The 121,896-nt window shown below is 43.3% G+C and overlaps 4 protein-coding genes across 10 annotated transcripts; 2 read left to right on the forward strand and 2 right to left on the reverse strand.

Annotated features, from left to right (window-relative positions):
* The first annotated feature begins 11,580 nt into the window (after positions 1–11,580).
* On the forward strand, positions 11,581–26,393 carry ACOD1 (aconitate decarboxylase 1). Of its 2 annotated transcripts, XM_007058170.4 has the most exons (5): positions 11,581–11,686; positions 14,559–14,720; positions 17,267–17,356; positions 19,996–20,201; positions 21,746–26,393. In XM_007058170.4, the coding sequence occupies exons 1-5, from the start codon at positions 11,675–11,677 to the stop codon at positions 22,695–22,697; spliced, it is 1,422 nt and encodes a 473-aa protein (XP_007058232.1). In that variant the 5' UTR covers positions 11,581–11,674; the 3' UTR covers positions 22,698–26,393. The 2 variants fall into 2 exon arrangements, with proteins under 2 accessions (XP_007058232.1, XP_037751325.1); XM_037895397.2 differs by lacking the exon at positions 14,559–14,720 and having other exon boundaries at positions 11,638–11,686.
* Positions 26,394–27,685: 1,292 nt separating this feature from the next.
* LOC102943332 (glutamine amidotransferase-like class 1 domain-containing protein 3A, mitochondrial) lies at positions 27,686–38,743 on the reverse strand. Of its 3 annotated transcripts, none has more exons than XM_037895428.2 (4): positions 38,355–38,743; positions 32,442–32,613; positions 29,601–29,805; positions 27,686–27,980 (listed from the first exon to the last, which is right to left on the reverse strand). In XM_037895428.2, the coding sequence occupies exons 2-4, from the start codon at positions 32,581–32,583 to the stop codon at positions 27,788–27,790; spliced, it is 540 nt and encodes a 179-aa protein (XP_037751356.1). In that variant the 5' UTR covers positions 32,584–32,613; positions 38,355–38,743; the 3' UTR covers positions 27,686–27,787. The 3 variants fall into 3 exon arrangements, with proteins under 3 accessions (XP_037751356.1, XP_037751345.1, XP_037751363.1); XM_037895417.2 differs by lacking the exon at positions 38,355–38,743 and adding an exon at positions 34,370–34,578; XM_037895435.2 differs by lacking the exon at positions 38,355–38,743 and adding an exon at positions 34,118–34,298.
* Positions 38,744–39,283: 540 nt separating this feature from the next.
* On the forward strand, positions 39,284–55,760 carry CLN5 (CLN5 intracellular trafficking protein). Its single transcript, XM_037895408.2, has 4 exons — positions 39,284–39,887; positions 42,850–43,015; positions 44,187–44,412; positions 53,620–55,760. The coding sequence occupies exons 1-4, from the start codon at positions 39,775–39,777 to the stop codon at positions 54,117–54,119; spliced, it is 1,005 nt and encodes a 334-aa protein (XP_037751336.1). The 5' UTR covers positions 39,284–39,774; the 3' UTR covers positions 54,120–55,760.
* An 8,906-nt stretch (positions 55,761–64,666) lies between these two features.
* Positions 64,667–103,024, reverse strand: FBXL3 (F-box and leucine rich repeat protein 3). Of its 4 annotated transcripts, none has more exons than XM_043534184.1 (5): positions 103,005–103,024; positions 96,224–96,590; positions 81,663–81,788; positions 74,275–74,446; positions 64,667–67,018 (listed from the first exon to the last, which is right to left on the reverse strand). In XM_043534184.1, exons 2-5 carry the CDS (start codon positions 96,587–96,589, stop codon positions 66,375–66,377), a joined length of 1,308 nt encoding a protein of 435 aa, XP_043390119.1. In that variant the 5' UTR covers position 96,590; positions 103,005–103,024; the 3' UTR covers positions 64,667–66,374. The 4 variants fall into 4 exon arrangements, with proteins under 4 accessions (XP_043390119.1, XP_007058227.2, XP_037751373.1 ...); XM_007058165.4 differs by lacking the exon at positions 103,005–103,024 and adding an exon at positions 102,098–102,838 and having other exon boundaries at positions 81,666–81,788; XM_037895445.2 differs by lacking the exon at positions 103,005–103,024 and adding an exon at positions 102,098–102,758.
* Positions 103,025–121,896: the final 18,872 nt, after the last annotated feature.

Raw genomic sequence — 121,896 nt, forward strand, 5'->3', positions numbered from 1 at the left:
AAGTCCATTTCACATAAATGGCTAAATCTGTTCCTGGTATAACTCCTCTGAAGTCATTTTCTCAAAGTGTTGAATAATGTATCCTACAAGTGATCTTACAGAAGGAAGGTAAGTTATATCCGAAATCAGTGTGACTGGAGACCAGTGAAAAAGTTTACCCTGTGCCAGAGGGCCAGGACGAGGCTTATGCTCCACTTAAGTCCCATTTAAACCCTATTTTGAGAGCTTAAGTGGTGAGTAGGCCTCGTACGAGCCACTTGCACAGGGGAAAATTTCACCTTTTGCCTGAAATTACAGGTGTTTGAAAGTATTATGCACTAATATTGCCTTATAGGCTGCAGATTATGATACTTACCTTCCTTAATAAAATCCTTCTGAGACTCCATAGAGTTACACTTAGTATATACCCATAGGGTAGGATTCTGTGCTGTGCCGCCTGGAGACACAGCACAGAAGATGCAGCTCACCAGGAAGGGCGGCAATGGTGGCTGACACTCTTGCAGCATCCCAGTTTGGGGCTTTGTTCCCTAGCACAGTGGTGCACAAACGGGGGCATGCCCTTCGGGGATTGGGGGACAAGAGTCTCTTGGAGGGGGGTCATGAAGAAATTTCAGACTTTGGCCCTTTTAAAATACAAGAGTGATACTTGTATGTTTCACAGCACTTACTAGTGCCCCTTGCCACCCTTACTTCTGTGCTGCTGCCTTCAGAACTGGGCAGCTGGAGAACAGTGGCTGCTGGCCAGAGCATTCATGTTGTTTGCGGTGCAGGAAGATCATATTTTTTAATTCTTCTCCCATCCTGTCCCACAATACCTGCTCCCACATTGTTTGTTGAAATTTTTATCGCGCTCTCACTATTATGGCAGCAGGTCCTGTGGGATCCCAGTCCCAGAGAAGACGGGCACGACAAATTCCATGAATGATAAGGGGGGCATGACTGGAAAAGTTTGCACACCACTGCCCTAGCATAAATGAGAACAGTCAGGAGTGGCTCTACTTTATGGTCTTCTCCTCCCAGGACTATGGACTAGTCATCTGAGTTCAGTATGAAAAATTCCCCTCATGACCATGTGTCATAAATATAAAGGGAAGGGTAAACCCCTGTAAAATCCCTCCTGGCCAGAGGAAATCTCCTCTCACCTGTAAAGGGTTAAGAAGCTAAAGGTAACCTCGCTGGCACCTGACCAAAATGACCAATGAGGAGACAAGATAATTTCAAAAGCTGGGAGGAGGGAGAGAAACAAAGGGTATGTGTGTCTGTCTATATTTTGTCTTTGCCGGGGATAGACCAGGAATGAAGCCTTAGAACTTTTAGTAAGTAATCTAGCTAGGTACGTGTTAGATTATGATTTCTTTAAATGGCTGAGAAAAGAATTGTGCTGAATAGAATAACTATTTCTGTCTGTGTATCTTTTTTGTAACTTAAGGTTTTGCCTAGAGGGGTTCTCTATGTTTTGAATCTAATTACCCTGTAAAGTATTTACCATCCTGATTTTACAGGGGGGATTTTTTTTTTTATTTCTATTTACTTCTATTTCTATTAAAAGTCTTCTTGTAAGAAAACTGAATGCTTTTTCATTGTTCTCAGAGCCAAGGGTTTGGGTCTGTGGTCACCTATGCAAATTGGTGAGGCTTTTTATCCAACATTTCCCTGGAAAGGGGGGGTGCAAGTGTTGGGAGGATTGTTCATTGTTCTTAAGATCCAAGGGTCTGGGTCTGTAGTCACCTAGGCAAATTGGTGAGGCTTTTTACCAAACCTTGTCCAGGAAGTGGGGTGCAAGGTTTTGGGAAGTATTTTGGGGGGAAAGACGTGTCCAAACAGCTCTTCCCCAGTAACCAGTATTTGTTTGGTGGTGGTAGCGGCCAATCCAAGGACAAAGGGTGGAATATTTTGTACCTTGGGGAAGTTTTGACCTAAGCTGGTAAAGATAAGCTTAGGAGGTTTTTTTTCATGCAGGTCCCCACATCTGTACCCTAGAGTTCAGAGTGGGGGAGGAACCTTGACATGGTGGCATAGTGGTGGGATTAACCTGAAATCATTTTGAGATCCAGTTGAGATTTTGTTGAACTAGAAATACAGATTTTTAAAAAGGAAGTCCAGAAGCAGCTGAAACTGAAAGCAGCTTGTTTTTTTCTCTGCTTTGTGGCCAAGCAGAGACAAAAGGGGATTATCTTTGTGAATTGCAGGTTTTCTTTGCCTGGAGGCAGGGTACTTAACTCCTGCAGGGAAATTCACAGTCTTCCAACCCAGAGTTTTTTTTTTCCCTAAAAGTAAATAGAAGGGGGGGTGTTCTACCCATTTGCCTGGAGACAAAAGGGGCAGGGGTTTTTTTTTTTTTTTTGGATTTTGATTTTTTACAAGGAGCACAAGTTTAAAAAGGAAACTTGGTTTTTCTTTGGGCTGGGTAAACAGGTTTCAAAGTAGCTGGAAGTTTTTGCTTTGATTTGGGCCCAGAGCAGAGACAAGGGAATTGTCTTTTTTTTTTGTAGGCTGACAATCACTATCAGAGAATAGGTATTCTATTCCAGCACAGCAAAATTTTACAGCCAAGTTTTGTTTGTTTATTTCTAAACCTCGGGTGTAAAGTTAGTTAAAAACAGAGAGTTTAGGATGACAGAATCCACGGCACAACAAAAGATGGAATTAGCCAGATTTCAGGCTGAGGAAAAACAAAAGGAACATGAAAGACAGATAGAACTCATGCGGCTGGAGAAGGAGGTACAGGAGGCTGCCCACAGGAGGGAAATGGAGGCAAGAAAGCATGGGGAGGAGGAGAAGGAAAAAGCAAGGAAGCATGTGGAGGAGGAGAAGGAAAAAGAGAGGAAGCATGCACTGGAGATGGAGAAGGTAAAGGCTCAGCAGAATATACCAACAAACCCTAGCAATCCTTCTCCAGGTACCACTCCCCATCCCAGAAAGTTCCCCACCTACAAGGCAGGTGATGATACTGAGGCCTTCTTAGAAAACTTCGAAAGGGCCTGCCTTGGGTACAACATCTCTACTGACCAATACATGGTAGAGCTGAGGCCGCAGCTCAGTGGACCCTTAGCTGAGGTGGCAGCTGAAATGCCTAAAGAACACATGAACAAGTATGAACTGTTTAAATCCAAGGCAAGAGTCAGAATGGGGATAACACCCGAGCAGTCTCGTCGGAGGTTCAGAGCCCTAAGGTGGAAACCAGATGTGTCATTTACCCGACATGCCTACCACATTGTGAAGCATTGGGAGGCCTGGATATCCGGAGCAAGTGTTGAATCTCCAGTAAATTTGCCCTTCCTAATGCAAATGGAACAATTCTTAGAGGGTGTTCCTGAGGAAATAGAAAGATACATCCTAGATGGGAAGCCCAAAACTGTAATCGAGGCAGGAGAGATTGGAGCCAGATGGGTGGAGGTGGCAGAGAAGAAGAAAACTGGTCGCAGTTGGAGCGGAGACCAGAAGGGACAACCCCAGACCACACCCTATTACCGGGGGCCGCCCAAAGCCCCACCTACCTCCCAAAGAACCCTCCAGACCCCTTATCGTCCCTCCACCCCGTTCTCCAGCAACCCTCCTCGCCCCAGTGACCAGTCAGCTGGACGATGTTTTAAATGTAACGAGCTGGGGCATGTAAAGGCCAACTGCCCCAAGAACCCCAACAGATTACAGTTCATTGCACCGGAATCGCACCAGAGGTCCACAGGCCCAGATACCTCCCAGATACCCTTGGAGCGGAGGGAAACTGTGAGTGTGGGCGGGAAGAAGGTCACCGCGTGGAGGGACACCGGAGCACAAGTGTCAGCTATCCATGCTTCCTTAGTGGACCCCAATTTAATCAACCCAGAGATCCAAGTGACGATTCAACCCTTCAAGTCCAACTCTTTCGATTTGCCTACAGCCAAGTTGCCTGTCCAGTACAAGGGCTGGTCCGGAACGTGGACTTTTGCAGTCTATGATGATTATCCCATCCCCATGCTGTTGGGGGAAGACTTGGCCAATCATGTGAAGCAGGCCAAGAGGGTGGGAACGGTCACCCGCAGCCAGGCTAACCAAGCCGTGAGGCCTAGCTCTGTTCCGGAAACTTCTATCAGGACCCGGTCAGAGGTGATGGATCCGGACCCCAGACCAATGTCTGCAACAGCAGTAGTGGATCCAGTCCCAGAGACCCAGACGGAACCAGTCCCAGAACCGGAACCAGCCGAACAACCAACACCAGACCCATTGCCAGCACTGAATCCAGTACTTGCAACCTCAACACCAGAGGGCCCCACCGACCCTGAACCGACAGCAGCCGATAACCCGACACAAGAGGCTCAGCCGGAGCCTGAATCCCAACATAGTTCACCAGCGGAGAGCGGTTCACAGTCAACAGAAACAGCCCCATCCCCTATATCGCTTCCAGAGGGACCAAGCCTAGGTCCACAATCCAATAAGGAACTGATGTCTCCAGCATCAAGGGAACAGTTCCAGACCGAACAGGAAGCAGATGAAAGCCTCCAGAGAGCTTGGACGGCGGCACGGAGCCACCCACCGCCTCTCAGCTCTTCTAATCGATCCAGGTTTGTTGTAGAAAGAGGACTTTTATACAAGGAAACTCTTTCTGGTGGACACCAGGAAGACTGGCATCCTCAGAGACAGTTGGTAGTTCCAACTAAATACCGGGCCAAGCTCTTGAGCTTAGCCCATGATCACCCTAGTGGCCATGCTGGGGTGAACAGGACCAAAGACCGTTTGGGGGGGTCATTCCACTGGGAGGGAATGGGCAAGGATGTTTCTACCTATGTCCAGTCTTGTGAGGTGTGCCAAAGAGTGGGAAAGCCCCAAGACCAGGTCAAAGCCCCTCTCCAGCCACTCCCCATCATTGAAGTTCCATTTCAGCGAGTAGCTGTGGATATTCTGGGTCCTTTTCCGAAAAAGACACCCAGAGGAAAGCAGTACATACTGACTTTCATGGATTTTGCCACCCGATGGCCGGAAGCAGTAGCTCTAAGCAACACCAGGGCTAAAAGTGTGTGCCAGGCACTAGCAGACATTTTTGCCAGGGTAGGTTGGCCCTCCGACATCCTCACAGATGCAGGGACTAATTTCCTGGCAGGAACTATGAAAAACCTTTGGGAAGCTCATGGGGTAAATCACTTGGTTGCCACTCCTTACCACCATCAAACAAATGGCATGGTGGAGAAGTTTAATGGAACTTTGGGGGCCATGATACGTAAATTCGTAAATGAGCACTCCAATGATTGGGACCTAGTGTTGCAGCAGTTGCTCTTTGCCTACAGAGCTGTACCACACCCCAGTTTAGGGTTTTCCCCATTTGAACTTGTATATGGCCGTGAGGTTAAGGGGCCATTGCAGTTGGTGAAGCAGCAATGGGAGGGATTTACACCTTCTCCAGGAACTAACATTCTGGACTTTGTAACCAACCTACAAAACACCCTCCGAACCTCTTTAGCCCTTGCTAAAGAAAACTTACAGGATACTCAAAAAGAACAAAAAGCCTGGTATGATAAACATGCCAGAGAGCGTTCCTTCAAAGTAGGGGACCAGGTAATGGTCTTAAAGGCGCTCCAGGCCCATAAAATGGAAGCATCGTGGGAAGGGCCATTCACGGTCCAGGAGCGCCTGGGAGCTGTTAATTATCTCATAGCATTCCCCACCTCCAACCGAAAGCCTAAGGTGTACCATATTAATTCTCTAAAGCCCTTTTATTCCAGAGAATTAAAGGTTTGTCAGTTTACAGCCCAGGGAGGAGACGACGCTGAGTGGCCTGAAGGTGTCTACTACGAAGGGAAATGTGCTGGTGGTGTGGAAGAGGTGAACCTCTCCATGACCCTTGGGCGTATGCAGCGACAGCAGATCCAGGAGCTGTGCACTAGCTACGCGCCAACGTTCTCAGCCACCCCAGGACTGACTGAACGGGCATACCACTCCATTGACACAGGTAATGCTCGCCCAATTAGAGTCCAACCTTACCGGGTGTCTCCTCAAGCTAAAACTGCTATAGAACGGGAGATCCAGGATATGTTACAGATGGGTGTAATCCGCCCCTCTGAAAGTGCATGGGCATCTCCAGTGGTTCTAGTTCCCAAACCAGATGGGGAAATACGTTTTTGCGTGGACTACCGTAAGCTAAATGCTGTAACTCGCCCAGACAACTATCCAATGCCACGCACAGATGAACTATTAGAGAAACTGGGACGGGCCCAGTTCATCTCTACCTTGGACTTAACCAAGGGGTACTGGCAGGTACCGCTAGATGAATCTGCCAAGGAAAGGTCAGCCTTCACCACACATCTCGGGCTGTATGAATTTAATGTACTCCCTTTCGGGCTGCGAAATGCCCCCGCCACCTTCCAAAGACTTGTAGATGGTCTCCTAGCGGGATTAGGAGAATATGCAGTCGCCTACCTTGACGATGTGGCCATATTTTCGGATTCCTGGGCAGACCACCTGGAACATCTACAAAAAGTCCTTGAGCGCATAAGGGAGGCAGGACTAACTGTTAAGGCTAAGAAGTGTCAAATAGGCCTAAACAGAGTGACTTACCTTGGACACCAGGTGGGTCAAGGAACTATCAGCCCCCTACAGGCCAAAGTGGATGCTATCCAAAAGTGGCCTGTCCCAAAGTCAAAGAAACAGGTTCAATCCTTCTTAGGCTTGGCCGGTTATTACAGACGATTTGTACCGCACTACAGCCAAATCGCCGCCCCACTGACAGACCTAACCAAAAAGAAACAGCCAAATGCGGTTCAGTGGACCAAAAAGTGTCAGAAGGCCTTTAACAAGCTTAAAGCGACACTCATGTCTGACCCTGTACTAAGGGCCCCAGACTTTGACAAACCGTTCCTAGTAACCACAGATGCGTCCGAGCGTGGTGTGGGAGCAGTTTTAATGCAGAAAGGACCTGATCAAGAATTCCACCCTGTAGTGTTTCTCAGCAAAAAACTGTCTGAGAGGGAAAGCCACTGGTCAGTCACTGAAAAAGAATGTTACGCCATTGTCTACGCTCTGGAAAAGCTACGCCCTTATGTTTGGGGACGGCGTTTCCACCTGCAAACCGACCATGCTGCACTGAAGTGGCTTCACACGGTCAAAGAAAATAGCAAAAAACTTCTTCGGTGGAGTTTAGCTCTCCAAGATTTTGATTTTGACATCCAACACATCTCAGGAGCTTCTAACAAAGTGGCTGATGCACTCTCCCGTGAAAGTTTCCCAGAATCAACTGGTTAAAATCGTCCTTGAGATGTAGAAAATATTGTTAGTCTTTATGTACTTGGTAGTATATTTAGAGATGCATGTGTCTTATTAACTCTGTTTTTCCTAGAGCTCCAGGAAGAAATCCCAGCCAGTGTTTCACCCTAGCTGAGATTTGGGGGGCGTGTCATAAATATAAAGGGAAGGGTAAACCCCTGTAAAATCCCTCCTGGCCAGAGGAAATCTCCTCTCACCTGTAAAGGGTTAAGAAGCTAAAGGTAACCTCGCTGGCACCTGACCAAAATGACCAATGAGGAGACAAGATAATTTCAAAAGCTGGGAGGAGGGAGAGAAACAAAGGGTATGTGTGTCTGTCTATATTTTGTCTTTGCCGGGGATAGACCAGGAATGAAGCCTTAGAACTTTTAGTAAGTAATCTAGCTAGGTACGTGTTAGATTATGATTTCTTTAAATGGCTGAGAAAAGAATTGTGCTGAATAGAATAACTATTTCTGTCTGTGTATCTTTTTTGTAACTTAAGGTTTTGCCTAGAGGGGTTCTCTATGTTTTGAATCTAATTACCCTGTAAAGTATTTACCATCCTGATTTTACAGGGGGGATTTTTTTTTTATTTCTATTTACTTCTATTTCTATTAAAAGTCTTCTTGTAAGAAAACTGAATGCTTTTTCATTGTTCTCAGAGCCAAGGGTTTGGGTCTGTGGTCACCTATGCAAATTGGTGAGGCTTTTTATCCAACATTTCCCTGGAAAGGGGGGGTGCAAGTGTTGGGAGGATTGTTCATTGTTCTTAAGATCCAAGGGTCTGGGTCTGTAGTCACCTAGGCAAATTGGTGAGGCTTTTTACCAAACCTTGTCCAGGAAGTGGGGTGCAAGGTTTTGGGAAGTATTTTGGGGGGAAAGACGTGTCCAAACAGCTCTTCCCCAGTAACCAGTATTTGTTTGGTGGTGGTAGCGGCCAATCCAAGGACAAAGGGTGGAATATTTTGTACCTTGGGGAAGTTTTGACCTAAGCTGGTAAAGATAAGCTTAGGAGGTTTTTTTCATGCAGGTCCCCACATCTGTACCCTAGAGTTCAGAGTGGGGGAGGAACCTTGACACCATGGCATGCCCTTGCACTGGAGTCATGAGGGGAACTGCACAGTGACTGCATTGGGGAAATTCTCCCCCATGTGGCTGTGTGGCTTTTATTGTTAGTCAACACCCTTTGTGCTGACACCGGGGCATAGAGGAGCCATAGTGGAAGCTAGAATTTCACTTAGATCAGAGACTATCCCAGATGGAAAGAATGAAAATGGGATAAGAGCGTGGGGATTAAAAATGTCAAAAGGAAAAGAAATAAAAGAATGACACACGTTTAAGGTTAAATAACTTTTTATTTAATTCAAGCTCTTACATTTTATTGTATCTTCCTGGCAGGAAAGTGGGAATTGAAAGAAGAAGAAAAGTGTGGATTTTATCAATTTAGCCTTCATAACATCCCCTTCTTCAGTCTTCTGCCATCATGAATAGCTGACAGAATTTCTGTTACCATTTGGCTCGATAATTTTTGTCAATTTTTGAAAATGAGGATGGTCCAGTTAGATGAGGTAGGATGATGTGATTTGCAAGGTCCAATGTTAGGACTGTAAGGAACCCTCACCACATTCAGTGGCCCATGGGAGGGTATGGATGACTGCGGTGTACACTGGTGTGTTTAGCTGGTAACTGTTCTGACTTTTTTTTAGTCTACAGAGGCAACTGTCATTTTGTAAGGCAGAAGTGATGCACTGCATTACAGAGGGGATATACATTGTTGTGACTTTACATGGATTCATTCTTTTGTTTTGTTGTTTCCCCTTTAGCCAAAAGAAAGTCATGTTGTTCTTTGTATATGGGAAAAAAAAGGCTGTCAATTAATCGCAGTAATCTCAAACAATTAACATAAAACAAATTAAGTCAAAAAATTAATCACGATTAATCGCAGTTTTAATCGCACTGTTAAACAATACTAGAATATCAATTAAAATTTATTATAAATATTTTTGGATGTTTTTCTACTTTTTCAAATATACAGATTTCAATTACAATACAGAATACAAAGGGAACAGTGCTCACTTCATATTATTATTTTTGATTACAAAAATAATGTAATAAAGATAAACACTGTAATAAAGATAAACAAAAGAAATAGTATTTTAATTCACCTAATACAAGTACTGTAATGCAATCTCTTTATCATGAAAGTGAAACATACAAATGTAAATTTTTTTATATATATAACTGCACTCAAAAACAAAACAATGTAAAACTTTAGAGCCTACAAGTCCACTCAGTCCTACTTCTTGTTCAGCCAATTGCTAAGACAAACAAGTTGTTTACATTTACAGGAGATAATGCTGCCTGCTTCTTATTTACAATGTCACCTGAAAGTGAAAACAGGTGTTCGCATGGCACTGTTGTAGCCAGCGTTGCAAGGTATTTATATGCCAGATATGCTAAACCTTTATATGCCCCTTCATGCTTCGACTTGTAGATTGCACTATATTTTGTTTATCTTTTTTTACAGTGGAAATATTTGTAATCAACAATAATATAAAGTGAGCACTCTACACTTTGTATTCTGTGTTGTAATTGAAATGAATACATTTGAAAATATAGAAAAACATCCAAAAATATTTATAATAAATTTAAATTGGTATTCTGTTGTTGTTTAATGTGGCAATTAAAACTGTGATTAATTGCAATTAATTTTTAATCGTTTGACAACCCTAAAAAAAATACTAACAAGCTATATTCCTTCGTCAAGCACACTGCTGTTACTTAGAAAAATGCAGTCCCAAATTTTCAACTGACCATGCACTTGATGCATAAGTTAGGACTCCAAGCAAAACTTGCTACACTTTTTTAAGAATATATTCATCTGTCCTACATGAATGAGCCCAGCAATTTGCATTCATATGTATCAATCAAGACTCCACTTTGAATTTCCTATACTCTTAATTGGTAGAAATAAGCGTTTTCTTTATAAAATGGTGTCTGGTGTTCATTTTGTTCAGAAATTGTTTGTAACCATATTTGTTTCAATTAAGTGTCACCATCCAGTACTTTGTTGCTTTTTTTTTTAATAATTTCTGTAGTAATTTGTAATACTTTGTTATAGCTCAGCATGGTACATTTATAATGTAATAAAATGTCTTGGGGTATTCACTTTAATTATTTTAGAAATCCTTGTTAACTTGCAATGACACATCATATCAAGTACCCCATATAAAGCAAATTTTATTCCATTGTGGTTCAGATTTTCTGACTGCACTTGAAGCAAGGATGTCTGAAAACTTCTGCTTCGTAAACTGTAATAACACTGGACATTATAACAAATACTGCAGTAAATAAATGCTGCACAATCAAGTGGTGGATCCCCAATGGCTGGAAGTCACTGGACAAGATTTGCAGGAGGGTATGGTGCCAGCAGCCATCATCTTTCACTGGTATTGAACCAGCTAGTACAGCCTAGAAAGTCAGCAAGACTGGTAGGTTTGGCCAGGGCAGCCAAGAGATGTCTTTATTCAAGTCATCTTCTGAACAGCCTTGATTAGCAAGGACTCCTGTAGAATCTTGGAGCCCCGTACCCAGGTTGAACCTCTTAAGGGAGTGATGTCAGGAATGGTCTAGCTAATACTTAGTCCTGCCTTAAATGCAGGGGATTGGACTAACGGACCTACTGAGGTCCCTTCCAATCGTATACCTCTATGATTCTATGGAATGAACAATTCCTGCCCTTACCTGGGGGAGGAATCCTTGTCTAGGGTGCAACAGCCCACTTAGGTGCAAGGGGGTGACGCCTATCCCCACTGCACTCACTGTGACAACTCAGTCTGGAAAAGGGTAGTTTAAATGCACACAGCTGTTTTAATACAACATTCTGGTGGAGCTTCTAATTGCACAAAGCTCAGAGTACCAAGTTACATAAGGTACAAAGACAGAGGAATATAGCAGGACAAAACATAACAGGATTATGTAAGTTATGACTGTGCCACACACAGGACCTGATTCTCCTCTCACATGTTTGACAGTAATGTAACTGCACTACTTTCAAGTTGAGTTACTCATGATTTATGCTGGTGGAAGTGAGATCTGGATAAGACCAACACACATTAACTGACATCTTCCATGGACTCCAGGTGTAAATTACCCCAATTTATACTCTTATGGCCATAAAACAACGTAACATATGCCAATTTGCACATGACGTATGAACTTGCCCCACACAGTGCTGTAACCAGGAGTCTCAGCAATTTGTGGTGTGGAGGAAGTTAGTCAAGGAAGACTGGAGGTTATGAAAGGGGGAAATTTCTGGGTAGAGAAGGAAGGGGATGGGTCAGGGTGACAAGTACAGAAGCCCAGAGCTGCTTATATATAGAGGAAGCTTCCTACTAGCTTACCCATTGCTGTTCCTTTCATATCTTCACTCCAGGGACCAGTTGTCATCCATTGCAACATGTGGGCAAAGGTATTGCTTTCTTTTTCTGCATTTTAAGTTTGTGTCTTCATTTTAACCTTTTGTATCTTTGCTGTACATTCTTCAGTAGGCTCCTGTGGGGCCTGTAGTTCATCTGCTTTAGGTTACATATGTTCTTCAACAAAGAAAAGAAAAGAAAAGAAAAGAGGGAGAAAATCACACAGATTTGATACACAAAAGTGTATTCCTTCTTTGTTCCATCAATATATTAGCCAGAGTGAATCCTGTTATTCGGAGACATGGATTTCTGAGAAGACAGTGGGTAAGGGGAGTAATCAGGGAGCTGTGGCTGTTGGAGGATTTTGCTCTGTTGGTGTATTGGGGAATTCTGCTCAACAGAATGATTTAATCATTGTGCTATAAATTAGACCCATCTTGGAAAACAAGGAACCCAAATCAGAACTATTTTTTGCAGCATTATATTTTACCTTTCCTTTTTAAAGTATTTTTAGTGACTTTAATTCTTGGGGAAGGTACCAGGTTGACAGTCTGGTGAATGAAGTATGGTATTTATTCTCAAAACATCTGGTCCCCACAGACAGCAGCAATGGAAGCCCATCCACAACACCCTCACATTATCAGTCCTGTTCTGGAAAGAACACCTCGAGGGCTGAAAAGTCTCTGTGCATTTTATCACTGGCCTTTTCTACTCAGACTGACCAACAGGGTCTCAATTCCTACCAGCTGTCATGGTGGTTTCTGTGATACAGACAATTGGCCTCCAAGATCTGGACTGATAATACCAAACTAGTTTCACATCTATCTGGTAGTTATAGCCCCCGTTGCCATAGTATTTGAGCACCTTGCTGTCTTTAATGCATTTATCCTTACAATACCCTTGTGAGGTAAGGAAGTGCTATTCATCCCTATTTTACAGATGGGGAACTGAAGCACAGAGAGACTAAGGCCCAATTTTTTAAAGGTATTGAGCTGTTGCTCTGCTTGGCATTACAAGGTCTAAGTGACTTAGAATTTACAACCCTGGCTGCAGTATAGACATACCCTAATTCAGGCAGCCATGTGTGCACTAGCTTCCATCAAGCCAGCACACTAAAAATAGCACTCTATCTGTGGCCGTGTGGACACCCAGGTATAGGAGGAACCATGGAGAGCATCTGTCCCTCCAATAAAGTGCATAATTTCAGAACTATTGATACCACTATGAAAAGTATATATCGTAATGTGAAAATTTCTGTCTGAAGTACTGTAATAGCATTGAGATGCTATTGACCCAGTGGCTCATGGTGACCAGCTGCACCTCCATGCCAAGATCTCTTGTATCACCCAAGGTTCTATCCTCACCCCAATCCAAGTTAACATTGTGGGGAGATTGTGAGGTGTCACTGATTTCAGTGCCAGCAATAGTTGGATGAAGCCAATCTCTGCTTGGCACATTGAAGGAAATGCAAACAACTCCCACTTCTCCCAGTGCTAGAACCAGATTAACTACCGAATTAAGACTGAAACTAAACCTGGGCAACATAGAGGTGATGGGCTGGAAGCTCCACTCTGCTTATGCAGTGCAAAGTGAACTCAAACAGCCCAGAGAAACCCTATGGAGAATTCTCAAGGTGTAGGGAGAATCTCCATCTGGTATAAAGCAGGCAGAGGGGGCTTTGCTGTCTCCTGCACAGGCTCCACCATCCACTAGTGACACTTCCTCCATCAAAGCTGCATTGTCTGGCGTAAATGGAGGAGGGGCCATGTTGTGGGCAAGGAGAGGGTGTATTGGGTGAGGGCTGGTAAGGTGTAGGTCAAAGGGGACGAAGGGGTCAGGTGAGGAGGTATGCTGGAGTGAGGTGCTGTTGTATCTGATTCTCTGTTACTCCCCCTGCAGCCTTAAGTTATGCCAGGGTTAGACAGATTAACTGAAATCAAAATCAGGGAGCTGACATCAGATCACTGTCAGCTCTCACAGTCTATCCTGCACCTGAGCTTTACTTGGACACAGGGGAGAACTGAACCCATTGCTGGGATGGGGAAGAGGGGATATTTTGAAGAGCCAGCCAACATCATAATCTCACCCTCAATTGAAAAGTCTGCCCTAAAGATGGCAAGATGGTACGCAACCCTACGGACTCTCTGTTATTAGATGCACAAAGACCAACAAATAGTAGAAATTCCTCCTTCCATCTAAAACTAGCCAAGAAATTATGTCCTAGTTTGACAGATGCAGACTTGACCACAGTGATCTATGCAATCACAACTGGTACTCTTAACCACTGTGGTGCACTGAGAATGAAAGCAGGGGTCTCATCACTTGAAGGATTACATTTCTATTTCTTCTCCATAACTTCCCCACAATAAAACCCACCACCCAATAAAAATAACTAATTAAAGGATATGAAAAGCACAAGGTGGATGAGGTAATATCTTTTATTTGACCAACTTCTGTTGGTGGAAGAGACAAGCTTTTGAACTCCACAGAGCTCTGCAAAACTTTCACAAACAGAAGTTGGTCTAATACCTCCCCCGACCTTTCCGCTTCCATCCTGGGACATACATACTTACAACAACACTGCAAAAATACATTGAAGTATGACAATGAGAGAAGGAAGCAAGAGTGGGTGTTGAAAGGAGATGGAGAAAGAGAAATAAACATATTCCCATATGCTTACTGGAAAAGAGGGGAAGTGAATCAAAACTCAACTAACTTAAACCTTCCGTTGACTTTATGTAATTTGTGTAAATCAGTCATCTACAGAGTGATGGAGGCAATATAAATTATTGGTGAGTAAAGCCAGAACATTAAAAGTCCCATATTTTAGACTTGAAAGAATAAAAGCAAAACAATTTAGTAGAAATAAAATGTTGCAGATTTTTAATGTTTTCTTTTAAATTAAGACCTCTATTTTTTCCCCAGACCGTCACTGAAAATTTTGCTAATGTTATCCATGGTCTGAATGCGAGCCACCTGACAGATCTAGTCATTCAGAGAAGCAAACGGATGATCCTGGATACTCTGGGAGTGGGGTTGCTGGGTACCAGCACGGATGTCTTCCACAAAGTTACACAATACAGTAAAGTAAGATGCTTGAACTTCACATTATAGAAAAGTTGTAGCTAAAAGAAAATTGAGGAAAAAGTAAATTTAAGATATGAAGGAAAAATTCCCAGAGCTCCATTAGATGGTGGAATAGTTCCCTTGGAGGTAGAGAAGCTCCATTGCTTGAGTTACTTAAACTTACGCTGGGCAAAGCACTAGAAAGTATGCTGTATGGTAAATCCCCTCAGAGCAAGCAGAGCATAGACTAGCTAACCTACCAGGTCCTTTCTCTCACATCTGAGATTCTAGGAAAGATATTAGCAAAACAAACAATATTAAGAAGACAGTTCTACAATGTTATAATGCACAGGATACAGGAATATTAAATACACAACATTGTTAAAGTCATTTCTACTATATAATATACTGCTATATAGAAACTTTGGCTCTGGTTTCCCTGCAATCTCCTGTCCTTTACACAAGGGAAACTCTTTGCACTTCAGTGGTGTTAGGATATAGATATTCAGGCCTGTCTGTAACGGCCTATACTCTAATAATTTAGGTGTATTCTTATCACTTGGCTAGTTAGAGGTATAAAAGAAAGAATCAAAATCACTGTCTGCCAGTGTAAGGGCCTTCTCTTACTGTGACAGTCTGAGGCCCTGTTCTTAGGCTAAGGCCTTTGGCTAAGCAACAGAGGCAGCCATAAGCTGTGAAGCCACCGGTCACCTCCTCACATTCCAAACTAGTCACATTGAAATAAGGTGCTATTGGGCTGTTAGTAATACAATCCTGTCCTGATAGTGCCTATCACCTCCAGAGAAAGGGAAGTGCCTAGAAAATGTAAAAGGAAACTTAGTTTGATAGCATCCTGTCTGGCAAGAACTCATTTATCAATAGCTGGGATGTGAAATCCTCACTTCTGTATTGTTTTGTCATTATAGTTCCCACTTTGCTATTGTTTGTCTGTATAATCTCTGTCTGGTTCTGTGATTGTTCCTGTCTGCTGTATAATTTATTTTGCTAGGTGTAAACTAATTAAGGTGGTGGGATATAATTGGTTACATAATCATGTTACAATATGTTAGGATTGGTTAGTTAAATTTCAGGAAAATGATTAGTTAAGGTATAGCTAAGCAGAACTCAAGTTTTACTATATAGTCTGCAGTCAGTCAGGAAGTGGGTGTGGGTGTGGGGGGGGGGGGAAATGGGAACAGGGAATGGGGGTGGGGAAATTGGAATCATGTTTTGCTAAAGGGGGAAAAGGGAACAGGGAATGGGGGGGTGAATTGGAATCATGTTTTGCTAAAGGGGAAAATGGGAATAGGGAATGGGGGGGGGGAATTGGAATCATGATTTGCTAAAGGGGGAAATGGGAACAGGGAATGGGGGTGGGGAAATTGGAATCATGTTTAACTAAGGGCAGGAATGGGAACAGGGCCACAGGTAAGGCTCTGTGGTATCAGAGCTGGGAAGGGGGACACTAAGGAAGGAAACTGGAATCATGCTTGCTGGAAGTTCTCCCCAATAAACTTTGAATTGTTTGCGCCTTTGGACTTTGGGTATTGTTGCTCTCTGTTCATGCGAGAAAGACCAGGGAAGTAAGTGGGTGAAGGAATAAGCCCCCTAACAAGTGGTATCATTCCTGGAATAAATGAGAGGTTGTTTGGGCCCATTGTTTTATTTTAGAAAACCATGGTGGGTTGGGATTGTGTTCCAGAAGTCTGTGTGCAGAGAGGATCCTCCCAAGCTGACTGGGACTTAGCTGCCTCTCTGGCACTTTGTCCTTTCCTTGATTCCCATGGTGGCCTTTCTGGTGGTTCAGGGATCCATGTAGGGGGAGGGTCAGGGACATGATGGGCCAAGGGTGGTGTGGGTGTTCCAGAAGCAGGAGGCCATACATTGTTCACCCCAGCATCCAGGGAAGATTGCAAGGAAAAGCCTGAATCTCCCATTTTTTCCAGAGACTCTCTGCAAGGGGGGAATGTCTTTCAAGGGGATGGGGAAAGACCCTGGGAGTTGTGGCTGGTGGACCTTGATGGAGGAGATACCAATGACTAGAGATGCTATGGAGGCACAAAACTTACATACTGATGGCCTTGCCCTTCTGCTGATCCCCTGAGATCTACAGGGTAGAGGGGTGGGTCCCATGGTTTAGTTTGCAGAACAGCAAACTTTCTCACCACACCTCCTGACTGAACACGGTAGTGGAGTCACAATGTGAAGTTCTTGGGGCTTTCCTCTCCCATGAGAGGGTTCAAATTCAGTCCCAAAAAGTCAGATTCTGATGTTAGTTACAGCAGCATGGATGCAGATTAACTACATTACTAAAACTAACTCCATTACCAAAATACTCTGTTACCTTCAAGGAAATTACTCTGCATGTACACTGGTGTTAGTGTGATCAGAATCTGGCCCTGTGTTTCTGCACCCTTTGGTTATTCTGATTACTCCACTGATTTAATCTCAACAGCTGGTAAAGATAATTGCCTTGTAAATAATGAAAACAGTAAGAGTGAGGCACAATGTATTGTCTTATGTTTGAGTTCAGTATTTTACATTAAATGATATCAAATTACTCCCAGATCTACCATTCAGATGCATCCAGCACGGTTTGGGGTCACTCGGATTTCAGACTTCCTCCTCTGTATGCAGCTTTTGTGAACGGAGTAGCTGTAAGAAACATCTTCTCTCTCTATTCTACATCTGCTTTTATATGCTATATGCAGTGATATTTTATATTTATTTTCACTACATTTGTTAATTTACTTCATCCTTATTATTAATAATAATAATATACAGCATTTTGCATCAACATCTAGGCAAAACAGGAGCTTTTCTGGAGTTAGGACTGATGCCAGATTTACAGCCATATAAAACTCTCCTAGACTGTCCTACCAATGTGCCTCAACTTTATTCCGGGGACCAATTTTTAAGGGTGAAATAGGATAGTTCATTGTCCATCTTATGGCACTTGTACTGTAGTAGTATGTAGGGGCCATAATCAAAGGTGAGGGCCCCATTGTGCTAGGCACTGTACTTACATGTCTCACAAAAAAATCTAGCTCCCACTGATTTCAATGTGACCCAGATTTCATACACAGCAGGCAATAATATAGAAAGACATACACACACACAGTATCATAGCAATCACAAATAGATGCAAGAATATATTCTACTCTTTAGTCACACATATTGAGAAAAACCATACATTTTGTACTTGCTCCGTTTTATCAATAAAGTCATGATTGGCTCCTCAGAAATTTAGCCCAAATTCAGACCCAATCTGAAGTCAATGGCATTCCACCCACTTACACCAGATTTGAGTTAGACCTATTTTGAATTATGCAAAGCTAGTGAAGGTGCCAATCTGGGGAAATGCTATATTAGGAATGCTCAAACTAGTGTGACAATGAGGTCATAAGTCAAATCAGACCTCTCATTTCAAATGGAGGAAAAATTATTTTTGACATGACACTTAGCACCCCTAATGGTCTAGAAGGTATTCAAGTATGACAGTTAATACATTCAGAATGTCCAAATCCTATATACGATAATTCCTTCATTCATCACGGTCATAGGTCAAACACAAGACCGCGCTGAACATCAAAGGAAAATTGCTTTACCAGTAGCATAAGGCATAACCTTCAGCTCCCATTAGGACAGGATGTTTTCATAGCTGACCTCAAAACTATTCAAGGTAGGAACAGTGTCTACTTCTGTTTGTACAGCATGAAACACAACAAGGACCTGACAGGCTCTCTGCATTACCATAATGATAGGTGACATTGCTAGTGAGCCCTGTATTTAGATTGTCTGATATATTCCATTATAAAAGATTCTTGCCACCTTTCTTGAGATGGGCTAACACATACTTTGTGTGCAGCAGGCCTTTGGAATGTGGCAAGGTAATAGTCTGTAAGCAAGAAAAGTGTCTTTTGTCCCTTTAATTCCGTCCAGGTTTTGCAGAGATATAAACTGTTAAAAACATCCCTTCCCTGTGGGGCTCAAGTTTCGAAGGGAAAAATTTGGCAGCCTGCCAGAATGACAACTGAAGACACAAACATTCTAAAGTACAGGACTCATGATGCCGCTAAAGCAGCAGAAACTGTACCTGGAAACACCTGTGAGCTTCCAGGGCAGCTGGAGTGGGGTTGAGGAACCAGCCCAGACTGCATTGGACCCCTCCCCCCCCCCCACCCCAAATGCTCCATGGGTGCAGCACATGACCCCACGGGGCCAGTGGCCATCCTAACTCTGGGATAACAGCCTTCTCCTGGTACCAGCTGTTGGTCAAGAGGTAGAAATCTGTTGTGAGGGGCTGAAACCCCACTGATGATACAAGTTGGGGAGGTGGCTACGGTTACACATAACAGGTTTTTTTCACCTTTTCCTTTTCCCAGAAGCTAAGCGATTACATAGAAAAAGCTACATTGTTTAGAATGCAAAGCCAAGCACTTGTGAGCTAGGAGATGCCAGTTTACAGTTGCCCATGCCATTTTAATTCTAGCCCTTGTTCATAAACATGACACAGTCTTTTATTGCATGGTCACATATTATTCTCCTACAAGAACTCTGCCTCCTTTGGAGCACAGAATGGATGCGCAAAGGGGCAGAAATACGATTGGACAGGCAACTGTAAATCTGACATTTCCTAACTTTCAAGTGTTTTGAAACTGAAAACATTCTTTTGGTACGTAATATAAATATTACATAAATAATGTCTGCATTCATAAGCCTACTTCTGTTGTCACTTAGGGCTGGTCTACACTAGAAACATTTTACCAGCATAGCTATGTCAGTTAGGGTTGTGAGTTTTTATAGCTATACCAGTATAAGCTCTAGTGTGCAGGCAGTTATATGTAGAGCCCTTGCTTTACGAATATACCTAATTTCACTTCCTGAACCAAAATAAGCTATGCCAGTATAAGTAATTTTATACCAGTATAACTGTGCCCTCGCAAGGATTTTTTTTTCTGCTTAAATAATATCCATATATTTAAAACGGCAAAGCTTTCTAGAGTAGACAAGCTTTTAGAGTTACACTGCTTTAAAGCTGGTGAAACTGAGATCTGAATCAAGCCCCCTCTCTGCAAAGTATATATTATAATATTCTAATTTTTCATTATCATTTTTGTGCATACCTCAATAAAAAGAAAGCATAAGTAAAAATAAAGATTATCCTGAATGAAAATTAAATTCTTCAACGTTTATTTATATGTAGTTAAAATCTTTTCATTTGGGATTAGTTGATCTTGTCAAGGCAGACAATGAATCTCTGATTACAAATCGAGGCCTTTCTCTTTGCCACAAGGTTCACTCAATGGATTTTGATGATACATGGCATCCAGCCACACACCCATCTGGGGCTGTGCTTCCTGCTCTGTTTGCTCTATCAGAAGTCCTGCCTCAAAAGCAAAAATTCTCTGGCCTTGACATGCTCTTAGCTTTCAATGTAGGGATTGAAGTACAAGGAAGATTGATGCGCTTTTCCAACGAAGCCAGCAATGTTCCAAAAAGGTATGTAAAGGATATTTGAAATATAGTATTTGGGTCGAATGGAGGTGCTATATTTATTCATTTTTTAATATAATTAAGATTAAGAGGTAAAAGCAATGCTCATTTCCAATCTCCAATTACTCTGTCAGAAACCTCTCCAGAACTGCCTTTTTGTGACACTTTTTTCAAAGTCTGAATAAATTAATTTCTTTCATAGTTAGAGACAATTGGTCACTATCATCTGTTCCACTTCAGGTTTCAAAGTCATGAAAGTTGTACAGCTAATCTCATTTTCTATGTGGTTCCATCCAGAAATTCAAAAACAAGAATTGAAGCCAATCTTTAAAAACAAAACAAAAAAACCATTCCATTGTAATTTTTGCCTTTTAGCACAATAAATGGCATTGTCTTTTTAGTGTGGGGGTACTGTTTGCTCTGCAGTCAGTGGGACATTTAAAAAGACTCTATTAGCCTTTATATTGATTCAAAATAGTGAAAAGAGAACAATGCCCTAAGGGGAAAAATCTCAGACGGCCAGTTTTAATCGGACATCGGAATGCATCTGATCAGATCTTAATATGCAAACAGAAGACCATCGGTTGCTCCCACAAATGAAGATTCACCTCTCCCAAGCACAAACCTTGGGCTCAGTATAATCCCAGAGCAAACAGGCTATAGACTGAAGATAGCCTCAAAGCAGTTCAGGAACAAAAAATCCCCTCCACCAGGATGTACACTTTGCTGTTGCTACCACAGCCTTAGAGTTCTCTTGCTGCTTACTACATATGGAGTAGGGGAGTTAGTGATGTATCACAAAGGGCCACATTCACACAGGTACTTAGGTGTTGGCCCTATGCACTGGGCTATTGATATTCTGGACATCGGTGGACACACTTTTTCGTGAGAGATCCGAGCCTGTAGGCATGTTCTGAGAATGCCTACAGGATTGGACCTCCTTGGCAAGATTGGATAGAAGGACAGACCTGGTTTGAGAAGTCTGCTTCAGGGCCCTGGGGCCTCTGCTTGCACTAGAGCACCATGCAGCTAATTAGCTGTTGGTGGTGTTGGCTGGCTTTTCACATGCCTGCCAGTGGAAATTCAGATGCCTGCAACGTAAGTTGGCATTAGAGCAGAGTTTTTTTGAGAATGCCAGTGGTCCTTAATTTTGGTTATATGCTTAAAGAGGCAGCTAGCCACCTCAGTACCTTTGTGAATCTAGTCTAAAGCCATTAAGCCTGTCCTAAAGACTTTGTGCTCTTCCGCCCCACAACAGAACTGCACTCCTTCCACCATGTTTGGAGGTTCTGAAGAGCTTTGTCTCTGCCTTAATTATAATAATATACAGCATTTTGGGTCAACATCTAGGCAAAACAGGAGTTTTTCCAGAGTTAGGACTACCAGACTGGACCCTGAGCTTTTAAATATATGCTGATTTATGGTCTGATCCAACTCCCACTAACGTCAAAAAGAGTTGGATGAGGCGCTTACAGTGAGTTCTTTCCTAAAATTCATGTCTCTCTCTCTGAAATCTGGTAATGAAGAGCATTTTTTTTTTGTTTTCTCAGGTTTCATCCACCAACTGTGGTTGGTACCATGGGGAGTGCAGCAGCTACTGCTAAATTGTTAGCCCTTGATCAGTTTAAATGTAAAGCAGCTTTGGCTGTTGCTGCTTCTTATGCAGGTGCCCCAATGGCTAATGCAGCAACACAAACCAAACCCCTCCACACTGGCAATGCAGCTAGGCATGGCCTGGAAGCAGCTTGCTTAGCGTCACTGGGTCTTCAAGGAAACAAACAGATCTTGGACATGGAGTCAGGGTTGGGTGCCTTTTATACAGATTATACCCCCCGGTTTCTGCCAACTTTACAATCTTATTCCTGGCTCTTGGATCAACAAGACGTGGCCATCAAGCGCTTTCCCGCTCATCTCGGAACACACTGGGTGGCAGATGCAGTCTCTTCACTGAGGAAGCACCTTGTGGAGAGTGATGAGTCAGTCCCCATTAGTAGAATTAAGAAAATTGTTGTCAAAGTCCCAGATGTTAGATATGTGAACAGACCTTTCCCTAACTCTGAACACGAAGCCCGGCATTCTTTCCAGTTTGCTGCATGCACTGCTCTGCTGGATGGCAGCATCTCTGTTCAGTCATTCAGTGATCAGAACATTTCTAGGCCAGAGTTAAAGGAACTGCTCAGCAAAACCAAGCTAGAGCATCCTGCCGATAACAAGCCTAGCTTTGAGAACCTTTATTGTGAGGTGAATGTCACTCTTCAGGATGGCAAGGTGTTTCGTGAACACTGCGATACATTCTATGGACATTGGAGGAAACCTTTGAGTACAGATGATCTGAAGAAAAAGTTTCACTCCAATGCTTCCAGTGTGCTCTCAGTGGAAGCTACGGAAGGCATTATAGAGACTGTGGAGAATTTAGAAAAAGTAGAAGACTGTTCTGTGTTAAGTGCATTTCTAAAAGGGACACAGTCAACCAAAGTACTTTCAAAAATGTGCTTACCTTGAAAAATAATTGACATTTATTGACTTACATCCTCATAGCTACTTCTTTGCGCTTAAAATGAATCAGGAATCGAAAACTCCTATCATATTGCACTCCTGTAACACGAGCAGCATTTTAAGTCCAGTATTGTGGCTCTAGTTACAAAGATTGTGTTCTGCTGTAGCTGTGCCGTGCCACGGCCTGGAAGGAAGATCCTGTGCTGGCAGTTCCCCCGGATCATCCTTATACCATTACTACAGGAGTGTTGTCTGCAGGCTCCACCAAGTACCACTGCTGCCGTGGGATTCCTGCTACCAACTTCTCTGCTATGCTGGTGCCAGAAACAAAAGCCTCTTCCTAAATATCCTGCTTATATTAGAGGATTGGGTAGTGCAGACCTGAATTTTGGAGGGATAGGGCAGTCACTGCTTCTGGGAGGGAAGCAGTTGAAAGGTCAGATAGAGAATAAGCAGTTTATAGCTAATATATGTAAAAATTCTATCTACGCTAAAAGAAAAACCCAAGGCACCAAAGTTGTAGTGCTTGGTATTCTCCAAGAAACATCCCAACTTCCCCATCAAACTTGGTCTTGTATAAGCTGGGTTGACAATCACACCAATGGTAAACAATACGATCCTTTTTGTTTCCACAGTTGGCTGCTCTAAAAACATAAGGACTCACTCTTGACAATCTGTTTCCTACCGTAGCCGAAAATTACACTTGTTCCAGTTGTGTGGCACTGGCTCTTTGTAACTCTGAGGTTGCCTTCACTATATCTTCCCTAACATCAGTCAAGTCACATTCCTCCAGCCACAATGTAGCTGACCCGACATGTTAAGGAATGTAGCCTGAGGATGCTTCCCTTGTTATTCACTGTCAGTACATAGGACTTGCATCGTTGACATGGACTGTCTAACCTGTCGTTCCAGGAAAGTTTTAGAGGGGGTTTTCACTTTTAAAAGAACTCAATCAAGATTTAAATAATATTTTTAAATTAACATAACACTGCTGCTAACACATCCTTGCACATTTTACACTGAAGTCTATCAAATCAGATTTGTCTTTCTCCAGTACAGAAAGGTATATTTTAAGTCAGTAATTGTGACATTGCAGGCAGACGAATAATATCTTGGTTCATGTGCTTTACCGTGGAAGCCACATGCACCATTTGTCTTCTGCTTTAAGGGACTAATTTTCCATTTGAGGATCTAAAAATAGGCATTTAGAGCCATATTTAGGCACCTGTAATAGCATTTGGGTCTAGATTGCTTATTTAGGTGCCTATGTTTTAAAATCAGGCTAGTTTAGGAGGAATGTTTGATATGCTGTTCACATTACTGTTACATCTTCAAAAGTTGTGGATGTTAATGTGTCTGGAGTGATATAACTTTTAAAAAGCTGTAGCTATTTGTATAATTTTACTAAGAATAAGACTTTCTGTGATGTTTCAATTTTGTACATGAGCTGTTTGTTCATAGGAGCAGATCTCTTCCACCCCTCAGCCACTTTCATATCCAGGCTGCATGGATCACTCACAATGTTATGCCTTTTGGGATTAATAAAAGCCTGTGTTTAAGTACATTTTGTTATGTTAGACGGAGGCCTTTCAGCATAACCACTGCCACACTGGAATCCAATCATTTATTATACTGAAAGAATGATCAGCTTCTGTATCTACAGGCAGCTCAGCTAGACGAGTGACTTCTGCAGGGCAGAATACAAATGGTTGTTAGAGTGCACATCACTAGTTACATAAGCCTGGATCCATAAAGGGACTTAGGTACTGCAACAGTGAGTGTTGTGGCACCTTTTAGGCACCTAGAAAAAATCACAGGAACAACACTGTGATCCACAAAGCCTAAGGTGGGCACCTGGGCTCCCCATACAATGAACCGAGGGAGAGAAGAACCTTAGAATGCAAGCCTTAAAAGCCAGCACACCAGGCTAAGCTAGGCAAGATGGCAACTAGAGGTATGACCTAAGCCCCTCCTCTCTGATGGAAGCCTCTATCTCTGCTTAGTAACCCACACACAGGAACATGTCTCCTGGAACAGGGTGGCTTTGGTGCCCAAGCAGTTTCTTGAAGGAATGAGAGAGGTGCCTGCTTTGCTGGAAGAGGCTGCAGAAGCATCTCCCACCTTGTAACTCAGTGGTTAGAGTGCTTACCTGGTTCAATTGCCCCCTCTCTGCCATGGGGAGAAAGGATACCTGTGTTCAAATCCTACTTTCCAATAGAGCGCTCTAAGCATCTGAGGTGTAGGATATTCTGCTGGGGGGCTATTGTTACAGCTTCAGGGTAACTGCACCTGTGTGACCCCTCTGTCTCCGGAAGGGACCCACATAAGATTTCTAGCTCCCACCTCTCTCCACCCTGCTCATGGTTTTAAAGCTACACAGCTCCCTATCTCATACCATGATGTCCCCAGCAAGCCACTCTGCTTAAGGGCCAGTGCGTGTGTGTTGCTTTCTCTCTGAGGGCTATGAACAGGTTACAAGTGACCACACTGCTCCTTCTAAGCAAGTACCTTTGTCCTTAAGGGAAAAGGATTACAGAGAAAATTATTAAACAAAAGAAGTTTCTATACACATGCTAAAAGCTTACTAGAGGTTACCAATCTGTTTTATGGGTGCTTAGAAGGCCAAAAGCCTTCCAATCCTTCTGCAAAGGTTGGGGCCCTTAGACAGAAGGTCCTGTCCATTTGCTGGATCAGCAAAAAGGTTCTGAGTCTGCCTAAGCACGGCCTTTTTAAGGAAAAAGCCCTTTCTTCAGTTTCCTAGACTCTGGGAGCCCAGCTTGAACAAGTATCGGTGAACCTCTACCAGGAGGTACTACCTTCTGGAGTGTCTATAATGTGAGTGATTCACCTTAATCTCCCCCTCCAACACACACTCTCTCTGTCCCTGAGGGAGCTGCAGTGACTCTCCTTCCAGAGAGTAAAACACAAATAATCCCTGGCCCACAGTACTAAAATATACACCCCCGTTCCTCCCAAAGATACTGCATGTAGTTGCAACACCTGTCACAGGGTTCCTTCCATCTCTCTGTGGATAAATAATGAATGAGTAATTGCAGCAGGGGGAATAGATCTTGGCTCTCCCATGGCCCAGCTGCACACCCCTACCTCCAGGCTACAGAGTTATTCTGTCGCTTCTTCTGTGGCCCAATGACTTTTCCACTGGATAAATAAGTAAAGTATTTATTCACACAGGGGAAAAGTCATTGGAGCAGAGAGGGGTGGTTAGGGAACCCACATGGGAGGTGGGCAACCTAGAGTCCAGTCCCTCTGTCCAATCACTCTTTCGATATTTATCCAAAACAGCTTTAACATGAGATTGAGGGAGATCCACATCAGAATAGCTCAGTGATTAGAGCACTCTCCTCTTCGAGAGGAGACTCCCATTCAAATACTTTCTTCCCATCAGGCACAGGGGAAAATTGAACCTTTGTCTCCCATGTCCCAGGCAAGCATTTTAACCACTGGGTTAAACTTGTAAGGTGGGCACTACCATCTCCTCCTGTGAAAGGTGCTGATCTGGTAGGTGGCCTCCCAGCACACCTGCTGGCTTGGCCCTGCCCATGAGATGGGCATCACATGCCTATCTTCCCTAATTAGTGGATTACTCTAGGGCTTAGGCTAGAGATAGACATAGGCACCGACTCTGTGAGTGCTCTGGCAGCTCCCCAACCTGCCCCAGCTCACCTCTGCCTCTGCTCTGCCTCCTCCCCGAGCATGCCGCCACAGCCTGCTTCTCCCCCTCCCTCCCAGCGCTTGTGCCGCAAAACAGCTGTTTCCCACAGCAAGTGCTGAGGGGGGAGGAGGAACACAGCACACTCGGGGAAAGAGGTGGGGCTGGGGCAGGGAGGGGGCAGAGTCAGGGCAGGGCGCGAGCACCCACCAGTGTTGGCGCCTGTGGAAGTAGGTGTCCAAACACCTAAAGTTAGTCAGTCGCATTCTCAGAGACTGAAACTTAGGTGCTAGAGGAGTTTAGGCACCGACAGGGTTTGACAGCAGTTTTGTGGATTGCAGCAGAGCCTAAACAGGAGACTGAGGCACTTAAGTATCTTTGTGGATTGGGGCCATGGAACCCAATCCTGTCAAGTTTTTAGTACTGACTCCTACTGAAGTTAACAGCTCTTGAAGGATTGTGCCTATAAGAAATGCTGACTTCTGCCCCCACATCTTCAATGAAAACAGATGGTTTTGAGTTTTTATAATCCACTTGGTTGAGTAAGTCATGCCATTGCAATTTGTGTGTGCAAATATCTGTAAGTGAACTAATTCCTCCTAACTGAATCCTTCATTATTTCATTTAAAAACAGCAAAGATAATGTAATTTGACTATAAAAAGATGATTTTCAACAAAATAAATTGTGTTAAATTTCAAACACACTATCAACACATGAAACTGGTTTGTCTAGCTCAGGGGTTCTCAAACTTCATTGCATGCCACCCACTTCCAACAAAAGTTACTATATGACTCCAGGAGGAGGGACCGAGACCTGAGCCTGCCTGAGCCCCCTGTCCTGGGTGGGGGGCCCAAAGCCCCTCCTCCCTGGAGCAGGGGGCCAAAGCCAAAGGGCTTTAGCCCCAGACAGGAGGCCTGTAATCTGAGTCCCGCCACCCACGGCTGAAGCCCACTGGCTTTGGCCCCAGCCTTGGGAGGTGGGGCTTGGGCTTTGGCCCTGGGCCCCAGCTAGTCTAATGCCAGCCTTGGTGACCCCATTAAAATGGGGTTGTGACCCACTTTGGAATCCCAGCCCACAGTTTGAGAACCACTGGTCTAACTGGTGTAACAAATATTAGTGTTAGGCTTGTTTAAAGAGTCACAGGAACATAAATTCCAGATTATTTCTGTGGTTTTGCTGTACTGATTTAATTCTTCTGCTGTCACATTTTATTACACTTGGGCATTACAAAAACCCATTTAGGCAAGAAGGATTCCTACCATAGTCTTGGAATAAAACTAAAGAGATGCTGCCTATATTTCAAATAAAGGGAGGAAAAAAAGCTCACTAACTGCATTATTTTATTAATATAGTTAAGTACAGGTAAATGTTTTATATTTACTGGGTAGTCATTTCATTGCAGGGGATAGCAGAATCAGAGTTCCCTCAGCTGAGTTTCAGGACTTCTGCCACCATTGTTCCTATTCCATCAAAGATTTCATGCAAAGGAGCTTTGCACATGAAAGCACAAGTAGTGACTATTTTGTTGGTGGCATCCACGTGCGATTCAGTTACATCTTTACAAATGTGCTTGCATCCAAGTTCTACTATAGCAGATGCGGTTTCAGCATCAGGAAACCTGTTAACATTAAACAGAAACATTGTAGCCATAAGATTTTGGCAATCCACTTCAGAGAGAGAGTTACAGAAATAGTCAAACCACCTCTAGCAGTGATGACTAAGGCTACGATTTAGTCATGGAGGTCGCAGAAGTCATGGAATCTGACTTCCAGCAACCTCTGTGACTTCAGCCTGCAGCAGTTGGAAGCTGCAGGTCTTGCACTGCCCGGGTGGGAGTGGGGGGCACAGGGAGCTGCAGGGTACCCCTGCTGCCTCTGGCAGCCCCCAGAGCTCCAAGCCACTGCAGGTGTTGGGAGTACCCTGCAGCTCCCGGCTGCTGCAGGAACCCAGGGCTGCAAGGGCACCTCTGGAGCTGCAGGCATACCCTGCAGTCCATTTTGTCAGATATTTTTAATAAGTCACAGACAGGTCACTGCTTCCGTGAATTTTTCTTTATTGCCCATGACCTGTCTGACTTTTACTAAAAATATCCATGACAAAAATCTTAGCCTTAGTGATGACATGAAGGGATCTCACACAGCCAGATTTGAGATTTACAGAGACTTCAGTGATAAATAGGGTGTGGGGAGGGAGTACTTTTCTTTGCTGATCTGATATCTTGCCAAATCAAGATGTTTTGCCATCTACAGTACAAATCCATGACCTCGATAACTGCAAAACTCTAAATCTTTTGATGAATTTATGAGGAGATGCCAATCATAATGTTTGGCACTCAGAAATACATTCTCCTGAGGGGCCTGGACGCAAGGTTAGGCTCTCAGCAACTTTAAATTGTCTTCTGGATTCTTCTAGTCTAGAAGACCTTCCACCACATCTGCAGTGAACTGATTTTGTTCTAAGGAGAGGGGTGAAACAGCTGGTTTGCCCATCACTCTTGGCTGAGTTTATAGAATTCCATTCAGATATCCTATCCGTAGTTAACATTACATGAAGCAGCATTAACTCCTGCTAGGTTTCCTTCTCATCTGCTACCTGCCCATGCCCTCGCCTTCAAAACCATCCCACCAGAAAGAACAATTCCATTAAAACAATGAGAGCAAGGAGAATGGCAAAGGCATGACACGGGCCTAAGAGTCTGTTAAGATTATTTAGTGTTATCATTTGGACATCTGCCAGCAGCCAAGTTTAACATCCTGAAACACAGAACCACCAAACCGAATCAGACCAATGGTCCATCTAATTCAGCAGTGGCCCAGTAGCAGATGCTTTAGGGAAGACACAAGGACAATACAAACTGGACAATTCTGGAATACCATGCTAAGATGGGAAGCTGCTGTCTTACCATAGGCACCTAGTAACCTGATTGTGCTCTGAAGCATACATTACTTATATATATTACCCATGTAACAACTATGGATGTTGTTAGCACACAAGTACCGGACCAGTGTATTTCTTGGTTAGGGGTAAATTATGATTCCCCCTCAAGTGCATAACAAACCAACAAGCCTCACACATTCAGCCCTCTGCCTCCAAAAGTGCATTTCTTACTGCTATTATGAAATGCACATTGTAAAATAAGAAAGGATGTGACTAGTGCATTCTCTGGGAAATGCTGACATCATAAGCCTGTGATATTTTGTGCACATAACAAAATAAAGCGTCTGTAACCCTGTCTTACCTTTCATCTATATTTTTATCATGGCCAACTGTGACTTCACAACCTGGGAAGACTTTAGCTGCCAGCACTGGGGATATACAGCACAAACCAATGGGTTTCTTAGCACTATGGAAAGCCTGAAGAGTGGACTTCACAAGCTCATTGACAGTACAGTTCTTTCCATCCACTGCCCAGGAACACAGATTCTTTGCTACACCAAATCCACCTTGGGGGGAGAAAAAAGAAAAAAAATGGAATACCTTCACATTTAAGGCAGTCTGAAGAGCAATTAGTTATCTGCTACAGCACTAGAAGGACACTGTACCCCTTTTTTTTTTTTTTTTTTTTAAAGCCAAAGCAGAGTTTTTAACCATAGCCTATCTACATTTGTTGAAGTTCAGCCCACTAACCATTCAGCATGCAACCCATGATGGATTTACAACATTAACAATTGAAATCCCGGATTGCCTAGGCAGCAGATGTGCAAGCATTCCCACACGCCCCAGCAAGGAGGCTCAACCCTCTTCAGGAGGTGAGAGAAGAATTTAACCTTCAAACCCACCCAGCAGAGGCCTCTCTCCCCACTAGGTTTTACCACTTGATCTGCACCTACCAACACACAAGGTGGAACTAAAAAACAAGAATGATGATACATTTAACCGAGAATTGGACAATACTTGTGTAGTTCATGAGTGTTGGGGGAAATCAAGCCTGCATTCAGTTGATAAATATGATTAAGCATTCTTGTTGTGGGCTAGGCTATTTTATGAGGCAGGAATTCTGTCCCAATCCCTGTTGGTTTTCTTTGGTACAAGCAGCATGAGTCTTCTAGACACTCCAGATGAAGAAAATGGAGATTGATAAAGCAAATATATTTTATCCTCTAGAGTAATTTAGTTTGCAAGTTTTAGTTCAAGATATAAACAATTATTAAAAATATGTTTTTCTTTTAACTCTGTTTGGCCTTTACAGTTATTGAGATGTCTCACTTTAAGGACACTGCACTACTAGGAGCTTTGGGCTGTATCTCTTGTGAATTATAAAGCAAGTTGCAGTGTGTTTTGTTTTTTTTAATAGCATCTTTGGAGATGCGCTATAATAAGCAACCCTGTGTCTGTACTTAATCCTCATTTCTTGATAGAAACAGATTAAATTTTACTGCAATATCATTTGCTGGATTTACACTAGTTTAAATTATCAAAAGTAATAAAAAATTACTAAGTGTAATCATCCAATAATATTTGATTCCTTGTGTAATGCACACAACCATTGGCTTTCCTACAATAAATGATAGTGTTGAAAGAACTATTTTAAAGGGACAATATTTTAATTTCTTGCTTTCAGCCTATTCCCATTACTCACTGTTTTGCATGTTATCTTGGAAGTTCCAAAATAAGATTTTAATCTTAAAGTTTACACTGTTTCCCTTTGATGCTCATTCTTCCCAGTCCCCTCCACCAGGTTTCTAATGGAGTAATAACTTCATATGGAATTTGTTAACTTGCCTATACACCTGCAGCACTGATGATGTTACCAACTCACCACCGCCCTGGGAAATGGGTTTATTAATACAGTAGAAGCTGTTTTATCCTGCATGTTGAGGGAATGGGGGCTGCTAGTAAGTGAAAAATGCTGGTTAACTAAGAGAGAGCGAGTGTGGGTGCAGGAGGGAGTGCGGGGCTGGGGTGCAAGCTCTGGGAGCGGGTTCAGGGGAACAGGTTGGGGTGCGGGATCCGTGGGGCACTCACCTATGCAGAGGTGTGGCAGACAGCTTGGTGCGCTGCCTCTGCCCAGAGGCGCTGCCCCCGCAGCTCCTGTTGGCCATGGCTCCCAGCCAACGGGAGCTGCGGTGCTAGCACTTGAGGCGGGGCGGGGGCAGCGTGCAGAGCTGCCTGCAGTGTCTCCAGCTAGGAGCAGCTGGGACAGGGCACTGCTTGCAGGGAGCCACCCAGAGGTGAATGCCCCCTGGATCCAGCACCCCCTCCCATGCACCAACCCGCTGCCCCAAGACCCCTCCTGCACTCAAACTTCCTCCTGGAGCCTGCACTCCACATCCCCTCCCGTGCCTCAACCCCCTGCTGGCCCTGCCCCAACCGGACTATAAACCGGAATTTCAATGAAGATCAGAAATGCTGGTTTATAGAGCTTTCTGCTTGGTGAAGTGCCAGATAAAACAGCTTTTACTGTACTGTATTATACTGGTGCTCCCTCTACCAGCTCTACTGCAGAAAACACTATCATGATTTAAAAATGAATGCTGCTAATGGCCAACTGAGGTGCTAGTACTTTAAGTTTTGTATACGTGATTCTGGAAAGCGACCTTGAGCAAGTCAGAGGTTGCTGGGCTTGGTTTCCCCACCTGTAAATGGAAATAATAATTACCCATATTTGTAAAGCATCTTAAGATCTATGAATGAAAGAAGTTATAGAAGTGCTAAGTGTTGCTATGTCAGCAGCAAAGTGGAGCTATAATTTCAACAAAATGTCAGACAGGGAATGTTATCCAGCTGGGAATCACACTCTGGCAACCATTTTAGAGTCACTAAAGTACAGCAAGTGTTGTATAATGGCAAGTTCTGTCATTGTTCTGCTCTTCCTCTGCGCTCTGTTCTTGTCCATAGGTAGAGAATTGGGAGTTTACAAGACTTCTAGGGAGAAGGAACAATGTGACATGTATGCTAACATTAAATCCAGCATCCTGACACCTATACATTGGGATAACAATACTCACCTAACAAGGAGAGCTATATGGAGTAATTTTTATTTAGAAATATTTTGAGACCCTCTACAAAATCCATGTTTATAAGAAAGATTCTCAAGTTGGACAGTTTATTTTCTGTTTATTTTTAAAACAAAACTCACCTGGAAAAATGACTGCATCAAATTCACCAACTTTCAGTTCAGCCAGATCTTCAATGTTGCCTCTTGCTAGCCTGGCACTTTCAACTAACACATTTCTCTTCTCTTCTGTTGGACTTCCTCGGAAATGATCTACTACATGCATCTGATCTATGTTGGGTGCAAATATCCTTACCTAAGATACAGATACAGAACAAAATAGGTTGTACATAGAAACAAATTAAGACTAGGAAAACACATTGTAGCTGCAGAGCTCCAGGGATCATATCAGTTCAACAACTTCACTAAAACTAGACACACTTACCCAAGAACACTGGATTGGGAAATAGACGTGTCTGAGAATCGGACCACAAAAGCCAGCATGCTAGGTGGGGAAACACCTGAAATAGCCAATGGGTGATGCCAAGGACAGGAGCTTTGGATCTTGTGTCCAAAGCCCCAACCCTTTCACAGAGAGTTAGGTACCTAACTCTGGGCTTCAGGGAGCAGGCTCTCTGTTTGTAATCCACAGTTGGGAACCCTTTCCCAGAGACAGGCAGCTTAGGTGCCTGCCTCACTCCACACCAAATGGCAGGAGGCGGAAGAGGCAGAGGAGACGTGGTCGTGGTGCCCAATTTATAACTTTTAACCCAGTGGTTAGAGCAGTCACCTGTCATTGGGCAGCAGAGAATGGCTCTATAGCTGAGTACCTGTGGATGGTCAACGTAAACAAGACGCCTTGCAGCCACCAGTAGATTACCCTGATGGGTGCGTGCCAAAGGTTGCCAACCCCTGTATTAGAGCAAACTTTAAAAAAAAAAAATGTTTCTAGAAAGAGCAATTTTGTTGGCTGATTTTTTCTGCTTTTCTATTTCTGAAAATGTGCTTTCTACCTCACAGTCATAGCTCACTGCCATGGGAATTGCATTTTCATCCAGCAACCTATCCTTTTGTTGAAAGATTAAAGAGATAGAACAAAATGGTTTTAAAAGAAGAACATTTCTTCAACAAGCCTTTAGAAGTCAGCATGAAAAACCATGAAGCCTCAAAAAAAGTGGTATGGTTGATATTTTTGCATAACTACTATGGAACATGCTTTTCACACTTCTATTTACACCTTTCGTCGGTTGCATTTATTGCATTTTGTACAAGCACAGGAAATATCTAATTTTTATCCATTAATAAATCTCAAATCTGTACCCAGGTCCCTGATTGTGATGGACTCCCAGGGCTGTTTCCTAGGCCCAGCACCTCATTATCTGTTATGCACAACTGAGACGGGGCCAGTCTCTGTTGTCTGAATACAGAGGTGGGGCCCAAGCACAAAATTTGGATCCAGGTTCAAACGTCTCCCAGTAAAACTGATTTAGCCCAAGACACAGGCTAGCAGCAAAATTTGGATCTGGATCCAGATCCAAAGTTGTAGGGGGGAGAAGAGGGCAGGTATTTGGATCAGAGTTTTTAAACCCGGGCCCACCTCTACTTTTCAAGCTCTTTCTGACCCTGGGCTGGGGAGGGGGCCATGAGAGGAGGTGGCAGGCAGGGGGAAGAAGAGAGACCCCCCTTTCGCTGCAAAAAGCAAAGGAGTACTAGTGGCACCTTAGAGACTAACCAATGTATTTGAGCATAAGCTTTCGTGAGCTACAGCGCACTAACACGGCTGCTACTCTGAAACCTGTCGCTGCAGTCACCTAGCTCACCACAGCGCAGCGTCTGCGGCCTGCGGAGAAGGGTCCCCGTGCCAAAGACCCCGGCCAGCCGTTACTCTGGACTGAGACACGACGGGTCCCACCCGCGCTGCAGCAGCAGCTGCCCCAGGGGCTCCCGCGGCGACCAGGCCCCGCCAAGGGGCGGCGGCCGTTCCGGCGTAGCGGCCCGCAGCACGGCCTCCCCCGCTCCGGGGCTGCTCCCGAGCTGGGGACCCGCCCCGTGCAGCGCGGCTCCGCTCTCACCTGCGCTCCGCCCCTGCTGAGGTGAACCAGGGCGGCCGAGGCCTCGTGCACCTCGCTGCCATCGAACACCCCGCAGCCGGCCAGCACCAGCGCCACCCGCTTCCCCATGCCGCGCTCGCTCAGAGCTGCCGGCTCGGCTCGGCCAGGCACCCGCTGCAGGACGCGCCGGGAACTGCGGCACCGGAAGCTTGGGACTACACGCCCCGCGCTGCTGCCCAGCGGCCTTTGTATTAAGCACGACAGGGGCCGCCTCCAATCCGAGCCTCGGGGACGGGCAGGGAGCGGGGATTTGTTGATTTGGAGTCAAGACAATAGGAACGGATCACCCATAATGTCCCTAAAGGGAATATGCCTGGAAAGTGCTTCAGCCGCTTCTGATTAATAATCACACTTTCGTCTGTGTTCCTGAAGCACCTAGCAACGCCAAGAGCAGAGCCCCATCGTGCCAGGTGCTGCGCAGAAAAGTAGCCAAGAAGCTCGTCCCCATCATCTACATGTCATGCAGTGCTCAGCAGCTGGCCCTTAACAGTGTTATGGGCGCTGTAAGGTCTCTGTCTCTCACGCTACACAAACTGGTTTCCTGAGACAAATTATAAGTATCCCGCTGCAGTTGACGCTCAGTAAATATGCATAAACCAATTTTTCAAGGGGTTCCAGTTTTCCTGCACACACAATCCATGTTCATATTATGGCCCTCATCCTGCAGAGATTTGTGCTCACACTGATTTCAGAGGGACTAAACTGTGCTTAAAATTAAGCATGTACAGGAAACTTTACAGGATTATGGTGTATGTGCAAAACTTGGTCTTTCAAGTTAAAAATCAGGTACCTGACTGCCTGACCTGCTACAAAACAAATGGGTTTTGCATGTGAAAGTGTACTGAATAAATGGTAAACACATATGTAAGCATCTATTTGTCCTATGTCTATTTTGCTGGGTATGTAACCACCACAATAGTTTTTCTACAACAACCACCTCACATATGCTTTGGAACCATTCTTCTAGTTTTGGACTATTTATTTCCAATGAGAGCCTGTCATGAGCTTTCTTATTTCTTCTATCTGGCTACTTGAAGTCTCAGTCCTTCATTAAATCATTCATTTGGGAATAGTAATAACAAGCACCAAATGCAAACAGGCACATCTTATTTCCTCTCCTATATTACTTCAGTATTATAAGTGAAAATGAGTTGACATCTGCATGGTTCATGGAGCCTTAGATCTGCTTTTATATAGCTGTAGAAGCTGTTGTGTATTTTCCAAAATGAATCCAACTGAGCTTTGAATCCCATGGAACAATCTCTATATATCAGATTCATCAGCTGTGATCCAGCTACACTTATAACTTTCTGATTGGATGGCATAGTCTGTTTATATGCTGACAGATGTCTGCTTGAACATAAGTACTACGAAGAGATGTTTTTGCAAAGGCAGTTTTAATAACATAGCAGCTGTTGCTTCCTTATCAAGAGTCTCTTCTCTGCGACTATTAATGCATTTTTTCCCCTGCAGCTTTATACAGTCACACCTCACCTAAGGATTCCGTTGCTGCAGAAGTTCTCTCTTGCCTCTTTCTTTCTTTTTATTCCTTATAGCCTCTGGCCCTCTGTCATCCAGAAATGGGAAAGGTGCTGGTTTGTACTGATAAGTCACAGAGCATCAATTCAAATTTCTTCAACAAAATTTTTAAATTTTATTAAGACACTTCTGGAGACTGAGATCAAAAGAGCAATCTAACTAGCTCCCAGAAGCTGATCTCTATAGCTGCTCTCAGCTCTTCTGCATTGTTTGTCTGCTGATAGAGGACCTGATTCCACTCCATTTAAGTCAAGAGGAGTTGCACGGGGCCCTCAGTTAGTCAGACTAATTAACTAGACTCAGCGGCAGACTCAGAAATAGCCATGGGCATTTTTTCCAGAATTCATTAACGTTATAGTTCCTGGATTAAAATATTGTGTAAAGTACATACATGACAAGGCAGAGCATGTAACCGTGTCAGTGTTGTCTTGGACCTGACTTCAATGCATTCTGTGCAACAGTCCTGCTGCTGGGTAAGACTTTCAGTAGTCTTGCCATCTTACAGGTGTTTTTTAAGAACACCCTCAGCAGCCCTGTCTTTACTTAATTTTAATGTTACACTTGTTTATTATTTGGATTTGTAGACAATCCATGCTCACTTACTGTAGGGCAGTATGGCCTAGTAGATAAAGCAATGGACTGAGACTCAATCCGGAGACTAGGTTTTTTTTTTCGAGCTCTGCCAATGACCCATTGTATGAGCTTGAGCATGTCACTGCACTTCTGTGCCTCAGTTTTGCTGTCTGCAAAATGGGGATGATGATGCCTACACCTTCCTTTGTAAAGCACTTTGAGAGCTACAGATTAAAAGTGCTATACAAAAGCTCGGAATTAGTACATGCAATAAAAATACATGCCTTTCTGGACAAAGCAGGTAACATTCAATATTACAATACTAAATGCAAGGTAGGAAACAAATCTGAATAAAAGAACAGTTTAGTTATAGAATCTATCTACAAAAACAGGAGCTCTACAATAAAACGCATAAAGATACAAAGAAAGATTAAAACACTAACAGTAAAATTGGGTATCAACCTAAATATATCAGTATAAAACTATAAATAAAATCAATGTGCCATGCTGACGGTCTTCTGAAATCTGAACATTTTACAGAGGCACAGGATTGATCTGGGGACCAGTAATAGGATACAGACCATTTCACCTCTAATTTGCTGATTTAAATTTAGCCCAAATTAGTAGCCTCTCTAAACTGTCACCATCTGATGGCTCTTTTGTGGTCTATGTGAAGATTTGGTGGTGTCCCTGTAGGCCTCATGGACAAGGGTCCATTTTACATCACCACTGTAAGCAGCACCAATTGGCAGTTTTACTAAAGAAGCCAAAGACTTAAATGGGCCTGGCTATTGAACTCAGGCTCATGAGGCCTGCAGTTCACCCAGCCATTTCTGCAGACTCTAGTGTGGGCAAAGCTATGGTTACTGTAAGGAGGTCTCTGGAAGATCAGCTCTCATTGTAATGTTTAGCCTGAACCTCTCTTCTAAGAATTAACCTTGCTCCCCCTCTACCTGTGAAGAGAGGAGAAAATATACTACTGTCACCTCTGTATCAGGCAGATCTTGCTACTAGGGGGAAACCTTGCCACTGAGATCTGTTCCAAAGACTGGCCATGGGTAAAAAGAAAAGGAGTACTTGTGGCACCTTAGAGACTAACCAATTTATTTGAGCATAAGCTTTCGTGAGCTACAGCTCACTTCATAGTATGCATCCGATGAAGTGAGCTGTAGCTCACGAAAGCTTATGCTCAAATAAATTGGTTAGTCTCTAAGGTGCCACAAGTACTCCTTTTCTTTTTGCAAATACAGACTAACACGGCTGTTACTCTGAAACCTTAGGGGTTTTAAATACAATTGCTCTTCCTTATCTACACTAGGTGGAGAGTCAGATTTCACACCCAGTTAGTTAAAGTGCACTCTAAAGATGAAGCATTTTCCCATTAAGTGGATGGAATAGGCAAAGACATTCAATTTTTTCTTTCAGTCCCAGCAGTGCACCTGGTATAGGCACTTTTCCCAATTACATCCTACAGAGTCTCTCCATCAGCCCTGATCTTGGCACTTGCAAATGATAAATCAAAGATTCCTGTATCTTCCAAGTGGTTCGATAGTAAATGAAGTGTCTAGCCCATCCCACCCCATCACATTTGGGGGGAAAAGGGGGGAAGTGGGGGTGAATCCAAAATAGCAAGCAGTGCAAAATAGCAGGGACCAGGGTTGGCTGGTACCAGATTTTCCCTCCATTAAATAGCTAAAAATGAAGCAGTCCCAGCAGGGATTCACATTGAAGGGTGCATATCAGCAAAGCAGCAGCGGCACAGAGCCAATGTGAGGCTGCAAAGCGACAGTGAGGATGGTTTCCTGGTTGGAAGAGGCCAGGAGCCCAAACGCACCTGCAGGCTTGCTCCGCCCCAGTATTTCCAGCTCCAGCTGCTTGTCTCGGGCTCCTAACTCGCCCAGGGCAGCTCACAGGAGGCAGGCTCTGAATGGGCATGCACGCAAGACCCAGCAGGCTTGGGAGAGCCACCTGCGGAGATGAGGCGATGCTGCACTTGGCGCGGATCACATGCAAACAGCTTGTTGACCCTGGTCGGCGCTGCCCCTGGCCTACTGCCCCAGTCCAAGCCAGGCAGGCAAGTGTGAGTTAAGTGCTGGTCGGTGGTGGGGCGCTGTATGAACCAGCATTGATGGTGCTGAAAAAAAAATAAATAAAAAGCCAAAACCAAAAGACATGAGCCCCTCCAACTGACCCTGCAAGGGCCCCACAACTGTCTCTGCCAGACCCTCATGGGCCTCCTCCCAACTGCCCCAGCTACGGACCCCGCCATGCGCCTCCACCCCAACTGCCCCTGCCAGGGCCCCAAGCGCCTCCACTCCACTGCCCCAGGCAGGGCCCCATGCACCCCCACCTGACCCCAGATCTCCACATGCATCTACTAGGGTTGCCAACTTTCTAATGGCACAAAACTGAACACCCTAGTCCCGCCCCTTCCATAAGGCCACGCCCTATGCCCCGCCTTCTCCGAGACCCTGTCCCTCCCCCCTCGCTCACTATGTTCCCCCTCCCTGGGTGGCTTGCTCTCCCCAATCCTCGCTCACTTTCACTGGGCTGGGGCAGGGAGTTAAGGCGGGGGAGGGCTCTCACTGAGGGTGCAGGCTCCAGGGTGGGGCCACAAAGGAGGGGTTCAGGGTGTTGGGGAGGCTCTGGGCTGGGGAGGGTGAAGGCTCCATCTTGAGGTGCAGGTTCTGGGGCGGAGCCAGGGATGAGGGGTTTGGGGCGCAGGAGGGGGCTCCAGGCTGGGAGGTGGGGAAGAAAGAGGGACCCAGGCAGAGCTGAGCTTTTAATAAAATAAATAAATAAATAAGAAAAGCGGCGCCCGGCCGGCGCGGGCTGCAGCCACGATACAACCAGCCCCCCGCCGGCGGGTGCGCCACCCCACCAGACTGGATGCCCAAAGACGGACCAAGAAGTTGGCCGTGGGCGCGGTGCCACCCCCGCTGCAAGGGCCCGGGGCGCAGGCCTCGCAGGCTGGCAGCGGCGACCGGCCCGCGGTCTGCTCCCTCTCCACCCCCTTGCTTGGTGAGCCAGCGCCGGGGCGGAGGCGAGCAGAGGGCGGCGGGCAGCCGGGGCAAGGAAAGGAAGCCGAAAGCGAAAGGAAAACGGAGGCCGCATAATTCCCCCGCCCTTGCCAGGGCTGAGTCACGGAGCCCATGTGACGGGCGGACTCGAGTCAGCTGCCTCGTCCCCACCCGGGGCAGCTTCGGGCGTCCGGACCAGCGGCCGCGGCCTGCGGGAAGGGGCCGCGCCGAGAGATGAGGGCTGATGGCCACCGTGAGCTGCTGTTGCTGCTGCTCGTGGCTGGCATGCCTGCCCGCTTTGCAGGATCCCAGCCCCAGCAGCAGCGCAAGTGGCCTGTGCCTTACAGGTGAGTGGGTAGGCTGCTCAAGAAGCAAGGCTGACTCACTGTGTGTGTACACACACACACACACTCACACACAGGCAGCCGAAATCACTCCCACTTTGGGGTTTGTTTTAGACGCTTAATTCAGAGCCTCTTTCCCTCTCCTCTTTGGGTGAGTGTGTGTAAACCAGACATCATTGTAAAGCTTCCTTGTTCAGGGACTCACAGGGTTAACAAGGCCTACGTTGAGGGTCCGCCTGCAGCGCTACAGGCACGCTTCCCATTTAGTTGGAAATGACCCCTGGATTTGATTGCAGAAGTGGCTAATCATAGGTACAAACCCAGGAAGAGTCTCTGTTCGTCCAGGTAGCTCTTTTTGAAATCAAAGGGCTGATTTTTATCAGTAGGGACTATCCAAGTGAGTAACAGTTTGCAAGTTGCAGTTTTGGTCAAAGCCTTAAAAACCTGTAAGAATGGCCATACTGGGTCAGACCAATGGACCATGTAGCCCAGTATCCTGTGCTCTGACAGTGGCTCTGACAGTGGTGTCAGCTGCTTCAGAGGAAATGTATCATTGGTCTGATCCAGTGTGGCTATTCTTATGTACAGCACATTACAAATCAAGCCATCTCTGAACTGTTTAAGCATAGAAACTGCAACTACTTACTTCCCTTCTTCTGCCTGCAAAAGATAGAGTCTTAAACCAATACAAAAAACCAGGGACAGTCTCTGAAAACAGGTTTCATAACTCCAGGGAGTCATTGTGCTTCACTGGTTTGACTTAGCAAAAAGTTTTGTGAAATATTGTGTAACTAATTAAGATGGCTTTTTTGGTTTTTGCTTTTCAAAATTCCAGTCCAGATGGAGGAAGTGTGTAATGGGTCAAGAGCAAGCCTGAAAATTGCAGTGCTGAAAAATGTTGAGGTCACCATTGATTTCTTTTCTGCAATGATTTTCTTTCTTCTAAGGGTGTTTTTTAAGTGCCCTAAAAATTGGAACTTCTGTGTCAGGACTCGAACCATTTTAGTCATTTTTTTCTAGTTCTAGTACATTAGTAAATCTAGTTTGCCAAAGGACTGTTTAAGTGAGACCTCTGCTTTTTTCTGATACCTGTTTTAGTTTGGTAGACTCCATCCTCCCATTTCATTATTGTACATAATGAGGTGTTAATAGTGATATAGTTAAAGCACCTGGCATGCTTTCTGTTTAAAACTCAGATTTCCAGAGAGACTATAAATCTGTACTAACAATTCCCTACTGGCTCCTTTAAAAAAAAATAATTAAAGTTTGGGACTTACTTCTTTTTTAGGTCATTCAGAGTAATTCCTTGTTTGTCAGTAGCATCATATCAAATTCTCAATTTACGAGTAAGAGGATAGGTCCTGTAGACTTGACCTGGAATCTGAAAATCAACCTGTGTTCTTTCTAGCTGGTGGATCTTGGCCACAAACAGTAATAAGTGCCCCAATTTTCAGTGATACTTATAATTTAATTCTCATTGTAGTAAGTAGGAGCTGCAGGTGCCTGAGGCCTCAGAAGATCAGGTCAAAATATTTTGTAATTGGAACTTAGTTAAAAATTGTTATTGATGCATGAACCAATATAGATTCCTGCTCACTGTTCTATGGCTGTATGGAATCTTCAGTGCTACCAGAAGTTAATTGTGCCATAGGATTTTTTTCTTTAATTTAAATTAAAATTAAATATTCAGTGTTATAAAGTGAGAAGATAAGATCCTGAATACACACAGGGAGCTGATCTGTTGAAGGTGATATTTTTGCATAGCCACTTTTTGTTTTTCCTAGGTAGGCCTTTGAGCATCTGCAGCCCTTTTTGGTGAACCAAATATGTTAAATATTTTCACACACATGCACTCTCTCTCTCTCTTTCTAATTCCTGGTGCACTGGCTCATAGAACTCGCTGCCCAGTATCAAAGACTGATTACTGAATGCTAGAAAGGAAACAAAACACATAGTACCTGAGGGATTGTTCCTCCATCCACTGAAGTCCGTGGTGGGGTTGCCATTGACTTCAGTGGGCGCAGAATTAGGCCCTATGACTTCAAACTTGTTGAAACAAAACCAACCCTTATAAAGCATATAGGAGCCTGATCATCTCATATCTTTATTGGAGAACTTTTGCAGTGGAGAAATCATGGTTTTATGTTCTATATTGATAGTACTATACAAGTAGAGTCTGTTTTTCAGTTATCGTGAAAACAAGGTATGATTACCTAGAATGAGGTTTAATGGGAGAGCTGAGGATATGAGTGGATTTCATATTCTTAGGCCTTCTTTATATGGGGGAAATTAACTGGTATCAGTATTCCAGAATAGCTGTTGTGGTATAATTTAGCTGTTCCCAAATAACTCTCTTTTGTCGACACTGTTTCAGAATAAAACTGGTCTCATTTCTGAATAATTACTCCACGTTGTGAGGAGAATAATTATTTTGGAGTAAAGTTAATTTTTATTCCAGAATAGTGTCTACGGGGTGCTATTCTGGAATACCTATTCCAGAATAGCTATTTCCTGTGTAGAAAAGCCCTTAGGACCAAATTTTGAGACACATCTTAAACCAACATCTAATCTTGTGACCACAGTGTAGTGTGTGCAAGTTACTTGCAAGTGCAAGTACATTACAGTGCAATTAACATTGTTTCCCACATTAGACATCTAAATTTTATTATTTGCACATATTGAAGACGCTATTTTAAGCCTCAGTCCTACAAACATGCACCTGAGTAATCCTATGAACTCATTTGTGTACTTGTTTTCAGGATTGAGGTATTATGACTTTTAAAGGTGCTGCACACCCATAGCACCCATTGACTTTAAGGGGAGCCCCAGGTACTCAGAACTTCTAAAAATCAGGCCATTAGAGGCTGTTTTGGAAAGTGGCTCTTAAAATAAGTGTCTTTGTGGCATCCTACCTTTCCTCTGAAGCTACACTGAGAGTTTTCCATGCTTTTGTTTTTAAACGTAGGCGTTTTGATTACCGTCCGAAAACAGATCCCTATTGTCAAGCTCGTTACACTTTCTGTCCTACTGGCTGTCCCATTCCAGTAATGAAGGATGAGGATGTCATTGAAGTCTATCGATTACAGGCTCCAGTGTGGGAATTCAAATATGGGGATCTGCTTGGACATTTGGTAAGGAGATGTTTTCATTTAACAAAAATTATTAGTTGCAAATTAGTTAAATTCAGCAGCAAATGTCAACAATAGGACTTCATTCATTGTACTATTTCAGCATAGTTGTGTGGAGTATTGGAGGCTATGGGCTAGAAAGCCACTAACCTTGAAACGAGTTATGGGAGTAATTCAAGACAGATTAGGAAAAGAACATGATGTGGTACTTTTGCCCTTACATACCAACCATTGGAAGTGTATTGTGTGTGCATTAACTTGTATTTATTTGTACTTTTACATTGACTTTAACATCACTTACAAAGAACACCTTTGAATTGGTCCTTTATGACAAAATGTCTGGCTAGTGTGTAGGAAAGATCTTGTTAATCTTATACATCTACAGCTTTGTTTTGTTTTGTTTTTAAATGAAGAAGTAAGATCTCACAGTAAACAAAGTCTGATTTGCATTAAATTTTGAATGAACATGGATATCTGTCTGATCTGGAAAACCAGTCTGCCCTGTGGATCACTCACTGACAGTGTTGCCAACTCTTTTGACTTTTATAACAACTCTTACAATATATGGTGTTTCTCTTAAAGCCACAGCTCCTGGAATCATGTGAATGCAACAGAATCTTAGCTGCTTTTTTTAAAAGTAAGTTTCTAGCCCTCATGGTTGCAGAGGGGCGCTTAAATAGGCGCACTCTAGAGAGTAAAAAATGAGATGACAAATAAACTGAATTCAACAATTATTGGTAACAGCATGAATTTTAAGGTAATTCCATGATTTTGGGGGCCTGACTCATGATTTTTGAATGCTTGTAGTTGGCAACACTGAGGTTTTCAAATGCTTTACATTACTTTGTACAGGATTGGATCCACAAAAGGAGCTTCGTTTGTTGATCCTTGGCCCACAATTTGGGGGGGAGGGGGGAGATATGCAAAGGTAAGAGGGAGTTTGATGCCTAACTACGACTGAATATCTAACTCATAATTACCACTGCTACAGGCTGCAAATGGAAGTAGGTGCAGGATACAGACAAGTATGATGTGAATCAATGTTTGTGTAATTTAGTGTGGTACATCCCATTACAGAACTTTGTTTTCTAAACTACTGTACAGTAGGTAAGTAATGCAAAGTGAAGTTGGCACTACAAGACCATTTTTCTTTGTGTTCATGATCTTTCCTCAGAATATTATGCATGATGCTGTTGGCTTCAAGAGCTCTCTAACTGGCAAAAACTACACAATGGAATGGTATGAACTCTTCCAGCTTGGAAACTGCACTTTTCCGCATCTCCGGCCTGACAGGGATGCACCATTCTGGTGTAATCAGGGAGCTGCTTGCTTTTATGAAGGAATAGATGATGTACACTGGAAGGAAAATGGGACCTTGGTTCTGGTGACTACTATATCAGGTAGATTTTGGAATCCTGTGGTGACACTAATATCATAATATCATGTCAGACAATATCTTTCCACTCACTTTTTGTGAGTCATTTGCAATGCAGAGTGGCTGAAGTTGTTAATTTGAAATTGAAATATTAGTTTTCTAATTTTCTGAATATAGGAAGTGATATGGTAATACTGTCCTTTGAACAACCCATGCTAAAAAGATGCTGTTAATTGAGAATTGCTTGCTATGTCACATGAGCACCTCTGCAAGAATAATGCAGTCTTCTGAGTGTAAAAATAGCAAAACAGCGGAACCATTCTGGCCTCTTTTCATACACTTGTGTTGGAACACAACCTCCTGCTGTCAAGTGGCAGATGAATTTTAAAATGGAAAAATTGAGAGAATTGTGTTGTGTTCTATTTATCGGTTCGAGAGCACGACAGGAAATGCTCTCAAGAACAGCTACAGTCACTCGTCTCTTTTTTCCAACTGCTCTATCATAAAGCTGCAAATAGGCCTATTACTGCTACTGGGATTATCTATCACATATTGCAGGACAAGTGGTGTATTTATTATACTTAGTCTTTTTGTATAGCTTATCAAAATAGCTTCTTGGTTCAATCTACATTATGGGCTCATCATGGCCCCTTAATGTGAAACTGAAATGCTAGAATAAAATAATACTCTCCTTAACAGATACTGAACAAATTGCATGAAAAGCTCATACAAGAATCTGCTGCCTTTTAAATAAAATGTATAGAAGTGTTCCGTATGTTCACCTAGCCTGCTAAGCCTCTGGCACACTCTACAGCAGAGGTGGGCAAACTAAAGCCCGCGGGCCACATCCGGCCACAGGACCATTCTGCCCGGCCCCTGAGCTCCTGGCCTGGGAGGCTCGCCCCCAGCCCATCTTCCGCTGTTCCCCCCTCCCCTGCAGCCTCGGCTCACTGCGCTGCCAGCACAATGTTCTGGGCAGCAGGGCTGCAGAGCCCGTCCAGACCCTGTGCTCTGTGCTGCGCGGTGCGTGGCTGGCTCCAGCTGAGCGGCGTGGCTGCCTGTCCTGGTGCAGCTGCACCGCCAGCCAGTGGCGCTCCAGGCGGTGCGGTAAGGGGGCGGCGGGGGGTTTGAATAGAGGGCAGGGGAGGTCAGGGGCCGGGGGTGTGGATAGGGGTCGGGGCTGTCAGAGGGCAGGGAACGGGGTTAGAATGGGGGCAGAGGTTCCGGGGGCAGTCAGGGAGAAGGGGTGGTTGGATGGGGCAGGGGTCCTGGGGGGAGCAGTCAGGAAGGAGAGGGGGGGTTGGATGGGGTGGGGGGGGCAGGGGACAGAGAGCAGGGTGGGTGGATGGGGCGGGGGTTGTCAGGGAATGCGGGGGTTGGATGGGGCAGGATTCTCGGGGGGCCATCAGGGGGCGAGAAGCGGGGGGCGTCGGATAGGGGGCTGGAGCCAGGCCACGCCTGGCTGTTTGGGGAGGCACAGCCTCCCCAAACCGGCCCTCCATACAATTTCTGAAACCCGGTGCGGTCCTCAGGTCAAAACGTTTGCCCACCCCTGCTCTCCAGGCTGCTTTTCTTTCTAAGCAGCAAAAATCCGATTAAAACTATGGACTTATGTGCTTCAAATGCTAACGTAATATATTATTCTACCTAAGTTCCCTTCCATTTTCATCAGCTTGGCATCTCAGCCTTTGAGTCTGCAGATTCCATGTAACTGATGCTGCTAAGAAATAAAAAGCAGCCCATAAAAAGTGACAGAGCCTTAACTAACTAACTACATGGGTCTCCTCCATATTATTCATACATCCACACCGGTTCTTTCAGATTTGTTGGTAGCCTCTGGTACTGTTGATCATAATGTATTTTTGAGCTTTCCTGTGGGTCCTAGCGGGAGTGGTTAGAATATTACTTGTGAGGTACTTTCCTTTTGGGGAGACGCTATGTGTAGTTTCGGCAGGTTGCTCATTTTTCCAAGGGACTTTTGTGAAGGGTAATCCTTGACTCCATTCCATTTTCCCTGTTCTCTGGCACATACGTGAATCTGCTTGGGGAGAAAGTCAGATGGTTTGGGTTGTAGTGCTGCAGCACGTTGATGACACTCGTACATCTTTTACCTGAATCTCTATTCCTATGTGTCTTGTATAATCATGTGTACATAGGAATTGCCAGACAGGATCAGGATCAGGTCCATGGTCCATCTACTCCAGTTTCCTATCTCTAACAATGGTCAGCAACAGGTGCTTCAGACGCAGGTGCAAAAAACCTACAGTAGGCAGATGTGGGATAATCTCTTCCTCCTCCCCCCTCCCCCCCACCCCGCAATGGCCTCCTACTTCTTAATTAGAGATTGGCTTAAGCCCCGAAGCATGAGGTTTTATATCCGTTCCAAAAATGTTTAACGTTGATTGTTATAACACTGGATATTCTTGTTATTCTTGTAAATACCTAATCCCTCTTTTAATTCTTGTTAAGTGCTCCCTCTTGGTGACATCCTGTGGCAATGAGTTCCACAGTCTAATTATTCATTGTATGAAAAAGTATCTCTTTTCATCAGTTGTGAATTTGGCTGTATATTGAGCAGTGGTTTTTCATTAATCTGTCTACATTGATGCTGAGGTTTCTTTCCTGAGTTGACACAGTTAACTTAGAATCATATAAAGTGTACAGGCAGTTCAATTTTCCCCCCCTCCACCATGCATGACTTTGGATATACCAACACTGAACTTCATCTGCAGATGTGCTGTCCATTTATTTAGCTTGGTCCATCACAGTCATCTCTGGATGTGACTATCCTAAATAACTCTATAATATCTCCAAATTTTGCTACCTCACATCCTTTCCAGATTGTTAATGTATTAAACATCACTGGACCTAGCACAGAATCTTGAGGCATCCCACTGTTAACCTTGTGCCATGATGAAAATTGACCATTTCTACTTCTTGTTTCTGTATGCTAACCAGTTTTGATCCATGACACTAATTTGTTTCTCACCGCAGGGCTACTTAGCTTCTTTAGTAGCTTCTTGTTAGGGACCTTGTTGAAGGGCAGTTGTTTCTCTTTTGCCCGTACTTTATTGACCTATTCAAAGAATTTTAAGAGATTATTGAGACAACTTCCGTCTGCAGAAACCTTGTCGTTAGGCCTCATCATATCATGATCTTCCAGGTGTTTTATTATTTGGGTTTTAATTATCGTTTCAATCAAGTACAGCTGTTAGGTTTACTGGTGTGTAATTCCCTGGATCAGCCCTGTAGCCTTCTTATAACATAGATATCACCTTTCTGTCCAAAGTATACTGGCTGTTTTTAATGATTGTGTGTTTTTGGTAGCCAGTGTGCCACTTCATACTTAAGTTTCTTCAGCACTCTTGGACGTACACTAGGCCTGGTGACTAGATGCTTTTTAAATTATCAGTTTGCTCCATCAACTTGTCTTCTGACACCTCAATGTCTGGTGGTACCTCATGTGTATTACCAGAAGAGAGCAGATCTGAGGTAACTATCTCCCTGACATCCTCTGTGGTGATGACTGAGGCAAAGGAATCATTTGTTCTCTCAGCAGTATCCTTATTATCCTCCTTAATTGCTCCCTTTCACTCCTCTGATGCAACAGACCACCAGTTCTTTTGCAGGCTTCTGATTTCTAATAGACTTACAAAATTTCATAGTTTGTTTTTATACCTTTTTAGCTGTTTGCTTTTCAAAATCCATGTTACCCTCCCTAATTTCCATTTTACATATTGCTTGCTGTAATTTATGTGTGTTTATTGGTTTCATTGGGATTATATTTCCAAATCTGGAAAGATCTGTTTGGTTCAAATAATCTCTCTAACCTGGCCATTTAGCCAGACTGGTTGCCTTTTTGCTTTCCTTATTCCTTTTTGTTCAGAGGTATACATGCCTTCTGAGACTCTACTATTATTTCCTTATGCCACATCTAAGGATTTAACTGCCTTTACTTTTGACTAGTCTCCTTTTTATTGAAACATTCCTTTCTAAAGTTTAGTGTAATTTATGTTGTTTTTTGGTACCTGACTTCCCCATAGGATGTTGAATCTAATTGTCTTGTGGTCATTACTACTTAGTGCAGGGGAGAGCAAACTACGGCCCATGGGACGGATCCAGCTCGTCAGGCTTTAAATCTGGCCTGTGGGCCTGTGGGATTGCCTCGCTGCACCACGGCTAAGGCAGGCTCCCTTGCCGCTCCCGGAAGCAGCCAACATCACGTCCCTGTGACCCCTAGTGGAGCAGAGGGCTCTGTGCTCTGCCCTCGCCTGCAGGCACTGCCCCCTGTGCCGCCCTGCAGCTCTCATTGGCCAGGAATGGGGAACTGTGGCCAATGGGAGCTTTGGGGGTAGTACCTACAGGCGAGGGCAGCGTGTGGCGGAGCCGGCTGCCCCACCCCACCCCCAGGAGCCACTGCTGGACATGCTGGCCACTTCTGGGAGTATATTTTAATTGTCAAAATAACACAGAAACACAACAACAATATAATCGCACCATTTTCAATTATTTTGGTAATTTATTTCAAAATACTTGTGGGCAAATAATTGAAAATGATGTGGATATATTGTTGTTGTGTTTCTGTGTTATTTTGACAATTAAAATATGCAGAACTTTGCAGATATTTAAATTTTTGGTGCAGAATTCCCTTGAGCACTAGGGGTCTGTGTGGCGCAGTCTGGGTGCAGGCAGCTCGGTGTGGGGTTCTGAATGCAGGGGGAATGGGACTCTGCAGGGGAGTCCAGATGAAGGTGGTTAGGGCTCAGTGTGCGTGTGTGTGTGTGGGGGGGGGAGGATGTGTGGGGGTCAGGGTGCAGCTGTTCAGTGGGATGGGGGTCCGGGTGTGGGGGATCCTGATGCAGGGAGTGAGGCTTGGCCGGCTAGGGGTTTGAGGGTCTCAGTCGGGGGTTCCGGGTGCAGGGGGTTCCTGATGCAGAGGGGGCTTGGTGGGGGGGGGGTGTCACTGTACAGGGAGCTGTGCTCCCTGTCCGCCCAATCCCCGTGCATCTAGACGACCCCCTGCACAGAGACACCCCCACACACCCCCATGGTGCAGAACTTCCTATAGCCAGGGGAAGTTTCTGGGGCTTGATCTGACCCAGCCCCGGCTGCTCTGTGCAGGGAAGGGGGAACTCCGTCTCCATCCTCCTCTTCCTCCCCCACCCCGCCCAGCTGAGACTAGAATATTAGGGTTGGAAGAGATCTCAGGAGGTCATCTAGTCCAATCCCCTGCTCAAAGCAGGACCAACACCAACTAAATCATCCCAGCCAGGGCTTTGTCAAGCCAGGCCTTAGAGGTTTTTAATAATGGAGATTCCACCATCTCTCTGGCCTAGGTAACATCCCTGGGCGGCCAGCGCATCCCCAGATCCCGCTTCCCCCAGTGATTTACCTCTCTCTCTGGCTGCCCGAACAGAAGCATCTGAGCTGCCAAGCTGCCAGGGAGGGTGAGTGAGTACTGATGCAGCTTCTCTTTACTTCCCCTCAGAAACCATTTTCTGCAAGGAAGCAAAGGGAATCTGTGGGGAGGGGGTGGGGATTTTTCTGCTGCGCTGCAGTCGCACAGAACTTCCCCTGGAGTACCAGTTCTTTCAACCTTTCCTCACAGATCAGGTTTTCTAAACCTTTTATTGTTTTTGTTGTCTCTTTGGACTTTCTCCAGTTTGTACATATCTATCTAAAGTGTGCTGTGCAAAGCTGGAAGCAGTACTCCAGCTGAGGCCCCACCAGAGCTGAGTAGATTGGAACAATTACCTTCCGGGTCTTATATATGACACCCTTGTTAATGTGTCCCAAAATGACATAACCTTTTTCACAATTGCTCCTTTGCTGATTTATATTCAATTATGATATAGTATAATCTCCAGATCCTTATCTGCCATATTATTGCCTACCCAGTTATTCCCCATTTTTGTATTTGTTAATTTGAGTTGTGAAGTTTAGTACTTTGCACTTGTCTTTTAGATAATTCCATCCTATTGATTTTGGACCAATTCTGCAATTTATCAGTATCGTTTTTGAATTCTAATCCAGTCCTCCAAAGTGTTTGCAACCCCTTCCCCTTGATGCCAGCCACAATTTTTTATAAGCATAATCTCCAGTCCATCATCCAAATCATTAATGAAAATATTGAACAGTTTCAGACCCAGGACAGACCCTTGTAGGACCCCTTTATAGGTTTTGGACCTACTACCTTGGGACCCAATGCTGCAAAAACTAAGCAAATCAGCACTACTAAGAGTCTGCAGTTTTGGGCTCCTGATACCACAGCATTTCTTGTGCAATTGTGGTTTACTGGCATTCTCACTGTGATAGGAGAATGCTCTGGAAATCACTTTCTTCATTGCTCTGAAGATGGAGTGTGTTGACCTTCAGAAAATACGGCATGGCACTTTTACTCCCTCAGACCTTAACTTCGTAAGAAATGTGTGTGGGTTGAATTTCTTCAGTGGGTAGGTTTGAACATTTTTTGGGTAGCTTGTGCCAGTTTTGGTGATTTACATTTTGTAATAATTGAAAATCACTTTAAAGGATCACAGAGTTGTTAGTAAGGGCATATGTTTTGAAACATTAAAAAAGTAAAGAAGATAATTTTATAATTTAAATTGCATGCCCAGTTCGTGCATAATCTTTTGTTTGTTTGTGGCCAGTGCTTTTTATTTAACAATAAAAATCTCAGTCTTGTGAAGAGAGGGAAACGCCATCCCACGATATACACTGCGGTACACCCCAAGAATGTGAAGTGTAATTAAAATTCTTCTCTGTGCGGCATACAGCGGCAGGGTGGCTGTTAATACAGGATTTATGACTTGCTGTATTATGAACCTGAATCATAGGAAGTTCCAAAAATTCAACCAACAGTGATAAAAGAATAGGATTGTTGTTGCTATTGTTGTTTGTATTGCAGTTATGGCCCAGGACCCCCTTGCGCTAGGTGCTGTACAAACACAGGAAAAAAAGCCAGTTCCTGCCCCCCAAAGAGCTTCCAATCTAAGTACAAAACAGGAGAAAACAGGTGGAGACAGACAGACAGGGGAGTACAAGGAAACAATGAGACAAAATTGGTCAGTATATTAGGCAGTGATCTCAGCAAACAGTTGCCAAGTGTTTTGTCGGCTTTGAGGCAAAAGTGGTTTTTTTTAAAGGAGGGATTTGAAGGAGAACAATGAAGTGGCTTTTCGGATGTGTATGGGGAGCCCCTCTGAAGCAGTGAGGGGCAGCATGGGAGAAAGCACAGGTGCTTATTTGAAAATTTAACAAGTGAGTGATGGATGCTGGCATCATGGGCCAGTCGGAGGCTAGTGAATGAGAGATGGACAGGCAGAGTAGGGATAGACAGTTAAAGGCTTTACAAGGGAAGATAAGCAGCTTAGATTTGATGCAATAGCGAAAGGGGATGCAGTGGAGGGATGGAAGAGAGAGGTGATGTGGTCAAAGCAACAGGCTAGGAAAAGGGTATTTGCAAGAGCATTCTGAATGGATATGAGAAGGGCAAGACTGCAGCGGCAGCCGATTTAGCACAGTAGTGAAGACAAGCCCTTAGAGTTGTGTAAGGCATGTGGCTTTGTACCACATGACATTTTGATTAAAAACTAGAATGATCTAAAATTAACGTGGCACACATTAAATTGGTTAAAAACTGTCTAGTTGATAGGTCTCAAAATGTAAATAGAAAATTGTCATCGAGTGGGTGTATTTCCAGTGGGATCCCACAGGGATCGATTCATGGCCCTACACTATTTAATATTTTTGTCAATGACCTGGAAGAAAACATAAAATCATCACTGATAAAGTTTGTAGATGACACAGAAATAGTGGGAGTGATAAATAATGAAGACAGGTCACTGATTCAGACTGATCTGAATTGCTTAGTAAAGTGTGTGCAAGCAAAGTGTTTTAAAATGGCTAAATGTAAATGTATACATCTAGGAACAAAGAATGTAGGCCATATGTACATGATGGGGGACTATATCCTAGGAAGCGGTGACACTGAAAAAGCTTTTGGGGTCATGGTGGGATAACACCATGGGATGTTGGGATAAACAGCTGAATGTGAGCTCTCATTGTGATGCTGTGGCCAAAAGAGCTAATGCAATCCTGAAATGCATAAACAGCGGAACCTCTGGTTTATAACCCTATATTTTACCTCTGTCGGTAGCCCTGTATTCTATCTCTGTATTTGGCACTGGTGTGATCACTACTGGAATATTGTATCCAGCTCTGGCACCCACAATTCAAGGATGTCAACAAATTGGAGAGTTCAGAGAAGAGACATGAGAATGATTAAAGGATTAGAACACATGCCTGATAGTAATAGACTCAAAAAGGTCAATCTATTTAGCTTAACAAAGAGAAGGTTAAGGGATGACTCGAGTACAGCCTATTAATATCTACACAGGGAATAAATATTTAATAAAGGGCTCTTCAGTCTAGCGGAGAAAGGTATAACATAATCCAATGGCTGGAAGTTTAAGCTAGACAAATTCAGACTGGAAATAAGGTGTAAATTTTTAACAGTGAGAGTAATTAATTAGGCTAAGATTTTGTTACGGATATTTTTAGTAAAACTCACAGACCAGTCAGGGGCAATAAATTAAAATTCACGGAAGCCCATGATCTGTCCCTGACTGTTACTAAAAATATTCCATGATAAAATGGGCACAGGCTGGGCAGCTGCAGGGTGGCTGGGAGCTCTGGGACCCCACCATCTGTGGGGCAGAGAGCTACAGGGTCTCCCTGCCCCCTCCCCAACAGCGGGGAACTGCGGGGTCCCCCTGTCACCCTCAGCAGCTGGGACCTGCGAGGTACCGCCCCAGCCTGTGGTGGCCAGGAGCTGCGGGGTACCCCCACCATCCATGGCGGCTCAAAGCTTGGGGACCCGCTGCCACCCGCTGCCTCAGGTGGCAGGACCCTTCAGCTCCCAGCTGCCAGGGCTGAAGTCACAGAGGTCTTTGGAAGTCACGGATTCCATGAATTCTGCGACCTCCATGACAAAATCATAGCCTTAATAATTAACCATTGGAACAATTTACCAAGGGTTGTGGTGGATTCTCCGGCACTGACCATTTTTAAATGACGTTTGGATGTTTTTCTAAAAGGCATGCTCATTGTGAAGTATTTTGGGGAAGTTCATAATGGTCCCTTCTAGCTTTGTAATCTATTAATTGTATGCATTTGTCAGTATTGTTTTCCATAATGCTTATGGACATATCCTATTTTTTATTTTTTACAGGAACAATGTTTAACCAAATGGCAAAATGGGTACAATGTGACAACGAAACTGGCATATACTATGAGACCTGGACAGTTCGAGCAAGTCCTGACAAGCATGCGGTAGTGTGGTTTGAATCTTATGAATGCTCGAAATTTATATTAAGAACATACCAGAAGTTGGCTGATTTAGGGGCTGTATTTAATAAGATACAAACAAATTACACCAGCATTACTTTGTTTACTGGAGAACCCATTTATTTGGGGAACGAAACATCTATTTTTGGACCTCTAGGAAACAAGACGGTGGCTGCAGCCATAAGAGATTTCTACTATCTATTCAAACCTCATCAGTCTGTTGAAGAGTTCTTCTTGAATGTCTTAAAAATAGTAGATCAGGTTGTCTTGAACCACCAGTTTTACCTCTTTTACAACTTGGAATACTGGCTTTTACCTATGAAGTCCCCTTACATCAAAATAACTTATGAAGAGATCCCTTTACCTAATGAAGACTATACGTAGGTTGGTTTGTAATTATTTCATTAGTACCAAAAATGCCCTTTCTCCAAGGTGTTCCTAAGGATGTTGATGTTATATTGGTACGATTACTGCAGAGATGGCAGCTCCTTATACTGTGTCTGCAGTGAGAAGGCTTTTTTGAATGTAGGTTCTTTGTATATTCATTGACTGTTCTGCCCTTCCTTGGGTGAAGAAAGAGACCCGTGCTTGCTAGCTGCATTACAGCCCCGGAATTCTCAAGGGGTTTGGACCTGTCATTGGCCACATGATTGCCAATCATCTGCTTCTTCTTAAGGAGGGGAATCTGCAGGAGCTGGTTACCAGCAGACACAGGGGCTTGCTAGCTTGACTCCATCAAAAATGTACCTTATACCCATTGGAACAGTGTATATTTCATATTTGAAAGGATGGAACTGGGACCAGTTGTCCTGGAACATGATGAAGTCAGCAGACATGGAAATAGGTTGAGAGCTGTTAGTAGATTACAGCTGTCATGCTGATGACTCCTTTGTTAGAAGGTGGTGGTGGTGATGTGCAAAATCTGACTCTGGTTCTAGGGAGTTAGCGTCTGAACACTTTGCTGTTGGTAACCTGCTGAGGTGATGGGTATTGATGAAAGAGGAATAATCACATCTAATTTGAGCTTGCAGTCTGTTTGTGTAGTACTAGGATTTTATGGTTGTATTTTGTATAATTTAGAATGAAGGATGAAGTGTGTATTAAATGTATTGATGTATGATATGATTTGACCATATTCTGCCAGCCACCCTTTCTGAAAGCAGAAAGGAATGGCCTAGTGTGCCATGTAAAGATGCATCAGCCAGAATCTTGTGTCTGAAGCTGTTTAAAATTAGCATTTTGAAATAAGTAAAATAATGCAATGATTGTTTTCTGCTGCATTGCAATTTGATGTTCCTGTTCAAATGTTCTGTGTAAATCATTCCGGTTTTGTGTGTGAATGAGGAATGTGTGTTTTAGAAGATAAGTATGAAGGCCATCACTGGACCAGATGTTCTAGGGAAGAACCAAGAACAGAGGTAAAGGCGCCAGGAGATTGCAACATGTCCCTATTGAGATGTCAGAGGAGAGCAGATTGACGACTCTAAAGATGAAGCAGGCACCTATCAATCAGGACAAGATAGCTGTGATCAAAATCAGCATGGGGTAACTTCCTGAGAGACTGATGAAGGAACAAGATAAAGGATGAGAAGAACAATTTAAGAAAACAAGCACTCGTCAAATGGCGATTGATTACAGCATGACAGTGCAAAATTCATTGGTCCCAATGAAGAAAGATCACTATATAAACAGGGTGCTTTGCCATGAAACTTTGGGTTCGTCCTGCCAAGACTTCCCCGGAGGATCGTGTTGCGACCAACAGAACCCGGCTCCTGTGATCAGCCTAGCTGGCCACTAGGTTGCTCCGGACTCTGAACTGGTAACTATAACATCGACTTGTGCGTGTGATTGAATGCATGTGCTAATTGTTGTATCGCCAATAAGCACGGCATTGATTGCATTTTCCCCTGAAAAAGATCCTGTGTGTTTCTTATAAGCATGACATTTGGAACTAGTGACTGGTTACAGAAGCAACATCAAAACTTGTAAATTTGTTAATAAATATTAAAATATTTGGTCTAATAACAGTGGGTAGCATTATTCCTTTCATGTAAATGAACACGCTACTCTGGAATATGCTAACATAGCAGTGGTGGTAGAGCTGCCAGGATACGATTATAAGGGCCCATGTTAGACCTGTATTATACAGTCCCTTCTCCCTCTGACAGCTCCCCCCTCTGTCTGCTACAATTACTACACTTTCCCCTAACATTCAGTATAGTTTACATTGTAGAAGACCTAGCAAATTTAAGGCATCAATCAGTGAAATGCATTACCGAACTTGCCAAATAAAAACTAGAGACTAATAGCTAGAACTTTTGGCCAAAGGAGGAGGTTGCAAGCCTCAGGTAGTTGATGTTTGGTACATGGAAGCCCTGCATCTTTTCTTCTTATTTTTGGGCATGTTGATTCCAAAGTAGCTGCTTCACTCAGTATCTGCCACTGCCTCCAACAATAGTACAGTTATCTTGATGATTCTGTTCTAAAGACTAGCAAATAAAAATTAGTGTTGCCAATTATGTTCAATAGATTCTAGCATGGATAGGAGCAATTTCATTTTAGAGCTATTGTCTAAAGCAGAAGTGGGCAAACTATGTCCTTCGGGCCACATCCAGCCCGTGGGACCCTCCAGCCCGGCCCCTGAGCTCCTGGCCCGGGAGGCTAGTCCCGGTCCCTCTCATGCTGCTCCCCCTCTCCCGCAGCCATGCCCCAAGCCATGGGCGCAATGCTCTGGGCGGCCAGGCAGTGCAGTTGCAGAGCTGCAGCCTGACCCGGTGCTCTGGGCGGCGTGGCTGTAGCGCCGCCAGCCAACGGCACCCCAGGCAGCGCAGTCAGGGGACAGGGGGGTTGGATAGATGGCAGGGGAGTTCAGGGGTGTGGTTGGGGGTGTGGATAGGGGTTGGAGTGGTCAGAGGGCAGGGAACAGAGGGGTTGGATGGGGCAGAGGTCGCAGGGGGGCAGTCAGGAATGAGGGGGGGATTGGATGGGGCGGCAGGGGGCAGTTGGCGGGGGGTCCGGGGAGCAGGGAGTGTTACTATGGGGAGGAACAGTGGACATCTCTCCTCACTTCTCCTGGAGCAGCAGCTCTGGCTGCTGCATTGCTTACCAGCCTATAGAGCCTCAAGGAGGACAGCTTGACTGGCCCTGCCTGAGCTTAAGGGAGCTTCTAGCAAAGGATGGCTTCCTTCTGTATGGAGCTTCCCGGGAGAGATTGAGAACCAACAACCAGTTATAGATGACTCCCACGTTATCCACCCCTGCCTTTTGTCTCCTTTGATCTTTCAGTCTCACTTTAAATTTGTCTCCTTTGTTTAGGCCTTAGGGGTGATTAGCACTAATTTCAGCAATATAGGAACAGAGTATAACAATATAGTTGTCAGACTAGTGGTCCACCTCATCCAGTATTCTGTCACTTTAAAGGCTAGTCCCAAATGCTTCAGAGACACCCTGCAGCAGGCACCTATAGAATAAGCAGCTTCCTGGAAAATTCGTTCTCACCCCTGAGAGGCCTAAATCGTGAGGGTTTAATATCCTTGACAAAACAGTTGCATTTACTGTAACTAACTACTCTGCATATTCCTGTGAGCCACATAAATCCTGACCCTTTGATCCACTGAGGCTCTTGGGCTCACTGAAATCCTGTGTCCAACAAGCAGTGTTGCATCAATGCAAAACCCTATTGTGGATAAAGGCTAAGATTTAAAAAAAATTGGGAGCCTAAACATAGGCTTCTAAACAACAAATATGATTTTCAGCCAGACTAAGCAAAGTGTTCCTCCCCTGCACATCAATTAAACAAAAGCCAGCAACATACTTGGCCAAGGAAAGCTTGAAATGTGGGGTAAACTCTGCCAGTGAAGATCATGGGTTTGTTCTAGTAAGGAGTAGTAGCAACACCAGTTATTGAAATTAGGGCTAGATAAGACCTTACTAATGTTTAGTGAAGTAAATCTTTAGAGAATACGTTCTTTTTTTTTGTAGACAAATGCCAAGAATTTACCAGTTTGAAACTCTACTCTTGCCTCCCTGCCTTTCATTAAGTATGGTTTGAGCAGGTTAGGCTGGCAACATGAAAATTGCAGTGCCTTACCTGAAAATTTCCCTTGGAGTAATGAGGGCCACAGATCCATGATGCTGAGGATCTCTGCTTTATACAGCTTTGGAGGAACATTTTACCGTTCAGTCACTGGCAGGGCAAAATCTGCCAGCTGTTTCCACAGCCTAGACAAATCTGTTTCCACAGCCTAGACAATATCTAACCACTCTGTATCAGGCCATGTCTGCACTACAAACTTTGATTGATACAAGTTACATTGGTGTACAGCTGCCAAAGTTAGTATAGCGCTTGTTGGTGTGCATGCTTGGGTCAGCACAGCATGTACTTACCAGGAGTGCTTGTGTTGATGCAAAGTGTGATGCACCATGGGTAGGTAGCCCAGTGTGTCACATGCCACCATTTGGCAAAATGCCTTGTGGGAAATTTTCACATCTGGTGGGGTTAGATCTTTGGGAGCTGGTGGTCAAGTTTCCAGCATGCAACTTTCACCATCCCATAATGTTATCCATAACCCATAATTTTCATGCCATTTTAAAAAATTCCACAAACCTGAGGAGCACCTTTCTGGCAGCCATCCACAACAGCACGCCCCAGAGCTCTGCACTAGTCGCAAGTGCGTTGCAAATACAGGCTGCACAACCCTCCTGTACTGGCAGACCTGCAGAAAGGACCATAACGGGGATATAACAATTTCTTCAAGGAAAGATTGCTAAGGGACATAGTGAAAAACAATTCAAGGTGGTTGTTGGCATACATGTAGTAGTTGTGGATGATGGAGCACTGCATCTGGACCCAAGAAATGAGCACTGACTTGTGGGATTGTATCATAATGCAGGTTTGGGACAATGAGCAGTGGCTGCAGATGTTCCTGCCGCTGTGGCCTGAGCAATCCCAAGTCCTGCAGCGAAGGGACATTCAAATCAGAGCTGCACTCTGGTAGTTGAGAAGTGCAGGGCGATCGCGCTCTGGAAGCTTTTAATGCTGGCTTGCTACCCATCAGTGGGCTATCATTTTGAATTGGAAAATCCAATGCACATCTGTAGGGCCATCAATCATCTCCTGTTACACAGCAAGGTGGTTCCTGAACTGCAGTGGGTTGATAGATGGTGTGGACATCCCTATTTTGGCACCAACCCTTCTTGCAGCAGAGTACATCAACAGAAAGGACTACTTTTCTGTGGTTATGCAAACATTTATGGATCACGGGGGATGCTTCAGTGATATCAATATGGGCTGGTCATGGAAGGTGCATGATGCTCACATCTTTAAGAACACAGAACTGTTCAGACATTCTTTCCCAACTGGCAGATTACTATTGGTGATAATGAAATGCCAATAACTCTGGGAGCCCCACCCTACCCTTTGCTCTCCTGGCTCATGGCCACCATTGACAGCACCAAAGAAAGAGTCAACTACTGCCTCAGTGGGTGCAGTCTGACTGGGCTTTTGGTAGACTGAAGGGACCCTGGCAGTGTTTACTCACTAGATTGGATCTCAGTGAGAAAAATATCCCAATGGTTAGAGCTGCCTCTTGTTGCTTGCATAATAGCTGTGAGACAAAGGGTATGATTAAGCAGCAAAGAAAAACCGTGGCTGGCCTGTGCCAGCCGACTCGCATTGGGACTGCAGGGCTGTTTCATTGCTGTAGGGTCGTAGTCTGGGCCCCAGCTCAGCCGCCGGACTCTATGCAGCACTGAAACAGCCCCACAGTCTGAGCCCTGTGAGACTGAGTTGGCTAGCGCAGGCCAGCCCCAGGTGTGTTGCTGCTGTGTAGCCCCAAAGGGACAGAAGCTGCCACTGGCGTGGGCAGCAGACACACAGTGACTGTCCACTGAGTTTGAGCCGCCAGACACAAGGGTCATTACAAGAGCTCAACAAAGTAGTTGAGGAAGGCTTTGAAAGAACACTTCAGTGGGCAGCCACAGTAGTGTTCTGTGCGGAATTGTTCTCTGTGTCTGAAGCTTTTGCTACTGCTAGGAATTGTGTAGGGCTTGCTGTACATTTATAAATATGATTTTTTTTAACCTATGGGCTCTGTGGTGCTCTACCATTACAAGTAATGGGTGCTTTGACTAGTACTATGCGTTATACAATGTGTTGTGAACGGATATTTTATTTTTAAAAAACTACAAATGTATCGATTTGATAAAAACAAATTGCAAAAAATAGGTTTACTGCAATGGTTCCACTCAAACTTTTCACATAGGGGCATGTCCTACCATGGAGGAAGAAACAAGGAAGCCATCCCTATACATTTTTGAGAAAGAATTGCAAAGTAGCTCTGTGAAAGTTTCATCAAGAGCTCTCAAGAGAATACGAGGATGTCCCGCTGTGCATAAATAAAGTACTTCACATGGCCACCCTCACCAAATGTGACAGGGGAAGTGAAACGCAGATAACTCTACCCCTGTTTGTTGAACAAGTAAAACACTGAAAAGTCAATTTGTGTGTCATGGCAGCTTGGGGATGAGATGGGCACCATCTTTAAATTTAAACATGGTAAGGGAAAATATATGTACACACTTCCCCTTCAGCAGGCTCATCAGTGTTCGGCTAGTCAGACGAGCTAGACTGCCGTGGGACTTGAACTGATCATGGCTCCTGATATGGCTGGACCACCCCCCCTCGCCCAGGTGTGTTTCCCGCTCACTGACCATGGCAAGGATCTCTGGCTTGGGCTCCTGCAAGATGTCCATAGTGTTTTGTGGGGTGCTTTTAGGGTCTCTAGTGTGCAGCTCTTTGTAGACACAAAGTCTGCAGCTCAGCACCAGAGTGCTTGGTGGACTTCCTGCCCTTGCCACATGCCTGCCACCATTCCTTTGTTTTCATGTGGCACTGCTGCTGCTCCCTAGTACGCCTTTTCCTGCATCCCCTATGCAATCTTTTTGCAGATGTCCACATTTCTATGGCTAGCCTGGCAGACTTTTCTCCCTACAGGTCCAGGAAAGCTGATAGCGCCTGTCTACTCCAGGCAGGAATGTGTCAAGCTGGTGTGGTTGGTGAGAGAGTTGCACACAAGGGAGAACTGATGGGTGTACTTGCCAAAGCGGGCAATCAGGAAAAGGCACTTCAAAAATACTGGGTTTTAAAAGAGGGGCAATGGGGTCATTTTGGGTCTCTGTGACCCATGGAGTTTACAACTGTGATGTGAGCAAGCGGTGTTACAGGGAATGGGCCAGTATGCATCAACTGCTGTTAGAGTCAATACAGGTTGTGCAGTATATACATTCACAGTGTGTTGACTTCCATAGGTCAACCACAGCAGCATGCTGTTCAGAAAGGTGGTGTTACTGCATCGCCGTAACAGGAGGCTTATGTCAGCAGGAGACAAATTTATGTCTAGAAACATGTACCAATAGGGCTACACAAGGTGACTAACATTGACCTACTTTGTTGTGTAAACCAAGCCTCAGTAATGAAAGTGAACATTAAGACTAACAGACCAATCCTTCTAAAGAGCATGGAATATAATGAACAAACTTTGAGTGCCAGTAACTCATCTCATATCTTTCCCCCACAGAATAGCCTATTCAGCACAGGGTGGATCTGTAGATCTGTATTTCAAGAACCTAAATTTTTAATAAGAAATATATAAAATTTTCATGAGGGCCAGAATTCCATGCCATTGGGATTTTCATACTAGTATGTTCCCCAAGGGGGACACTGCTATGTACAATGGTGAAATAGGGTAGTTAGCAGGATGCTGTACTGGGGAGCACCCATCTACCAAAGGCAGCATCAGAAAATGATTGGCTGAGCAGGTGACTACTTTGTATGAGAGAGTTTTTTCTGCCCATGACATTATAATAACTGAGCGGGTGAGCTCTTACTCTGAAAGATGGAAGTGTGTTTTTTGACTTGTATATCTCTGAGATAACTACTACAAATGGAAGCTTGAAGGCTTCTCTGTTCAATACCAGATGATGAACGCTTTGATCTTTCCATGCTATGCAGTAAATATATTCACCTAAACTAGCCTGGAAATGTTAAGGAGAGGTGTGTGGCCTAACCCAGTATTTCTCAACCTTTTTGATACCAGGGACCAGCTTCCTACCTTCCTAAACTGCATCAGGGAAATCTCAGGGACCAGCTCTGTTCCTCAGGCCAGTCGTTGAGAACACTGGCCAACCCACACTCCCTCAAAAGGCACACTTCAGTACTAGCTCTGCTCAGGATGCACAGCTGTGAACCCTCTCTAAGCTCCAAAGGCCTTTCTTCTCACAAAAAAGCCCAAGGAAGTGCTGCTCCCTTATAGCCTTTAGGTCAGCAGTGAGAGCACCTACCTACTGTGGGTTCAAATCCCGCTCTGGAAAACATGGAGCAGGAATTTGAACCTGCATCTCCCACTTCTCAGGGAAGTGCCCCAAGCCCTGGACTATGGGAAATTCTAGCATGTGTCTCCCATATCAGAACCCTAGCCCCTGAGCTCTTTCTGGCCTAATGACTATTTAATTTATATAGAAGTAGAATGGTTTCATAGCCTAGAAGTTAGGGGGGTGGTGGAGATGTGGGTTCAAAGCCCTGCTCCACATCAGCCAGCAGGATCTGAGGCTAGGCCTCTCACAAAACAGGTACTCATCCAGTAGGCAGGTGCAAGACAGTTTGTCTACCTCTTTCTTCACAGCCTTCTCCCCCATGCTGCACTCCATGAATATGAGTTGACCTGCATTCCTGGAGCATGGAAGTAGACTACACCTCCCCTGTCAGGGACTCACATGTGTGGTCTATCTCCAAAGCTATGTAAAGCAGGAACCCAGTGAACCTCATTACAAATAAGGAACTATCCTGTGACTTACTCAGAACGCTCAGAGATTGCCAAAGACTGACATCTGATTTGCCTCTGAATGGAAGGGGACAAAAAAAAAAACAGACAGACAAAGTACAGTATCAGCCCGCTCACAAATTGAAGATTTTAGACCACAAATTCTCCTCAGGCTAGTTGGTAGCGTCAAGTAGAAGCCTAGCTGCTTCCATTACATGATAGAGACAGTGTTGCTGTCTACTATTCTTCCCCCGTAAAGCAGAGTCAAGCAGAAGTGAAAAGTAATTGTTTTTCTACTAAAAGCCACAAGGAAAGAAAATGGAGCTTGTCAAACGAAATTCCATCAAAGGATCCTAGAATATAACAAGGGTACAGGAAAAGGAGATACAAAAGCTTTTGACTTCCTGTCCCCAGTAATCAAGAGGCAAGCATCATCAGCTTCTGCAGTAGACAAACAGCATATTAGAATTTTTGCTATACTGTGAGAATGAAAGTTAGTCTGTTCTATTTACCTAAATTACTGCTTGAACTACTTCAGTTTTCCAAAAACTTTTGTTAGCAAAAGCACTCTAATTTTAGAAGACAGTAGCATTAGTAACACTCTTGGTCATCTAGAGCATTGAGAGACTCGGATTGGTTTACTGAGATACAGTCCAAAAATGACCAAAACTTTGCTTCATTAACTAGACCTATCGAAAATACAAAGAGGGCAAATTTAATGCTGTTAATTCCAGTGAAGTAAATGGAGTTGATGGATTTAGCTAACATGTCCAAAACATTCAAGTATGCCGTTTTCTCAGCAGGAGTTACAGATAATATTGATATGACAACGTAAGAGACATTTTAGTGTTACTACAAATTAACCTATTATATTACTTAATATGCTAGCATTTGAGTATATGCTGAAAGTTCAGTTTGAAGTTATATTCAACTTGTTTGTAAATTTAACAAAATGTTTGAAACATTTAAGTCAACTCCTACAAAATGTAAAAGTATTCACATACTCTTTGAGAGTAGCAGAAAATGAGCCTCAATATTGCTTAAACCAGATTATAAACATCTTCTATATAAAATCAACAGTGACATTCCCAGTGGACTTCATGGGAGACAAGCCCTATTCCCTTTGAGGGAGGGTGTTTTTTGTTTTTAAATGAGTGGATGTTTCAGGTTTGTTTTGGCTGGGTGTGTTTTTGGGGTAGAAGTGTAGGTAAATATGTGAGTTTCATTCTTAAGGGGGGGGGGGGGGGAGAGACCATTTTGAAAATGAAAGTTTTAGTGAAGACAACCAGACTGATGTGCCTGATCCTCTCTAAACATCTGAGCCACATCTGGCTCCCTGAAACTGAGAATGCTTTGTCACCACTTTGACTGGGGGCTGAACATTTTCCATCGAAAGTGGAAGGCCTTGTCTACTTCAAAATGTTTCCCTTTTCTGACCAACACTGCTTTAAAGGTTGATACTATTACAATACTATTCATCATTTTTAATCAATACTGTTTGATTTTGATTGAGATGGACACCACCTGGTGTAGTTTTTGTATGTATTGTTTTACCCACTTTCATTTAAAAAAAAAAAACACACCTGTATTTCACACTTCTCTTTACAATTGCATAGGATGAAAAATTAACTCAGCTTGGGGGCAATTAACTTTTAATTATACTTATGGCGCCTCCCTTTACTTGCATCTTTTCTCCTCGGGATCCAATAGTCAACAGCATATATGAAGCAGAATGATGGCACTCAAATGGATGAAATTCCTAGTGATGAGCAACAATTTGAGGTGACGGGGGTGTAAGTTAACTGCTTTACTTTCCGCACACAGGTATTCTCAGCCAATTTTCCCGCACACAGGTATTCTCAGCCAATGCAATAAGTAGTGGCCAATACTGCTTACCATAGTCATACAATATCAGCGGGATTTGGCCCTACTCCTGCATTGCTCACCTCTCCACACAAGGCTTTAGTCATATTACTAGAAGAGATTCTGCCACATGCATGCTTGAAGTAATCACTAGTAATTATTCCCTAGAAAAATCTTGTAATGGCATTATAGTATCACCACTCAGCCTGTGACCATTTGAAGTACAGTGTCAAAGACCATTTACAAAAATAAAGGCAAAGAAATATCATGTATTAAAACACCAAACTTAACATTTTTCTTTTACAAAGACTAAGTATATTGACACCTTTGTACAGATAAAAGCAATTTTAGTGCTATATTTTAACAAATTCTAATACAAAAAAAAATCGCCCACTCAATAGTATGATTCTTAATGACAAACTTCTACAAAAAAACATATAGCTTTACTGTTAAGATGTCAGTCCACTGAGTAATGCTTGCTCAAAAACATTATAAAGTTAAATATGCCCATATTATAAATTTTACAGTTTATCCTCAAACTATACATTTGGAGCACAATGAACATTAGAAGTAAACAAAATCTACTTAATTTATTACAAGAACTGTAGAACCCAAAAATGGAAAGCATGCCACCAGCAAAGTTCACTGTAGGCTAACATTTTCTTTGATCAAAACAATTTATAAACCATACTTTTGTGAAATTGTACATCTAATTTCTGCATATTGCTCTATTTCACACAGGTTTGATTCTCTGAGTTTTAAATATGAAATGATCTGAAACTAGCTGAAATAAAGGAATACAAAAAATGGACAGCTATCAAACATCACTTCATATATAAACATTTCTGAATAGCAATTTATATAGTTTAGGCAGTTTAGTTACAAAGCCATTTTTCTCTTAAATTTGTAAGCAGTTAATGGTTCTTCCAAGATGGTTTTTTTGGTCAAATGGCTCGTTAGACTCCTTTTAAAATTCAGTGTTCACTCTGCTCTATTATCTTTACTTAAACAGCCATTATTACATTCAACATTTCTCTGCATATTTTTAGCTTCCACTTACCTAGAAATAATGCAGTATTCCAGATAAAACCAGTCTTGCAGCATTTGATTAACTTTTGAGAAAAGCCTGTCAATTCCAACCAGTCAAAATATAGTATATCTACAATTTCTTCCAGAATGCTTCAGCTTTCTGAGCTATAATTAATATTTTAAAACAAGTTTAGAAATGACCCTGAAGACCCTAAAATGTCAAGTTTACATTAAAAAATGCATAGAGGAAAAAAAGCTTTTGGTAACCCTCATTATTAAATCTATAAAATATATCCTGTGCAAATTACTAATCAGAAATTAAATGAGTAGCAAATTTAATATTTTTAAAGTGTCTAAACAATATTTCTGTTGTCTTACCTCTTAATTTACTACTATGTAATGTATGAGTTTCATAGCCTACTAAATGCTCCATGTAATCTTAAAATTCTGTAGTTCAGGCAGTTCATTTCATTTAAACACTAGGTAACTGCTATAGTCTGCAGTAAAAGCATTCAATCTCATCTCCCTTTGTAAGTCAATACAAATCAGTCATGTTCACTATTAATATTTATATCAAAGTAACAGGGATAAAATATTTTAATTCATAGCTAATATTTTGCAACCACAACTTTTAAATATGTCTATCTTTTCAAATTTTATTATTTACATAAATTTAGGGTCACTGTCAATGGCAAAGTGAGAAAACCTAAAACAGACTAATTTTATTAGGATGAAAGGTTTCTGGAATATCCAGATTTAAGCATAGAAAATGTGGATTTTAGAAATTAGTGCTAAATATGACATCCATTTACTAATCAAAGTAGTGACATTACAATAAAAATAATATTAAATAAGCTTGTGATAAGTTGCAATATGGTATTCTCAAATTTAAGGTGCTATTTCACATGCCCTGAAGTCTTTAAGGACTTTACCATGTGGGCATCATGTCTGGGAACCAGACTCTACCAAGATGCTTTGACACTTCCCAATGAATCTGCTCCAAGCTGTACTTCTGATCAGGAATCAAGACTTCCTCCATTATAGACAGCTGAGAGAGGCGGCCACCACACATCTTCACGAACTCCACAAAGGCACTGCACGAGACTTCGCATTCCCCTAGGCCAACAGCTGACAGATTCTTACAGCGTTCTGCAATACGAATGAGCTCTTCATCTAGTGGCCGTAATCCATTGGCACACACAACCAGTTCAACTAATCGAGGACATGTCATTCCAACACGACCAAGTACATCTTTGCTTACTGACCTCCCAAAGTAAAGGTGGGTGACAGGGGTTTCATAACGAAAGAATGGGTCAAACTCCTCTTCATATAAGAAAAAGTACATGACTAAGTTTACTTTGGGAGAATGCTTGATGAAAGCATCCCAGCTGCTCTTCTGAATTGTGTGGAAGTGAGTCTGTCCAGGATTCTCACTGACTACATCAATGCGCAAATGTTCTAATCTGACGTGTTTCTCAGAAGACAAAGCAAGCAGAAGCTCATCACTCAAGAGATGGTAGTTCAATGCCAACTCACGTAAACCATGACAGTGGTCAGCCACACAAAGGATACCTTGAAAAGAACATTGAAGTGTTAATTTGTTTTCATGGAAAATGTCTTATAAATCAAAGTGAGTTTTCTTGAATTTAACCTCAAACAAAAATTAGCTTTTGCATGTCAAACAGAAGCAGGAGTTCTGAAGTGCAAAATCCAGAGTAACCTAGAATATCTATATTATGAGTTACAGACACTGAAATAAAATTATCTTCGATAGGATGCTGATAAGCATCCTTGTCAATAATTCATTAATCTCAAACTCCTGCCTTAAGACCTTTTCATGACTGTACTATAATGTATTCTCTGTACATACACAGTAAGGCATATATGCACTAGTGACTGAACATTTGTTTTCTTTTACACTTGCAAATCATTCTTTACTACACCAAGTTGTATGTTTTGTCGTAGCATGCAATTTCAGTGTCCAAAGTATTCATATTATGCACTGATGTTTGTTCTATGAAGTGTCAAAATTTCAAGTATAAGAAAAAGGTACAGTGAGAACAGATGGATTATCAAGAATAAAGGTCATCCACGGCTGCATAACATGTGCTCTGAAGTGACTACTGCACTTCTCCCTGGCCTCTGACATTTCAAGTAGTAACACATTTCTACATGGAGTTTGACTTTGTCCTGCCAAATTGCTGTATGTTGTTAGTGGGAAGGAGGGTGGAGGAAGCACTGAGGTCAATGTACTCACCCCTAATGCCCTCAGTGGAGGTGGGGGGAAAAGAAAGAATTTTCCAGGTAGACAGATGTTAACCAGGAAAGAATTTTAAAGACATCAACATGACAGTAGAAAAACAATTCTCCCTATTAGTTTACAGTTGTCAGCCAGGTAACGGGAGCTTGTTAGCTGAAGAATCATAGAATCGTACAATATCAGGGTTGGAAGGGACCTCAGGAGGTCATCTAGTCTAACCCCCTGCTCAAAGCAGGACCGATCCCCAATTAAATCATCCCAGCCAGGGCTTTCCTTTCACCTCCAGCAATCACCGGAGTGTTTTGGAATAGTTTCCTAAACAAAAACAATGAAAATATGGAGCTCACAACCAGCTTTAGAAAAACAATTAGGAGACATGAAGTCTGCTTTCTGCAAGATTTGGGGTGAGAGTATCAAGTTCCTAGTGAAGAGTTAGGTGTCTTACACTGGAAGGGAAAAAAAAAAAAATTCACCTAACAGCCTGTTTCACACTCTGTCCACTAACGACATTACTACAGCCCTTCCAAGCCTGAATAAGTGTAGCAGTGTAGAAAGGAGGCAACTGAAAATTGGAGCCAGCAACTTCCAGAGTGGCTGTTTCACTGTGGAGTTTTTTGGTGGGTTTTTTTTTGGCCCTGCAGAGTGCTCACTTCTTCCTGTAAAGCAGCCACGTTGCCTAGTGGTTAAGTAACATGCAGACAGTGCCAATAAAAAAACCAAACAAAAAAACACACAACATCTTTACCACCACCCCATGATATATGAGATATTCCCTATATTTTGTATTTGCAGTCCCATTCTATGGTAAATTTAAAACTACTACAGTTGGAAAGGGTTGGGTTTTTTTAAACTCCTACTATATACAGCCTTCTGGGTTTTGCATGCTGCAGAATTCAGCCTAAAATTTAGGCTGGGTATGGTCCAATTTTGTTTATCTACAGAAAACAAACATTTGATTCAGAACTGAAAATTTTAGCTGAAAAATTAAGCTACAACTTTGAAATAATTGAAAAATTATATATATATATATATATCAAACCTCTAAAGAATTTTCACTTAAGCTCTACTTACTCAAAACATTGATCTTAAAAATGTAATGATTTCTTCAACAAAACTACAAACACTTAAGTGTTTTCTACCTCAGGATCAGAAATATTAAATGTAAACCAGTTTTCATTATATCAATAATATTCTCTAATCTGTCACTTTAATGCTGCATTTAGTGTATACCCGTTAAATTCATTTCAATGTCTTACCATTGAATTCTCTGTTGCATAACTAAAGTGTTTTTTCTATTTAATTTCTTGTAAAAAATAATGCAAATATGAACATTGTCTTTATTCTCAAAATTAATTTTAAGATTAAACTTGAGTGAAATTCTTCAACTTCATAAGGATTGGAGTACAAAGTAAAGAAACCCAAAAACTTAAATTACATCATAATCTTGGATTCAGTAATTTACACACTGAAATAGAGGGGTCAGAGATGCCCTCTTCCCCAGTAACCCTATGGAAAAACCAAAGTGATACATACAGAGATACTGCAAGACTTGGGAGTAAGAATTGTTCATGGTAACATTACAAATGTTCATATTGTTGTTAAAAAGGAAACTGTTTCCTAAAACAGCACTCAGTGAAATGTAATCCCTTCTGAAGTATTATTTTTGAAAGGAAAATATGAAGATCATAATAAAAACTCTAGATGACTGGTAACTATGATGGTCAGAGACTCACTGTAATTCAAACAATATAAACTGCAGAACTCAACCAAAGAGCTGTGACTGGTGCCTCCATAATAAATCAGAGAGGAAGGAATGTCCAGTGGCTAGAGCACTAGCCTGCAATGTAGGAGATTCCTATTCCTCCACAAACATCCTATACGACTCTAAGCAAGTCACTTAGGATTGAATGCTCAAAAGGATTTAGGCACTGTGAATTGTGAACAACGCTCTTGTTGCCAAAAAGAATAACGGCATTTGGGGCTGTACAAGTAGGATCATTGCCAGCAGATCGAGGGACGTGATCATTCCCCTCTATTCAGCATTGGTGAGGTCTCATCTGGAGTACATTGTCCAGTTTTGGACCCCACACTATAAGAAGGATGTGGAAAAATTGGAAAGAGTCCAGCAGAGGGCAACAAAAATGATTAGGGGGCTGGAGCACATGACTTATGAGGAGAGGCTGAGGGAACTAGGATTGTTTAGTCTGCGGAAGAGAAGAATGAGGGGGGATTTGATAGCTGCTTTCAATTACCTGAAAGAGGGTCCGAAGAGGATGGCTCTAGACTGTTCTCAGTGGTAGCAGATGACAGAACAAGGAGTAATGGTCTCAAATTGCAGTGGGGGAGGTTTAGGTTGGATATTAGGAAAAGCTTTTTCACTAGGAGGTGGTGAAGCACTGGAAGGGGTTACCTAGGGAGGTGGTGGATTTTCCTTAGAGGTTTTTAAGGTCAGGCTTGACAAAGCCCTGGCTGGGATGATTTAGTTGGGGATTGGTCCTGCTTTGAGCAGGGGGTTGGACTAGATGACCTCCTGAGGTCCCTTCCAATCCTGATATTCTATGATTCTATGAATTCAAGTTTTTCAACAGTTTATAGCAATCTGGTAAGTGGAATACTTCCATGCAAAAAAACAAAAAAAACCCCCAAACACCCCAACCAATCACACAAAAAAGTGGTAAGCCGGAGTACTCAAAATTTCCTTATTTTCTTCCAGATATTCTTGCTTCTATTGTAGTTTCCTTGCTTTGGAGCTTCAACATAACATTGAAGCTCAACTGTTTACATGCTAGCTTATTTCCAGTCTGTTCCACTCTCTGTTCTCTCTAGCCAGGCACACCAGACCTCAGCTGAGTGCTTTTCCCAGTTGCTTAGCATAGTCCATTGTTTTGTCACTGTTTCATTCTGCTCCATTCTACCACCTCACAAAAGGGCAACAGTAGTTTTGCTCTATTTCTTAAAAATGCCATTTTCCACCTAAAAATCTTTACATTTAAACCAGGCCATCAGAATATAAACAAACAGAAGATGATTTTCTGTTCATGAAAGCAAAGTATTGTCAAATACCAACTATTACAAACTTTACCATGCTTAAGCAGTAAACCGGGGGGAGGGGAGGAAAGGGAAGAAAAACTGAGTTATTTTAGTGCTATGATATAGTGTACAAGTCAAGGTCTTCTTGAAAGTAATTGTGATTAAAAAATTTTAAAGATACTAGCACTCCACAGATTTCTCCATGTTAAAACAATATACACCCTTATTTGTGCAAAGCTACACATCCAAATACCACCAAGTAAATTTATTAGATTGTGACTTCTGGTCATTCTGGGTGGACTATCCTGTTTTCCTTACATCTTTAGTCAGCATTGTGCTGCTAAATTTTATATGTAATTATTAAAATTACTGTTTCATTCAGGCTTTTACATTATATGTATCACCCTAGTGTCCAACTACCTTCCAAAGATAAATTAAAGAAAATGAATAGCATGTCATGTTTGGTTCCTGCTATTTTCTTTTCCTCTGGGAAAATGTATGTCATTTTTAAGCAGATGTGCTGTTATTTGTGAAAGCAAGCTTAAATCATGCATTGTTTTTGGAATAGAAAGTAGTGAAATTTAAGGTAGTTCTTAGTTCCTGCAGGAGAAAGTTCTGCGGTCTTGAAGCAGCTTGAGAATGCTCTGTCTACTACACAAACTAGCTTCACCCTTGCAGCAGAACCTTCTGTGTTAGAGAAGTAGAACTGTCAGTGACAGAAGATGTGTTGTACAGCCCAGGTCCTTCACCCCTTTGATATTGGGTGTCTATTTTCTTGTTTTCAATTCAAGTACAGTAACTCCTCGTTTAATGTTGTAGTTATGTTCCTGAAAAATGCTACTTTAAGCGAACCACTGTTAAGTGAATCCAATTTCCCCATACGAATCAATGTAAATAGGTTCCAGGGAAATGTTTTTCACCAGACAGAAGACTATACATACTTACACACACACACACACACACACAAAATAAGTTTTAAAACAATCAATTTAATATTGTACTCAGCAACAGTGATTGTGAACCTTGGTTGAGGTGGTGAAGTCAGAGGGTGGGATATTTCCCAGGGAATGCCTTACTGCTAAATGATGAACTAGCACTCAGCTGGGCCCTCAAGGGTTATCCCATTGTTGTTAATGTAGCCTCACACTCTACAAGGCAGCATGAATGGAGGGAGGGGAGACAGCATGGCAGAGAGAGACAGAGACATACACCCTGTGAGAGAGACGTGCATTGCCCCTTTGATTAAGCTGACTCCACTCAAAAGGTACATTGCCTTTTTAAGTAGATTAGCAAGTTGAGACAGCAACTGCTGCCAGCAAGTTTCCTCAGTCCTTAGTCCTGAAGTGTCATCCCCCCTGTGGAGATAAGGTTCAGGAGATGGGGTACAGGAGCAGGACACCCTGACATTAGCATCCCTGTTCCCATCGCCTCTGCACAGCAAGCAGGAGGTTCCAGGGAGCAGCTCCAAGGCAGAGGGCAGGAGCAGCACACAGCAGTGGGGGGAGGGACAGGTGAGCTGCCCGGCAATTGACAGCCTGCTGGGCAGCTGCCACCCAGGGAACTTAGGGGCATAGGCACCAAATCCACTGTTCCCAGTGGGTGCTCAACCCCATCCCCACCCCTGGCTCTGCCCTTGCCCCACCCCCATTCCACCCCTTCTCCACCTCCTCCCCGAGCACACCACGTCCCCGCTCCTCCCCCGTCCCTCCTGGAAAGTCCTAAGCACCGCCAAACAGCTGTTTGGTGGCGGGAAGTGCTGGGAGGTGAAGTGGGGGTGAGAGGAGCTTGGCTGCCAGTGGGTGCAGAGCACCCACTAATTTTTCCCCGTGGATGCTCCCACAGAGTCAGTGCCTATGGATAGGGGGGCTGCCGGTCCACCCTAGTTCCAAACCCCGATCAGCTAGCTCCAACAGGCTGCTCTTTCTGCAAGCAGCGGATAAAGCAGGCGGCTGCCAAACATTATAAGGGAGCATTACGCAACTTTAAACGAGCATGTTCTGATTTAATTGGGGATTGGTCCTGCTTTGAGCAGGGGGTTGGACTAGATGACCTCCTGAGGTCCCTTCCAACCCTGATATTCTATGATTCTGTGTTCTCCAATTGATCAGCAATGTAACAACAAAACAACGTTAACCAGGACAACTTTAAGTGAAGAGTTACTGTAAAGGATAAAATTGCTCTTTCAGAACAAGGAAATCAGACACTCATTATCCATGGCACTCCATAATTCAAGTCATAGTCATAATGAACTGCTCTGGAGAAACTCACATTCTGAAATACCTGAGAATGTATTCTACTTCCAGTGAAGCACAAGAGAGTTGTCAACCCATTTTAAGTCATCAAATTGGATTCAGACTTCTAAAAGATTCCTCCATGTCCCCCCCACATCAATCACCCTCCAGAGTGGAGCTGATTTAAATCAACAAGTAGAAAACCTTGATTTAAATCACTGGTTTTAATTTTATTGTGTATTTATACTTGTTATTTTCCTAAATAAAAGTTTATTCTCATTAGTTGGTAGCCATTAAAACATGCTGATTTGCAACTATATAAAACTTAATAAAAAAAAGTACCAAATTTATTGTAATCAGGAGGATCACTATAGCTATGCACATTTATTTCAGCAATTATATAGCATATATAGATTCTTAATTTTTTTACTTATGTTAGAAAATGGTGAATGATCCACTTACTTACTAGAGGATTAACTTTTTATTTGTATCATGCTCTATTTGGATAGAAATTGGAATTTTATTTAAAAAATGCACTAAAACAGCATTTTAAATTTGTATTGGTTAAATGAAACTACTTTTTATGTGATTGATACACAAAGAAAAAAGTTAAATGCAAAATATTTTTGATAAACACTTATTTATTAAACAAAGGATGCATCATCTGTAGTGAATGAACTGAACTGATTGTTTCTGGTCACCATGTCCTTTAAGATTTTAGAATTAATTAGTCAATCTCATTCTCTCACACCTTATTTTTATTCTTAGACTGGAAAAAGAAAAAGAAGTTTTCTTGTTTTTTCAGCTCCTAATAGGGTTATTAACTTTGAATGAACTAGTCACTGAACTGAACAAACTGGAGTAAACAAAATATTTGTTCTGCACTTGTGGAAGAGGATACTGCTGTCAAAAGCTGGTTTAGCACTTCAACACACTCTTTAAAACTTTAGCAGCAAACAGATACTGCTTATTTTTAAAAAAAAAATTTAAATCAATTTTCATTCGTCCTGCCCCCCCCCCCCGCCCAAAACTATTTGTCCATGATGGTCAAATACTATGTTTCATAGGCATACAGTTTTGATATTCTTATGAAACAAAGACAGTGGAACAAGTATTAAAATGTCAGAGGCTGTAAATACTAGCTAAAAAACCTAAAAAACCCAGTTTTTCAGAAGATTTCTGGATAGTTCACACTGCGCAAAAAAAAGAAAGAAAAAAAAAGAAAAAGAAAAGAAAAAAAATTTTTTAACACACACACACACACACACACACACACACACACACACACACACACAGAAGCAGCTCACCTGCAGGAGAAACATGAGGACAACTGCTCATTTTTAACAGCTTAAGCGTATCACTGTTGTTAGCCACTAGTACTTTGAGGGATGGATCATCTACTGGCGTATCATCTATTTTAAGTGAAGAGAGGGATTTGGAGTTTACAAACACCACTGTCAGTGCAGAGATAAAATGTGACTGCAGAAGGGGAAAAAAAACAGTAACAGTGAAACAGGGATGTGAAACATTCCAAATATATTTTCAAAACCAATGTTTCCTTACATCTTCACATATAGATAGCCTAAAGGAAGGTGTAGACTAACATCTATCGCAATATTTAACATTACAGCATCCATTTTATTTCAACTAGACAGTAAAACATTTGACCAAGTGTGCTTTTTTTTTTTTTTTTTTAAATCAAGTATTTAGCTTTTTGTTATAAATCCTTGTCTATGAATGGTCCTTGATAATATTCAACATTAACAGGAACTGGGACCAAAAAATGCAGTGCTGTAAAATTCAAAATATCCTATACAAGTGCACAAACCTAAAAGTAAGCTCTGAAGATTACTTGCAAAGTGCACTTCCAAGGCAACATTCTCCAGACTCAGACATGAAGGAAAACTGCAATATATAAAATCTGTTCTAAACACTTTATCTACATACAAAGACTAAGTTTAGCAAAAATGCAAGTCTGAAATTTAATCAGAATTATTTAAAGAAGAAGATACCAGAGTTTAAGACCAGAAGGGAACACCAGGTCATATAGTCTGACCTCCTGTGCATCACAGGTCACCCGTATAATTGTGAAGGCAGTCTTCCAAATGTGTAAAAAAAGAGTAAACCTGTTTTGTAACTGTTCTTTGAAATGTGTTTCACAAATCCATTCCACTTCAGGTGTGTGTGCACCCAGTGTACTGGAGCCAGATATGTTCTTCCCATAGCGGTACCCACTGAGGCGGCACATGCACCCTTGACACACTTATGCTGCCAGCCAATGGTCTAAAGGGGTGGATTTGGTCCTTGTCAGTTCCTTCTTATTGGATAAGAGACTGATAGAGAGGGAAAGGAGGGTGGGTCATGGAATGGACGTGTGCAACACATCTTGAAGTACAATAGTTACAGAACAGGTTAGTAACTGTTTTTGATTCTTAAAGGGATTTTCCACTGAGTCAAACAATTCAGCCCAGAAAAGGGTTTCAGAGTCTACCTGAACAACGACTGTGAGACTACACGTCTGAATTTGGCATCATCCCTTTAATGATGACAGCATAATGTTTTGTGAGAGCATGTATACATCACCAGGTTGCAGCTTTACAGATTTACCTATTGATATGACTCAGAAATGCAGCTGAAGCCTCTTGAGCTCTTGTAGAGTGCACTAAAACTGCTCAGCACAGGGACTTTGGCAATGTCATAGCATATGCAAATAGAAGATGAAATCCTAAAGGAAGGCCCTTCATCCTGTCAGCAAAGGAAACAGCTAAGGAGATCTCCTAAAGAGGTAGGTTTTGTCTAAACAGAAAGCTAACACTTTAACATCCAAAGTATGCAGTGTCTCTTCCTCCTTATGGGAATGTGGCTTTGGAAAAAGGGAAGGCAAATAGATAGCTTAATTAAAGGGGAAAGTCAGTTAAGTTTAGTCAGGAATTTACAGTGAGGGTGTAAATAGTCCTTGTCCTTATAAAAAATACTGCATTTGGGGGTGGTGGCAGCAACCAACACGTTCAACTCCTTTATCCTCCCAGCTGAGGAAACAGCTACCAGCAACACTGGCTCCCATTAGAGTTGCCAGCACCAAATTAAATCCCAGAGAAGCGAGAGCTCTGTGACATGAGATTAGCCTTTCCAAACCTTTAAAAAAAAAAAAAAAAAAAAAAAAAAAGATAATCACAGAGTTAGAAAAAAACAAAACAAAACAAAACAGACCATCCTCCTCCAGAGGACAGAAAGCATGGCTGCCAGGTGAACTTTCAACGAACAGAGAGGCCATCTCCTTTTAGGTAAACAGACCAGAATACCCTGGATGGAAGAATGCAAAAGTTAAATAAATGCTGAGACCACACTGAAAAATGCTTCCACTTCATCAGTTAAGTATCTAGTGGACTGTTTTCTGCTATTTAAAGGATGTTTTGAACCCAGACAGAACTCTGCTTCTTGAGATATTAACCACTGAGCATCCATGCTCTCAGGTATGGAATGGATGGATTGGGATGCAACATCCAACTTTGACTTTGAGATATTAATTCAGATTCCTGAGGTATTATCATTTTCTTGACAGAAGGGTTCAATATGTCTGAGAACTAATGTTGACAAAGGCAGCCTGGCACTATGAAGCTCATGTGGACATGATCCTGTCTGAGCTTCTATAGCACCTTTGGAATCAGGGGGTAGGCATACAGTAGCTTGCTCCTCCAAGACAAAAGGAAAGCATCTGTCATGGAGCTAACACTTGTTTCAGAGTGGGACACAAACAGGTGGCACTTTCTGGTCAGTCAAGTGGTGAAGAGATCTAACTCTGGTAACCTCATCCCAACAGTATGAAAGATGAATTTGACGATATCCGGTCTGAGACCATTTGGGATTTTTGCTGAAAGAAAGATCAGCTGAGAACTGTCTGGCAGATCTGAACACCTGGGAGGTAGGAGGCTTTGAATGTTAATGCATTGCCAATACAAAAGTCCCACAGATCCACAGCTTCTTGGCAAAGGCAATCTGACCTGGCGCCACGCTGTCTGTTCAAACAGAATATTGCAGCTGTATTGTCTGTGAGGACTTAAACTGCACTTCTTTTGATGTGCTAGAGGAAAGCCTAACACCAGGTGAATTACCCACAATTCCCAGACATTTATGTGTAGAGAAAGATTTTGGTCTGCTCACAGGTCCTGAGTCTGTGGAGGTCCTCCATATGTGCTTCCCAACCAAGATGAAGCAACCGTAAATAAAGTCACTGAGGGTAGAGATGGGGAGAAGGGGACTCCTGTATATACATTGGCAGGATCCATCCTCCAGTCTGGGGAGAATACAAAATCCTTGCAGGTACATGAGTCAGGATGTGCAGTGGATGATGAGAGAGTATAAACAAACTTCAGCCACCACTGCAGCTTCCTGAGGTGAAGTCTGGTATGCTAAGTCATGGACATGCACGATGCTAGGTGTCCTAAAAGTCTTCATCAATTTCTTACCTTTGTGCAAAGATAGGCCTTGAGGTCCATGCAGAGATCCAGAATTTTTTTGTAATCTGAGCTGAGACAAGTGCCCTTGACACTGTACAGTGAGCACAACTCCTAGGAATTCTATTTTCTGAACAGGATCAAGAACTGGACTTGTCCTTGTTGATTAACAGGCCCAAGGAATGAAACAGACTGAACCCTAACCAAACTGATCTCCACTCATTTTTGGAGTGACCACGGATCCACCAGTCATCCAGATACAGGAACACTTCTACATCTGCTTTTCTGAGAAAAATGTACTACCACCGTGCACTTTATGAAGACTTCTTGGGGTTCAGACAGGTCAAATGGAGGACTGCAAATGGATAAGGATCTATGGCCACAAGTCTTAAACTACCTGTGGTTCTGATGGATAGCCATGTGGAAGTAAACAGCCTTCCAGTTGAGGGCAGTGTACGAATTGCCAGGATCTAGGGAAGGAATGATGGAGGCCAGAATGACCATACAAATATTTTCTGTTCTTTAAAGTATTTGTTTAGGTTTTGCAGGTCCAGAATAGGTCTGAGTCTGCCTTTTGACTTCGAACCAGAAGATAATTGGAATAAAAACCCTTCCCCCTTTAAGGAGGAGGAACCTCTTCTGTGACTCCCAGTTGTTTACGAGATTGTACCTCTTGTATAAGAGTAGCCTCATAAAAATGGACCCTGAAGAGAGATGGGGAAGGTAAGTAGGAGGGCGGGAAAGAAAAACTGCAGGGTGTATCCCAGTTCCAAGGTGCTTAGAATCCAGCGATCAGTTGTAATATGGGTCTGAGCATCTAAGAAGTGGGATTCCCAACAGGTTAAGATAGATGCACAGCCGTGGCCATTTTCCCTGAAAACAACTTAGGGCCTGAATTCTGTGCTGCATCTCTGGAGGAAACACAAATGCCATAACTCTAGCTGCAGAGTTGGCCCCAATTAGGGGTGGAATTTCCTCATTTATTAGAAGAGCCTCTTCAGATGGCCCTGCCGTATCCAAGATGTCCACTGATCTAGGCAAACTCCCCTGAATCATTTTGATTTGAGTATCAAGAGAGCTAGCTACTCTAACAAGTCTTAAGATTTATGATCATCTTGGACAAGAGGATGCCTCCAACACTGTCACCTCATATGGAGGCAGGGAGGACACGTTCATGGAAGACTGAATCTGGACCTCTTGGATATGAATGCGAAGCTGATGGGACAAAATCCTCGTGAGGGACCTCTGAATCTCAACTGGTATTGAGATTGGTACCAGGACCAGGGTTCATCTTGTCTGGTGACCTCCAGTGTTGCCACTGAGATAAGCTGTCAGCTGAGGAAACTGGCATAGAACACGATGTGGGTGGCATCACTCATGGGTTACAGAAAGGCCACTTATATGGCATAGGATCCCAATTAAGACTGTTCCATGGTTCCTTCTCTCTAGATCTGTTTCCATACCCATACGGGTACTGAAACCTCGATTTTCCTGATGAGGGCAAAGGAATGTAAGGCCTCTTGTTGCAGACTTAGGTACTCCCAGGAAAACATGGAGTAGTCTGATGGCCAAGGCTGTGCGATACTGCTTGGTGCTGGTAATTAGGATCTCTGATTTGATGTAGTCAGTACACTGTTTAATTTGCGATGGCACTGCATGGCCAGGGGATGTCTGTTAAAGCCTTGACTGCTATCAGTCCTGAGGGCTAACGCTCAATAGCCAGAGTGGAATGGGATGCCCCAACTGACACAGGCTGGACCAAAGCTTGTGCGGTGACTAGTACCGATAAATTTACAACCTGGACAATCAGAGTCCAGTATTGCGAGGCAGAGAGTCTCTGGAGTTGTGGTATTGAGAGGCATCCTTGGTTTGATACCCCTGTACTGAAGAAGCATGAACATTCATAGGAGCCAATCTTGATGGCACCAAGGTAGTTGCTGGAGTCAGCGACTATGGCTGACAGAAGGCAGTGGTATGTAGTGTTGGGGAGTGCCAAGCTAAGGCTGGAACTGTACCCCCAGTACCCTCCCTCCTGCTCAAGGATGGCACCTGAGACCCTAGAGCTCCTAAGAGGAGGAGACCTTCCAGCTTTTAAAGATCAGCGGTCATCTAATTTCTTATGGGCACCAAAGAATGGGAACAGTGTCTCCCTCTCAGAAATTTTTCTAGGAGAAGAGAGGGCATGGTCTTCAGGAGCACTCGTAGATGGGGTAGTGAGTGTATCAATGGCGGGGCTCAGAGGAAAGATGCAAGACAGCCTCCATTAGGATGTGGTAAAGGCTTACCTCTATCCTTTTTAGTATGGGGCTTGAAATCTCTACAAAGTTGGCACCGATCACGAACATGGCCCTCACCCAGACACTTCAGGCACAGAGAATGAGTATCACTAACCAACTTTGGACTTCCTGCTTTCAGCACAGGGCTTAAAACCTGGGGACTGAGGCACACCCCCGTACCAAGTGTTTGCACCTTATCTCGTAAGAAGAGATCTGACACTAAGTCCAAAGACAGGAAACAAAAACTATACAATAAGCTATGAGTACTACTATACTAACAAATATAAATTAGCTATTCTCAAAGAGAAACTGGTGCACACAAGCACAGGCAGTCCAATGAACGAACACGGGCAGTTAAAAGGAACTGAGGGAGTTTGGGGTGGCTACACGCCATTATACTGCAGCTGGTAGCACAATGGTGTTGAGGGCACATATGCTGCTCTGACAGGTACAGCTATGTGAAAAACATCTCCAGCTCCGGTGCACCATATGCACACAGACTTGAAGTGTAATGGACAAGTGCAATCACTTGAAGAACCAAGTATAATTCAAAGAGTGCTGTATTCCTAAATCTGCAGACAGACAGCTCCAGTACCTTTGCTTCTCAAGCAGGAGAATGAAAACTGACTAGTCTTCTCAGTTTTCACTGCTGCTATTGAGAACCCTGTGAGCAGCTGTGAAGAAAAACAAGATTCAGATCACTTTTAGTATGCTGCTGCAACATCACAACCAGACAGTAATGCTGTTCACTGAAGAGGAAGACCTACCAGACACTGAGGAAGGACAGGGAGGTGGACTCTGGCCCAGTGCAGCTTACCTTGCGTGGCTCTGGGGTGGCAGCGGCGCGCAGTGCGGCTAAGGCAGACTCCCTTAGTGGCCAGCGTGTCCGGCAGTGGCTCCTGGGGGCGGGGTGGGGCAGCCGGCTCCGCCACACATTGCCCTCGCCTGTAGGTACCACCCCCGAAGCTCCCATTGGCTGCGGTTCCCCGTTCCTGGTCAATGGGAGCTGCGAGGGGCAGTGCCTGGAGGCGAGGGCAGCGCACAGAGCTCTCTGCCCTCCCCACCCCCAGGGACTGCAGGCATGTGGTGCTAGTTGCTTCCAGGAGTGGCGTGGGGCCAGAGCAGGCAGGGAGCTTGCCTTAGCCCCGCTGCACCATAAGGCTGGCAATCCCACGGGTTGGATCCGGCCTGCGGGCCATACTTTGCCCTCCCCCGGTCTATAAGCATCCTTATGGATGGGGAGATTTCCGGTAGTGGAAGCTCTTTAATCTAGCAGAGGCACAACAAAATCCAATAGCTGGAAAGTGAAGCTAGACCAAGTCCCACTAGAAATAAGAGGCAAAATTTTAACAGTGATGGCTATTAATCATTGGAACAGCTTACTTAGGGATGCAATGGACTCTCCATTGCTTCAAGTTATGACATGAAAATCAGATACATTTCTAAAAATTATGTTCTAGCTCAATCAGAAAAGTTATTGGCTTGATGCAGGAATTACTGGGTGAAATTTTATGTCCTGTATTATGCAGGTGGTCAGACTAGATGATCAGAATGCTCTTTGCTGGTCTTAGATTTATTTTATATACAGACTGTGCATGCTCTCTCTCTCTCTCGCGCACACACACACACACGTATGCAATATCCTAAGCACAGTCCCTCCAGATTCTTGACTTGGACTATGTTACTAGAGAATATTTCACAGATTTTTACACTGAAGCCAATGTATGTTGGGGAAATATTTGGGAAGTTAAGCAATTACTGTAAACACCTACATGATACAGATACAAATCAATAAAGTTCTAGTCAAATTTAAGTACTGAGTCTCAGTGCTTGCATTTTAAGAGCTCCCAGGAGCAGATGAAGCCACAGAGAACTTACTGCTTTAAAATCTATATACTTTAAGTTATATCAGTATCATACTTACCACTACAGTCTTTCAATAAACAAAACAAAACATGCACAAGCTACCTTAGGTAAATCCATGAAGCTTGGTCGAGCGGTTGAAATTAGTCCAAGTGTTTTTAAAGAGCAATTCACAAGTTGTGATAAAATATCACAAGCTGCTTCTGCTGATTCCTTGCTGCTGTCCACCTTAAATGGAAACAAACCATTTATTAGTCCAGGAAAACAACACATCAAGCCAACGAACTTTGCAATAAAGAGTTCAAAAAGAACAGCTTTCCTTTAACTGCAGTTCTACTTTGAAAAGCGTAAAAATCTCAGCGTAGGGTCCCATGTGTGTCTTACTAATTCTACACTGAACGTTCTCAATTTCTTAAAAAAGGTGCTTATCAAAAGTTCAGTCACAGAATCATAGGACTGGAAGGGACCTCGAGAGGTCATCTAGTCCAGTCCCCTGCACTCATTGCAGGACTAAGTATTATCTAGACCATCCCTAACAGGTGTTTGTCTAACCTGCTCTTGTGGAATCTCCATCATTGGAGATTTTTAACCTTCCTAGGCAATTTATTCTAGTGCTTAACCACCCTGACAGTTAGTAAGTTTTCCCTATTGCCCAGCCTAAGCCTCCCTTGCTGCAAGTTAAACCCATTGCTTCTTGTCCTATCCTCAGAGGTTAAGAGGAACAATTTTTTGCCCTCTTCCTTGTAACAACCTTTTGTTACTTGTACTTGAAAACTTATGTCCCCTCTCAGTCTTCTCTTTTCCAAACTAAAAAAACCCCAATTTTTTTTCAATCTGCCCTCAGAGATCATGTTTTCTAGACTTTTAATCATTTTTGCTGCTCTTCTCTGGACTTTCTCCAATTTGTCCACATCTTTCCTGAAATGTGGCACCCAGAACTGGACACAATACTCCAGTTGAGGTCTAATCAGCGCGAAGTAGAGCGGAAGAACTACTTCTCGTGTCTGGCTTACAACACTCCTGCTAATACATCTCAGAATGATGTTAGCTTTTTTTGTAACAGTGTTACACTGTTGACTCATTTAGTTTGTGGTCCTCTATGACCCCCAGATCCCTTTCCCAGGTAGTCACTTCCCATTTTGTGTGTGCGCGCAACTGATGGTTCCTTCCTAAGTGGAGTACTTTGCATTTGTCCTTATTGAATTTCATCCTATTTACTTCAGATCATTCCTCCAGTTTGTCCAGATCATTTTGAATTATAATCCTATGCTCCGAAGCACTTGATACCAAGCTGGAAGGGGTTGCATCTGCAAACTTTATAAAAGTGTATTCTGTATGCCATTATCTAAATCATTGATGAAGATATTGAACAGAACTGGGCTCAGAACTGATCCCTGTGGGACCCCACTCATTATGCCCTTCCAGCATGACTGTGAACCACTGATCATCACTTAAAAATTACATATGAAGTTAGTCAATACAATAAAGCACCTCAGCCAGTCTATTCCTCTTACAAAAATCCAACCTGCATCAAGTTATAAACAAGCCAATACCCATAGAGCCTCAAATCCTATCCCATTTCCTTTATATTCTCCTCCTCTCTGAAAGTCCTAGAAAACAGATGTGCCTGACAGCATGTCACAAAGTCCAATAGTTCTGGGCTATTTCAGATCCAGGGATCAGAGCCACAAAAAAGGGTAAAGAATTACAAATCTGAAGGTGCGCCTCATTGTGAATATCCCAATGGTAGCTCTCTCCCATGATTACAAAAGGAAAGAGTCAGTCTGAGCACCTCTCCTGATCTCATCTGTGGGAATGCTGCTTTGGGAGAAAGGCTTCCTTTCAATTGGGCAGATATCAGGGTCAGTTAGGACCTTGCAGGATGAAATCCAAACACCTAAATTCTACTTGAAAGTCAGCTAGCAAGCAGTGTGGATAACAGTGGGGTCAAATCCTCCTGCCAACGCCACCATTCAGTAAGTGGCTTATATTGCAGTGGTTTCAAATTTTTTTTCTGGGGACCCAGTTGAAGAAAACTGTCGATGCCTGTGACCCAACGGAGCTGGGGCAGAGGGGCTGGGGGTGCAGGAGGGGGCTCTGGGTTTGGGGGGGCTCATGGCTGTGGCGGGGGTTGGGGTGCGGGAGGAGGTCAGGGCTCTGGGCTGAGGATGAGGGGTTTGGGGTGCAGTGGATTGAGGTGCGGGGTTGGGGTGCAGACTTACTTCCGGCGGCTCCCAGTCAGCAGCGCAGAAGGGGGCTTCCCGCCTGTCCTGACACCTCGGACCACGCTGTGCCAGAAGTGGCCAGCAGCAGGTCTGGCTCCTAGGTGGAGGCGTGCAAGCGGCTCCATGCGGCTCTCGCCCACAGGCACCACTGGCCAATGGGAGTGCGGAGCCGGTGCTTGGGGTGGGGGCAGTATGTGGAGCCCCGTGGTCCCCCTGCTTAGAAGCCGGACCTGCTGCTAGCTGCTTCTGTGGCAGAGCACGGTGTCTGAACAGGGAGGCACTATCCTGCCTTAGCTGGGCAGCACCGCCAACGGGACTTTTAACATCCTGGCTGACCAGAGTGACTCAGTGCCTTACGTGCCACGACCCAGTACTGGATTGCGACCCGAACTTTGAAAAAAAAAAATGCTGTTATATTGTAAGACCAACCTAGAGAACACTACAGTAATCTTACTTCCAAGTGACAGACATAATATCAAGAACAGCATGTGAAAGAAGAGTGGCTCCTCTGGTCAAGTGTAGATGGAAAAAAGCTCTCCTGGCCAAAACTGCTACTTGATCATCTAAATGCAGCTGCTGTTCTCACCAAATTCTTAAATTAAGAACTTGAAAAAAAACAAAAAACACAATGGGCACACATCCTCAAATTAAGCAAGCCGATAAGACTCTAGCTATAGCTTCCATTTTTCTCCCCCAACCTATCCACATCAGTATCTCGTCTGGATTAGTCCCATTTTGTTCTTACGTACGCCATCGGACTCAGTCCCCTTGATCTGAGATCAAGCAAGATAGAGACAAAGTTGAGTATAAACACTAACCCATACCTCAGCCTCTGAACAGCCCCCCCCCCCATTTAAAAAAAGGGGTAACAAGATAAAACTGTGGCACCTCTTGTGAGAGGACCCTTGTCAAGGTTTTCCCCACTCTGAACTCTAGGGTACAGATGTGGGGACCTGCATGAAAACCTCCTAAGCTTACTTTTACCAGCTTAGGTTAAAACTTCCCCAAGGTACAAACTATTTTTACCCTTTGCCCTTGGACTTCCACTGCCACCACGAAACGTTTATCTGGGTTTATTTTTATTAGGAAAGCATTGTTTGGAAACGTCTTTCCCCCCAAAATCCTCCCAACCCTTGCACCCCACTTCCTGGGGAAGGTTTGGTAAAAATCCTCACCAATTCGCATAGGTGACCACAGACCCAAACCTTTGGATCTTAAGAACAATGAAAAAGCATTCAGTTTCTGAAAAGAAGGATTTTAATAGAAGTAAAAAGTAAAAAAGAATCACCTCTGTAAAATCAGGATGGTAAATACCTTACAGGGTAGTTAAATTCAAAACACAGAGAATCCCTCTAGGCAAAACCTTAAGTTACAAAAAGACACACAGACAGGAATATCCATTCTATTCAGCACAGCTTAATTTCTCAGACATTTAAAGAAATCATAATCTAACGCATACCTAGCTAGATTACTTACTAAGTTCTAAGACTCCATTCCTGTTCTGTCCCCGGCAAAAGCATCACACAGACAGACACAGACCCTTTGTTTTTCTCCCTCCTCCCAGCTTTTGAAAGCATCTTGTCTCCTCATTGGTCATTTTGGTCAGGTGCCAGAGAGGTTATCCTAGCTTCTTAACCCTTTACAGGTGAAAGGATTTTTCCTCTGGCCAAGAGGGATTTTAAAAGGTGTTTACCCTTCCCTTTATATTTATGACAACCCTCATACATTTACCCAAGAAAACTACCTGGGACCTCTCAGCCGTGAAGGAACCAAGCCAAACAAGCGCTGACCTATCCATCCCAGTATGTTGCCTGAGCTAAGTCAACTCCACTCACCAAGCAACATTATCAAAGAAGTAATTACATCAGCAGACATATGTTCATTATAGCAAGGAGAATAGAGAATCATGGAAATATACAGCTGGAAAGGACAATTCATTTAGTCTACCCGCCTCAGCTGAGGCGGAATCAACTATACCTAGATCATTCCAGACAAACGTTTGTCTAAACTGTTCTTAAAAACCTCCAAAGACAAAGATTTCACCCCATGTCACCGGTTGCAATGCTTTACTATTCTTATAGTTGGAAAGCTTTTCCTAACACCCAGCCTAAATCTCCCTTACTGCACCCTAAACTGATTACTCCTTGTTCTACCCCTGGAGGATAGGGAAAACAATTGATTACCACCCTCTTTATGTAATTACCTTTTATTATTTGAGGATTGTTTCCATGTTCCCACCCTAAGCCTTCTCTTGCCTTAAAATGTCCAGGTCTCTCAACTTGTCTTCAGATGTTTTCTTAACTTCTTGTTTTTGGACTCTTCAGTTTGTTCACTTTTCTTACAGTGCGATATTGAAAACGGGACATAGTACTCCATCTGAATCCTCACTAGTGCCAAACAGAGTGGGAACAATTGCCTCCTGTGTCTTACATACAAGACCTGTTAATACATCTCAGAATTAAACTAGGTTTTTTGGCATGATTTGTTCTTGACAAATCCATGTTGGCTATTCCCTATCACTTTATTAGGTTTTATTTTTGAGCAAAGATGGTCAACAAATGTAACACATGTCTGTCTATCTTTATTTGCATACTGGACCATCAACCTACATGGCAGTTTACAAAGTACATGAAAACAAGTTAAAAGACACAGTCCTTGCCCTAAAGAGCTTGCAATTTAAACTGACTAGAAAAACATACAAAAACACAGAAAGAAGAGGAGGGTTCCCACTCAGTAAGCCTCTCCACCAATACAAAGAGAAGAGATGCATAACAATTAACCCTCTCCCTTAATAAACAAAGATTTAAGATACAGGTTATGTCTACACTACATAGTTCAGTCGACTTAATTAAACTTGACGATCATCCACCACTGTAATTAAACAGCTTTTGTATGTCCACACAATGCTCCTTGTGATGGCAGAGCGCATCCACCATTGGTGCTCTTGCATCGAGAGAGCAGCGCACTGTTGGTAGCTATCTCATTGTACAATTCACCACCATCTGCCGCTGGGTGCTCTGGGAAGGGATCACAGTGTCTCATAGGGGCAGGCTCACCATCCTATGATGCAGTTTTCTCCATCCCATCATTCCATGGGTTTCCGACTATGTTTTGCACTGTTTTTCAACAGCCCCAGTAAATTGCGTGCTGCTATCTGAAAGCATGGATCCTGCACAGCTCTCCTATCTTGTGATGAGCATCATGAACACAACACAACTGATTCTGCATTATTTCAGGAGCTGCAAATCTGATGACGACGACACAGTGGTGTCTGCCTTGCTGTGAGCAATGGAAAGAAACAGTTCAAGATTGCTGTTGGCATTCAAGGAGCAGATGCACATGGTGGACCATTGGTACGGAGCCTGGAAAATAAGCACCGAGTGGTGGGACTGCATCGTAATACAAGCATGGGATGACGAGCAGTGGCTGCAGAACTTTCAGATGCACAAAACTACCTTCCTGGAACTGTCTACAGAGCTCACCCCTGCCCTCTGGCACAAGGACACCAAAATGAGAGCTGCCCTCACTGTGCAGAAGCAAGCAGTGATCGCAGTGTGGAGGCTGGCAACTCCAGACTGTTACTGATCATGCATGAAATCCACCATGGAGGTTGCAGTGATGCAAGTGTCAGGACCATTAATTGCCTCCTGCTATAAAGGACTGTGACTCTGAGCAATGTACAGGAAATAGTGGATGGCTCTGTGGCAATGGGATTCCCTAACTGCAGGAGTGTGATAGATGGCACACAAATCCCTATTTTGGCCCCAGACCACCTTGCTACAGAGTACATCAACAGAAAGGGCTAGTTTTCTATGATATTGCAAACGCTGGTGGATTACCGTGGTCGTTTAGCCATCAATGCGGGGCGGTCAGGGAACACTAGCCCGTATAGAAAGCTGCAAGCAGGAACTTTCTTTCCAGACCAGAAGATTCCAATTGGGAAAGTGGAAATGCCAACTGTGATGCTGGGAGACCTAGCCTACCCCTTGCTACCATTGCTCAGGAAGCCTTACATCAGAAACCTTGACTGCAACAAGCAGCGCTTCAACAACAGGCTCAGCAGGTACAGAATGACCATTGAATGGGCCTTTGGCAGATTAAAGGGTTGCTGGTGCTGCCTTTTTGACAGGTTAGATCTCAATGAGGAACATATTCCTATGGTCACAGCAGCCTGTTACATAACATTTGTGACGCTAAGGGGGAAAAATTTCACGGGGTGGAGTGTCAAGGTGGATCAGCTATCTGGCTGCTTTTGAGCAGCCAGATACCAGGGCTGTTAGTGGGCCTCAACAGGGGGCTATTCACATCAGGAAAGCTTTGAAGGAGCATGTTGATAATGAGCCCCAGTAATGTGTCTTTCTGTAATGCATTAATCCAGACATTGCTTTCTTGCACTCTAGTATGACCCTTGTACTGACTGCTATATGTGCGTTAATTTTACCTGCAAATGCACCAATTGCCACTGTATATGAACTTCAGTAGCAACCAACATATGTAAGAGACAAAGATTCATTTTATTTTTATAGGTTACATTTTTATTAACTAGATATACAAATACTTTTATTTTCTAAAAGGGACATGAAAATGAAGAGCACTTTTTGAAATGAGGCTCTCACAGCTGGATATGTGTCCAGTTGTAATTCTGAAAAGTGTCCCTAACGGTGGAATGCATGGGGTACTGCAAGAGCTCTGAAACATGCAAGGAATGTGTGTGGTGAGTTTGGGGAGGACATGGAAGGCAGTTCCACATGGGATGCAGGGGGAGGGGCAAGCAAAGATGTGTTCCACCTGCAGCACAATCAAGGAACATGCATCCAGGTGTTTTTTTTAAATGTCAGCATAGCAGGAGAGTTAACTCGGCAGGAAAAGCAGTGCAGTACACCTTCAGTTTTGTTGACAAAACTGTAGTGTAGACATGCCCATAGACCATTCTATATCTGACCTCTTAGTCCTCATTCTCAAAGAAAGGCTACACAACACCTTCAAAAGACAAGCCTGGGAGCTTAAATTCATAACTTTGTCTCTATTCAGTCCAAGATTCTTTAGTGTCTAGCATTGTTGTAGTAAGCCATAAATCCCATCTATAAACTACTAAATAACCCCTAACCTGTCTTCCCTCCCCTCCCTATGACTGGAGGAGTGTTAACAGGCCACTTCACATCAAATGGTCCCTTGAAATATGTGCTAACTACTTATGCTAAACGATCTGTTCCCAGGCCCTAGCAATTCCAGGCCCCAGGGCAGAACAGTCAATGGGCCCCCACACACGCACAAGCTGCACCAGAGCTAATGCAGTCTGCCTGACATTTGGGCAGTGCTGTGCCTGCGCTGGCTGGTGCCTAATGAGCTGCCAGCTGAGCTGCTGGGCTCGCTCTTCCAGCATGGCCAGGGCTTCCATGTGCCTGCCTGCTAGGGTTGCCAACTGTCTAATTGCGCAAATCCAAAGTCCCTTGCCCTGCCCTTTCCCTGAGACCACGCCCCTGTCCCACCCCTTCCTTGAGCCCCTTCTCACTCCATCCCCCCTCCCTCCCTCCCTTGATCTTCCATACCTTCACTCACTTTCACCAGGCTGGGGTTTGAGATGCAGGAGAGGGTGCAGGGTGAAGACTCTAGGAGGGGTGTGTGGGAAGGGGTGAATGAGGGGGTTATAGGGTCAATGCTTACCTCGGGTGCCTCCCAAAAGAGACCAGCACACCCCTCTGGCAGCAGCCCCAGGGGGTCTCCGTGAACCACTGCCCGCAGGCACCACCCCTGCAGCTCCCATTGGCCGCAGTTGCCGGCTAATGGGAGCTGCAGAGTCAGCACTCAGGGTGGGGGCAGCGCTCAGAGACCCCCTGCTCCCCTGGGGCCGTACCGGCCGCTTCTAGGAGCGGCGTGGAGTGAGGGCAGGCAGGAAAGCTGCCTTAGCTCTGCTGCGTTGCTGGGAGCCCCCGGGCCCTTTTAAATTGCCCCTTTTGCCCCCCACCCCTGTTGGCAGGCCTGTCTGTTCCACCTTGTACAGTATTTAGCTGTGACACTCTGAGGGCATGTCTACACTACTAACTTAAGTCAACGACTTATGTTAGGTCGACTTACAGCCAACACAGTAATTACATTGGTGGCTGATGTCCACACTACCCTCCTTCTGCTGGTGATGCGCATCCTCACTAGGAGTGCTTCCACCGACTGAAGAGGGGCGGCGGGGGCTGAGAGTCCAGGAGCGGTGGGCAACCGCCTGGAGAGGGAGGGGACACCCGGCTCTAGTTATCCAGCTTTCTGGTCAATTTCCACAGCTCCAGCATGGAGCAAGATAGCTTACAGCTAATGTAAGTAATGCAGTGTCTACACAGACAGACAGACACTGCGCCCTCACTACACCGACACAAGCCCTATGCCTCTCATGGAGGTGGAGTTATTACATCAATGTAGTGGAGCACTTACATCAGTGGGACAAGGCTATAGTGTGTACACTGACATAACTGAGTTGACATAAGTTGCCTTATATTGACCTAGCGGTGTAGTGTAGACCAGGCCTGAGTATGTTTCCCTGACCTGAAGAAGAGCTCTGTGTAAACTTGAAAGCTTGTATCTTTCACCAACAGAAGTTGGTCCAATAAACAATATTGCCTCACCCACTTTGTATCTCTAATGAAAGTGAAACTAATTCTATTTCTTCATCTTCTAACAAGCGTTTACTCTATAGCTAGTAGATAGCTACCCTATCTGCTTCAGCACTGAAAACTCCTACTCCTGGAAAGTCTTCAGATGCACATTAAATTGGTATTAAGAGGTTTTTCGATTGAATGTCCCAGGCCTAGGAAAAAAACCAAACACAGCTACGTTTGTTAGAGGTATTTATGCCAACAATACACCATTTCATTCACCATTAAATGCTTGCATTTTTTCATAAGCTGCATCCAATTTACGAAGTATCACGTTGGAAACAAGGAAGTCTTCTGAATGCTGAAGTGGATGAAATGAATAAGAGTTGGTGTTGTTATTGCACAAATTCCTCATGTGTCTCTATTGTTTACTGGATGGAGAAATATTCATGATAAAAGGTGTCACTAACTTCCTGGTATCAACTCCACAACCTGATTCCAATGCACAACTGAGCATCACCACATGACTCAGCCCAACGTATTGCTGACCAGTTTAAAAATATAACCAATTAATTGAGTCAATGGAAAGTTATTTTCGTTGTGACAGACAACATGGCTAAGAAAGGTGCTTGAGCATTTTTGATAAAATCAATATCTACTTGTATTACGGATGTGCTGCCCATACAATGCAGTTCTTCACAGGCGATTGTTGAGATGTAACAAGTTTCTTATCACTTGTGTAAAAGTGAACGGCATTTTCAAGTTTTTCAAAAACTGGTATCAGCAGCCATTTTTCAGCATCATTTAATACTGTACTCTTTTTTGTCCACACTGAGTAAGCCTGGCCGACTCAATGGACATCTTAATTAAATGTTTCAAAGGCCTCCAAATATTCAAGAAGGCTCTTCACGCAGTTGCTGTTGAAGGAGTGGCTCAGTGTTGCCCAAAAGTAATTTGCACTGACATTCTTCATGACAATGTTTTTTGAAAACAAAATTCATTTCACTGCTTGAACCTGTAGCTCAGTCGTTTCAGAATACGGAAAATGATAGTTGTACTCTGTTTTGATACCAAGAACAAGTTCCTGAACGTTAAAAAAAAATATATCTGCAAAAATTCTGAATGCTGTCCACTTACAAAAGTGGAAGAAAAATAGACAGACAAAATAATATCATGGGGGAGGGGGAAATCAAGTGATCAGTCCTGCATATGTTGCTGCCTACCTTCTTGATGCTTCCAGGGCCAAGACCTTTCTGATGATGAATCTGATCCAGCTTGTAACCTCAGAGTGGCTGTTGCAAATTTTAAACATACAAACAAATAACTTTGATGGATCTAGAAAGTTATAAAACAAGAAGCCTATTCAGTTGTAGAACAATATGGAGTACAATCCCAGCAGTTGAATCAAAACAATTTGCCTCATCATAGTAGAAAGGGCTGCATCCTCCCTGTACTCTAGCTACAATGGGAGAAAATTTTAACACTTCCATGTACTACTGCATGTGCACAACAACAAGAGCGGTTAGTTTGGAGAATCATCCATTCAAAACCCAGAAGCAGACAAAAGTCCTCCACTGCGGGGAAACTGGTGACTGTATCACAAGAAGAAAATGGCACATGTGGAGTCAACTCAATATTCATCAGATGAAGAGGAAGGAGACTGATGAATTTGATAATGACAACAGGAATACAGATGAAGCAGTGGGAGCCAATAAAGAAAATAGAAGCAAGATGCTTGAAGAGTTGGCCTGCTCCTTACCTAGCATAAGTACATTTAAAAATTTTTATAGTTGCTGTCTTTGTTTTATTTGTTTCATTTCATTTTTCCTCTTTTGTAACTGTTCAGTAAGACTAATATTCACATGAAAATGCTAATGCAATATTGCAACAGGTAATTATTCTTGAATTTTTTTAGAGCTTGATTTCACTGTTTTGCATTTTTCTGATTTAAAATAACTCAATTAAGTAACTTTTTTTTGGTAATTAGGCTTAAATATTTAAGGCTACATCCATTGGAGATCACAAAATCTTACTCCTTTTTGTTATTGTTCAAATAAGGTAGTGCTTTAAAATATCTGATCAGAATGTTTGATTGACTAATTGACTAAATTATTGCCCAACCCATTTTTAGTCAACGAAAAATGAGCAAGTACACACAGAAGCAGTTCTGTTGAGAAGAATGTACTATTTTTTAATCATGTCACTTTTTGGACTAGCACTACACTTAAAGTTACTGTATGTAACTTGCTTGCATATCGACATGGGGATGTACTGGTTATTGCAAGTCTGTCCTGTATGGGATGCAGCTGCTCCATAAAGAGTGATGTGAGACATGGTGCATCCAAAAGGCAGAGTGAGAGGGAAATGGAATAAGGTACTTCTACACAGAGACTATGGTCTTGGATAAAGAGAAGCAGGTACTTCTCACTGGCCCAGGTAGCTTCCAGCCATACAGCTGGACACAAATCACCTGCCAATTGCCACAGCAGAAGTTTAGTAGAAGGGTTCTAAGCAGAAAGAAATCAATTTAGAAGGGGGAAAGTGAAGGGACTCCAAGCCATGTTGTGCTTTCCCCGGTTCCCCTGTTTAAATTACCCTTAAAATAGACTTATGAAGTGAAGGCAGGGATAGGGGTTGACAGGTCCAACTAGGTGATCATTTCTTGTTAAATTTATGGGTATTTTTTATTACTGCTTTTTCTTTACATTTTTATAATACATTCAGTAGTTCATCAAAACAAAATTGGGAACCCAAGTGAGTTGAATGCAGATTAGTTCACTATTAGTTCAGATATTTGAAGGTGAAAAGAATACTAAACAGCAAATCTGGTTTAAGACAGTAGTGAAAAAGAGTTGAGATCTTAATTGTATTTCTAAACATTAACAACCACCTCCACAGTCCATTTGAAACCCTACATTTTTGTCTGAAGATTTTGTACCTTCTAAAGTTAAAGTTAGAGAGAAAAATAACTACTTTATTTTTGCTGATAGTTAACTGCACTTCCTGTGAGGATGCTAATGCCCAATACACGACTCTCAGAAGAACTCCTGTATACGGTCTGGGAAAGTAACCATAAAACCAGATAGCACAGCAGCATGTAAACAGAGGGAAGGGGGAAGAAGAGAGAGACCTGAATATTTTTTGGTAGTGTTATTCAGTTCGATACAATAACCTTGTAAAAATAGCTAGAGAAGCAAAAAAAGCTCTTATTAGATTTTTATCGGAATATTTTAATAAAATGAGCATGTGCTATTTAAAGGTTGTATATCACATACGGTACTTTTTAAAAATTAGTCAATTTCAAGAAATTTGAGCCAATGTCCCTTTAACTCAGAATGACTGCTTGGCAACCTCTAAATCGGAAACGCCTAGAATAGATATAGCCAGGGGTTGCCAGACAAGATTGATACACAACAGAAAACTAAGCAGGAATTGCCTACTTTTTTATTATTATTAATTTTTTTTTCTTAAGTCTGTTGAAAATGCAACTACTCCAATCACCAGTTGTCTAGTTTTCCAACTAATCTCACATTTTTGTTTTTTGGAATACCACTTAGATGACCCTTCTGCATTCACTGTTTGACTATTAGTGGTCTTTACCTCAGGCACAGCCACAAACACAGTCCAACAGGTACAGTGTGTGTGGCTAACTAGTCTTCCTTAAGTCTCCTTAGCCTTAGTTAGAAGGAATGCAGGCAGGCAAGAAAAACAGCATCTCCCAAGGATTCAGAGCTTGGGCTCTCAAGAGGTAAAATCATCATAATCTGGGAATACATTAGTGGCGCAAGTTAAAACACTGGCCTTTGCTTTTCCACATTTACATTAAACTCAAATTCAAGTGGCTACTAATTGCCATTTTGGTGATGAACTACAGAGCAAATATGTAGTGATAAATTTGTTATACAGGCTAGAACAGGGATACATAGCCAAAGACTGAGCAAGTTTCCTTCTGGTACTCTGCCAATACATCACAATTTTGACTTGGAACTGTGCTACGTTGCAATTCATATACCACAGCAGAAACTGCAAATATTGAACTGAGCCGAGTTGGGTGTTTGGATGTTTTGGTTACTATCCCAATCTAGATCAAAATTTACTCAGTGCCAAGTTTTTAATTTAATTTGTGTGGACAGAAGGAAAGGAGGGGGAGCAAACTACACAAACACATCCAGATGCCCTTTTAGGCAAAAGATTTGAGTTTCTTGTGGCTACCAATCCAGCTAGTCTTCTGGGTAGATAGTATGTCCATCCTAAGACTAAAGGCTGCACTCTTAGGCCACATCTACACTAGCAAGCTTACAGCAGCACAGCTGTACTGCTGCAGCTGCGCCACTGTGAGATTGCTCATTTAGCTGCTCTATGCCAACAGGAGAGAGCTCTCCCATCGACATAATAAAAACAGCTAACGCTGCTCAGGGAGGTATGTTGGCAGGAGAAGCTCTCCCGTCGACATAGCACTGTTCACACCAGCACTTCTGTTGGTGTAACTTATGGTGCTCACCAGGGTGTTTTTTCCACACCCTGAAAAACATAAGTTACACCAACAAAAGTCATAGTGTAGACATAACCTACAGTGGCACTGCTGTAATGCTGCCGCGTATACACTCACTACAGCAACAGCAGGGGATTCTCCCATAGCTGTAGTTAATCCACCTCCCCGAGAACGGTAGCTAGTCTGATGGAAGAATTCTTCCATTGACCCAGTGGAGTTTTGGTCAGCGTTGCTATGTCTCAGGGAGGTGGACTTTGCACACATCTCAGACTTAGCCATGATAATATAAGGTTTCAGTGTCAACTAGCTCTAAGTAATTCCTCTGTTTCTGATTCACCTCTCCCATTTCTAGATCTTCCCCTTCTTTTTATATTTCATTCTTGACACCTTTTCTGCCAGTCTTTCCCACTCATTTTTGCATTTTACCACCACATCACCTATTTCAGTCTCTTCCTTTTTCCATTCTCATTTTCCCTTCTGTATACATTTTTCTTTCTGTTTCAGCCACCCTCTTTTTCACGCTCTGTCATATGCTTCTTCCTTGCCCCGTTCATCTAGTCATCCACCTCAACAGGTCAATATCTCTGCTACTGTTCACAGCACTTCCTGCTTCGGATAGGTCCCAGAAGAAACACTATGTGCAGGAACCCAAGTGTGATTTTCTGTGGCTGCAGGCCAGACAATATGGGGGAAAATGAGAAAAAGATACATATTCTGAAAAATCCACTAACCACACCTTGCCAATTCTCCACACCAAATAACCTCCTCCCTGTAATACCACTACACCTTTCATTTGAAAAGTCAGTATGTACTTTGTTATTAATCCCTTTCCACTCATTAAGTTCCTTTGTTCTACAAGGAAACATTCTGAAGAAAGGAGATACATAAAAATCACAACTACTCATATCACTTTATACTGACAATACTCATGATTAGGATGGTCTTTTAACTTTGCACTTACAGGCTTTTAAAATGGAAGTTGTTTTTCTAAGTGAATTAGGAAACATGTCATTATGTTAAAATGCTTTGTTCCCAAGTATGTATAGTCATTGTTCACTTAATCAATAATTCTACTTTTTTTTCCAATTATTGCTCCTTGGATAAGTGAAATCTCTTACAACTCATACTATGAAATTTATCCGGATAACTAGGAAAGCTATCAAGACTGTGAAAGCTATCTTGGAGTATTCAAGAAATACAATTTTGTTATCTTCAGCCATGTCATATACAAATAAAAAGGAGTTTTAAGAATTGTCTAAATTTAATAGAACTGCAGTAAACTTGTTCAATTTCAAACCTTATTTGAAATGCAAATCAATTTTTTTAATTACTCATTTTCAAACATAAGAATGTAAAAGATGTTACCTTGAAGCTAACATACTGTAGATGATTGGAATGCCTTTTAATAATTTGATTGATAAGCTCAGGATGCGTAGCCCTCAAATAAGATGTAGCTGGTTGATTCAGTTCAAACTCAAAACATCTCCAGAGATCAGGCATATGAAACACCTGATTCCATCTTCGGCAGACTTGGGAGGCATGAGCACGATCAAGAAGAGGCAGGTACTGAAACACCTGCAGAATAATGTCTGGAAGGAGGTTACCCCAATCAGGACTTGGAGAGATCTCAGTGGATTCTTCATCTGCAATCTTCTGTTTCTTAGATTCTCCTCCAATCTCCTCCTCTGATGAGCTATTGTTGGCCTCACTATTTTTCCTTCCTCGTTTCATTCTATCAAAATAAAAAAAAATGTATTACTCTCCATACATCCACAGAATATAGAGACATTAAGTACCTACAGCACAAAGGGGTCCTGGCCCCAGGCACCATGAAAATACACATCACAGGATAGAATTTTCACAAGAGAAGTTTCCTCTTGCTACATCAACGTCAAGTCAAAACTGAAAAATGTGGAAAACGCTAAGGTGAAACTGAATTTTTTTCAAAATAGGAGCTATCAACCCTGTGACAGCTTATTTCTATGCTACCTAAGGGTGTTTCTTTCGTAAGTCTGGAAGAGAAGTCATCTTGGATATTATCTTAACATATGAAAGCATTGTACCTTCCACTGCTACAAGTAAAATTTAAGATTAATGTAACCAAAAGATTAGAGAAAAAACTCTTTTCAGATTGTTTAATTCTGGGTTTGATAGCCAATTTCACTATTTTGTGAATAGCCAGTAGCACTTCCTGTCTCACTATTAGCACGAAGACATTATGTGTGCACTCTTCCTCAGACTCTGTAAGAGACACTTTATCAGCAAGAGCTATTGCTCTTGCTATTGCACATCCCCTCCCACATCAATGAGTCTCAATCCTGACTTGACCATCACATTTTGGGGTGAAAAAAATAGTTTTGGTTCCAGGTCCATTCAATTGGCACCTTCTTTGCTGAGACTACGAAGGTGCCAATTAGTGCTAACTTCTAAACAGCTACATTTCATGAATATTAGTGAAGTTTAATTCTTGGGCTAAACATCTGGATGAGCACCACAGTTTACATTCTAATTAGATATTCAAAATGTTATTCTATTAAGTTGAATAGATGTGATATGGCAAACAGGTACCCAATTCTCAACAGTATGCATTTCTTTTAAAACATGGTGTTCTGCAAGTTCTACCTTGCTTTGCCTATTATGGGGGAAAATAAGTTATGGACAGGGATAAAATTTAGGGTCAGATTTTGTAAACCCATTTTAAAATGAAGATAACATTTAGGATGTTTTTATGAGTTACAGATGTCAGCTTCAAAACCAAAATTAAAACAGTTTGTGCCCATTAATCCTTTACTTTTACTTTAGTGCTCTGATGTATTAAGATAGCATAATGAAATTAAAAAAAGAAAGAAAAAACCAAGAATTTGTCACAAACGTCAAGTCCTGACTTCAGCAGTTTTTCAAAGACTCGGAACATGAGATCACAATAAATTGACATGGCCTGTATAATATCTCATTCCCAGTCCTCCAAATACTGGGGCAGTCCTACAGGAAGAACTTGGTATTTATAACCTAAAACCCCCCAAACTTTCTGTAAAAAGACAGACATCTTCATTCAGAAAATGAATATTCAGGTACTATGGTTAATTTAAGGTCAATAATATATTGTCAGTTTGAAGCTTGGAAAGTTACTTGTGCAATTCCCAACAAGCTTTCATTTGCTAAATGTTTCAGCTAACTGCATTATAAAAAAATAGCATTATAGCTGACAAAAAAAAGTGAAACATTTATCACAGATATAGTTGCTAGATAGCACAAAAGGATGCATAAAGTAAAATATGGTAAGGAATATTCATTGCTCCCTTAACTACATTTCCTAGCTATTCTCCCCTCCCCATCACAACCATATTGTTCACAAAGTTATTTTTGAGCATGAGTCAAAGTAACAGAGAGAAAGCATGGTCAGATGCTCTATTTGAACATATACTGACAAGTTGCATTTCCATGTCCTTATCCTTTCAGTATCCCTGTTCTATCCCAGAATTGGTAGCATTCACAACACAAGCTTATTTTGATAAAGCACTGCTGCATGAGAATGTGTTTACACTTATTTAATTTCTCCACAATGATCCATAAACTCATGAACATAAGTGTGCAGAAAGTCATTACTACTGTGCTGCAATAGGCTATTCATCTGAAATTTCTGACCAAGCTGCAGATTGCTTCCTCTATACAAATAGAAAGCTAAGGGCCCAGCATAGTAATGAATAATGTATTTGCCAGTTTTTGCTCCTCTATGGATTGGGTGCATTCTGCAACTGTATAGGCAGGTTAATTAAAATTCAGGTCCAATCAAGGTTAGATTAACTGCCACAGAAGCATCACACAGTCAACAGGGCATTTCTACTAGATTACCAGACACACTTCAGGCAATCCATCACATTCTCTATATAATCTGCTCAGTAGAGGTAGTTAAGGACATTGAAGTCAATGGTAAATGGGACAAAATACAACATGGTTTTACAAAAGGTAGATCGTGCCAAACCAACCTGATCTCCTTCTTTGAGAAAGTAACAGATTTTTTAGACAAAGGAAACGCAGTGGATCTAATTTACCTAGATTTCAGTAAGGCATTTGATACCGTGCCACATGGGGAATTATTAGCTAAATTGGAAAAGATGGGGATCAATATGAAAATTGAAAGGTGGATAAGGAATTGATTAACAGGGAGACTACAGCGGGTCCTACTGAAAGGTGAACTCTCAGGCTGGAGGGAGGTTACCAGTGGAGTTCCTCAGGGATCAGTTTTGGGACCAATCTTATTTAATCTTTTTATTACTGACCTCGGCACAAAAAGCGGGAGTGTGCTAATAAAGTTTGCTGATGGTACAAAGCTGGGAGGTATTGCTAATTTAGAGAAGGACAGGGATACCCTACAGGAGGATCTGGATGACCTTGTAAACTGGAGTAATAGTAATAGGATGAAATTTAATAGTGAGAAGTGTGAGGTCATGCATTTAGGGATTAATAACAAGAATTTTAGTTATAAGCTGGGGACACATCAATTAGAAGTAACGGAGGAGGAGAAGGGCCTTGGGAGTATTAGGTGATCATAGGATGACTTTGAGCCGCCAATGTGATATGGCCGTGAAAAAAGCTAATGCGGTCTTCGGATGCATCAGGCGAGGTATTTCCAGTAAGGATACGGAGGTTTTAGTACCGTTATACAAGGGACTGGTGAGATCTCACCTGGAATACTGTGTGCAGTTCTGGTCTCCCATGTTTAAGAAGGATGAATTCAAACTGGAACAGGTCCAGAGAAGGGCTACTAGGATGATCCGAGGAATGGAAAATCTGTCTTATGAAAGGAGACTCAAAGAGCTTGGCTTGTTTAGCCTAACTAAAAGAAGGTTGAGGGGAGATACGATTGCTCTCTATAAATATATCAGAGGGATAAATACCGGAGAGGGAGAGGAATTATTTAAGCTCAGTACCAATGTGGACACAAGAACAAATGGATATAAACTGGTCATTGGGAAGTTTAGACTTGAAATTAGATGAAGGTTTCTAACCCTCAGAGGAGTGAAGTTTTGGAATAGCCTTCCAAGGAAAGCAGTGGGGGCAAAAGACCTATCTGGCTTTAAGATTAAACTCGATAAGTTTATGGAGGAGATGCTATGATGGGATAACATGATGTTGGTAATTAACTGATCTTTAAATATTCATGGTAAATAGGCCCAATGGCCTGTGATGGGATGTTAGATGGGGTGGGATCTGAGTTACCCAGGAAAGAATTTTCTGTAGTATCTGGCAGGTGAATCTTGCCCATATGCTCAGGGTTTAGCTGATCGCCATATTTGGGGTCTGGAAGGAATGTTCCTCCAGGGCAGATTGGAAGAGGCCCTGGAGGTTTTTCGCCTTCCTCTGAAGCATGGGGCATGGGTCACTTGCTGGAAGATTCTCTGCTCCTTGAAGTCTTTAAACCACGATTTGAGAACTTCAATAGCTCAGACATAGGTGAGAGGTTTATCGCAGGAGTGGTTGGGTGAGATTCCGTGGCCTGCGTTGTGCAGGAGGTCGGACTAGATGATCATAACGATCCCTTCTGACCTTAGTATCTATGAATCTATTTGCCACAGACAGGAGTGGCGAAAAGAAACAAAATTAAATTCTGAAAACGCTCAATTACTGACATCTATGGTGCACACAGAACTGAACATAGACAGTAATCCTGATTAGACTTCAAAAGTACTATATTATGGAACTTTTTGCACTTGAGCACACAGTTCATTAAAAGCATATTTTTTGCAACAGAATGTAGGAACAGATATAATTTTTATTTTACACATGATTAAGATATCAGGATTTTTTTTTAAAAGTGTAGGCTGCAATACTGAGACCAGTTCCACCAATAAATTTAAAGAAAAAAAAAAAGTTCTTAAGTGTCATTTGTCCACAGAAAAGATCCAAAGTGGATGCCATTAAGGAAAACGAGGCCATTCGTCCTGCAGACCAAATTTAAGAAAAAAATAAATTCAGTCAGGTAATTAACCAAACTTGGCCTTGTGTTTCTGAAATACCAAACATTTCACCATACTGAATCCTGAAACAATTACAAACAACAGCAAACAGTGAAAGGCAACACTGGACACAGCAGACATTTTCACGATGAAAAAAAAAAATCACAACATGGGTGTCATCATTTGATCAGACATTAACAGATGAACATTTTCCATATGCTTAAAGTACCAAACAAACCCTACTAATAATACTCTCCAGCTTGCCTAGGACACAATATGTTACTGACAAGTTCTTTCCAAATCATAGCCTGTAATGAACTTGGCTGAAAAAGATATACAGTGTAAAACCAGTCATAACAAAGTGCCACTATAGAAGAGATTTAGCTTCACTTAATACTTTTCTGCTTATCTGATTCATCAAGATATTTTCTCAAGAGATTTCTCAATACAGATTAGTTTATTTGGTACCTGCGATTTTCCCAAACGCCAAGTCTGGGCATATGCTACAATAACTTGCTTGCAATGCAAATCACACTCGAAAGCAATTAGGCAGTTCAGTCATTAATTCAGATGAGAAATAAAGCAGACGTTGTTTAACGTTCAAGTTTTGAGTGTTGAGAAAGGCACAGACACAATACAAGCCGACCAATGATAGTCAACGTTTTAATGCAAGCCTACTTCCTTCACATGAACAAACCGAACAGATGCTGAGCGGGCTTGTTGTGCCTGCGTTTGGGATGAAGCATTAAGAGTGCGTGGAAGAGAAACAGAACAAGGTCTGGTGTGGAAACGTCTGGGGCCGCGACAAGCAGTCATTAGAGCACCTACAACTACAGCCGGGGAAGTTTACTGCTGTTCTTCAAGAGGGAGCAACATCAGTGCACGGGATGCTTTGCAAATAAGCAGCCCTGCCCCAGCTCGCTTACAACAATTAACCTGGCGCCACAATTATTACTTGGAAAATACTCCCCCTCCGCCGCCCCAACGGCGCTTCTAGCCGGGCTGGCCGCCCCCCAGGTGCCCGTGTGCATCACCGGGATGCGCGTGTTAGGTACGGCCAAGCGCCCCCCGGCTGCAGGCAGCACGGACGGACTGACAGCGAGCCCCGCGGGGGCCGGGCCGCCCGAGCTGCGCCGCGCCAAGCACTGGGTCTCCGCTCTGTGCGGACTCACGCTGCCCGGCACCGGGCAGCGTCTGGGCAGTTGGGAGAAAAGACAGCTCCATCACCCCTCCTCCCATCGCCGGCCCGTCAGCCTCTCCCCTCAGGGCCCCAGCCCCTCACCTGGCGGCGGCTCCCTGCTGCGCTTCACGCTAACCCGGGCCCAGGCCACACTGGCGCCTCCGCTCCCGCCGCATCAGCAGCTCTGGCAAGCAGCGTCCCCCCCCCGGCCAACCAAACAAGCTTCCCGCTTCGGCTTCGGCTCTGACTCCAGCTCCGTCCTTTCGCTCCCTCCGCCCCCTTGTTTATTTCACGACGGCGGAAGCTGCTCCGCACAGCAGCCAAAATGGCGGTAGCTTGGCCTGGGGGGCCTCGCGCGGCCTCGCGAGCGCGCCCGGCAACAAGCTCCGCCCCTGGGGGTGAGCTGTGGAGGGGCGAGGGAGGTGGTGGGCGGGCGCGGGTCATTCTCTCCTAACGGCCGTCGGCCGGTTCGACTTCGCTGTGGCCGCCAGCCTGGGGACGGGAACTCCTTCCAGTCCCTCGGCAGAGAAGGCCAGCTTGGCCGGGGGCTGAGCTGTGGCCTCCCCTGTGATGACCCCTTGGGATTTATAACCAAATCACCCCTGCAGGCCGCCGGAAGCCATGAGCTGGGCCTGGGAGCCGCGGGGGATCTCGCTCTCGCTCTTATTATTTGAACCGCCTCTCCTGGGTGTTGATGGCAGCGTCACCCACAGAAGCGAGCGGGCGGAGCGCCGGAGCAGCAAGGGCGCTCCACCGCTGGGGTGGCGCGTGCGAGGCCCTGCAGGGCGCCGCTTGGGAGCGTGTGCTGCCCTGCAGCTGCCGGAGTGGTGGCAGTGGTGGTCGCTGCTGGTGATGACAGACAAAGTCACGTTTCATTTTGTCTTACGACTGGGCAGGGGACCAACCATAAAGAGGCAGGATGGTCCAGCTTAAAACTAAACAAGTGGTCTGCTGCCGGTGCCTGCCCCCGTGAGGCGCGTTTTGACTCTTGCTGCAGGAGTTTTCCTACCTGTCCCCCGCATCTCGCTGGCCAGCAATTGACTCTGCCTTGAACCCCCAAATTAAGCACTATTATCAGTAGTCCTGTAGTGCCACTGAGGAGGACCAGTCATAGATGAAGACCGCATTGTGCTAGGTGCTGTACAAACAGAACAAAGTCACAGGCCCTGCCTCAAAGAGCTTACAGTCCAAGATGAGAAAACAGATGCATGCAGCAGATAGGTGAGCATAAGAAAACAGTAAAAGAGTACTGGTGAGAGGGCCTGGTTACACCAGCCAATCCTGCCCCCTTCTCCCCCCATGCCCCTCCTGGGACTTTCACCCTACCAGTACCAAGCTGGGGGAAGGGTTTAGGAGCTGTCCTGTTGGTTGTGCGTCGGGGGGAAGGGAACAGTTACCCTGAGCTGCTGGGCTCTTCCTGCTTGATCTAGAAAAAGGGGTAAACTGTGAGAAGGCAGAGTTTGTTGATGATACAAAATTAAGATAGTTAAGTCTAAAGCACGCTATGAAAAGTTACAAAGGGATCTCACAAACTGGGTGAGTGGGCAAAAAAATGGCAGATGAAGTTCAATGTTGATAAATGCAGAGTAATACACACTGGAAAATATAATGCCGACTATACTTAAAAAGTGATGGGGTCTAAATGAGCTGTTACCACTCAAGAAAGAGATCTTGGAGTCACTGTGGATAGTTCTCTGAAAACATCTGCTCACTGTGCAGCAGCAGTCAAAAAGCTAAAAGAATATTCGGAAGCATTGGGAATACTTGAATACTGCACGCTGTTCTGGTCACCCCATTTAAAAAAAATGGAAATGGAAAATGTTCAGAACAAAAATTATTAAGGGTATAGAATAGCTTGTATAAGAGGAGAGAGAACAAAAATTGGGACTATTCAGCTTTTTGGAAAAGAGACAGCCAAGGGAGGATATGATGATAGCAGTCTATAAAATCATGAATGGTGTGGAGAAAGTGAATAAGGAAGTGTTATTTACCCCTTCACATAGTACAAGAACCAAGGGTCACCCAATGAAATTAGGCAGCAGGTTTAAAGCAAACAAAAGGAAGTACTTCTTCACACAGTGCACCGTCAACCTATGGACCTCATTGCCAGCGGATGTTGTGAAGGCCAAAATTATAACTGGATTAAAAAAAGAATTAGATAAATTCATGGTGGATAGGTTCATTAGTGGCTATTAGCCAAGGTGGTCAGTGATGCAACTCCGTGCGCTAGGTGTCCCTACACCTCTGACTGCCAGGTGCTGGAACTGGATGACGGGGATGTATCACTTGATGATTGCCTTGTTTTATTCATTCCTTTTGAAGCATCTGTTGTTGGCTACTGACAAAAGACAGTATGCGTGGCTAGATGAACCACTGGTCTGACTCATTCTGGCTGTTGTGTTCATTCCATTCCTGCAAGAATGATGTTGACTCCTGTCAAGGTTCCTCCCCCACTCTGAACTCTAGGGTACAGATGTGGGGACCTGCATGAAAGAAAAACCTCCTAAGCTTATCTTTACCAGCTTAGGTCAAAACTTCCCCAAGGTACAAAATATTCCACCCTTTTGTCCTTGGATTGGCCGCTACCACCACCAAACAAATACTGGTTACTGGGGAAGAGCTGTTTGGACACGTCTTTCCCCCCAAAATACTTCCCAAAACCTTGCACCCCACTTCCTGGACAAGGTTTGGTAAAAAGCCTCACCAATTTGCCTAGGTGACTACAGACCCAGACCCTTGGATCTTAAGAACGATGAACAATCCTCCCAACACTTGCACCCCCCCTTTCCAGGGAAATGTTGGATAAAAAGCCTCACCAATTTGCATAGGTGACCACAGACCCAAACCCTTGGATCTGAGAACAATGAAAAAGCATTCAGTTTTCTTACAAAAAGACTTTTAATAGAAATAGAAGTAAATAGAAATAAAAAAAAAGATCCCCCCTGTAAAGTCAGGATGGTAGATACCTTACAGGGTAATTAGATTCAAAACATAGAGAATCCCTCTAGGCAAAAAACCTTAAGTTACAAAAAAGATACACAGACAGAAATAGTTATTCTATTCAGCACAATTCTTTTCTCAGCCATTTAAAGAAATCATAATCTAACACGTACCTAGCTAGATTACTTACTAAAAGTTCTAAGGCTTCATTCCTGGTCTATCCTCGGCAAAGACACAATATAGACAGACACACATACCCTTTGTTTCTCTCCCTCCTCCCAGCTTTTGAAAGTATCTTGTCTCCTCATTGGTCATTTTGGTCAGGTGCCAGCGAGGTTACCTTTAGCTTCTTAACCCTTTACAGGTGAGAGGAGATTTCCTCTGGCCAGGAGGGATTTTAAAGGGGTTTACCCTTCCCCTTATATTTATGACAACTCCTGAGGGTGAAGCGCTCTGTCCACCTCCTTCATAGGCTTGGCAGGCTGGTCAATTGAGGGTATCGCTACACTGCAGTGTAAGACCTGGGTTACTGGGATTTGAGTTCATGAACTCTGGGTTTGAAAGCCCAGGGCTTGCGTGTCCACACTCATTGGTGACCCTAGGTTAAGAATTTTTTAGCTTGGGTCCCCCAGTGTAACCCCTTTTGCCTTGGCTGATGGAACCATATCCTGATCTCAGAGAGCTTGGCAAAAGAAGATTTAATTGCACTCTAAGCAGGTGTAGAATGGTGATTGAATGTGAGTTTGGCAGATTGAAATCCTTCTGGCGTTGTCTACAAACCCATTTGGATTCCACTGTCATCAATACTGTCTGCATTTTTGTGACTTGCTGTGCCCTTTGCAATCTTTGTGAAGCCAAAGATGAGCCCTTTACCACTGAATGGACCTATGACAGTAGTGGATTGCTGAATTGGTATACTCAATGAGAACTGCACCTATCACATCTGGGGCAGGATGCACCCGAACAACAGAAATCAGGGGTGCTCTGTGCTCCCATGTTGTGAACATGGATGGACCAATGGAAGATGGAGAATAATACTTCTATGAAAGTTTTTCTACAGCATTGTTTACAGTAAATGAGGTGCTATCACGTAATGAAATGGGGATAGGGGATGGGTTGTACTGTCAACGTACAGAATGAGTAGGGGGAGGTATTGATTGTCCTGAATTTTTATTTTGGATGACATGACAATGTAATGTGTGGGGAAACAGTGCATTTACATTATTGATTAATGTGCATATATATTTTGAGAAATTGTGTTTAGATGCAACGTACCTGTTGTGCCTTACCCCATGTTTATCTTTATTATTCAGAATTCACATTATAAGATGTGATGTAGTGATGACAAACTTTCTTAATAAAATAAAAAAGCCTTTACTTGAATTACAAAAATAACAATATTAGAGCATTGCCAGGCAGGACCAGCTGTCACTAGAGCACAGAAACAGTTGTAATACACCAACACCACAAAGAGCACGAACCAAACATTAAATAGTGCCACCACAAAAATCCATTAATTTTGCATGTCCGCTAACATGTTCTCCTTTCTTTTTATTCAGCGATTATCATGCACTTGGCACTGCTGCACTGCACAAGTGTGGAGGTGTGCAGTGGGGTGGCAGACTGCAAGAGGAAAGGGGCATGCATGGGGATGGAAGTATTCAGGAGGTGAAGGGGTTACCATAGGGGTACAAGTAAACTGGGGTAGACTTGCCGTGTCCAGCTGCTGCTAAATCGCAGTTGCATGAGCCACCCAACTATGGAATTGTCGAATATGTTCCTGTTATGTGGTGCATGTTACTGTGGAGGGGAATCAGGCCACGGTGCAGATGCAGCAGAAGCCTGCACTAATGGCCATTAGCAAAAGCAGCCATTCAAACAAGGCTTTCTGCTGTGCTCGGTCCTCCTCTGTATACCAACGTTCCTGTTCCAGGAACTACAATGCAAGTGTCTGATCTAATGCTACAGTTCTGTTCTGGAGCTCTGCACCCTGCCTGTGCCTTTCCGATTGCTTCTCCACTTGCCGTGAATCCTCTGTAGCATTGTTGGCTTTGTCCAGGTTTTCAAGCATAAGTTCATGATGGAAAAACTTCCTCTTGGACCAGTCAGTTATGATACTGAGACCGAAGGTTCAGCTGGAACTTGTGCAAACTGCCAAGGTACAATAGCCTGTGACGGTCCCTGCAAGCTGACATGAAACAGAAAATTATTGTCTCAGTACTTCTCAAATGATTCAGTGCATGAGCACAAAAAAAAAAAAAAAAAAATCTTTGTGGAATTTCAAGGGACAAAAAAATTATACTTTGTAAAATTGAACTTCAGTATATTGTGAGAACGCTTCAGATTGTCGAAGCTCTAGGGACACAGCTGGATTAATTGCAGTGAAAAGAATATATGGAGAATGGTAAGTCAAAAGTCACAATTTTGTTTAAAAATTACAGACTGCTTTTGGAAAAGGGAGGTGACTGCAGCATAGTACATAAGCCTTCTCTATCCTTTCAGACGTTCCACTTTTTAGAGAACATAACAATTCTTGTGGTTCTTGCATGGCAAAGAGATTTTATTCCAAGCTTCCAGTGGCAAGTGTGCATCCCACTGAAGTATTCAAATTTATGGTGACTGAACAACTCATGTATGAGTGGAGTGGGCTGGTCAGTTCCTGAGGTGGCACTGGAAAATATGCTGTTCCCTGACATGTGATACCAATCTGGGAAAGGTTTATGGCTATCAACACCCAGGATTAGGGCTTCATTCATGAGGAAATCAACAGGAGGCTCTGTTACCATCTGCATGGATTACTGCCTCCCCATGGCTTGTGATACAGCCTTTTATTGACTGTATGCAAGTACACATGCTAATATGAACTTGGAAAGAACTGCACAGCAAACCTCCATCCCAGCACATTTCTGAACTGCATACACCTCCCCAGCCTTATTTCAGACAAATGATTTTGTACCCATGTACTACCTGGACTACATTTAGCTTAAATAGACTACACTTGTAAATGGACTACATGTCAACTTCCCCCTCAGACAGTTCACTGTTTACGGCCAGCTTGTTACACCATTGTGTTAGTGCAGAGCAGCGTGCTAACAGAAAAGGCAATATAAGGTTCTTATTTTTAACATCCTGGCACATTTTAGGAAGACTGTGGGAGTTTCGAGTAAACCTTAATTTTTAAATGCTTGTTTCACTGTTTGTGCTTCCTGGTCTCCATATTTAATTCCATGTGAGGTGGGGATGGGGGGTCACCAAGACACTGCTATACAATCCACCATTAGTGGATACCTTCTGCTGCCAGTGACTAGTAATAACTTTTGCATTGGTTCATAATCTGGAAACCACTTCTGTTCCTACATTAATAAAAACAATTATGGAGCCAGAATCTTACAAGGCTCTAGGGGGTGTTCCATCACTTCCATTTCCGCTCCTGGTTCTGTGGCAGACTGCTCCTTGGGGAGTAAAGGGGAGCATCAAAAAGTTCCTCTAAGTAAAGACCCAGGCTGTACTGGAGCTGCTTCAGTGGCAAGACCTCAGGACCGGGACCTCTTCCAGTACCAGAGTCACTTCGCTACCCTGATCCAGCATTTTCTGGCTCCCCGCTGGTCCTAAACTGGATTCTGGGGTCAGAAGGCTGTCATCCCAGTTGATCAGGCCATTGTGAAGCACTGTTGGCTCCATGCTCAGTGCAGTACCCTGCAACTGGTCAAATTCCTCAGAAAAGGAGAAGGGTGACTGTGAGATCCCAGAGGCGTGGTTCTCATCCCTGGCTTTTTGGTAGGTGATCATGAGCCACTTAATCCTCTCCCTGCACTGGTCATGGGTCCAGAGAATTCCCAATACTGCCAGTTTCTTCAGTATTTCCTAGTACACTTAGTCATTCCTGGTACTCTTACTAAAAATCAAACTTTTTGCTCACCTCACACCAGAGATTCACCAAAATTTGGCTGTGATCCTGTGACCAGGAAGCAGCGCATTTTGCAAAGAATTTCTTCTGGTCAGTAGCCATTGTAAACACAGGAGAAGATTCACTGTGTTTGCAGCTCAGTGGTCAGAATAAAATGGAAGGGTTAAATGCTAATCTACCGTACTTGAACAAGGGGAGCTGCTTCCATTTCCTGGAAGTTGATGGGCTACTCTTGGGATAGAATGGACAGAGAACACCAGGCCATGAGTTTGTGGGATAGCGCTGGTAGATTGTCAGGGCCCAAGTCTGGGGGCCCAGGCTTGAGCTGTGTCCCCAGTGCAAAATGAAGGCATTTGGGCCAAGTTCCAATGGGACCTGGGGTCAAATCCACCCACTCTGTGGGCTGCTGGGGCCAAGGCCAAGTCAGACAGAATTGTGTGTAGATGGAAGGGGGGTGGGGGGGTTGGGTTAAAGCCTGACTCTGAGCCCAGGCTTACACTGCAGTGTAGCTATACCATGACAGATCAGATAATTTCAATTGACTGCCTATTTGCCTACAGTCAAATATTGTCAAATATTCCAGCACGCATGCCCTGATGTAGGTGGTGGCCGATCTTTCTGATCGCTTTGTGGTGCCATCTGTTAGGAATTCTACTTAAATGGTCACTGTCATAAAGGGAAGGCTAACCACCTTTAAATCCCTTCTGGCCAGAGGAAAAATCCTTTCACCTGTAAAGGGTTAAGAACCTAAGATAACCTCGCTGGTACCTGACCAAAATGACCAATGAGGAGACAAGATACTTTCAAAGCTGGGCGGGGGGGGGGGACGGACGACGACAAAGGGTCCTCTCTGTCTGTGTGATGCTTTTGCCGGGACCAGAGCAGGAATGCAGGTCAGAACTCCTGTAAAGAGTTAGTAAGCAATCTAGTTAGATATGCGTTAGATTCTGTTTTGTTTAAATGGCTGATAAAATAAGTTGTGCTGAATGGAATGTATATTCCTGTTTTTGTGTCTTTTTGTAACTTACGGTTTTGCCTAGAGGGATTCTCTATGTTTTGAATCTGATTACCCTGTAAGGTATTTACTATCCTGATTTTACAGAGGTGATTCTTTTACTTTTTCTTTAATTAAAATTCTTCTTTTAAGAACCTGATTGCTTTTTTCATTGTTCTTAAGATCCAAGGGTTTGGGTCTGTGTTCACCTGTACAAATTGGTGAGGATTCTTATCAAGCCGTCCCCAGGAAAGGGGGTGTAGGGCTTGGGGGGATATTTTGGGGGAAGACATCTCCAAGTGGGCTCTTTCCCTGTTCTTTGTTTAAACGCTTGGTGGTGGCAGCTTTTAACCTAAGCTGGTAAGAATAAGCTTATGGGGTCTTTCATGCAGGTCCCCACATCTGTACCCTAGAGTTTGAGTGGGGAAGGAACCTTGACAATCACTCACTTTATTACTGTGACCTAAGAGCACCCCAGTACAAGAGGACAAGGGGCTTCTGGTGTGTAACCATGAGCCTCAGTTGCCCTGACCAGCTCAAGTACCCCAATTCACTGTTGTCATCATCTGTATCTTCAAAGGTATCATATGTGAACTGGCAACGTGCTGATCATTAATATTACTGCATGGTGTATGTACAGGTGACATGAAAAAATGTGCTGAAAACATGTTCTTAAAAGGTGTTTGGCAGTCAGGGTTTAAATCGCCCTATCCTAGAAAAAGGAATGTGATTCCACCTGCTTGAACGTGTCTCCAGTATAAATTAAGCAAGAAGAGACAATGAAATTACATTAACGTGCAAGGTAGACAACACCATCTGGGAAACCTGTGCGGGGGAGGGCCACTTAACACTCTCTACAAGGGATGGAAGCAGCAGCTCCAGAAAACCTTCCTATCTCCTGAAGCAAGGTTATTGAACTTTGGGAGATATAAGCAGAGAGAGAGAGAGAGCCATTTTGACATCCTTCAAGTGAGGAGACAGAAACCAACTGCTTTGGGTTCTGGGTATTGGACCCTGGCTAAGGACTGGCCAGCCATGCTGGAAGAAGGACTGTGGAGAAATCTACTTGAACAAAAGACTGTAGTTGCTAGGTGAGGTTTTACTATTAGAAACATATCTTTACTTTTGTTTAGTTGTAACCATTTGTATCCCATTTACTCTAAAGTAGAACTTCAGAGTTATGGACACCTTGGGAATGGACATTGTGCGTAACTGAATTGTTCCATAATTCTGAACAAGACGTTATGGACTTCAGCCGGGGAGGGTGTGGGGGAGTGTTGGGGCTGCAGCCATGGGGGTCAAGGCTCTGGGCAAAGGGGAAGGGTTTCTGCCCTGCGGGAGCACCAGGGCTTTAGACCTGAGGGCACCGAGGCTTCAGCCCTGAAACTCTGTTCCCGGCTTCTGACCTGTGGGCGGCACCAGGGCTCCCCCTGGCTCCACTCCCGGTTTCAGCAGGGGGCTCTGGAGTGCCGGGCTTTAGCTATGCGGGGGGAGCACTGGGGCTGAAACTGGCACTCCCCTTGTAGCTAAAGCCCTGAGCCCCAGTGCCCCCTGCAGGGCTGAAGCCCCAAGCCCCAGCGCACACACCCCAGGTTCTAAAGTTCTGAGCCACGTTGCTCCCGAGGGTCAGAACCCGCCCCATCAGAAGGCCTGCCCCCCCATCTGCAGCTACAGCCCCAACACCTCCCACCCCCGTGGCTGAAGCCCTGAGACACAGGGCTAAAGCTCCCAGGCAATATAGTATTTGCAATTTTGTTTTTTTGTCACCACTACTGCCTGATTGATTACTTCTGGGTCCATACGGTACCCAGTTAACCCAGGGGTGGCCAGCCTGTGGCTCCGGAGCCTCGTGCGGCTCTTCAGAGGTTAATATGCGGCTCCTTGCATAGGCAATGACTCTGAGGCTGGAGCTACAGATGCTAACTTTCCAGTGTGCTGTGGGATGCTCACTGCTCAACCCCCTGCTCTGTCCCAGGTCCTGCCACCACTCCACCCCTTCTCCCAAGCCTGCCATGCCCTCGCTCTTCCCCCCTCCCCACCAGAGCCTCCTGCGCACTACAAAACAGCTGACTGCGGGAGGCATGGGGAGGTAGGGGGAGGTGCTGATTGGCGGGGCTGCCGGTGGGCAGGAGGCACTCAGGGCTGGAAGGAGGTAGTGGGGGAGGGGGGCTGCTGACATATTACTGTGGCTCTGTGGCAATGTTCATTGGTAAATTCTGGCTCCTCCTCAGGCTCAAGTTGGCCACCCCTGAGTTAACCGATAAGTCCGTAACTTTGATGTTCGTCTCTTTGAGGGTCTACTGTACTTGGTATCACTTAAATAGAATCATAGGACTGGAGGGGACTTCAAGAGGTCCTCTAGTCCAGTCCCCTGTATTCATGGCAGGACTAAGTATTATCTAGACCATCCCTGACAGGTGTTTGCCTAACCTGTTCTTAAAAATCTGCCATGATGGAGATTCCATAACTTCCTTAGGCAATTTATTCCAGTGCTTAACTACCCTGACAGGAAGTTTTTCCTAATGTCAAACGTAAACTGCCCTTGCTGCAATTTAAGCCCATTGCTTCTTGTCCTATCCTCAGAGGTTAAGGAGAACAATTTACTGCTCTCCTCCTTGTAACCTTTTATGTACTTGAAAACTGTTATGTCCCCTCTCAGTCTTCTCTTTTCCAGACTAAACAAACCCAATTTTTTTCAATCTTCCCTCAGAGAAGATTGAAAAGGTTTTCTAGACCTTTAATTTAGGGCTGTCAAACAATTAATCATGATTAATTGTGAGATTAAAAAAAATTGTGATTAATCACAGTTTGAATCACACTGTTAAACAATAATAGAATACTGTTGGGAACACTGGGGCATGGCCACTAGGTAACTCGAGGGGATGGAAGACCACGAGTGTCGATGAAGCCCCCTCGCACTAGGCCCAGGTGTCCTTGGCCCCCCCCCCCCGCCTGGAGGCACTCGCAGCAGCTCTGCGTACTAGGCCCAAGTGTCCTTGGCCCCCCGGCCTGGAGGCACACACAGCAGTTATGCTGAGAATCTGCAACAATATGTTGCAGAGTCAGACTGCCTGAAACTAAGCAAGGCCACACAGGGGAGATATGGAAGAACAATGCTGAATAAAGCAGCTTTATGTATAGTTTAACAAATGATACAGAGAACCAGGGAACTAGCTGGGAACTGGATTGGCTGGCTATATGGATACTTAGGGCAACTTGCTATTGGATAAGTATGCTGGGAAAAAGGATGCATAAAAGCCTGTGTAACTTCCTGCTCTGTGTACAGGATTTGAGATTCAAATCTCCCTGTACCTTTTTGAAGCTTCAAATAAACTTTTCTGCTTCTCCACCCCGTTGTGATTATTGGTTGTAGCACACCGGGTAGCGAACCAACTCAAGCTGTTGTTCAGCCTCTCGGCACTGGGTGCCGGCAACAATACCATTTATTTAAATATTTTGGGGTGTTTTCTACGTTTACAAATATATTGATTTCAAATACAACACAGAGTACAAAGTGTACAGTGCTCACTTTATACTACTATTTTTATTACAAATATTTGCACTGTCAAAAAGATAAAATAGTATTTTTCAGTTCAACTCATACAAGTACTGTAGTGCAATCTCTTTATCGTGAAAGTGCAACTTATAAATGTAGAATTTTTTTTTTAACATAACTGCACTCCAGTTAAATCGAGTTAATTTGTTTTCAGTTAATTGCTTAAGTTTAACTGCGATTGACAGCCCCACTTTAATAATTCTTATTGCTCTTCTCTGGATTTTTTCCAGTTTGTCCACATCTTTCCTAAAATGTGGCACCCAGAACTGGGCACAATACTCCAGTTGAGGCCGTATCAGTGCAGAGTAGAGTGGAAGAATCACTTCTTGCATCTTGCTTACAACAGTCCTGCTAATACATCCCAGAATGATATTCATGTTCTTTGCAACAGTGTTACACTGTTGACTCATATTTAGGTTGTGATCCACTATGATCCCCAGGTCCCTTTCCACAGTACTCCTTCCTAGGCAGTCATTTCCCATTTTGTATGTGTGCAGCTGATTGTTCCTTCCTAAGTGGAGTACTTTGCATTTGTCCTTATTCAGTTTCATCCTATTTACTTCAGACCATTTCTCCAATTTGTCCTGATCATTTGGAATTTTAATCCTATCCTTCAAAGCACTTGCAACCCCTCCCAGCTTGGTATCGTCCGCAAACTTTATAAGTGTACTCCCTATGGCATTATCTAAATCACTGATGAAGGTATTGAACAGAACTGGACCCAGAACTGAGCTCTCAGCCTCCCACTCAATATGCCCTTCCAACTTGGCTGTCAACCACTGATAATTACTCTCTGGGAATGGTTTTCCAACCAATTATGTACCCACCTTATAGTAGCTCTAGCTAGGGTGTAGTTCCCTAGTTTGTTTATGAGAAGGTCATGCAAGACAGTAACAAGAGCCTTACTAAAGTCAAGAAATATCACATTTACCACTTCCCCCCAACCACAAGACTTGTTACCCTGTCAAAGAAAGCTACTAGGTTGATTTGATATGATTTGTTCTTGACAAATCCATGCTGACTGTTACTTATCACCTTATTCATCTTCTAGGTGTTTGCAAATTGATAGCTTAATTTTTTGCTCCATTATCTTTCTGGGTACTAAAGTTGAGCTGACTGGACTAATTCCCCGGGTTGTCCTTAGTCCCCTCTTTTATAGATTGGCACTATATTTGTCCTTTTCTGGTCCTCTGGAATCTCTCCTGTCTTCCATGACTTTTGAAGATAATCGCTAATGGCTCAGATATCCCCTCAGTCAGCTCCTTGGGTATTCTAGGGTATATTTCATCATACCCTAGTGACTTGAAAATATCTAACTTGTCTAAATAATTTTTAACTTGGTCTTTCCCTATTTTAGTCTCTGATCCTACCTCATTGTCACTGGCATTCACTATGTTAAACATCCCATCACTACTAATCTGTTCTTTGTTAATAAACTTAATCTTGTTTTATTACACAACCACCTAAGCCTAGTGTTTCAAACAGAAAAGATGTCAGGTTTTGAATGCTGGTCTACATTGCTCTTAGGCACTAGCAAGTCCCAACTTGCCACCCAGTGACCGCCTACAGTAGCCAGAATAGAAGCTGAACCCTGACAGAGGACGCTAGTCCTGGAATCCAATTGGCAGAACAGCGGGGGGTCCTGACTGGTTCACAGTTGCTATATAAACCCAGCACAAGAAGAGGAAGTTGTCCACGCAACTGGGTCCTCCCTGCTCAAGACTGTTTCCCCTGCAATATCTGCTCCTGAACTCCTGGTAACTTGACCCTGTCTGCCACCTGACTCCTGTTTCTCGGTTTGCCCTCTGGCCTGTCTTGGATTCTGACCTCCTGGACTCTGGCCAGGCTAGACTCTCAGCTCCTGCTTGGACCATAGGTCAGACTGCTCACAACCCGGTCATGACAGTGTGAAATCCTATGGACTAACAGGCTGGGGTTGCATATTGGCTCTTTAAAGGAGCAGCAAATTTGATAATGTTTTATGAGTGTTCTAGTGAGAGGGACTGGACGCTACAAAGGAGACAGTTTTGGGGAAACTCAGGGCTGGAAGGACTCTTGGTGGCATTGTGCAAGAGGTAACCAGGCTGGTGGAAGCCAGGGTGAGGCTATTGTGCAGTGAGCATGCTGCTGGTATTAGGGCTCCTAGCCACATCTGCACAGCATAAGCAGCACCCAGGGTTATAAGCCAGGCAGTGACTTGACCCCTTACTGGTCTATGTTGAACCACAAAGTGTTACAATTACATGTTATTGCCACCTGTTGGAAAAAGGTGAATTAACTGAAAGCCAAGCAGCTTGATTGTCTGGAATCTTCTAGAACAAACATTCTATGTCTCTCTATCTTTATTTGCCAGCATACATGGCAGCTTACAAAGAACACAAGTTAAAAAGACAGTCCCTGTCTCAAAGAGTTTATAATCTAAACTGACTAGATAAACATACAAAAATTAACTCAGAAGGGAGTGGGGGAGAGAAGGATCCACAGTCATTAAACAGCCTCCCATAGCACGTCGAGGAAAGAGGCACAGCCATTGAGCAGCTTGAAGAGTTGGCCTGTTGTCTATCTAGCATAAGTGGATTTAAAACTGTCTTTTTTTCTTGTATTGTTGCTACATTTGTTTTTATTTAATTGAAATTTTCTTTTATAACTGCTCGGTCTTGAATAATGTTCATTTAAATGTTAACCTAACATCGCCAAAAAAGTGATGTTATTCTTTCCTTTTTTAGAACTTCAGTTCATTATTTCACATTTTTCTGAGATAAAATAAGTCAGTTCAGTAATGTGTTTTTTGTAATTAATTAGGCATAAGTATGTCTAAGGCTAAGCTCATCAGAGACCATAAAGTGTTGTTTTTTGTTGTTGTTTCTACTGTTCTAATAAATTGGTGCTTTAAAATGTTTGACCAATATTTGACTGGTCAATTGACCAGTGATTTTTGGACTGGTGAAACATCCAATGCTATTCCTGCAGCAGCTTTACTTGGTTCCTCTTCCCTGAGAGACAGGGCAATGAAAAAGGCAACCAATCAGAGGGGGCTTTACCCTCAGGCCGGATAGAAATTTGGAAATGGGCTGGATCTTCTGGTGCCATTGCAGGCTGGCTGCAGCTCCAGCTGAAAGCTGGTGATCCAAGAAAAAAATCACAAGAGTTGGCAACAGTGATTACCCCTTGCAGTAGCTCCTACAGGCAGTGGATACAGAGTCAGCCCTCAGAGGCCTTAATCAGCCATGATGTTGATAACTGCATAGCAATTTACATACATGCCATCATCAAGCTGCAGAATCAACAATCATTGACCTGCATTACAGCCATTCATTCCTCAACTATCATGGCCATTGTAGACATCACTGTGTCACTTTTCAGCTGAGTCCCACTTTACATACACTGAAGAACACAGGAACACCTTGTTTCTTTTTTTTTAAATGAAAGTTCCAATTCTTGAGCACAAGATGCAATGGGGTCAGGGGAAGTGGCCAGCTCTCAGAGCACCGAATGCCTGCCCAATTTGAAGCCAACACATTCGCCCACCACCCTCTCCTCATTCACGACCCTGGGGGAAAAAATCACTTCTTCCACAGTGACCATAAGAAAAGAGTTTATTACAGTTGGGGTAAGGGGAGGGAATAAGGAAAAATCGCCTCTGTTTTCCACTACTGAGTTTCCTTGGGCAATCCTCTTATTTACACAATAAGCTCTTTCAGACAGGAAGGTATTTTTGTGTCTGTATTGTACAGAGCACTTTTAGTACTAATAAAATATACTATATTTTAATACCAGAAACTAGACTTCAATTAAAGCCACGAAAGCAAGAAAAAACTAAAAACTAACACGTACAAGAAAAGTGAAAGCCTGAGATATTTTTAAAGGCTCATAAATTGTCTCAGTGGTATTTCTTTTCCTTGGGTACAATAATTGTTGCCATATTAATAGCTAAGATAGTGAAGATAAAAGCTTTTATACAGTTCCTTTCATATAAAGACAAGTACCATATTATTATTCAGCTTATGTTTTGTGAGACTGTAGTAGCTCATAGGAATAATTGACATTTACTGTAGCATCCCAGTTTTCAAAATGAAGCTTACTTATTTGTAACTAAGATTCTTCGAGTGTCCTCTGTGTATTCCTACTCCTGGGATATGTGCCAAATGGTGCCACTGAATGGTGGAACTTTCTGTAAGCAGTGCCTCTTAGAATGTTAATGCTGGTGCATGCACATGCCCCCTTCTGTCCCCTCCCCATAGTGTTGTAACATGTTCTGAAAGCACAAAAGGAGGTGTAGCAACGTCTGCTGCCTCAGTTCCTTCCATCACTAATGCAGAGTATTGAACAATTAGGTCTCCACAGAAGAGGGGAAGGAGGACAGGGTATATGAATATGCAGAGTCTATTGCGAAGAACCCTCATTACCCTCATGAAGTAACCTTCATTTCTTGATTGAGTGTCCTCTGCATATTTCCACTGTTGGGGTAGTTTGGTCAGGAGTACATTGTAAAGGATAGTGAGACAAGGTGTCTTAATTAAAAGGGGATTGAAGAACAGCCCTGCCAAATTGCACATCAGACCTACCAGCTACATGCGTAATGTTTAGTAAAAGTATGAATTGAGCTCCATGTGGCTGCATTACAAATTTCAATTAATGGAACACAATTGCACAGGTAAAATGTGTTTTAATAATACTAGTAGAAGAATGTGAAACATTCTTGTAAGTCCCTTCTGTGCACTGTCTGACCCCCATCTAGATAAAGTTTGAGCAGGAACAGTTTTTCCTTTACAGTTATCCGCCTAAGAAATGAATCATTTGTAAGGCCCTGAACTCTTCAGTTGTATCTAAGTAGTAAGATCAAACTCTTTTAGCATCCAAACAATGTAACTTTGATTCATTCTTATGAGGGTGAGGTTTTGGAATGAATACTGGCAGGTTAATACACTGAAAAATCAGCAATTATTTTCGGTAAACATTTTGCGTATGGTCATGCTACTTTAGCTTTATAAAAAAGTGTAATTGGAGGTTCTTCCATCAAGGCATACAATACAATAATTCTTCTAGGTGATGTAACTGCTATAATGAAGGCTGTATTAATGGAAATGTGAAATAAAGAACAAGCTGATAAATGTTCAAATGGTGGACACGAGTTACATTAACATTAAACTTAAGTCCCATGGAAAAAAAGGGTCTCTTACTGGACTTCTTACTCTTAATAGACCTCTTAAAAACTTTTGGACAATATAATGAGAAAATATAGATTTTTCCATCCACAGGATTGTGAAAAGCCGCTACTGCAGTTAAATGCAGTCTAAAGGCATGTCCATACTTACAGCAGTGTGTAGAATACAGATACTGCATGCCTTGAAGCAAGGGTATAAATAGCAGTGTAGATGCTGGTGTGGCACGGGTTAAGTGAGCAGAGTGCCCTACATGCCTGAAGCCCACAAGGGTATAAATCCTACATGGGCTCTCTACATATCTACATTGCTATTTTTAGCAGTGTAGTGTTCCACTGCCTCCCTGCTGCAGAGGGAGCTGCTGGGGCCTTTACTTGTGCCTCTCCGCTGCTGGAGCCTTTCATTGTGGTGGGTAGCTACAGACCACCGTGACAAGTGTGAATGCACCCTATTATTTCACTGTGGTGTGTAACTACATGTGTAGTGCCATTCTGGACGCCACTGTCAGTGTAGACGTAACTTAAGGGATGGAATGGATAATCCCTTATTCTTTAGGAAAAGCAAATACACTGAATAGGTGCCGATACTGGAACAAGACCCTTATCTGGTACCCACAGTAGAAATCCCTTCCATTTTAGATCAGAATGTTTTCTAGTAGGTTGCTTCCTAGAACTAAGCAGTACATGCTGCACTGCACTTCAAGAGAAAGCTCTCAAAATTTGTCAGAGTTCTACCGCCCAGGCAGTGAGATGTAGTGACGGAGAGTACACTCTCCTTCCATTATGATAGGAGATCCAGTGACACAGGTAAGTGTTTGAATTTCCCTTTGGAGAGGAGAAACAAATCTGTGTACCATTGCTGTCTCAGCCATGCTGGAGCAAAGAGTATTATTTTGTCTGAGACCTGTCTGATCTTTTCTACCACCTTCAATGTTAATGGAAAACGCAGAAAAGCATACATCAGTTCTGTCCCCCGATGGATGAAAAACACATCTGTCAATGACTTGAGTGTCTGTCCCTGCTCTTGAACTCAAGTGAAGCCATTTGGTAATGACGCTGATTGTTAAGAGGTTGTTGAGGTGGAAATCCTCAAAGATTGACAATGTCCCAAATCACGGATTTCTTCAAAGACCATTTGTGAATTTGAGAAAAATCTCTACTGATTTGGTCTGCCACTTGGTTGAGAGATCCTGCTGCATGCAATACAATCAGATACATTGTGACATATACACCAATCACATAGTTTCATTGTTTCTCAAAGAAGTTGTGATGAACAGGCTGCTCCTTGTTTGTTTACATAATATGTTGCCAATGTTTGTGGTGACTTGAATCGCAGAGTCTTGAATTTGAGGGAGAAAGGATTTGAGTACTAAACAGCATGTAATTCCAAAATTGATGTGAAGTTGCATTTCTTGCAGATTCCAGAGACCCCTTGTTAATAATTTGTTGAGATGTGCCCCCCGAACCTGTCTTGGAAGTGTCTGTTGTAATTATTACTGAAGGAAGCAGAGGTTTATCGTCACTCCTTTCACCATCACAGAAGAGTAGAGTATTCAAAAGTTTCCTTGGAATTATAAGCATCATGTTGTGCATTATGGGCCTGACATTCCTTGAAACCTATGTTGCTACGAGGTCTCACTCTGAGTCTTGTGTAAGGTGTAACATATATTGCTGATGCCATATGATACAGAAGGATGAGGAAGAACAGTACCGCTTGTGTTGGTTACTAGAATAAGCATTGTGTGTTGGATTTCAGTTTCAAAATTTTTCCTCTGGGAGATAAGCTTTTGCTACTCTGGAATCAAGAACTGCTCCTATGAAGGGAATTGTTTGCATCGGACAGAATATGGATTTTTTTCTTGTTAATCAGAAAATCTACTTTTTGGAATAGAGAACATGTGAAGAGAATGACCTTGTTCTACCCGTCTTTGGAATCGGCTTTCAGAAGCCAGTTGTCGAGTTATGGGAATGATTGAACTGAGAATCAATATCCTGAAGTGAACTTCCTGACGTAGTCATTTAGTTTTCTCAGCTCTAGGATTGGTTGGAAACTTCCATCTCTTTTTGGAACCAGAAAAGAATGGGTATAAAAACCTTAATGCCGGAGATCTTCTCCTGTTGCTCCCTGTAGTAGTAGAGAATGGATTTCTGCTCTCTGAAACCTCTCATGATTAAGTACTTGGCTCTGACAGTTTTTTTTGGAACTGTAGAGATTGAATGATCTGATGGTAGAGAGTCCTTAAGGTTTGGATCCTTGGTGAATTTTCCAATTCAAATGAGAAACTACTGATTGGTGGTCTTTCCCGCATCAAAAGATTCTTCATCTTGGCCTCTTTTTCCTTGGATCCCATAGATCTCAGTCATAGATTGCCCATTGTTCATAACTGTTTTGGACAAGGGCATAGTTTTTCTCTGACCCAGTTCCAGAAGTTTAGCTACAGATAATAACTAATAATAACAGTAAAACTATGTTAGACTAATACTAAGTAATAAACTAGCTAAAAATTTTCAAGAACAAGGGACTTACAGATTCCCTGTATTTGAAGGATTACATCCATTAAGATCAGCTGTTCAAAGGAACTGAGGTGGCAGCCATTGCTGTGCCCCCTTTTACAGGCTTGCCCTCAGAACGTGCTAGAATGCTGAGGGGAGAGCTTGTGCACATGCACCACCACTAACATTCTAACAGGCACTGCTTACAGAAGGTCCCACTGGTCAGCGCCTAGTCTAAGAGTGGGAATATGCAGAGGGCATGGGAAGAAGAGCTGAAACCTGTCATTAAAACACCAATGCAAAAAATTCTAAAAAGTGACTTTGTAAAAATGACTGTATCTGTGTTCATTTTCTATCAATGAGTCCTAATGGAAACAGTTTACAAGTAAAAAGATGGTTTCCTAATTCCTACAAATGCAACCTGGAATCTGACAGTTACACTAGTCTTTTGTTGCTCACACATTATCAACAGTAAAGGTTCTGCAACTGGAATTTAGTCAATGTTGTTGACGCTATGAGCTGGAATGAAAAAATGGTTATCTACCTTTCATAACTGTTGTTCTTCGAGATGTGTTGCTCATGTCCATTCCATTTGAGGTGTGTGTGCGTCCACGTGCACAGGTTGTGAGAGACTTTTGCCTTAGGGTCGGCTGTGGCGCCACCTTGAGTGCCGCACTCGTGCATCAGCATATCAGGCGCTGCCAGCCCTACGCCCTCTCAGTTTCTTCTTGCTGGTAACTCTGACAGAGGGGCAGGAGGGTGGGTAATGGAATGGACATGAGCAACACATCTTGAAGAACAACACTTATGAAAGGTAGGTAACCGTTTTTTCTTCTTGAAGTGCTTGCTC

Source organism: Chelonia mydas, chromosome 1 (assembly GCF_015237465.2).
Source record: "Chelonia mydas isolate rCheMyd1 chromosome 1, rCheMyd1.pri.v2, whole genome shotgun sequence".
In the NCBI taxonomy this organism is placed as follows: domain Eukaryota; kingdom Metazoa; phylum Chordata; order Testudines; family Cheloniidae; genus Chelonia; species Chelonia mydas.

Coding starts and splice junctions, on each gene's coding strand:
- ACOD1 (XM_007058170.4), top strand. Junction 14,721..17,266: donor AAGTTACACAATACAGTAAA/GTAAGATGCTTG, acceptor AATTACTCCCAG/ATCTACCATTCAGATGCATC. Junction 17,357..19,995: donor CTTTTGTGAACGGAGTAGCT/GTAAGAAACATC, acceptor CTTTGCCACAAG/GTTCACTCAATGGATTTTGA.
- LOC102943332 (XM_037895417.2), bottom strand. CDS start 34,477: ATGGGGAAGCGGGTGGCGCTGGTGCTGGCCGGCTGCGGGGTGTTCGAT. Junction 29,806..32,441: donor TGATGCAGTCATTTTTCCAG/GTGAGTTTTGTT, acceptor TCTCCCCCCAAG/GTGGATTTGGTGTAGCAAAG. Junction 27,981..29,600: donor GATAAAAATATAGATGAAAG/GTAAGACAGGGT, acceptor TAATGTTAACAG/GTTTCCTGATGCTGAAACCG.
- CLN5 (XM_037895408.2), top strand. CDS start 39,775: ATGAGGGCTGATGGCCACCGTGAGCTGCTGTTGCTGCTGCTCGTGGCT. Junction 39,888..42,849: donor AAGTGGCCTGTGCCTTACAG/GTGAGTGGGTAG, acceptor TTTTAAACGTAG/GCGTTTTGATTACCGTCCGA. Junction 44,413..53,619: donor TCTGGTGACTACTATATCAG/GTAGATTTTGGA, acceptor TATTTTTTACAG/GAACAATGTTTAACCAAATG.
- FBXL3 (XM_043534184.1), bottom strand. CDS start 96,589: ATGAAACGAGGAAGGAAAAATAGTGAGGCCAACAATAGCTCATCAGAG. Junction 81,789..96,223: donor TACAGTATGTTAGCTTCAAG/GTAACATCTTTT, acceptor TTTCCATTTAAG/GTGGACAGCAGCAAGGAATC. Junction 67,019..74,274: donor TCCTCATGTTTCTCCTGCAG/GTGAGCTGCTTC, acceptor GTTCTTTTCAAG/GTATCCTTTGTGTGGCTGAC.